This window comes from Cherax quadricarinatus, chromosome 28 (genome assembly GCF_038502225.1).
Source record: "Cherax quadricarinatus isolate ZL_2023a chromosome 28, ASM3850222v1, whole genome shotgun sequence".
Classification (NCBI taxonomy): Eukaryota; Metazoa; Arthropoda; class Malacostraca; order Decapoda; family Parastacidae; genus Cherax; species Cherax quadricarinatus.
Genome location: NC_091319.1, coordinates 16,209,290 through 16,353,468, shown reverse-complemented (window position 1 = coordinate 16,353,468; position 144,179 = coordinate 16,209,290). Strand labels below are relative to the sequence as shown.

The 144,179-nt window shown below is 42.2% G+C and overlaps 3 protein-coding genes across 5 annotated transcripts in view; 1 reads left to right on the top strand and 2 right to left on the bottom strand.

The window, feature by feature from the left end:
* Positions 1–25,869, bottom strand: part of baz (par-3 family cell polarity regulator) — a 713,284-nt gene extending 687,415 nt beyond the window's left edge. For both annotated transcript variants that reach the window (XM_053782976.2, XM_053782988.2), the window contains exon 1: positions 25,385–25,869. In XM_053782976.2, coding sequence (XP_053638951.1) covers positions 25,385–25,504 — 120 coding nt within the window. In that variant the 5' untranslated portion in view covers positions 25,505–25,869. The remainder of the gene's footprint in view (positions 1–25,384) is intronic.
* Positions 25,870–57,773: 31,904 nt separating this feature from the next.
* LOC128693334 (uncharacterized) lies at positions 57,774–130,182 on the bottom strand. Of its 2 annotated transcripts, XR_011392535.1 has the most exons (10): positions 130,050–130,182; positions 129,706–129,912; positions 126,067–126,246; positions 95,644–95,858; positions 94,858–94,975; positions 91,710–91,834; positions 90,211–90,355; positions 88,502–88,602; positions 73,786–73,818; positions 57,774–58,021 (listed from the first exon to the last, which is right to left on the bottom strand). XR_011392535.1 is itself a non-coding variant. In XM_070089421.1 (8 exons), the coding sequence occupies exons 1-8, from the start codon at positions 130,099–130,101 to the stop codon at positions 88,520–88,522; spliced, it is 1,125 nt and encodes a 374-aa protein (XP_069945522.1). In that variant the 5' UTR covers positions 130,102–130,182; the 3' UTR covers positions 88,272–88,519. The 2 variants fall into 2 exon arrangements, 1 of the variants encoding a protein (XP_069945522.1); XM_070089421.1 differs by lacking the exons at positions 57,774–58,021; positions 73,786–73,818 and having other exon boundaries at positions 88,272–88,602.
* LOC128693333 (fibrous sheath CABYR-binding protein) lies at positions 74,128–77,002 on the top strand. The gene is made up of 2 exons (XM_053782998.2): positions 74,128–74,155; positions 74,798–77,002. Exons 1-2 carry the CDS (start codon positions 74,150–74,152, stop codon positions 76,709–76,711), a joined length of 1,920 nt encoding a protein of 639 aa, XP_053638973.2. The 5' UTR covers positions 74,128–74,149; the 3' UTR covers positions 76,712–77,002.
* Positions 130,183–144,179: the final 13,997 nt, after the last annotated feature.

Below are 144,179 nucleotides of genomic sequence, written 5' to 3'. Positions count from 1 at the left end.
TTGAGCAGTTTTGGGCCCCGGACACTTATGGTGTTTTCTCTTAGTGTACCAATGGCGCCACTACTTTTAATTGGGGGCATTTTGCATCGCCTGCCCAGTCTTCTACTTTCGTAGGGAGTGATTTCTGTGTGCAGATTTGGGACCATTCCTTCCAAGATTTTCCAAGTGTAGATTATGATATATCTCTCCCTCCTGCGTTCCAACGAGTACAAGTCAAGTGCGTCAAAGCGTTCCCAGTAGTTAAGGTGCTTGACAGAACTTATACGTGCAGTAAAGGTTCTTTGTACAGTCTCTAGATCTGCAATTTCACCTACTTTGAACGGAGATGTTAATGTACAGCAGTATTTCAGCCTAGAGAGAACAAGTGATTTAAAAAAGGATCATCATTGGCTTGGCACCTTTCGTTTTGAACGTTTTCATTATCCATCCTATCATTTTCTTTGCACTTGTGATCGTGGCACTGTTGTGATCCTTGAAAGTGAGATCCTCAGACATTACTACTCCCAGGTTCCTTACGTTATTTTTCCGCTCTACTGTATGGCCAGAGTTTGTAGTATACTCTGTTCTAGTTATTATCTCATCCAGTTTTCCATAACGGAGTAGTTGGAATTTGTCCTCATTGAACATCATATTGTTTTCCGTTGCCAATGGAAAACTTTGTTTATATCTTCTTGGAGGTTCAACCGTGTCCTCAATAGATGACAGTCTCATGCAGATCCTAGTATCGTCTGCAAAGGATGATACGGTGCTGTGGATTACATCTCTGTTTATGTCTGATATGAGGATGAGGAACAGGATGGGGGCGAGTACTGTGCCTTGTGGAACAGAGCTCTTCATTATGGCAGCCTCCGATTTAACTCTGTTGACCACTACTCTTTGTGTTCGACTGGTTAGGAAGCTGAAGCTTCATCTCCCCACTTTGCCAGTTATCCCTTTAGCACGTATTTTGTGCGCTATTACGCCATAATCGCACTTGTCAAACGCTCTTGCAAAGTCTGTGTATATTGCATCTGCATTCTGTTTTTCTTCCAGTGCATCGAAGGCCATGGCAGAGCATTAGAATCAGTAAAGTTATCAAGGAGATGTGGGGCACGTACATCAAATGTATCAAAGCACAATACACCAGCTTAGAGTACTCGCCTGCAGAAACGTCCTGAAACTAGAAAAGAAATGAGATTCGTTACAGAAGAATAACCTATGAAAAATACAAAGAAACTAAACTTTACAACTCGAGGAGAAGAAAGGGTGGGGGGAAATGATCACGTCATGTAAGATATACCTTTGATCCCGGCCCTGGACCCCAGCGACTCGATAAGGCGTTAGAAAGTACTTTAGTATGAGAATGACTTGGATGCGAAACGAGATTGATGTAACCAATGTCGGGTTTATATTTCGGGTCATGCCGCCTAGGCCTTGTACTACCGTCTTGTGGGCCGAGTTCAAACCTAGAGCTGGTTGGGCAAAACCCTGTTGCGAGTGAAAGGAATGTAGCATCTCATGGACTCAAGGTCTAGGTTAGACCTAAGCCCATCAGAAGGCAGCACCAAGTCTAGCGGCTGGGGTTACAATGCTGAATTAGGAAAAGCAGATTAGGTATGATAGGACACAGATACATACAGCTGAAAACTCAGATGAATCGCAGGGATGTTAGTAAGTACGTCTTCAGACATAAAGTTGTCAGGATGCGGAACAATCTGGAGTGAGGTAGCGGAGGCAGGATCCATACATAGCTTAAAGAAGAGGTATGATAAAGCTCATGGAGCAGGGAAAGAGCGGACCTAGTAACGACCAGTGAAGAGGCGGCGCCAGGAGCTTTGATCGACCCTGCAACCACAATTAGGTGAGACAGACACGCACGCACACACACACACACACACACACACACACACACACACACACACACACACACACACACACACAAAATAACGATTAAGAGCAATACTACCTAAATTTACCCATAGACAGTTTCACTGGTCAGTAACCTCGCGGCCCGGTCTCTGGTTCCAGGTTTACCGGATTATTCTCATCGTATACTAATCATACCCAACCTTTCCCACATATATCTTTCTAAAGACACGATAACGTGACAAGCATAAAATATGAATGAAACTGTCATCGTAGAATATTTCTTTACAAATTAGTGGTTGAAAATTGCAATATAAAATATAGCGTATACTTTTAACCACTGGAAAAGCACACACACACACACACACACACACACATAGACACCAACGACAAGTGCATCTGACAACTTGTAACTAACATAGGATCCATACACAATTTTAAGAAGAGATGCGATAAAGCTCATGGAGCAGAGAGTGGACCTAGTAGCGACCAGCGAAGAAGCGGGGCCAGGAGCTGTGCCTCAACCCCTGCAACCACAAATAAGTGAGAAAACACGCACACACATAACCTAACGAATAAAATATATTTCACTGTTTGTTTATATATAACATTTCTTTTAATTAATATATATATATATATATATATATATATATATATATATATATATATATATATATATATATATGTATATGTATATATATATAAATATATATATATATGTATATATATGTATATGTATATATATATAGATATATATGTATATATATATACATATATATATATGTATATGTATATATATACATATATATATATATATATATATATATATATATATATATATATATACCTATGATGAGTTTCCAGTCTTACTACTCCCGTGTTTCTGATATCTTCTGGTAAGATGTTGAATAATTTATGGCTACGGATGCTGATACAGTGTTTGTAGAAATATACCTAGTTGGATGAATCTTATTGTGGCTAGCTGGTCTAGTGGCTAGCGCGACGGGCTGGAGTTTTGAGACTCTATGACCGCGGGTTCAATCCCGGCCGGTGGGTATGGTTTATTTGCAATCGTGTCATTACGATTTCTTAAGTCATGTTGACGGCAGTGAAGGGACTTGAGCTAGAGTTCGTCACGGCCACGCTAGCTGGAGATTCGTCTGTAAAAACTTGCATTTGTGGTCACAGAGGTGCCTGTGCTAACTTTCCTATGGTGTAGAAATATACCTAGTTGGATGAATCTTATTGTGGCTAGCTGGTCTAGTGGCTAGCGCGACGGGCTGGAGTTTTGAGACTCTATGACCGCGGGTTCAATCCCGGCCGGGGGTATGGTTTATTTGCAATCGTGTCATTACGATTTCTTAAGTCATGTTGACGGCAGTGAAGGGACTTGAGCTAGAGTTCGTCACGGCCACGCTAGCTGGAGATTCGTCTGTAAAAACTTGCATTTGTGGTCACAGAGGTGCCTGTGCTAACTTTCCTATGGTGTAGAAATATACCTAGTTGGATGAATCTTATTGTGGCTAGCTGGTCTAGTGGCTAGCGCGACGGGCTGGAGTTTTGAGACTCTATGACCGCGGGTTCAATCCCGGCCGGGGGTATGGTTTATATACACTGATATTTCTCCTGCCCTGAACCGGTCCGCCAACACTGAGCAATATTCCAAGTGAGGAAGCACTAACAATTTGAAAAGCGTCACCATTAGCAACATTACGCACCCCGTCATCCTCCTAGCTATCGTCACCATTGTCTTATTGTGTTCTTCGAAAAAAAAGGTCTTTCACGTGTTCCTTTCGTTCTATTTGATAATCCTCTTTAGTTTTTTATACAGTGCTCCTTTTGAGTTCATTCTTTCCATACCTAAGGAGCAGGAACATATCACCAATGACCGTTATGTTGTTCTCCACTGCCCATTGGATTAGTATCCAACATGTACACGGAAATCACTTCTACAAAAGCAAGAGACTCGGCAGGTGATGCAACATTTCCCCAATGAAAAACAGGGGCATTACGAGTGCACTAAGAGACAACACAATAAATGTCAGGGGCCCAAGATTGTTCAACTAACACCCAGCATACATAAGGGGGACTACCAATAGACCCCTGTCTGTCTTCAAAAAGGCGCTGGACAGACACCTAAAGTCAGTACCCGATCAGTCGGGCTGTGGTTCGTACTACTGCGTGCGGCCAGCAGTAACAGCCTGGTTGATCCACCACGAGGCCTAGTCTCAGACCGGAGCGCGGGCCTCCGAAACCTTCTCCAGGTAAACTTTTATGCAAAGTATGTAGGTTCGAATCATGCTGTGGACCGAGAGATAATGCTTGTAAATAATTTCGCCCGTTTGCAAATATATATATATATATATATATATATATATATATATATATATATATATATATATATATATATATATATATATATATATATATATATTACTGATGTACGTTCCCACCCAACATGCACAGTCATATGGGTGGCCGTTAACACACAGGAATTCAAGTGTCCGGAAACGCTAACGTGATTTCCCCTGGTTTCGAACAGCTGGTAACCTAACAGCTTTACAACTTCCCTGATCGTGTTACACTCCCTCTTCCGTCAAATCTGTATAATATTAATGTGGAAACAGCGGGGCAAAGATGAATTATGCAACTTTACATAACTGACGGTCGATGTCCACATTATCAATGGGTATGGTTTGCAAATAGATATCAAAATAATTTTAAGCCAAAAGTTTATAAGTAATTTTAAATTTTGATTTCAGTATAATTTAAATTCATCATTCAAACTTTATACCCGAGACAGACGATTAAAACGGAAGTTTTGGCGGGAGAAAGCGGCCCAACGAGATTTTTGGCGCCAAAACTTGTGAGTGGAAGCCCGGACCACAAACAGATGCCGGGCTTCCTTTCCCCCTCTACAACGTCCCAATGCGTCACACACCGTATGCTGTTTATATATATCTGTAACACTGTACTAACACAGGGAGAAAAAAAACTGAAACTAACAAATTAACACCTAGATAACTAAGCACTGACAAAAATAATGAACGTAGACTAATAAGTCCAGAATAATAACAGTCGAAGCCAGGGTCCCAGCCGAGGAAACAAATACATTTTCTCCATTCATTGGGATCGGTGCGTGACGAGACCATCGAGGAACTTTGTACCTTATTGACCGGATGCTGAGAGTCGGGACTTGTATACATCGAGGAGAAAGGTGCATCATCTCCTCCATACGATGCACGTGTCTGGTCTGTTGTCCCTGAGTGACCCACCCCCTGCCCCATAACTCTGCATCAACTGCCTTTACATCCACCCCACTCTGAATTATTCACTTAGAAATACGTTGTAACACCGAATACACTATCAATACAACGGTGACTCACTCCCTGTGCTGTGTGAGCTCTTCCTGGAACCATTTCTGAGCTTAGTATATTTTTTTTATTTGGCGTCCTTACAATGTTACTGACAACGAAAATTATTATCCTTTTAAAACAAATATTTCCTTTAAAAAAATATTTCGATAAATATCGGGCCTGACTTTCTATGTTTCTTAATTCTCTGAGCAGTGCAAAATGTGGTCGCGAATTATAAAACACTTGACTGCGTATTCCAGATTAATTAATTCATGTCAACGCCAAATGGCTTGTTTTATTGCCCCTGGGAGAGGAAACATTATTATTATTATTATAATCAAGGGGGAAGCACTAAACCCGTAGGATTATACAGCGCCTATGGGGGGATGGAAGGCATTCAGGCTTAATTCAGGGAACTGGAGCACAGATCCAACTGGAGCACAGATCCAATTCCCTAGATCAAGAGCCCCTCACCAGTGTCAAGGAGCCTTCCTTGAGGGGTGGGAGAGGAAACAATCAACAGTATCCAACACCCTTCCTCATGTCCTTCACTACCCATTCTCTATAACATTATACTTACCTTGACTTTGCAAAAGCATTTGACAAATGTGATCATGGCGTAATAGCCCATAAAATACGTGCTAAAGGAATAACTGGGAAAGTGGGGAGATGGATCTTCAACTTCTTAACAAATCGAACACAAAGAGTAGTGGTCAACAGAGTTAATTAAATCGGAGGCTGCCATAGTGAAGAGCTCTGTTCCACAAGGCACAGTACTCGCCCCCATCTTATTCCTCATCCTCATATCAGACATAGACAGAGATATACATCACAGCACCGTATCATCCTTTGCGGATGATACTAGGATCTGCATGAGGCTAGTGTGAGGGAAAAGTTCAACAGATAGGAGTAGCAAGCGAGTATATGGTGACGATAGTTTGATTGCCGGCTGCTTCAGTCTAGCTCCTGCTATCCCCCCCCCCCTTTCTCCCCAGCCCGAAAGGAGACGTGTGGGGCTCCGGCCAAACAGTAATCACTTGACTCACAGCTCCCAGCACAACTGTAAGTAAAAGCCTCCGCTCCTATTCTAGTGGACTTATTGGTTGAAAGCTTCACTTTTGACCAATAATAAACTTAGTCCTTTCAGCCTTGATCTCCATGTTAGATGTTTTGATAATCACCACGTCTTTTAGGTATTGTACTTATCATGGAGAGTGATTTCTTAAGCAGTGGGTAACCTGTCTCTCTTTCCAGTTTGGAATGACAGATCGGGTCACCTGCCAACCAACGAGAAATGTTGAAGGAGAAGGACTTTTGCAAAAGTCTGGAGACGTCACTTTTTGATCTACCTACCTGATTAACTGTAGGCGACAGCAGACAACAACCCCTCATCTTTGTAGTAGTAAAGAACCTGCGTTCCTGTCATCTGGACTGACTATTCAAGGCTATAGACTCTGTGAAGAACTAGCCGTTGGGTTGTCACCAACACCTGTGACCCCCCCCCCTCCACATCATCAGTAACGGCTACAATTTCTACAAGACGGTGTCAACCTCAACCAGACACCCCAGTATAACTACATATTAGCGTTGAATTCAAATGTCATTTTTTTTCATTTTTCTTTCAAATAGGATACACCTTCATGTTTCACTGTTTTATCTTTGCATTACTAAATAATAAAGTGTTTATCTTTGTGAATTATTAATTTTTTTATTCATTAATTTTCCTGAGGAGGAGCCAGCCTTGGTAATACTGACTGAAGTTGTTACAGGAAACGTTTCGCTATTAGTGGCTTCATCAGTCGTTAAATAAATGTTCTGAACTGTATATAAGTTTCCTTACCCATAGCTTGTGGGTATCACCATACAATGTACAACCTATCTGAGAGTTTGTTGAGTGTACGATGTGGTGTGTGTCGGATGGCACCAAAGAAGGAGCTTAAGAGGAGAACCCACCACCTGGTAACATCACATAGTAACCCCGCCTTCGTAATCCTCAGGCAGCGACGCCCACCAAGTGCTAGAGAAGCAGCAGGGGTCCGGAGCACACCTTAAGTATACTCCTCTTCTTTTTCTCATACACATTGAAACCAATCCAGTTGAAGTGTCGATGCCCAAGAAAGCTGCTTCATTTTTCCTAAGCGTATTTCATGTTTTGAGTTTAGCTTGGATCATATTTAAAGTAAATCAGACTCGCCTCTCACACTCCAAGAGTCCAACTACCTTTAGTGTTTGCCCTAAGACTGAATAACTAGAATAGTTTGATAGGTAACAATAGCGAGTCAAGGGCCCATGAGTGGGTTGGCTAGTCAGATTCTCTCTCCGGCCCCTGCACTATGACTGGGCAACTTTGCCCTTGCTGGGGGGCCTTGTCTAGTAAAAACAAGTGTGTGTTTATGTGCGATTACCTGTTTGTATCTATTCTCGGTGTCTTAACCTCATCATTTTATTTTGTTATATATATACTTAAAGTATATGTATGCACCGATTTATGATAGTTCCTGGTAGATCATCTAAACATACTATTTACTGGCTAGCTAGTATAGGACGTTATGGATTACTTACTGTCTTCATATTACATTACCCTCAGTTTCGATACATTTGTGTAATTACCTATTAATAATTATTCAGTCTCTATTTACAAACCTAGAGATCATGCTCTAGGTGTCTAGAGCTTCTTATCGTATCCATCATGTAAGCTTTTTTTTTTTTTTTTAATTTTATGACTTGGCAACATCTTCGCTGATTTTATTTGTCATGTACCACTATTTGTGAAGAAATACTTAACAGTATTCCTTTTTAAGTTACAATCTTACAGAGGGGGTTTCAATCACTCATATATTTATGGACTCCATGACTCACGAAATCGTAATGACACGATTGCAAACAAACCATACCACGGGTGGGGATAGAACCCGCGATCAGAGTCTCAAAACTCCAGTCCGTCGCGTTAGCCACGGTCTGGAGTTTTGAGACTCTCTGATCGCGGGTTCTATCCCCGCCCGTGGTATAGTTTATGGACTCCATGTTATCGTGTTTGTAAGGTGAACAACTGCGTAAGCCAATTTTGGTGCGCGCGCCTTGCCGCCTTGCGATTTTAATGTTTTCACCAGTCAAGTGTTTCCCGTGTGTCGCAGTAAATACCCACATGTGCAGGCTTTCGCGAGCTAAATTCCAAAACACCCTAGTTGGGGAGGTGGCCCGAGGGAGCGGGAGGGTGGGAACGGGGTTCAAGGCGAGCCCCCACAGCCAACACCTGCTGAATACCATCCAAACTATGAGCACGCTTTCACGTTAAGTTTCTTAAAGCACAATTACACAGTCTTGGATTATTACAGCTGTCTTACATAATAATATATGTGTACAGTGAATTACCTAGGATAACTTAAAAAAAAGTCAAAACGACTTATTTCCAATATGGGTCCTTGACTGTTACTGCATAATAATAATAATAATAATAATAATAATAATAATAATAATATTATTATTATTATTACTATTATTATTATATTCATGGGGATGTAATAATCCCTTAGGGGTCAGAGTCTAGCGAACGGGAAAATGTAAAGGTGTTGAAAATTTAATCTTACAAGGGAAGAGCTCACAGTAAGGTAAAGACTGGAATATCTCTCAGAAGCCATGACTCTTGCTTCCTTACTGAGATATATACTTAGGTGCACACTGATCCATATCAAACATACAATGTAGTTATGCAAGCATGCAGGGAAAAGTTCTACATGAACTAATTACGGGAAAATGAATAATCGCATAAGTTTGGCGATGCGCATGCGTTGTATGGCTTTGTCCTGCTTGTTCACACTACATTATTTACGGGTCACACCAACAACCTCAAACCACCCTCTGTGAACAACAGCTCGACGGTTACCCAACAACCAGCACACCATCAAACACCATTTTTCTCAAGTATAAGTGATCATTATAACAAACTTAAAATTTTAACATTTACAACGCGATGGGAACAAAAGTTCATTCCGGGATTTATGTAATGATGCATTATATATTTGCATTCTTATGAAACACACACATTCACTGCATTTAAGAGGGACTTCGACAAGTTCCTCGAGTCAATCTCTGGTCAGCCGGGCTATGGTGTGTACGTCGGACTGAGTGCTACAAGAACGAATAGTCTGATTGATCAGGAAGCTTGGTCTGAGAATCTACTCGCACAAACTATAAGTCGTTAAAACAAATACTATCAAATATTACAAAACTTTACAAGGTACAAGCCACAGTTTTATTTTGAATTTCACGATGTTTTCGTACGTTCTGAACCATAATCATATCTGATCAAAATCTCGTCCAGTTTTCATTTCCACTGCAGAAATTATGTGAATCAAGTCTCAAAGTGGGCTACTAACAATAATATAATGTTCAATGAGGACAAATTTCAGTTATTGTGCCATGGAAGAATAGATGAAACAAAACAATATCGAAGTACAAGACAGGTTCGAACCACTCAGTAGAAAGTAAGTTAAATGTGAAAGACCTGGAAGTGATAAAGTCAGGTCTTGCATTCAAGGAGTAAAACAATGTTATTTTCGCAACTGCAAGAAAATTAATAGGTTGGATGACTGGAACCTTCAAAATAAGATACCAAGCCAGTGATGACACTCGAGATCACTGGTTCTCTTAGGCTGGAATATTTCTGAGTACTAACGATCCCCTACAAGGCAGGCGAAATTACTGAGCTGAAAAGTGTACTAAAGCCTTCACAGCTCGTACAAACTCAGTTAAGTACCTAAATTATTTGGAATACTTGAAACTCTAGAACTGTACTCCTTAGAACGTAAGTGAGAAAGATACATCATTACCTATACCTATAAGATACTGGAGGGATTGGTACCAAGCCTGCACACCCAAATTACTACTTATAAATACAACAGGCTTGGCAGACGGTGCAAGATACTTCCAATGAAAAGAAGGGAAGCGATGAGAGAAAACTCAGTAAGTGTTAAGGGACCACGACTCTTCAAGACCCTTTCTTCATGCATAAGGGGGGGATTACCAATAACCCCTTAGCTGTCTTCAAGAGGAAACTCGACAGATTCCTCAAAACAGCTCTTGATCAGCTGAGTTTTGGTGCATACGTTGGATTGCGGGAAGCAGGAGCTAACAGCTTGATTGATTAGGCCAGCAACCTGGCCTGGTCTGTGACCCCCCTGCGGGGGTAGTGTCTTCCAAAAGCGACTCCAGGTAAACTCCAGGTGTTGCGATTTGTTCCAGCCACGGTATTGATATTTCAATTCAGAAAAGTTACACAACAGGCTTTATATTATATGCAAGAACACTGATACTCGAGTCCATGTATTACATTTAAGATGCTGACCCACAAACATGTTACCCAAAGTTATGGAGCTAGCAAGTAACATTTAGAGATTAAGATAATTGCAAACACAGTGGGATTACTTATAATGCAGATGATGCAAGGCTCCCTCTCCTCTCCGTCAAGGTCGTACAAACTGCAACAAGCACCTCTGGACTGCTGCCTGTAGTATTTAACTGTGAACACTGGAAATCCAGGCAACAGAAGTAAGAAGGCAGGGAATTTTGAAATCTGAAGTGCACTCTGACCTGGTGGATCATCCAGCGCTCTTGGCATTAAAAAATTAAGAACACAACACATATATAAGAACATCCAAGGTAAACCATGTAACGAAAATGCGAACGGCTAGCACGAACTGTACGCATAACACAAATATAAACTATTACTCCATGTTAAAATAACTCGCATTTTAAGTGTTACTTCTTGTTTGTACATTTTTATAACAAAAGCCCAGGACTTTCCCTACAAACAAATATGTATGTTGAAATCAAAATAATTCAACAAAGACTGTCAAGCGTAAGTATGATCGGGATCTGGAGGCTAGAAATCAGTAAAGGCAGCCGAAAACAGTTATTCGAGATAACAGCTGAGGCATCGCAGCCAAAGTGATCAGACACTGACTTGAAGACAGCAGAGGCTCTGAAGGGAGTGTTGAAGTCTTGGTCCCTTTACACTTACCGAGTTATCTCTTGGTGCAGTCATTGCATCCCTGATTTCAATGGTGGCATTCCGGACCGTCTGTCGAGCATCCTGTACATGTAGGTAGTAATTTCGGTGTATACTTGGAGGCAGTCCCTCGAAAATTTTCCAGATGTAAATAATGAAGCACTGTATCGTCTGTGTTCCAGAAAACAGAGTTCAAGGGACTTCGGGCATTCCCAATAATGTAAGAGCTAAAGTTCTGTGGTTTCACCTGCTTCTTAGTATGGAGCAATATTACAATCTAATGGGAACAAATGACTTAAAAGATTATCCTTATTGATATCAGCATACCATCAATGGCTTTTTCTAAATCCGCAGGGTTACGGTTGCCAGAAATTTTCGAGATGTTGGTGGAGTTTCAGGTTACATTCGTTTGCACTGTCAATCTTTAGTATAATTATTGGCTCACTGAACAGTGTCATTAGAAAGACACGATATGATAATCACTTAGTGCCTTCGATCACATCCTCATGAGTTTGTGATGGGAGTACTTAAATACTCCCATCACACTCATGGACGGCTACCAACGTAGGTTCGAATCTCGCTTAGCTGTGATATTTCTTTTTATGTACTATCATTTGTTTCTGCAAGGTGCATCTAGTACAGTATCGCTCGTGAGGCCAGAACATACAGGAGAATGAAATAGATGGAGACAATGACTGAGGGTCACTGGTATGTCCGCGTCAGGAACAAACATGGCTTGCAGTCAAGCAAGCTAACTAACGTTTTAAGGCATCTGTAGCTGAGTGGTTTAATTAAGGCGTCAGGTTGTGAGTTAAGCCACGCTCCTGGACGACTACCAGCCTGAGTTTGAATCCTGCTGGCTGCAATATTTCTTGACACACACACACACACACACACACACACACACACACACACACACATATATATATATATATATATATATATATATATATATATATATATATATATATATATATATATATATATTATTTACACACACACTGAGAAGAGTTCCTCTGAGAATGTCATACCACAGTATCCCACTGTATGATGAATCAAAGCCATTACCACGCACTCTAAATTTTATACAGGAAATAATGCTACTCGAACACGCGTTATCATCGCTAGCAAAGAAGCTTTGTGTGGCCGAGTGATCAATAAAACTGTTGGTAGCAAAGCTGTTGAAGCATGATACAATTATCCAGCTACCTGGAGTGCCTGTGTGTTGACGTCACCCCCGCACGACCTTCACAACCACACTGATCAAGCTCCACGCTAAACGTAGCATGTAATCACATTTTCTCACCCACTAACCTTTACAAACACAAACACGAATCGTAAAGTCGTATGAAGTTACCTTATTTGTGAATATGAGGACGTTGTACCACAGATCTGTAAAATATTACACACGTATGTAAGATCTGCTGGAATTCTATTATTATAATCAAAAAGAAGCGCTAAGCCACAAGGGCTATACAGCACTGGAATTCTATAATGACGGTGACGTGTACTTAGCTCAGTGGTGACGTGTACTTAGCTCAGTGGTGACGTGTACTTAGCTCTGTGAAGACCTGTTTGTGTGCTCTTGAGTGCTGACCTGTGAAGAAGTGTCTTGTTTGCTCCCGTGGACTGAACCAAGATGCCCTCCATCGAGCAACTTTACCTGCAACTTAAGGAAGAATTGAAGGCAGCGAAGATGGAGATACGGCGATTGACCGAGGAAAACAAGAGGATTCGTAGTAGTCCTCCTGTTTCGAGTCCTCAGGTCAAGAAGGGATCGTGGTCAGTGGCTGGACAGCAGGGGACGACGAAGTTGACGATCAAGAAGACGAATGGAAAGCCAGAAACGATGAAGAAGAAAGAGACTGCTGTGGAAACTCCCGTGGAAACCTCCAACGCATTCTCGGTGCTACCCGACGAATGTGAGTCTACTACTGGGATCGTCACGACGAACGACAACAAGGAAGGTAAGAATATTGTTGTTGTTGGGGATAGCCAGGTTAGATACATGGATAGGGCATTCTGCTTGAAGGACAGGAGTAGGAGACAAAGGGTATGTTTTCCTGGGGCTGGGATGGAGGACATTGTTAGCCGGCTTGACAACATCATGAACGGTAATGGGATCAATCCTATTATTTGCCTCAGTGCTGGAGGCAATGATGTTGGCAAGCGTAGAAGTGAGGATTTAGTTAGAAAGTTCAGGACAGCTATAGACATGATTAGGAAGAAGGGGGGGCGCCCTGTTATATGTGGCATTTTGCCAAGAAGAGGTGTTGGTAATGAATGGTTGTCCAGAGCAATTGGTATTAATTGTTGGCTGGATAAACACTGTAAGGATAATGCAGTACCATTCATTGACAACTGGGACAACTTCTATGGCCGAAATGACATGTATGCCAGGGATGGGGTTCACTTATCCAGGGCAGGTGTGGGTTTTCTTGCTAACTCAGTTGAGGGGGTTGTTAGGACTTTAAACTAGGATTAGTTAGAGGTATGGGTTTTTGCAGGAAAACTGTGAAGTCGCAGGGTAGTAATATGAGTACTAGGAGAACTAGTAATAGGCAAAATGAGGTGGATATTGGAAAGCCAGTGGCACTAATTGACAAGGACAGTAATAGGTTTAGTGGAATAATAGAAAAAAGCAGGAAGGGTAAAGAGAGAGGAGGGTCATTAAAAGTTTATTACACAAATAGTCGCAGTGCTAGGAATAAGATGGACGAGTTGAGACTAGTTGCTAGTGCAGGTAACATAGATGTATTTGCCATTACTGAGACGTGGTTTAATTCAAAAAGTCGGGACATGCCTGCAGAATGTCACATTCAGGGTTTTAAATTGTTCCAAGTAGATAGAAGTATCGGGAAGGGGGGTGGGGTGGCATTGTATGTCCGAGATCGCTTGAACTGTTGCATAAAAACGGGTATTAAGTCTGAAGTAACACATACAGAGTCTGTTTGGATAGAATTTTCAGAGGGGCATGAAAAATTAATTTTAGGTGTGATATACCGTCCCCCAAATTTAGATAGGGACCAAGGGAGACTACTATGGGAGGAAATTGTTAGGGCCACAAGGCACGATAATGTAGTAATTCTAGGAGACTTTAACTTTAGTCATATTGATTGGAATTTCTTGACTGGGAATTTAGAATCATACGATTTCTTAGAAGTAGTTCAGGATTGTTTTTTGAAGCAGTTTGTGACAGAACCTACAAGGGGAAATAACCTGCTTGACTTAGTTCTGGCAAACAATGAATCCCTTGTTAATAATTTAGAAGTTTCAGAGGAACTGGGTGCTAGCGACCACAAATCAATTACATTTAGAATTGAATGGAAGTATGATAGTAGGGATAACTCAGTAACAGTCCCAGATTTTCGCTTAGCAGATTACGATGGGCTTAGAGAACACTTATCATCTGTTGACTGGGGTAACGAAGAGAGCTATCAATATGACAGTTTTCTGAACACAATACATGCTGCTCAAAGAACGTTTATCCCTTATAAGGAAATTAGATCAAATAGAAATGACCCTAAATGGATGAATAATAGGCTGAAATATCTACTAGGGCATAAGAAAGGAATTTATAGGCGTATCAAAAGAGGCGAGGGTCATCTTATGAATCAGTATATTGACATTAAGAGGGACATTAAAAAGGGGATAAGAAAAGCTAAAAGGGACTATGAAATTAAAGTTGCTAGGGATTCTAAAACTAATCCAAAAAGTTTTTTCCAGGTATATAGAACAAAAGTCAGAGATAAGATAGGTCCCCTTAAAAATAACTATGGGCATCTTACTGACAAAGAGAATGAAATGTGCTCGATTTTAAATAATTATTTTCTCTCGGTTTTTACACAGGAAGACACTAATAATATTCCGGTAATTAATTTTTATAGTGGATCAGAAGAAGATAAATTATGTAACATCACAGTCACTAGTGAAATGGTTGTGAAGCAGATAGACCGACTGAAGCAAAATAAGTCACCGGGTCCTGATGAGGTTTTTTCAAGGGTTCTTAAGGAATGCAAAATGGAAGTCTGTGAACCATTAACTAATATTTTTAATTTATCTCTTCAAACAGGTGTAGTGTCTGATATGTGGAAGATGGCTAATGTAATTCCTATTTTTAAAACAGGGGACAAGTCGTTACCGTCAAATTACCGCCCAATAAGCCTGACCTCAATTGTAGGCAAGTTGCTAGAGTCAATTATAGCTGAGATTATAAGAAGCCATCTCGATAAGCATAGCTTGATTAATGATACTCAGCATGGATTCACAAGAGGCCGGTCTTGTCTAACTAATTTATTAACTTTCTTCAGTAAAGCTTTTGAGGCTGTTGACCACGATAAAGAATTTGATGTTGTTTACTTGGATTTTAGTAAGGCATTTGATAGAGTTCCGCACCAAAGACTGTTGAGGAAAGTAGCAGCTCATGGCATTGGGGGGAGGGTGCTCTCGTGGATCGAGTCATGGCTCACAGACAGGAAGCAGAGAGTGTCCATAAATGGGGTTAAATCCGAGTGGGGATCAGTAACAAGTGGCGTTCCACAGGGATCAGTCTTGGGCCCGTTGTTGTTTATAATATATATCAATGATCTTGATGAAGGAATTGCTAGTGATATGAGCAAATTCGCCGATGACACGAAGATAGGTAGGATAATTGATTCAAACGTAGATGTTAGGGAACTTCAGGAGGATTTAGACAAACTCTACTCTTGGTCAGAAAAGTGGCAGATGCAGTTCAATGTGGATAAATGCAAGGTTCTGAAGCTCGGGAGTGTCTATAACCCTAGCACTTATAAGTTAAATAATGTAGAACTTGGCCATACAGATTGCGAAAAGGACTTGGGGGTTATGGTAAGCAGCAACCTTAAACCAAGACAGCAATGCCTAAGCGTACGTAATAAGGCAAATAGATTACTGGGATTTATATCAAGAAGTGTAAGCAACAGAAGTCCAGAGGTCATACTGCAGCTTTATACATCATTAGTAAGGCCTCACCTAGATTATGCAGCTCAATTCTGGTCTCCATATTACAGAATGGACATAAATTCGTTAGAAAACATTCAGCGTAGGATGACTAAATTAATACATAGCATTAGAAATCTTCCTTATGAAGAAAGATTGAAGACTCTTAAGTTACATTCACTTGTTAGACGAAGAATGAGGGGAGACCTGATCGAAGTGTATAAGTGGAAGATAGGTATTAATAGGGGTGATATTAACAAGGTCTTGAGGATATCTCTCCAAGAGAGAACCCGCAGTAATGGATTTAAATTAGATAAGTTTAGATTTAGAAAGGACATAGGAAAGTATTGGTTTGGAAATAGGGTAGTTGATGAGTGGAACAGTCTACCTAGTTGGGTTATTGAGGCTAGGACTTTGGGTAGTTTCAAATTTAGGTTGGATAAGTACATGAGTGGGAGGGGTTGGATTTGAGTGGGACTTGCACATCGGAGCTTGTTACTTGGGTGGCATTGAAAATTGGGATGGGCAAATGTTTTGTTAGTGGGATGAATTGTAAAGGACCTGCCTAGTATGGGCCAACAGGCCTTCTGCAGTGTTCCTCCTTTCTTATGTTCTTATGTTCTTAAACCTTTGATGAATTTCGAGTCTTCCTAATCCCGCAGCCTGGCTATGGGCCAGGCTTGTCTGGTGCTTGCCTGGTCAACCAAGCTGTTGATGCTAGCGGCCCGTAAACGCTCTCCTTAGTTTAAACTTTGATACAGAGATATATACAGGAAACCTATCAGCAAGAGCCTATTACTTCCAGTAGTTGTGTTGTGTAAAAAAATTATAAGACATTTTTTGCAGGGTTTTGACCTGTGACTGACAGGTTGAATTTAAGAAAAATCTAAGATAGCCTTGTCTCTTTTTACTCACTTTATATTTCATATAATTATTATTATTCACGAGATAGCACTATACACGTTTGGATCATGCAGAGCCCGTATAACTGAGATCACCATACAATCTGAACCTTCAGGGATACATATAGTCTCATGTTTGTGTAGGAATGCTTACTATCTTGTAGTCCAGTGGTCATGTTACTCTCACTATGTGGGGTGCTCCCGCACCCCACATACCTCCAAGCACCTCCCTCATTCCCTCTCCCTCCAACACTTTCCCAACCTTTTCCAACACTCACCGTTATCTAGTACTATCAAATACAAGTAATACCACGATAGCAAATCTTCACTCTCTCACCATTCCCACACTGCACATAAAAAAGCCATAACCGGAGCACTGTGGATGTGATGTAACCAGAAATAAAATAATGGGGAAGCGCTAAACCCATAAGGGATTTTACAACACGTGAAGAATGAAAAACAATTAGGTTAACCTAATTGGAGGATACATCCAATTTTTTTTTTTTTTTTTGGGGGGGGGGGGGATTAAGAGCCCGTCACCGACATCAAGACACTCCCCTAGAGGCAAGCAACCAGAAGCTATTTGTGGAGGTGTACCAAGGTCGTTGAAGCACACACCATTGTCAACACTACCCACCACGGTCCAGAATGGTTCATGCCTCAATTTGCTGTCTACGATTGCTTCCAGGAAACTTTTTTTTTTCGGGGGATATGGTACATAATTTTCGATAAACTGCGCAAGTAAGTTCGGGCAGCGGATGGATGGGGGAAGGGAATGATCCACAGAGCAATCTACGCGGAAACTTACGTTTGTAAACGCCCGCACACACACGCGCACTGGTCTAGCCCCAGCAGGCTAGAGTGCGGTTGACAAAGGTATGCGGACATACACGTGCACGCAACCCTGAACACAATCATGATACATACACTCACCAACGTACGAAAGCATACACGTTCACACTAAGTTCGGGCCCTGGTGTGTGTGTGTGTGTGTGTGTGTGTGTGTGTGTGTGTGTGTGTGTGTGTGTGTGTGTGTGTGTGTGTGTGTGTGTGTGTGTGTGTGTGTGTGTGTGTAAACTGGACCACTGGATTGTATGGTCCAGTGGATTAAGGCGTCATGAGTTTTCGCCCATGAGGTAGGCCAAAGCAGCATGGGTTCGATTTCTTGGCTAGTCGCAGTGTTGTTACTGATCAAGACCACTCGTTCGTGGGCACAATAATATATATATATATATATATATATATATATATATATATATATATATATATATATAATTATATATATATATATATATATATATATATATATGTCGTGCCGAATATGTAAAACTGGTCAATTAGCAATAAGTCATTTAAAATTAAGTCCTTTCTGAAATTTCTCTTATACGTTTAAAAATATACTTTTTTCATTAATGTTAATGCAAAAATCTGTAATTTTGCACCAAAAGAAACTTAGAAAACTTACCTAACCTTATTATAACAAGAACAATTTATTTTAGCCTAACCCAACTAAACATATTTTAGATTTGTTTACAATAATTTAATACTAGACAAACACATTGAAATATATTTTTTTCGTTAGGTTAACAATGATTTTGGCGAAATTATTGCATACACAAATTTTCGCTTGTCCTATATGGCAAGATGAGCGTTGCTATTTAAGCCAAGATCGCAAGTTCTGCCTATTCGGCACGACATATATATATATATATATATATATATATATATATATATATATATATATATATATATATATATATACGAAGAAATATCGTAGCCTGCAGGATTCGAAACCACGTTGGCAGCTGTCCACAAGTGTCGTTGCTTAGCTGATTCCTTAAACCACTTAACTACAAATGCCCAATAACGTTACGTAGCCTGCATAATTGCAAGCCGTGTTCCTAACGCCGGGCACACCAGTGAGCCTCAAGAATGGTAACCAGCTATTTCATTCTCCTGCATGTTCTGACCTTACTAGCGATATTATACTGAATGCATCTCGCAGAAACAAGTGAAAGTATGTACAAAGAAATACAGCAGCCAGCAGGTTACCGAACGTTATGGGCATCTGTAGGTGAGTGGTTTAAGGCGTCGGGTTGGGAGCTAAGCCACACTCGTATACAGCTACCAACTTGGATTCTAGTCCTGCTGGTTCCTATATTTCTTTGTATGGGGTATATATGAAATATGAAGGGTATGTGGAATTCTAGAAGACAGAAAAACGTTAAAAAACGAGTAAAATAATTCATGTGATATTTACTGATAAGAACAAAGGTGGTGATTTAAAACACGATGAACAAGTTCTCCAGTTCTCTCATGACGTCTTCCCTGTGAACACGTGGTTAATGAATGCTTAGAGGATTAACAATGAAGTCTTCGGCGAACCTAAAACAACTTTTTCCTGGGTTAAAGGTGGAGCTGGAAGAGGCAAAGGAAAAAATAGTGCTGCCGAGCTAAGATTCGTAAATGCCTCCATGTGAACCCAGATGAAGCTCAGTTTAATAGGTAGTTAGCAAGGAATGAAGAACTTGGGATATACCTGGAGAACAAATGACATAAAGAGGATCATCACTGGCATGACATCACTTGCTTTGAAGGTTCTCATTATACATCTCATTTTCCTCGCAGATATGATGACACTGTTGTGATCCTCTGATATTATCACTACCAAGTCCTTCACACGGAAAATGTTAAAGTGTTTGTTGCATTTCATGACAAATTAAGATAAAAAAAAATGCTGTGGTGAAAAATAAGAACCAGTTTAAAGCAGGTAATTTAGTACTAAAAATCAGAACAAGGAGAATAATGAAAGTATGTATTTATACATACAACATACCAACTACCAGTTCCGAAAGGTGTACCCTAGTTTAGGAACAGAAGATTTTGTGAGAAGCACGAACATTATTCTGCCTGGAAAATCCCACTGTTTGCTTAAGCGTAGGAGAAAATAACGAAGGTAGTAGGTTGGCAGGCAGTAACAATTCAGGAAGGTATTAACCTTCCTCTCACACGGGTGTGAAAACCTGTTCAGTGTTTTGCAATCTGGCATAATTCTTGGCTTGTCTCTTGAATACACAAGATGGATGGTAAATCATACAAGCTTCTAGTTATATTCAGTACACAACTATCTTTATTTTTTTGTTTCCTCATAGCTCTTATTATTTTTTTTTTAATATTTCCTTCCCAATTTACGAGGGCTGGTTAGAGACTGAGTGGCGAGGTCAAGGATTCCCAGAATTATAAACAGGTGTAAACTCAAACATAAAGGTTAAAAGTGAAGCGTTGTTTACAAAATTTAAGCAGGCTATTGTAAAAATTAAACCAGGGTTTAATTATTATTATTATAATGGGGAGCGCTAAACCAGTAAGATTATACAGCGCATGCCAGGGTTTAATATGTTCTGTAGTATACGGAGGAATATGATTGATCTACCCGTGGAACATTAAACCATATGAATAATTATTATTATAAAGGGGGAGCGCTAAACCTGTACGATTATGCAGCGCCTGTGGGGGGATGTGGAAGGTATTCAGGCACCATATGAAGTGGTTATAAATAAGGTGCTGAAAATATCTAACAAAAACACGCACTTGAATAAAAGTTTGGAATCTAAGCTAAACGTTGTCTCAATAATTCTTTTCATTCTGCCAGTAGTTGTTTATCAGCTGACATCTCGCAGTTAACGTCTGGCAACTGACATGGCATCTAATATCTGACAACTGACAGCTTGCAACTGACGTCTGGCAACTGATGCCTGACAAATGACATCTGCCAACTGACGACTAGCGTCTGGCAACTGATGCCTGACAAATGACATGTGGCATCTGACGACTAACAACTAGCGTCAAGCAAGTGACGTCTAACAACTAGCGTCTGGCAACTGCCATAAACGCAACACTGACATTATTACAATTAACAAATGCCCACTTCAGCTGTCTGCGTCACCTGATCTTCCCTCAAGGGAGAGAGGCTCCCCATCAAAGAATGGATTTATCTTCCCCCTTCCTTCGATCGAACCTGAGCGATTCCTATTCCCCATTTGCTGTATGATTCCTACGGGTTTAGCGCTTCATCCCCAATAATATTATTATTATTAAAATAATTATTCACACAATTTCAAAAACTCAGTTTAATACAATGGAGATGTATACAGACACTTCAAACCGCTTGCCAGTGCATTATTATATTAATGGGGAAGCGCCAGACAGCGCCTGGAGAATGAAAGATAATCAGGTCTGATCAGATGAATGGGAGGGTAGTCCCAATCCCTCGGATCCAAAGCTCTTCGCCAGCTCTTAAGTTCCTTAACAGAAGTTCATGTTAGACCATAATAAGAACTAGCGGAGGCCATTGTCATCAATAGTGGAGACCACCACTACCACCCCAGCATGATCAATAACACTACCCTGCACCATACCCTTCAAGACGGTGCCTTGAAGCAGGTGAAGGGCTCTTGATCAAAGGAACTGGAGCTACCCTTCCCCTTGGCTCAAACCTGATTACCTCTAATCTCCCAGGCGTTGTAGGACCCCTACGTGTTTAGCGCTTCCTCGTGGTAATATTTATACCTTTTCCTCACAGTCCACGACCCCCCCCTTCCTCAATTTCCACCTTTCCCTGCCATCATACCGTACATAATAAGCGTGCTATTTCCAATATGTATGATATGATTAATGATGGTTAACCACATGTATATATATGTTGAAATAAAGCTAGATAAACTTATCTATAATAAGTACGGAAATATTTAATTTCGTAGGTGGCTTGATTAAGACAGTGACGTAATAAATTACAAATATATATATATATATTATATATATATATATATATATATATATATATATATATATATATATATATATATATATATATTATTCTTAACAGATGAGAGTGTACGATGAAGAAGCTTAACAATGACAACAAAAATGTAAACACATTTAACACGATTCCTCAATTATACCAACGATCAGGTTGCAGATAAAAGATCATTCATTACATTTTAATAAATACTGATTAAACGATGTGATATAAGTACTACTCATTTTTTTTTTCAATTTGTCTAATATGTGAACTACCTAGAAAAGTCCGGAAAAGAATATTTTGACTGAACAATGGTTTAGCGTTTTTTTATTATTATAATAATAATAATTGTCTGAATATTTAATCAGTTGTAAGACTTTCTTTGGTCAATTTTGTAACGCTTGAACTATCCGCCAAATGTTTACCTTGTTACTGTCACTGCCAAGCCTCTTCACTCGACACTCAAAACTGGTGAGGATAGCATCTACGTACGAGTTTCTTTCTTTTGTTTCATGTGTATATTTTGTTTGTATGCCCAAGGTAACGCTTAATTTTAATAATGCATTCACAAGTGCATTCGTGTAATCACATACCAGCCCATCACTTTCCTGTTGTGAATACACACATCCACTTGAGAAATTAGCCTTATGTTTCAGTGTAATCACTTTTTAATCAAAACGGGATACACCAGTAGTGTGCTGCTACCCTAATGTATTCCATTCCAGAAGATGGGTTTCGTACATCACCATACCTTTACTTTCGGATGGGTTTTGAACCAGAGACTCAGAGGAATCCTCTCTTCCTTTGTTGGATCGAATCAAACCACCTCTTACCCGTCATCCTGTCGCCATATAGCCACCCCCCTATGAGTTTAGCACTTCCCAATGAATAAATAAAAAATGTGAAGGGGTTGTAAAAGATATAAGCTTTTACTGATTTGCAGGATCATACATTATTTTTGTTCAATTTTGATGAATTGTTAGCTGCTGTAAGAAGTATTGCCCAAACAAATTTCAAAGTTTTTAAAAGTGCCTCATAAGCCAGATTTACGAAGGCTATTTAGGTCTAAGGGTTTTTCTAAGTAATTTACACTATGTATGATAATTGTATTTATATGTACCTGTACCTAAATATACTTACCAGCCACAGCCTAGTTGACTAAACCATACCACGGGCGGGATTTGAACCCGCGGTCAGTCTCAAAACGCGACGGTCTGGAGTTTTGAGACTCTCTAACCGCGGGTTCAAATCCCGCCCGTGGTATGGTTTGTTTGCAATCGTGTCATTACGATTTCGTGAGACATGTTAACGGCTTTGAGGGGACTCGAGCCAGAGTTCGTCACGGCCACGCTAGCTGGAGATTCGTCTGTAAAAACTTGCATTTGTGGTCACAGTGGTGCCTATGCTAACCTTCCTATGGTGTAGAAATATACCTAGTTGGATGAATCTTATTGTGGCTAGCTGGTCCAGTGGCTAACGCGACGGTCTGGAGTTTTGAGACTCTGACCGTGGGTTCAAATCCCGCCCGTGGTATGGTTTGTTTGCAACCGTGTCATTACGATTTCGTGAGCCTAGTTGACTATGCGGTAAAGGAAGCCTTGCCTCCGACTGAGCTGCGAGAGTATAAGAACCTTAGAAATGGTATGTTATGGTCACATGCTGATGCTTATTTAATATTTATATATACAGTACTACTGATTATCACCAAGGGACCCCTCAAGGGAGGTTCCTTGACGCTGGTGAGGGGCTCTTGATATTGGGAATTGGATATGCGCTCTAGTTCCCTGAATTAAGTCTGAATCCTTTCCACCTCCCACAGGCGCTGTATAATCCCTACGGGTTTAGCTCCCCCATTATTATAATAATAATCACCAAGGGAAGTTCCTTGATGCTGATGAGAGCCTCAAAACCCAAGGAATTGAATTCAGTCCTCCCCTTTCTCGGATCGAACTGGAATGCCTCTCATTCCCTCGGCGTGTACAATCTTTGTGGGTTCAGCGCGCGTGCGCGCGGGGCCAGGAGCTAGGACTCGACCCTTGCAACCACAAATAGGTGAGCAAGCACGCACGCACACACACACACACACACACACACACACACACACACACACACACACACACACACACACACACACACAAATATATATATATATATATATATATATATATATATATATATATATATATATATATATATATATATATATATATATATATATATATAATATATGTGTGTGTGTGTGTCGTACCGAATAGGTAAAACTGGTCACTTACCAAGAACTCATTTAAAATTAAGTCCTTTATAAGATTTTCTCTTATAGGTTGAAAGGCATTTTTTTCATTCATATTAATGTAAAAATTAATATTATACAAAAAGAACCTTAGAAAGCTTATCTAACCTTAATATAACAAGCGCAATTTAATTTAGCCTAATCCAATAAATATATTTTAGCTAAGTTTACAGTAAGTTAATTAACAAACATAATGAAATAATGTTTTTTCGTTAGGTTCAGAATGATTTTTGCGAAATTATTGCATGCACAAATTTTTGCTTGCTTTATTCGGCAAGAAGAGCGTTGCTATTTAAGCTAAAATCGCAATTTTTACCTATTTGGCACGATGTATATATTATATATATTATATATATAATACAGAACATTTACAAACTCAAGGACAGTTTTATGTATTAGTCTTATTCATTGTTCAAACCGCTCTCTCCCGGTTAAAACACTATTTACTCCTTGTACTATGCAGAAGCATGTTGCTGGTCTTGGGACATGTCATGAGTGACGGAGGAATCTAGGCACAATCGTAATTTTTTTTCGGAACGTGTTTGTAGTGAAGGGAATCGGGTGGGAGGTCAGCCTTCATTACTGTATCACTGACTACCCTGGCATCAACTTTTCGCACACTGCGTATTACAACATGGCTTTGTAAGTTTATATTCTAGCGTCGTAAAAATAGTACTGGCTTTTCATAGTGCGAGCCATAATAAGTTTTAAATAATTTTGTATTCCAAGTTCACTTTTTTGGCAGATAAATTGCATAAATATAAAAAAAAATATTAGTGAAAGTTCAACGGCCAATGACTTAATATTTTTTTTCTACATAAGCAAGTATTTTTATACGCGAAAACATTCTGTACTTCTTACTGTGACTTACCCCTAACCCTGAATCAGGAGAGCGCGTCATCGCAGCTTCCAGTCCTCATCTGCCGCATTCCTCTACGCCACCAGGGATCCCAGCATCCTCTGCCTTCCGTTGAAATCTCCAGCTTACGTAAGTTTGACTGTCAACGAAAGTAATGTATGGGACAGCTTCCCTCTTGGAGAGTGAGGGAAGCCTCCAGGTATCAACGTATATGATGCAACCTACAGTGGTAGGTTCCCGCGCTTTGCTACGGGTTGTGGTTTCAGTGTGAACACCACCATGATGTTCCACTAACAAAGACAGAGCGCCGAGGCGGATGGTAGGAGCTTTGCTTCTACCCCGAATACACACTACCTGAGCCTTACCTTTGCTGTAGCTTTCTTGTAGCGGGTCGTAGCTTTGTATATGAGGTCTCTTACAAGGAGATCTCCCTGGCCGCAAGGTACCACCACCCGTACCGACCCGAAGCAAACGGTCACTTTCATCTCGCCTGTCCTCCTCCTCACACTTAGGGCCTCCAGGGCCACTTTTAAGCTTGCAAGGCCTCCTTAGAGGCCAGCCTGGTTCTCCAGTGAAGGTCTGGTCACCCCTATAGGTAAACAATTACCTGGATCCGCCATGTTTACGCTTAGCAGTGGGACATGTTCACCTATCCAACCACCTGCCGATATTTGAGATTTTCAATCACTATTGTTCACTAACATTTAATTTATCTATTATATACTTAAATTTATATAATCACTGCACCGCAAGCTTCATGCCTGAATAGTATAAATCTGTAATCAACGTAATTTCCTTCATAGTTTAGCCAGAAAACGGCAACAGTACCACCCACTCCCGGATCTCTGTGACAACTGAAGGTATAGTGGAAGCAGCGCTAGCTGGTGGCCGGCCACACAACTGACTCACAAACACTGGCACGTGAGACACACACACACACACACACACACACACACACACACACACACACACACACACACACAAGGAACTCTACCCTTGTTTTGTGTTTATGGCATCAGTCTGCAAATCCTAAGTTTTCCACGTCTATATTCTCAAGGGCATTGTGTGGGATATCACATTAAATAAGATGTCTATCCAAGAAATTAATTTACTGTCACTTAAACCCCGTTGGGTCTGGGCAGCAACTGAATGGGTTAATACATAGATAGCCTTAGCTTGTGAAAAGTAGACAAGCCAGGGGCTACTCTCCCATACGGTCAATATGTGTTATTAAAGCTCCCTTCAAGGGAGATACCCAGGTTCTGATAAAGTCTCTTGATCCAGTTAACTAGATTTGCCGTCTTCACACCTGACTGCATCCCATTTCCTTAACTTCTGGGAACGTTTGAAATCCCTTGATCTGTACTCCCTGGAACGCAGGCGAGAAAGATACATAATTTACACTTGGAAAATCCCGGGACTGGTACCAAGTCTGCACACAGAAATCACTACCTACGAAATCAAGATTCGACAGTTGGTGCAACATACTCTTAGTGAGCAGCAAGGGTGCCATGAGTACATTAAGAGAAAACAGTGTTTGGGGGCCCAAGATTGTTCAACAGCCTCCCATCACACATTATGGGGATTCCCAATAGGCCCCTCACTGGCTTCAAGCGGGAACTGGACAGACGCCTAAATTCAGTGCCCGATCAGCTGGGCTCTGGATTGTCCGTTGAATTGTGTGCGGGCAGCAGTAACAGCCTGGATGATCAGACCCTGATCCACAGAGAGGCCTGGTTGAGGACCGGGCCGCTGGAGCATTGACCTCCGAAACCACCTACAGGTCGACTCCCTCCAAGCGTTGTATGACCCATACGGATACAGTGCTCTCCATGAATGCAGTCATGTCCTCTTCAATGGATCTCCCTGAATTAAGCCTGAATGCCTTCCACCCCCACCCTACAGGCGCTGTATAATCCATGAACACTGGACCTCATTTTCACCAACAATGATGATCTGATGCGAAATATAACAGTATCAGAGACAATACACTCAGATCACAACATAACAGAGGTACAGACGTGGCTCCTGACCAGCAAAAGGTGACCAGTTATGAAGGTGCCTTCGTCAAATTCAACATTAACAAAAACATACAGTGGGATCAAGTCAACCATATCCTAAATGAAACAAGTTGGGAGGATATCCTAAACAATACAGATCCAAAACTTTGCCTAGAAAGAATTAACTCTGTGGCCCTTAAGGGTATGCTCAAGGCACATTCCTTTAAGAAAAAGAAAGAGATGCATATAAATGGTGTAAAATGCCGACACAATGGAAATATAAACACACATGCAGTATGTGATCCTTTACTGATCAGTACGCAGGCAGATCTGCCGATCCAAGGAATGCCTGTGTTCAACACCGAAATTCACACAACCATTTAATCAACTACAGAAACGCAAGACTTATCGCCAGAGAAGACAACACTCAATACCGAAGAATCCCGGAATCATCACTTATCTGTGCATCCAACAACTTCAACCAGAACAACGGTTTCTATAACATAGGTGAACCTCTTGCCAAGAAACTTCTTCATCGCTATCTCACATAACATAAGAATCGAGGAACACTGCAGAAGGTCTACTCATATACTTATCCAATCTCTTTTAGAAGCTACCCAAGTTTTTAGACTCTGTCACTCGACTCGGAAGATTATCACATGCAGCTTTCTCTACCTGACTCACGTATGTTTCACCCAGGTAGATCTGTTTGTGACTTGATAAAGCCCACTGCGTGGGCGAAACGTTGTCAATAAAGGATCACATTATACTGCATACGAGTTTATATTTCCAAAGAGATGTAAATTAGAAAGAGAGAGACACTCCCTGTACAGGCGAAGGCAAAGAATCACAGAGTTGCTGAAAAGGGGCCAGCATATCTGAAATATGAAGGGAGGCACTAGTCAGAGAAATAGCAAATATCAAACTTAAGCTTAAGGAATCATACAGGAGACAAGAAACTCAGGAAGAACTTAAAGCCATCCATGAAATAGAAAAAAATGCTCTTTTCCTATGCCAAACCTAAGGTAAAAACATCAAGTATTGGACCCCTGCTTAGACGTGATGGGACTTACACAGATACCAGCAAAGAAATGAGTGAGATACTAAAGTCCCAATATGACTCAGTGTTAAGAGAGCCATTACCTGGACTAAGAGTCGATAATCTAAATTATTTTTTATGACCGAGACTCAAAATTTGGTCAGTCCAAAAACCTCCAATATTATCCTAACACAAAACTTCAAAAAAGCAATAAATGACATGCCCATGCACCCGGCCCCAGGCCCAGACTCGAGGAACTCCGTGTTCATCAAGAACTGCAAGAAGCCCCTTTCACCTGCCTTCAGCATTCTATGGATAAGGAACATGGACACAGGGGTCATCCCACAGGGAGTGATAATGTCAGAGGATCTCACTTTCAAAGATCACAATGTTTCTATCACATTTGCTAAAAAAATGATAGGATGGATAATGAGAACCTTCAAAACTAAGGATGCCAAGCCCATGATGATTCTCTCCAAATCGCTTGTTCTCTCTAGGCTGGAGTACTGCTGTACCCTAACGGCCGCTTTCAAGGCATGAAAAATTTCAGACCTGGAGAATGTACAGAGAACTTTCACGGCACGCATAAATACGATAAAGCACCTAAACTACTGGGAATGGTTGAAGTCCCTTGATTTGTATTCCCTGGAATGCAAGCGAGAAAGATGCATGATAATATACACTTGGAAAACCTGGGGACTCTAGTCCCAAATTTTCACACGGAAATCACTCCCTACGAGAGCAAAAGACTGGACAGGAGATGCATCATCCCCCCAATGAAAAGCAGGGGCGCCATTAATACGCTAAGAGACAACACAATAAGTGTCGGGGGCCCAAGACTGTGCTACTGCCTCCCAGCATATATAAGGGGGATTACCAACAGGCTCCTGGCTGTCTTCAAGAAAGTGCTGGACAGGCACCTAAAGTCAGTACCTGATCAGCCGGGCTGTGGTTCGTATGTCGGTCTGCGTGCGGCCAGCAGTAACAGCCTGGTTGATCAGACGCTGATCCACCAGGAGGCCTGGTCACAGACCGGGCCGCGGGGGTGTTGGTTCCCGAAACCCTCTCCAGGTATACGGGTTTAGCGCCCCCCGTGATAATCCATGGATCGAAGCTGATTACCTCCCATATCCCTGGACACTGTGACCCGTACGAGTTTGGCGTTTCCCTCATGAATGTAACAATAGTGCTTGTATACTGAATATTACCGGATGAAACAAGTGATGAGCTCAAGCTCCTGGCCCCGCCTCTTTACCTCCAATCGACATGCACTGTTGGTTATTAGCACATGATCCCAAGCATGTATACTTCTTAAGGGACACGTAAGTTCCCCCCGTCATCTAATAACATAATTACTATCGCATTTGCTTTGTTTTGTAAGGTGAAGTCTAGGATCTTTCTTTACTTCATGGTATAACTTAGCAAATCTTTGAGGACAACTGTGTTGTAGAGGTCTGAGCTTCGCTTAGACATCTGCAACACAACTGTATGGGTATGTGTCGTCCACCTGTTCCTTGTCTTGGTCACTAGCAAGTCAACATCTTGTCCTTCACTCTGTCAATACTTCATGAGTATCTTGTACATCGTTGTCTCATATATCTTTCCCCTTTGCTTACCACAATTTGTAATAATTTAGGGTTAAGAATTAATCTAAGTTTGCCCGAAATGCCTAGCCTTGCTAGGTGTTCTAGTGGCCCCCTCTGTAATTAGTATTTTATTACATGTAAACCACACAACAACCAAAATCTGTAAACCCCGCATTGTAATCCTTATAGAGAATAAACTTTGATTTGATTTGATACCAAATCGTCAGGTCGGAGGGGAGGGAGGGGTAGCCTTGATACTGGTGAAGAGATCTTAATCCAAATTATTGTAGTTATCCTCTCATTCCTTAGATCGAATCTGATTGCATCCTGTTCTAGAAGGTGGGTTTAGCGCTCCACCAATGAAACAAATTCGCTTTCCAAGTGATGAATGGTTGAACTTCTTTAATCTTTCATGTTCATATAAGTTATCAAACTATTTTCGTTGCAACCCTCCAGAATTTTTTACGAATTTGCTAGTGGTTAGGTGGGAATTCCACATTGATATGAGCGCTTCATGATCCTGGTTTAGGTTTGGTTATAATAATAATCCACACAGGTGCTGCATATTCTGGCCTGAAGTACAGTACGTGGTGTGTAGCGACGTGAATGACTCCTTGAATGGGTTCCTGAAAGCACTGCTCATTTGCCAGCATAATCTGTGATGTCTTGCCGAATAGGTAAAACTGGTCAATTAGCAAGAACTCGTTTAAAATTAAGTCCTTTCTAAGGTTTTCTCTTATACGTTTAAAGATGTATTTTTTCATTTATGTTAATGTAAAAATTAATTTCGTACCAAAAGCACTTTAGAAAACTTACCTTACCTTATTATAACAAGCGCAATTTGATTTAGCCTAATCTTCCTAAATATATTTTAGATAAGTTTACAATAATTTAATAAACACAATGAAATATATTTTTTCGTTAGGCTCAGAATTATTTTTGCGAATTTATTGCATATACAAATTTTCGCTTGCCCTATTCGGCAAGAAGAGCTATTTAAGCCAAAATCGGCACGACATGTATATCACCTACCTATTCCGATTACAGTTTAATTTTCAACTAAGTGTATGTGTATTTATGCTTCACTAGCGTTAACACTATTATCATTGGTATTACCGTATACCCCTGGCAGATCCTTAGAGCAGGTAAGGACCTTTCCTGGAGTGATGTTTATCACCGCACCACTATCATGAGTCTTGCTGATAACGACGGTGATAATGGTGGTGGGGCGCCAGGGTGGGTCACCATACTCTGCATCTCCAACTGCTGACCAAATGCTAAAGGACCTCCAAAACTACTGTACAGTATTTAAGTTTGAAACACACACAATCACAACGCTCAAAATACCTAATAAAATAGAATATTTCTTTAGCTAAGAAGTGGTCAGGAATTGTAACAATCAAGACAGTAAAGGGGTAGAGACAGAATCCATACATACTATAAGAATGAATATAATAAGGCTCACGCAGCCAGAAGTGCGAACTAATTAGCATCTAGCGGAGAGGAGGGGCCAGAAGCAGACACAGCACAAATAGGTGAGTACACACCCTAGAACTAGCAAGTATTGAAACTGATGAGGAAGTGAAGGAACTATTAATGGAACTTGATATAGCATAGGTATCAGGCCCGGATGGAAAAATCACCAATTATATTAAAAGGAACCGAAATATTTAAGTCGCAATGATCTTAAAGAAATCATTAGCAAAGGGTTAAGTACCAGACGACCGCAGCTTAGCAAACGTGATATCAGTATTCGAGAAAAGTGACAGGCCGGAAACCCTGAACTGGAGACCAGTATCGCTAACGAGCGCAATATGTAAACTGCTGGAAAAGAGCGAAGAGATACGAAATACAGACTTTGAGAACAGAGGCTATAGATAGCAGGCCCCTCAAGGAAGGTTCCTTGATGTTGGTGAGGGGCTCTTGATTTAGGGAATTGGATCTGTGCTCCAGTTCCCCGAATTAAGCCTGAATGCCTTGCACATCCCCCTCAGGCGCTATATAATCCTCCGGGTTTAGCGCTTCCCCTTGATTATAATAATAAAATATAGATACGAAAAAAAAGAACATAGGGGTAAGCATAATATTAAGTATATCAATTGAATAACTGTGGCAGCGTGTCTGGCAAACTTAATAATGGCACTAGGATATCTAAGAGTCCTCCAGGTCCTTATAAAAGACTAATATCAGGCTTATCATAAGAGTATGTAGCGCTATCATAGAGCCCTCAGTTCCAGAAAGAGCAAGCTCAGAGATATGCTACGTGACTAGTTCTGGAGCTAGAAGGAATGACTTAGGAAGACCGCAACACTTAAAGAGGGAAGAACCAGGAGTAGACATGATTCCAGTAGAGCAAATCATCTGTTCGAAAGTAGGGGAATGGTGACAGATATAGAGATGGAAGTTAGAGATGTAAATGTGTCACAGGTATGTCAGAAAATACTTCAGGCCTAGAGAGGGTCGGATGTGGCATAATAAAGATTCGAATCTATAAGACGAGAAATTGTTGGAAGCAGATTCCTAAAACAGTCTGGTTAGCTTTTTTTTTTTGCTATTTCACCAATTCTTAAAAATATTTTAAACCTATTAATTTCTTGGAAATTTTGTATTCTGACACCGCCTACAAGTGCTTCGCCTCACCTGTCTGCAGTATATAAGCCCCTTCTCCGCGCATATGCTGTATGCCGGGTCAGCACATGAAGAAGACCTGGTCTAGGACCCGTCCAGCGAACCTACCTGTAACTTGCATATGCTGTAGTTTTTTTCAAGATTGATGGACCGAACACATTATCTCCAGGATGATGAATAAGATACTGGTGTAACACCTGGGTATCTATATAAAGATATTCAAGTGTTGCCCAAGGCAGGGTAAGCATAATTGAAAAATGGTATGATACCGACAGGATGTGGAAAAATACTTATGTACAGTTTAGGACTTTCATTAGAGAAAACGTTTCGCCACGAGCGGCTTCTACGGTCCTAATATAGAGATAACTAAGAACGAGTACATATAGTGTCAGCAGTCAGGTGATAAGATGCGAAAGGTTAGTAGCAGCAGCAACAGTAGTAATAGTAGTAGAGGTAGTAGTACAACTGTGGTGAAATGGATGAGTTTGAGGAGGATCTGTCACCATCATGTTACAGCGGTCTCCAGAATGGGTAATATCCTGTTGATCAACAATTTGGATAAGTATAATTTCCGGATTCTTGATGGAAAGTGTTACAGTAATTAGGGCAGCCTCTATGAGGTTTCACTGTCGTAAATCTTCCTTAACGACTGATCGAGTCTCTGTTGGATACATGCGTTTTTAGGGTCATCGCAGTTGGTGGCATTCTTGTGGTTTCTGATTCTAATATCCAGAGATCTCGCTGTTTCCCCCACATGTATTTTGTCACATGCCCCACATGGTATTGTGTATACATTTATTCTTGAGTCTCTGCACTAAGTTTTTAACAGTACTGTAGCTGAAGAGCCGGTCGATATTTTAAGTTTTGTGTCAAGTATTTTAGAAACGTTAATCCCAACGTCACTGACCGGTAGAGCGATGTAACTGGGAGACTTTCCTTCAACTTAACTGGTGTTAGTCTTGTTAAGTGTATCGCACGTTTCCTGCAATCACGTATAAAGTGTAGGGGAAAGTGTAGCGAACTGAATGAATGTGTGATGTATGTGCATTTTTCCTCGAGGAACTGTGGACTGGAAATTTTGTAAGCTCTCAGAAAGAAGCTTATAACTACTCTTTTAGTTCTGATGTCATAGTGAGAAATGTAGATCGTTCTAGTAGGTTGGTTTACGGCAAACTTTAAAAAAGAGCCTAGTTTCACCTGTGAGTAGGAGTACGTCGAGAAATGGTAACTGATTGTCCTCCTCTAATGTAAATATAATTATAGGTTCCAGAGTGTTGAATGTGTTGATGTCACTCACTTCTAGATTTCTTAGTACAATAATAAAAATATCCAGGTACCGCATCCATGTAATTGTAACTGATCTAGGGATGGTATTAGGATCCGTCTGGCTTCTAGGTCCTACACACACATATATATATATATACATATATATATATATATATATATATATATATATATATATATATATATATATATATATATATATATTTGGGAGACCCAGAAGATCCGCAAATATGAAGACCTTCCCCCTTGCTATAACTTCATCCCAATAGGGTCGGAGACCCTTGGAGCATGGGGCAAGTGTGCTCTGAAGTCCCTCAAAGAGCTGGGTGAAAAGCTCATCATAGAAACCAAGGACCACAGGGCGACCAGCTTCCTCTTTCAGAGACTCAGTGTTGCAATCCAGAGAGGAAATGCCTGCAGCATTCTGGGCACGCGGCCCACCGTCGGGGAGCTGGACGAAGTATTCGAGATGTAGCTCTGAGTTACCTATGTTGTTTTACTTTCTATTGTATCTTTGTGAATGTTTTGTCAATGTATTTTGTCTTTAAATAAAATATAAACTAATTAAATATAGGGGGTGGTAGGAGAAAATTCTCAAACAGCTTCAGGGAGAACCTTAAGTTTTCCCTGAAGCAAGTTTATTCTTTTCACTGAGGATGAGGGTCCTTGGAATAGTTCTAGAGGTGGTACCTCCCTATATATATATATATATATATATATATATATATATATATATATATATATATATATATATATATATATATATATATATATATATATATATATATATATATAATTTAAAGACAAAATACATTGACAAAACATTCACAAAAATATGATATATATATATATATATACTGACCAGGACTCAACTAAGGGGTGAGCCCATGGCTAGCCCTGCAATCGTGATGACCGTAAAAACGCGTGTGTCCAACACAGAGACAATATTGGACTCCTCATAAAAGTCAATGAGGCTATATTAGTCGTTAAGGAAGAAGATTTACGACGGCGAAAGTGTATAGAGGCTGCCTTAGTTGCTGTCAAAAATCCGGAAGTTACACTATATCCAAACTGCTAATCGACAGGAAACTGCCCATTCTAGAGACCGCTATAACATGATGTTGACAGGTCCTTCTCAAACCCAACCATCTCACCACAATTGTAATACTGCTACTACTACCCTCTCGCAGTTTACTACTTAAATCCTGGCAGTATATAAACGTATTCGTTCTTAGTTTTCTATTAGGACTGAAGAAGCCTCTCGTGGCGAAACGTTTCCTCTAATAAGTGTCTTGAACCGTACATACAAGTCTTTTTCTACAGTCTAAGTATACGATCACGTATTGTAGATAAATGGTTCATAGGATTATGTGGTCACTGGATCCACTGGATTTTAATATTCAATTTCCACGCTAAGGAATTGGCGAAGGTTTACCCAAAGCGAGCACTCAGGTTTATGGTCCATCGATTACACGAGGGTCATAACTTTACAATCTATCTGTATACTATCGAAGATACGCTAATCCTTGAGATAAATAAACTATGTGTATATACACTAAATGGTGTCCACCTCTTGGTGATTCTATATACCATGTCAGGAGGACGTAATCACATGAATGGGCGAGTAAAGTCTGACAGCAGTGGATACACCTGGGATGTGCATATATTTGTGCAGTGTTAGGAATAGTTACAAGGAAAGGCAAGACGACACAGACCAAGTTGTAATATATTGCATGGAAATACCAAGTTGTAGGTGATTGACACTAAGGCAGCTGTTGGAAACTTTAGCAACGTTTTCAGTTGCTGCTTTTGTGTCTGTATAAACTCTTAAGTGGCTAAAGTGTAAGTCTGCTCCATTATGCCTTACAGGACCCTCACTCACCCACCAGTCACCAGTCTGCTCTCGCAACACCAGTCACAAACACTGTTTTGAATTATGCCTTGTGTTTCAGTCACCTTGCCAAGAGTATCGCGGCCGTTAGTTATATTTCTGGTATGATCAAGATCACACCAAACCTGGTCATCAAGACCACACCACACCAGACCTGGTCAAGACCACACCAAACCTGGTCACTAAGACCACACCACACCAGACCTGGTCACCAAGACCACACCACACCAGACCTGGTCACCAAGACCACACCACACCAGACCTGGTCACCAAGACCACACCAGACCTGGTCATCAAGACCACACAACACCAGACCTAGTCGTCAAGACCACACCACATCAGACCTGGTCATCAAGATTACACCACACCAGACCTGGTCATCAAGACCACACCACACCACACCAGACCTGGTCATCAAGACCACACCACACCAGACCTGGTCGTCAAGACCACACCACACCAGACCTGGATGTCAAGACCACACCACACCACACCAGACCTGGTCGTCAGGACCACACCACACCAGACCTAGTCATAAAGACAACAGCCCTGGTCAAGACCACACCAGACCTGGTTGTCAAGACCACACCAGACCTAGTCGTCAAGGCCACACCAGACCTTGTCAAGACCATAACCAAACCTGGTCAGAACTACACAGGTGCAAAGGTGTTCATCTTTCTGTGTATAACTCCGCTTGTTTCCGCGAGGTGCACTGATATAGTATCGATCGTGCGTGAGACCAGAACATAGAGAAGGAGAATGAAATAGCTGGAGACCATACCTGAGGCTCACTGGTGTGCCTGGCGCTAGGAAGAAACATGGCCTGCAACCAAGCAAGCTACCTAACGCTTAAAGGTATCTGTAGCTGAGTGGTCTAAGGCGTCACGCAGGGAGCTAAGCCACACATTGATAGCGTCTAAACGTGAGTTATAATCTATGTGTAAATGCATCTATCTATATATATATATATATATATATATATATATATATATATATATATATATATATATATATATATATATAGCCATAATACTGATGTTTACTCAAAACAACTGTACAAATTTATACTATTCTTAAACTTGATGATTGGACCGTTGGTTTTATATAACTCTTTCTTCTACTTTCTCTACATACATTATTTAGATGAGGTTTAGTTCTTTAGATTATGGCTAATTCATGATGAAATTTTGGGAAGTAAGAATGACCATTTGAATAACAACCAACGAACTGAAACCCACAATTATAATGCTGAGTACATATGCCACTTATAACTGGAAAAACAGGTATGTTGCAGTTGAGATTAATTTAAGATTCAACGGGTCATCTATACGATTAAGACCAGTTTCAGGAAATACTTGTCTTGTTTCCTGGTTTGGCACTTAGTTATGATTATAATTATAATAATTGTCCTGTCTCTTAACGAATAAAACAATATTACTATTTATAACAAGTATGTAACTAACTTAGAATGTGATGACGGGTTGACATTAACGTGTGTTCGTGTTGGGTTTCCACTGCTACTGTGGAAAATTTCCTAGGGTGCTTAACTGTATGTTTACCGTAGTCACCCCGGGTAGACATGTGAGAAAACTTAATCACCCCTGGTCGCGGCAAGTGATTCCTTCGGCCTCACAATCTTATCCATATCTATCCGAGACCAGTATGGATTGGATAGCACCCACAAGTACGGGGCTACTAATTAATTGTGGACTGTATAGATTATATTAGTTTAACTGAATGAAGGGGGGGGGGGGGGGTAGGACACACATGGATACATCCGTCAAGGAAAACATTTGTACATAATCCCAATACTTACCAGATGTTCTCTGGTGGTCACTTGATGTAGCTGGATCACTCGTAACCTATCTAATCATAACATACCACTACTGGCCAGTCTAAGGTTGCTATAACTAGAAGGGTTACTTAACTGTGGGTGATGGATATTCCTCATTTCTTGATTCACCATCTCATTTTCGATGTCCTGCTACACCGACACGATTCTCATTCCCGCAGGACGAGGTATCCGCTGGTTTGTCCTGCTTTAGACATCGTGACTCAAGGAGTTTCCCTTTCCTCGTCTCGTTAACAACGAGGTCTAGCGTGTTCACTCGGAGCAAACGACTTATTTCACTTCACATATTCGCTTAACTTAGCGTTATTATCATTAATTACATTACAATTCACAAGACGATTTAACGTCTCATAACTATTATACAAACTAGAGGTCACTCCATTAAGATCTGAGACCGATGAGTGATGATTAATCCAAGGGTAATTTTCCCCAGGACACAGTCTATTGTGACGCGTCAGTCACCCGCTCCTTCTCTTATCACACTTTACCACTCTATTACTGTGGTCCCGTAAATCCCGTTCCCTCACTCTCCACCAGGAACAATTACGACACTTCTTATTATGAAATGAGGCCTATATTAATCCTTAGGCCACCGTGAACGTCAATTTCGTGGTTCCATGTTTTCTCAGCTTCCTCACCACCATTCAAACCATACGCGCCCCCCTCTCCCCCGCACATCCGCGCATGCGCCAAGGGAACTCTTGGTTCTACTCCATTTTCAAATACATTTTGACTCCTATCGGCACATAAAACACCTATTAGGCGCTATAGTTTCGGAAAATTAAAAATTTTCCACACTGCGGCCGGGCGGAAGTCGTTGTTAGACGACTTAAATTGCGTCTTCCTCCAGGAGACGGTTCCAGCCCTCTCTAGATTGCACTGCTGTTTTCCTAGTGGGTCTTACTACGGTTTCTTCTTGCATTACCCGGTCAGTGTCTTCAATATCACTCGTGTCACTGTCCCTTAGGTTTCCATCTGCACTGGATTGAACACCATTTAATTCCAAGGGAATTAATTTATTAATGGTACGTAAACTTTCTTGACCACGACACAACACTTTGACGTTTCTGACAACACCTTGTGCATCTGGGTATAATGTAACTACCTTGCCCAGAGGCCACAGTGTTCGATGTTGTTCAGTATCAATTAACACAATGTCACCTGGTTGAATGTTCTGTCGGTTTACTGCCTCTGGCGCACCATAAAAGTGTTCACGTAGTGTAAGAAGATATTCTTTACGCCACACATCAGACCAATGAATAATTACCTTATTTAACATTTTGAACTTGTCACTCAACACAGTCACGTTATTATAATCCTCATCACTTCCCTCGGGATTATCTCTATAGATAGGCGCAGCTTCTAACCTTTGTCCACATATTAGGTGAGAGGGAGTCAGTATCTCCGCGTCAGGAGTGTCGCTCATGTATGACAGAGGGCGATTGTTCACTCGATTTTCTGCCTCCACCAACACTGCCCGGAACTCCTCCAAATCAATTCTCTTCCTGTGTAGCACCTTACGAAGACATCTTTTCACTGTACCTATCATTCTTTCGTACAGTCCTCCCTGCCAGGGGGCTCTGGGAGTAATAAATTTCCAGACACACCCTCGCTGGGTCAACAAAGACTGTACATCATCACTCTTATTTAATTTCATCAAGTGTTGAGCACCCGCTACAAAATTGGTGGCATTATCTGAGATCATCAATCTTGGACAGGATCGTCTAGCTGCAAATTTCCGGAACAGCTGTATGAACTGTTCTGCAGACAAGTCCTGAGCCACTTCTAGATGAACAGCCCTAGTAGCTGTACAAGTAAATAGACATACATACACCTTCAAGGGGACACCATCTGAAGTACCTGTCAAAATGATTGGCCCACTATAGTCCACTCCGGTCACATCAAATGGTTTTACCAACTGCACGCGTTCCTTGGGCAATGGTGGAGGACCTGGGTACATGTAGGTTCTGGCATCCACCCGGCGACATATTACACACGACTTAATAACCCCCTTTACACTTTGCCGTCCTTGTGGAATCCAGAAGGTTTCCCGAATACAGTTTAAGGTATCCTGTACCCCACCGTGCATCACGTTATTATGGGCATTAAAGACAATCAAGGTTGTCAGGTGATGAGTTTTGGGCAGCAAGATAGGGTGCTTAGCATATTCCCCCAATTCAGCATTCTGTAACCTGCCTCTGCACCTAATTACATCATCCTCTAAATACAGCCCCAGCTTTTCTATTATTGAGCCTTTCACAATTTTTCCGTCCATCATGAATTTAATCTCATCCCTGTAGGTTTCTTCTTGTACCCTCTGTAGCCAGTATTTCAGGGGATGGGGAAAATTATGTGAGATATTCATCTTACTTATAAATTTAAACACTAACCTGGTCACACTAATCAGCTTAGGTAAGGAAGAATACCTGTTCATATCAATGGCTAAGGAGGGACTACTGACCGGAGCGGTGCTCACCGTAATTTCGACAGGAGCAATATGTGCCTTTTGCACCGGCCAGTTAATTTTGTCCACCAGCCAACTTGGCCCTTTAAACCACGATAAAGCACTCACAAATTTTCCATAAGTCAAGCCTCGAGACAAGAAATCAGCTGGGTTCTCGTCACCAGGAATGTGATTAAAGGTTAACATATGCTGACCCAAACTGTTATGTTTCTCCTGCATTTGATGGATTTCAGCGACTCTGTTTTGTACATACACAATCTTACTGTTACCATTACGAATCCATTGTAAGGATACCTCGTTATCAGACCAAATTACGGTGTCACTGATATTTATCTCTCGCAATTTATTTCTTATATAATTGGCTAATTTGACACCTACATAAATGGCCGTTAATTCCAACTGAGGTAAGGTGCGTGATTTGATTGGAGCCACCTTAGCCTTAGACATAACAAGAGAAATGGCACTATTACATTGAAGGTAAGCGACTGCTCCATATGCTAATTTCGAAGCATCGCAAAAAATGTGGAGTACATTTTCTCCCTCTTGACTGGCCACATTACGGGGGAACTTCAACATTGGTAATTTTACATATTCCCCTATTAGTTCTTCCCACCTTTCAACAAATTCCTCAGGTAGGGTTTCATCCCAAGCACACTTAAGCTTCCATGCTTCTTGTATCAACAATTTTCCTCTTATGGTAAGTGGGGACACTAAGCCTAGTGGATCGAAGCATTTTGAAACTTCTGCAAGCAAGACTCTCTTGGTTAATTTATTGGGCATGCTGTAGTCATTAGACTTTAACGATAACAAGTCTCCCTCTGTGTCCCAAGTCAGTCCCAGCACATTACTATATTTGGACACTTCAACTCCAGGGTTGTCTTTATTTATTTGAGCTCTTAAGCTGGACGAATTACTGTTCCATTCCCTCAGGGGCATATTTGCACCTTGCATTATTTCATTAGCCCCCGCGTATATGCTCATTAGTTCCTCTTCAGTAGACGTCACCCCCAGGAAATTGTCCACATAAAATTGTTTACCCATTACTCCACTCAGTGGACCACCCGTACGCTTAAGGTGTGCATTTATCGTTGCCTGGAGTAGGAACGGACTGGAGGTAGCACCAAACAATACACTCCTGAAGCGAAAAGTCTTCAGGGGACTAAGTGGGTCACTAGGATTCTCGGGCCATAAGAACCTAGTGCAATCCCGGTCAGCCTCCTGCAGACCCACTCTCAGGAAAGCTTTACTTATGTCTGCCGTAAAGGCATAATTCTTAACCCTGAAGTTTAATAGTATGTCTCCCAGTTTTTCCGTCAACGACGGACCTGTCATCAAACAGTCATTCAAACTAGGTACACTTTTATTACTCCTGGCACTACAATTAAACACAATCCTCAGAGGAGTGGTCTTAGAATCTTTCTTCACTCCGTGGTGTGGCAAATAGTGACCATAAATCTGGGTTTGCTCGGGAGGTACCTCCTCTATGAATTTATTATTTAACTGCTCATTAATTATATCATCGTAAGCAGTCAACAGTTCTGGTGTCTTGCTCAGTTCGTGGAGCTGAGCCTTTAATTGTCCATACGCCATCCGGTAATTAGTTGGTAGGTCTGGATGGTTCAGCTTCCACGGAAGTCTCACCCAGTATTGTCCAGATTCAAATTTAACATCCTTCTGGTATTGTTCTTGAGTAAAGGAATCATCTGGACTTTCTTCATTTACATTGATCCCTATGCTGTCCAATTCCCATAATTTATACACAGGTTCAACTTCATCCTCTATTGAAGTATATTTATACTGGGGTGATACTTCATGAGTAAGACACACCGTAACTGTATTTATGGATTCCTCCAGTCATTCTTTTTCGGTACGAGGAAGCCTGCCATACATCACGTGACCTCCGGCGGTCCTTAGAAGGGTGACTCCGCATTTCTTTGTCATACCCTTTACAAAGGTGGCATAATGGTCACTACCTATCAAAATATCTATTGGCCCCACCGAATCATTATTTATACCGGAAGGTGCCAAATCTACCTTGCTCGAAAGCCTTTCAGTAGCGTTACCAAGCCCTATTGTAGAGATTTTCTCTGGGAGTCTATCCACAATTACGGCATTAATACGTTTTCTCTCATTGCCCAGCCGGACAGTTACATAAACAGTGTCGTATGACTGGGCCTTCTTATTCGAGAGAAAGCCAGATAGCTTGAGTATAGCAGGATCTCCCATTTGTACCTTCATCCCATTAAGGCAGTTACGTTTGATGAAGGTACGTTGTGATCCCTGATCCAGTAATGCTGTTACAGTTTTGGATTTACGCCGTTTATCATTAATCACCACATCCAACACAGGCAAAGCTACCTCAGCTAGGCCATCATTACCGACGTTAGCTGCAATCTTTACGTGGGCTACTGTTGTGTCTGGGTTATTATCACTATCAGTACTATTGTTACCATCATTACGATTAGATCTGCCCTTACACATAGCTATGTGGTGTCTTCCCTTGTTACACTGATAACAATAGTGCAAGTTAGCACGGCAATCCCTTACATTATGACTTCCTAGACACCTGATGCATCTAGCAAGCTCTTCCAATCTTTCCATTTTAACATCCCATGAATTATAAGCATTACAGTTCTTAGAGAAATGAGCACCGTTGCAGAAGATACAATCTCTCCTTTCCTTGCCTGACCTCTTATCAACTGGGCTACCCTTATTGTGGTACTTCCTCCTCTTGCCTGGAGGTGGAGAACCACTATAACTGGCACCTGTCACTTGATACGTGCCTACGTAACCCCGTGTAGTAGGTGGCTTAGGATTATTGATATTAGGATAAGGTTTCCCTTTGTGGAACTTGGCAGGAGCACTGGGGTCTGTAGACGTGGTATTCCTAGAGGTAATGGGTTGGCTGGTCTGCAGTTGGACAATTAGCTCTTGTAGTCCCACTCTTATTTCTTCCAACCTGAAGTAACCCTTGTGATTTCTGTTAGATAACCACTCTATGGTCTTGTGGTTCAATTTATTCTGAATCAAGGCACTCAACAACCACTCTGCTCCCTCCAGATCATATTTATTACTCAAGGTCTTAAGAGTGCTTTCTAGTTTGATCCTAAATTGCTGTAAACTGGTGCGGTTGTGATCTGGAGTCTTCAAATTAGCCAAATTAGCTACTAGGTCCAGCCTACTTTGCTCCAAGTTACCGTAAGTGACCTCCAACAAGTCAACTGCCTCACTATAGGAGTCATCTACATTTGGGAATGCTTGTATGAGAACATGCGCATCTCCCCTTACCTGTCCCTTTAAATAGCATAATTTGGTAACACTTGCAAGATCACTCCTATCATGTACGACTGCTTTGAAGATAGACCAAAACTCCTCCCAGTGTTCTCCCGGATTAAACACAGGCATACATAATTCTGGGAGTTTTGGTAGATGCCTCTGACTTTCCTTACTAGGTTGACCAACAACATTGTTTACACCCTTTACCTTCTCCAACGCCTTAGTTTTGCAGGACACAATGTTGTCCTCCACTTCATAATGTTGATCTAGCAGTCGCTCCCTTTCAGCATCATCTGCACAGTTCTCTAGCAGCTCCTTTTCATAGTCTTTAAACCACAATCTATATGACTCATGTCTATTTCCTAAGGCATCTAGGTGCAGCTTTAATTCATCAGGGTTTACCGTTTCTTGTTTCATTAACTCCATACACTTCTTGTATGATTTAGTAACATGACCCTTCCGAGCTTGTAGTGACGCTTTCTTTGCTTTGGCATCCATGGACTTGCCAGTCGCACTAACTTCCTCAGACCCAGCCATGGTTAGGGAATTAATAATCACCCATTATACTACTTAAGTAGACGCCTTATAAGAGTAATTCTTGCACTTTACTCTTGTATAAATCCTAGCCACCCATGTGCTAGCAATTTATTGGGCTAATTATCATCCACCACATGATCGATTAAACTTGTGTACCCTATACCCACCTCCTTCAATCAGTCACTTAATTATTAAGTAATTAATTCAATTAATTTTTTCACTGATTGCATCCGGTTCACGAGGACCAGCGGGCAGATGTGGAAAATTTCCTAGGGTGCTTAACTGTATGTTTACCGTAGTCACCCCGGGTAGACATGTGAGAAAACTTAATCACCCCTGGTCGCGGCAAGTGATTCCTTCGGCCTCACAATCTTATCCATATCTATCCGAGACCAGTATGGATTGGATAGCACCCACAAGTACGGGGCTACTAATTAATTGTGGACTGTATAGATTATATTAGTTTAACTGAATGAAGGGGGGGGGCGCGTAGGACACACATGGATACATCCGTCAAGGAAAACATTTGTACATAATCCCAATACTTACCAGATGTTCTCTGGTGGTCACTTGATGTAGCTGGATCACTCGTAACCTATCTAATCATAACATACCACTACTGGCCAGTCTAAGGTTGCTATAACTAGAAGGGTTACTTAACTGTGGGTGATGGATATTCCTCATTTCTTGATTCACCATCTCATTTTCGATGTCCTGCTACACCGACACGATTCTCATTCCCGCAGGACGAGGTATCCGCTGGTTTGTCCTGCTTTAGACATCGTGACTCAAGGAGTTTCCCTTTCCTCGTCTCGTTAACAACGAGGTCTAGCGTGTTCACTCGGAGCAAACGACTTATTTCACTTCACATATTCGCTTAACTTAGCGTTATTATCATTAATTACATTACAATTCACAAGACGATTTAACGTCTCATAACTATTATACAAACTAGAGGTCACTCCATTAAGATCTGAGACCGATGAGTGATGATTAATCCAAGGGTAATTTTCCCCAGGACACAGTCTATTGTGACGCGTCAGTCACCCGCTCCTTCTCTTATCACACTTTACCACTCTATTACTGTGGTCCCGTAAATCCCGTTCCCTCACTCTCCACCAGGAACAATTACGACACTTCTTATTATGAAATGAGGCCTATATTAATCCTTAGGCCACCGTGAACGTCAATTTCGTGGTTCCATGTTTTCTCAGCTTCCTCACCACCATTCAAACCATACGCGCCCCCCTCTCCCCCGCACATCCGCGCATGCGCCAAGGGAACTCTTGGTTCTACTCCATTTTCAAATACATTTTGACTCCTATCGGCACATAAAACACCTATTAGGCGCTATAGTTTCGGAAAATTAAAAATTTTCCACTGCTACCATTATTAAGGGCGGAGATGCTGGTTTATTCGTCATGCGCTATCTCTAAGTCGTTTGAGTATTTTTTTCCCGTTCACGCCATATATATTTCTTGGTACAGTTTGGTTAAAGACATGCATGCAAAATTACAAAATATATGAGTTTTCTGCATCCACAACTTAATGTCAAATATTGTATCATGCTGAAATAAAGATTATTATTATTATTATTATTATTATTATTATTATACCTGGAGTATACTTGGAGAGGGTTTCGGGGGTCAACGCCCCCGCGGCTCGGTCTGAGACCAGGCCTCGTGGTGGATCAGGGTCTGATCAACCAGGCTGTTACTGCTGGCCGCACGCAAACTGACGTACGAACCACAGCCCGGCTGGTCAGGTACTGACTTTAGGTGCTTGTCCAGTGCCTTCTTGAAGACAGGCAGGGGTCTATTGGTAATCCCCCTTATGTATGCTGGGAGGCAGTTGAACAGTCTTGGGCCCCTGACACTTATTGTGTAGTCTCTCACTATACTCGTGACGCCCCTGTTTTTCACTGGTGAAATGTTGCATCTCCTGCCAAGTCTTTTGCATTCAGAGGGAGTGATTTTCGTGTGCAAGTTCGGTACTAATCCTTCTTGGATTTTCTATGTATCTCTCTTGCCTGAGTTCCAGGGAATACAAATCAAGGGACTTCTACCGTTCCCAGTAATTTAAGTGCCTTATCGTACTTATGTGTGCCATGAAAGTTCTTTGTTCACTCTCCAGGTCAGCAATTTCGCCAGCCTTGAAGAGGGCAGTTAGTGTACAGAAGTATTCTAGTCTAGAGAGAACAAGCGATTTTAAGAGAATCATTATTGGCTTGGCGTCCCTAGTTTTGAAGGTTCTCATTATCCATCCTATCATTTTCCTATCAGATGTGGTAGATACATTGTTGTGGTCTTTGAAGGTGAGATCCTCTGACATCACCCCCAGGTCCTTCACATTACTTTTCTGCTCTATTGTATGGTTAGAATTTGTTGTATACCCTGATACAGTTTTAATTTCCTCAAGTTTTCCATATCTGAGTAGTTGAAATTTCTCTTCATTGAACCTCGTATTGTTTTGAGTGGCCCATTTGAAGATCTGGTTGATGTCCGTTTGGAGTCTTGTGGTGTCTTCGATGGAGGACACTCATGGAAATTCGGATGTCATCCGCAAAGGAAGACACGGTACCTCGATCTCCTCAGACCCTGGTCGGGAACACAAGATGCAGCAGGCATTACTCCTATGGATCCCCACATTGAGGTGAAGGTAGTGTGGTGACGGCAGTTCTCAATTCTATGTATGAAAATTGTACTTATATGTACCTGTGCCCAAGTAAACTTACTAAAACCCATGGCATGTTTTACCCAGGAACCAAGGGTGTCTGATCTTATTGAAAAGAAGCAGTACTGGTTACTGATCTAGAGTCCTGTCTCTGTGTATATACACCGCAAGTTTATACGTATTAATCCATATTTTAGGGATTACGAATATGTGACATGCAGCCTTAATTAATTTCATGTTGTCGACAGGCTTCAAACCCAATTAATCAACCCACCAACCATCAAGGACTCGATGGAAATAGGTCATATTATTTGACATAATTTACTATATATGTATGCCCATATCACTTGTGTGCTCTCAGAAATACTGAAACAAAAATTGTGTAAAACCTAAAAACCATCGTAGGACTGAAGTAGTCATCCAACGATTTAAAAACAGCATGGGCTCCATTTTCACCTTTACAAATAAAAGAAAACTAAGTTGCAGGACTGTCTCATTTATTTATTCTTTCACCGTTACGGGACTGGAAGTTTTTATCAAGGCCTCGCGTCATACATAATTTTATATATAAAGTTACACTAAAGTGAAGCAGTGAAACTTGGTTTCATTGAGGTCCGGGTGTTATAGTTACAAAGTTAACGAGGTAAATTTATTCAGGTATAATTACAGAAATTTAGATTTTTAGAAATGTCTTCCATAGCACAATGTGTGTAAATCATCTAGGATTACATAATAAAGTCAAACAAAGTAACTTATTATTAACCCCCATTGCAGTAACAATAATAATAATAATCTTTATTTCTACAATTACATGTACAAGGTATACAGGTCTAGCTGACATCAATGACATACAACTAATATATATATATATATATATATATATATATATATATATATATATATATATATATATATATATTATATATATATATATATATATATATACATATATATATATATATATATAAAGCTCCTTGTTATGCAGAGCATTTCGGGCAAATTAGGTCAATTTTTTTCTCCATGATAAGACCCACACCAGTCGACTAACACCCAAGTACCTATTTGACTGATAGGTGAACTTGAACAGCAGGTGTCTAATGTTTCCACCCGTACCGGGGATCGACTCCCGGACCTCAGTGTGTAAGCTGTCATCAGATTGTCTCGCTTATTCCACTGATATATATATAGATACTGTCTTTACCTCCAACTTTAGTAATATTAATAAAATTAACTCGCCTCTTACACTGAGTGTCCGTGGTTCAGTTTCCAGCTTGAATGGAAATGTTGTGCACGTTTCCTTATACTTGCTGTCTCTGTTCGCCTAACAGTAAGCAGGTACCTGAGTGTTAGTCGACTGATGTGGGTCGCATCCTGGGGAACAGAACTGAAGGACACCACTGGCAATAAGAGTCCTCGATGACGCACTGACTTTCTTAAGTTATCCTGGTAACATTTCGTCAGAGGCTGACAAGAACGGAATAATTTCTGCAGCCAATTCTCGCTTGGCAAATCTGAGTGATCTTCAGGAATCTAAACAGTGTTTCCAAGCACTTTATACAATATATGTTAGGTCATTCTTGTTGTTAGGTAAGACACATATGCAACAGTTAGGTATCTTTATTATGAAACGTTTCGCCTACACAGTAGGCTTCTTCAGTCAAGTACAGAAAAGTTGATAGAAGCAGAAGATACTTGAAGACGATGTAATCAGTCCATCACCCTTAAAGTTTTGAGGTGGTCAGTCCCTCAGTCTGGAGAAGAGCATTGTTCCATAGTATGAAACAATATGGAGAAGAAGTGACAGGATGGAGCTTTTTATAGCGCCAAGAGGTGAGACGTAGGCCACTAGGAGAGGTAAGAACTCAGATGTTGAGAGGTCAGGTCCCTCTCAAATCCAGCCCCTCTCACTAGTGGAAGTTGTCGAAGTTGATTGCAGGTCTGTACCAAGATACCCTTGTGTTGCAGTGTCTGACAGATTGAACATTAAAATGGTATAAAATACCGACAGGTTGTTAGGTAAGACACATATGCAACAGTTAGGCATCTTTATTATGATACGTTTCGCCTACACAGAAGGCTTCTTCAGTCAAGTACAGAAAAGTTGATAGAAGCAGAAGATACCTGAAGACGATGTAATCAGTCCATCACCCTTAAAGTTTTGAGGTGGTCAGTCCCTCAGTCTGGAGAAGAGCATTGTTCCATAGTATGAAACAATATGGAGAAGAAGTGACAGGATGGAGCTTTTTATAGCGCCAAGAGGTGAGACGTAGGCCACTAGGAGAGGTAAGAACTCAGATGTTGAGAGGTCAGGTCCCTCTCAAATCCAGCCCCTCTCACTAGTGGAAGTTGTCGAAGTTGATTGCAGGTCTGTACCAAGATACCCTTGTGTTGCAGTGTCTGACAGATTGAACATTAAAATGGTATAAAATACCGACAGGTTGTTAGGTAAGACACATACGCAACAGTTAGGTATCTTTATTATGAAACGTTTCGCCTACACAGTAGGCTTCTTCAGTCAAGTACAGAAAAGTTGATAGAAGCAGAAGATACTTGAAGACGATGTAATCAGTCCATCACCCTTAAAGTTTTGAGGTGGTCAGTCCCTCAGTCTGGAGAAGAGCATTGTTCCATAGTATGAAACAATATGGAGAAGAAGTGACAGGATGGAGCTTTTTATAGCGCCAAGAGGTGAGACGTAGGCCACTAGGAGAGGTAAGAACTCAGATGTTGAGAGGTCAGGTCCCTCTCAAATCCAGCCCCTCTCACTAGTGGAAGTTGTCGAAGTTGATTGCAGGTCTGTACCAAGATACCCTTGTGTTGCAGTGTCTGACAGATTGAACATTAAAATGGTATAAAATACCGACAGGTTGTTAGGTAAGACACATATGCAACAGTTAGGTATCTTTATTATGAAACGTTTCGCCTACACAGTAGGCTTCTTCAGTCAAGTACAGAAAAGTTGATAGAAGCAGAAGATACTTGAAGACGATGTAATCAGTCCATCACCCTTAAAGTTTTGAGGTGGTCAGTCCCTCAGTCTGGAGACGAGCATTGTTCCATAGTATGAAACAATATGGAGAAGAAGTGACAGGATGGAGCTTTATATAGCGCCAAGAGGTGAGACGTAGGCCACTAGGAGAGGTAAGAACTCAGATGTTGAGAGGTCAGGTCCCTCTCAAATCCAGCCCCTCTCACTAGTGGAAGTTGTCGAAGTTGATTGCAGGTCTGTACCAAGATACCCTTGTGTTGCAGTGTCTGACAGATTGAATATTAAAATGGTATAAAATACCGACAGGTTGTTAGGTAAGACACATATGCAACAGTTAGGTATCTTTATTATGAAACGTTTCGCCTACACAGTAGGCTTCTTCAGTCAAGTACAGAAAAGTTGATAGAAGCAGAAGATACCTGAAGACGATGTAATCAGTCCATCACCCTTAAAGTTTTGAGGTGGTCAGTCCCTCAGTCTGGAGAAGAGCATTGTTCCATAGTATGAAACAATATGGAGAAGAAGTGACAGGATGGAGCTTTTTATAGCGCCAAGAGGTGAGACGTAGGCCACTAGGAGAGGTAAGAACTCAGATGTTGAGAGGTCAGGTCCCTCTCAAATCCAGCCCCTCTCACTAGTGGAAGTTGTCGAAGTTGATTGCAGGTCTGTACCAAGATACCCTTGTGTTGCAGTGTCTGACAGATTGAACATTAAAATGGTATAAAATACCGACAGGTTGTTAGGTAAGACACATATGCAACAGTTAGGTATCTTTATTATGAAACGTTTCGCCTACACAGTAGGCTTCTTCAGTCAAGTACAGAAAAGTTGATAGAAGCAGAAGATACTTGAAGACGATGTAATCAGTCCATCACCCTTAAAGTTTTGAGGTGGTCAGTCCCTCAGTCTGGAGAAGAGCATTGTTCCATAGTATGAAACAATATGGAGAAGAAGTGACAGGATGGAGCTTTTTATAGCGCCAAGAGGTGAGACGTAGGCCACTAGGAGAGGTAAGAACTCAGATGTTGAGAGGTCAGGTCCCTCTCAAATCCAGCCCCTCTCACTAGTGGAAGTTGTCGAAGTTGATTGCAGGTCTGTACCAAGATACCCTTGTGTTGCAGTGTCTGACAGATTGAACATTAAAATGGTATAAAATACCGACAGGTTGTTAGGTAAGACACATATGCAACAGTTAGGTATCTTTATTATGAAACGTTTCGCCTACACAGTAGGCTTCTTCAGTCAAGTACAGAAAAGTTGATAGAAGCAGAAGATACTTGAAGACGATGTAATCAGTCCATCACCCTTAAAGTTTTGAGGTGGTCAGTCCCTCAGTCTGGAGAAGAGCATTGTTCCATAGTATGAAACAATATGGAGAAGAAGTGACAGGATGGAGCTTTTTATAGCGCCAAGAGGTGAGACGTAGGCCACTAGGAGAGGTAAGAACTCAGATGTTGAGAGGTCAGGTCCCTCTCAAATCCAGCCCCTCTCACTAGTGGAAGTTGTCGAAGTTGATTGCAGGTGTCTTACCTAACAACCTGTCGGTATTTTATACCATTTTAATGTTCAATCTGTCAGACACTGCAACACAAGGGTATCTTGGTACAGACCTGCAATCAACTTCGACAACTTCCACTAGTGAGAGGGGCTGGATTTGAGAGGGACCTGACCTTTCAACATCTGAGTTCTTACCTCTCCTAGTGGCCTACGTCTCACCTCTTGGCGCTATATAAAAGCTCCATCCTGTCACTTCTTCCCCATATTGTTTCACACTATGGAACAATGCTCTTCTCCAGACTGAGGGACTGACCACCTCAAAACTTTAAGGGTGATGGACTGATTACATCGTCTTCAAGTATCTTCTGCTTCTATCAACTTTTCTGTACTTGACTGAAGAAGCCTACTGTGTAGGCGAAACGTTTCATAATAAAGATACCTAACTGTTGCATATGTGTCTTACCTAACAACCTGTCGGTATTTTATACCATTTTAATGTTCAATCTGTCAGACACTGCAACACAAGGGTATCTTGGTACAGACCTGCAATCAACTTCGACAACTTCCACTAGTGAGAGGGGCTGGATTTGAGAGGGACCTGACCTTTCAACATCTGAGTTCTTACCTCTCCTAGTGGCCTACGTCTCACCTCTTGGCGCTATATAAAAGCTCCATCCTGTCACTTCTTCCCCATATTGTTTCACACTATGGAACAATGCTCTTCTCCAGACTGAGGGACTGACCACCTCAAAACTTTAAGGGTGATGGACTGATTACATCGTCTTCAAGTATCTTCTGCTTCTATCAACTTTTCTGTACTTGACTGAAGAAGCCTACTGTGTAGGCGAAACGTTTCATAATAAAGATACCTAACTGTTGCATATGTGTCTTACCTAACAACCTGTCGGTATTTTATACCATTTTAATGTTCAATCTGTCAGACACTGCAACACAAGGGTATCTTGGTACAGACCTGCAATCAACTTCGACAACTTCCACTAGTGAGAGGGGCTGGATTTGAGAGGGACCTGACCTTTCAACATCTGAGTTCTTACCTCTCCTAGTGGCCTACGTCTCACCTCTTGGCGCTATATAAAAGCTCCATCCTGTCACTTCTTCCCCATATTGTTTCACACTATGGAACAATGCTCTTCTCCAGACTGAGGGACTGACCACCTCAAAACTTTAAGGGTGATGGACTGATTACATCGTCTTCAAGTATCTTCTGCTTCTATCAACTTTTCTGTACTTGACTGAAGAAGCCTACTGTGTAGGCGAAACGTTTCATAATAAAGATACCTAACTGTTGCATATGTGTCTTACCTAACAACCTGTCGGTATTTTATACCATTTTAATGTTGAGCATGTTGCCTGACACCTGTTGCCTCTTTTCACCAAGCGGTAAGTAGGTAACTAGGAGTTAGCTGACTGTCGTGAGCTGCGCCTTGAGGGAGATCTTCAAAGGACAGCTTTGGAAATAAGCCGCACTTATTGGCTTTCTTAGGGCTATGCGGGGTTACTAACCCAGGTTAACTCAAACAGCCTAGTACCTGCAATTTAAAACCTTCAAAAGGCCCAGTACTTAAGGCGCAGCTGCAGATGAAGACTTAACAAGCACAGGAGCTGGAGCTCAACAGTTATATAATGAAAACATAATGTAACTAAACAGACGAAATTGGGTTGCTGATGTCCGTCGAATTTTGTAGAATTACAGTCATCTGTATTTCTCTTCCACCCCATCCCTGTCTCTTTCCTCTGTCTTCAGTTACATATATAAGATACACAAATTCCACTCCCCCCTATTTTTCCTCTCTCTTCCTAAAAATTCCACGTCTCCTTTGCATGTGATAAGCTATCCTTAGAAATGGTAATTCCCAAGTAATAGTAACTGAAGGCCTATAGCTGCTTAACCCTTAAGCCTTAAGGTATACTTGACGATCGATTTCCTCTTTGTTCTACTGAAGTCTCCCAGCTCATGCTGGCAGCTTTTAACACTTTGTATAAGACCCATTCTGCGTAATAGAATATGAAAAGGAATAATAGTTTTTGTTCCCCCTGTGTGTCATATAGAATAGGGTTGCAGAACATTAGATATATCAATAACGTGCTTCTAGATAAGTGCAAAATAAACCCAGTGAAAAGCAGGGGTGCAGTGGGCACAAAAAGGAACCCTGTATCAATGTCCGGGGCCCCAGATTATTCAACATCTTGCCAGAAGATATCAGAAACACTGCTGGAACAAACGAAGAGGTCTTCAAGAGGAAATTGGATAAATATCTTCACCAGATGCCAGATCAACCAAGCTGTGATGGATATGTGGGGCAGCAGGCCACCAGCAGCAACAGCCTGGTTGACCAGGCAAGCACCAGACCAGCCTAGCCCATGGTCGGCTCCGGGAGTAGAAAAACTTTCGGAACTCATCAGAGGTATATCACAGTTCAAGACATTTATCGAGGAAATATTTCGCCATAAGTGGTAAAAAGTTTCCTCAATAAATGTCTCGAACTCTCCGTATGATACTTTATCTAGCAGCACATTGCTAATATATCCACTTTTGTTTAAGAAAATCATAGAGAGAATGGGTGTTAGTCTTGGTCCATCATGGAAGCCAGTAGGCTAATCTTGAGCAAACTCATGATAATTGTTTACCTATGCTTGAACAGGCTTAATTTTCTTATTCATTATTTTAATAAAATTGACAAATTGGGACTTAAACAGCCGAATAATAATAATAATAATAATAATAATAATAATAATAATAATAATAATAATAATAATAATAATAATAATAATAATAATAATGCAAAACTTTCTGAAATAAAAAATACCAGCTCAGAAAATTTGAAGTCGATAAGAAGAGGTATTTTCTAGTTATAATAGACACTGATAATCTCCATTTTTTATTTTCTTTATAAAACTGACAAATTTACACTTACTGTATACAACCTAAACCTTTACTGAACTTTTTTTTGGGATAGTGACACAAACACTAAAAGTTTGAAGTCGGTCAGAAGGACAAATTACAGCAGACTTTTGCACTTATTTCTATAATAAAATTGATAAATTGGAAGTTGCATAGTTTAACTGCACTCGGAAGATTTCTCGAATTAGGATACACCAATGTGAAATGTTTGAAGCTGAGCAGCACAGACGACGATCTCACCGCACAGAATTCCCCTTCAGGAGATTCCTAATCAACCAATCATACGAAATTAAGTTCGTTATGTCTGTACTGATATCTAGTATATTACGCTAAACAGGAAGACAACAGTGGCTTTCATAGGGGAGTTTTTAGCTCACTGTAATATCACAGAAACCAATAGACTGATCTTTCTAAAACTCACGTCAGCTGTTCAATGTATCATGTGCTAACTAGAGCCTAGCATTTCAAAATGTGCGATTAAAATCCTGAATAGGTTTAATTTTCTGAAATTGGTTTCTAGTTTAAGATCAAAATAAATATCTCCAAAGTGTCTAACGGGAATTGCGTACATAAAGTAACGGTGTCGAATTAAGACATTATTATTTTTCTTTTTTTGGCTTCGCACCATCAATCCTTATTACTGAAGAAGGGTCAGTGTGATATCCATAGTTTTTCAATAAAATTGATAAATTGGTACGTGACCAATAAAATATAAAAATCTTACCTCAAATTAGACACACCGGAGTTTTAAGTTTAAAACCGATATAAAAAGATATTCTCAAGTTATCACACGAAACATAAATAACCCGCACATAAAAGATGAAATTAAGACACATGTGCGGCGTCTGGTTGTCTTTGTTGTGGACGTTTCGCCATCCAGTGACTGGCTGGATGGCGAAACGTCTACGATAGGGATGCCCGGGTGTTGCGCATGTGTCTTAATTTCATCTTGTCGGTATTATATACCATTCTTGTACTACTACTACTACTTCTACTACCATCACCTCTTCCTGCCTATATATAGCCGTCCTACTCCACCTCTGGTTAAAGGAGGCCTGAGCTTGCTACCATCTGCAGCTCATAAGACTGCCATCCCCACGAGCCCCTTTGAGGCGGGGTAGATGGCAGACCAGAGGCCTAGCTTCTCCCTACGAGCCCCGTGAGGGCGGGGAATGTGGCTAGGCCTGGGGACACTTGGTCCCAAAGATGAGGGGGTACTTGTACCTCCTCCCATGGGAGACTTACGTCTCGAGACACTCCCCAGATAGGGAGCCAAGGCCGGGTCACCACTACTTGGAAAAGACCCGGGCCGGGAGAATACCGGCGAATAAAAAAAAAAAAAAAAAAAAACCTCTGGTTAGTGTGACTTTGTCAATGGTCCAAGTCGGACCGAAAAGTCGTCGTATGCTTCTCTCTTTTATGTGCGGGTTATTTGTGTATCGTTCCAGACACGGTATTGTGCCTTTTGTTATTTATCACACGAAATTATATATATATATATATATATATATATATATATATATATATATATATATATATATAATATATATATATATTATATATATATATATATATATATATATATATATATATATATATATATATATTATATATATATATATATATATATATATATATATATTATATATATATATATATATATATATATATATATATATATATATATATATATATATATATATATATATTATATATATTATATATATATATATATATATATATATATATATATATATATATATATATATATATATATATATATATATATATATATACATCAATACATTAGTGTTAAGAGGTTGAAGCCTATCAGAAGTGGCTTTATCAGAGTAATCGCACGGAAAAGAATATCCCAATTTTTTAAATGTAATTTTGAAATAGGACATATACACCGCCCAGTACCAATACAAACCTTCTTTTGAGCAAAATACACCACCACTTAAACTTTGAAGACGATTAGAAGAAGCATTTCCCAGTTATATCACAAAAACCAGCGAAGGACAGTTTGGTGAGAGACGGCGCCATGTGGAAGCGGATAAAAGGGTGGTAAAATGAGGAATTAAAGACAAAAGGTTAAATTAAATGGGAAAATATTAGTATGTGTTAATAAAAATAATAACCAATTTAAGTGAAAGAGAAGAAAATGAAAGGAAAATCCGAGAATGTAAAGCATGTCAATACACACAAAGCAATAAAGGAAGAGAGAATGAGAAACTGTATACGAGTATGTCGGGGATAATAAGGAAGTCGTAACAACTTGGCAAGTACATGAAAATCAGAAACAGTAGTCAGTAAATGACAGGGAAATTTTTTTTTTTTCGTAACTAACTTACAGACTGGAGATAGATCTTTAGACGTTTCGGTTCGTCCTGGACCATTGTCAAGTCACTGCTGAGAGAGAAATGTGGAAAATGCAGAAACTCAGACCAGGTAAAGATGCTAGCAGACAACTAGTGTCAAGTCAGGAGAGGTGAAGAGACAGACGAGGTCAGGTCAAGCCACGAGTGTTCTGATAGTGTACTAGGAAAGACGTACATTAACAGAAACAAAACCAAGACTAAGATTCATGTTAATAATGCACGTTGTATTTAAAAGCTAATTCTACAAAACATAATTTTACTAGAGGACCAGCTTATTAAACAGGTATGATCTCTAACGTAAGTGAAAAGAAAGTTGTCAGTGTCAGCAAGACGAACACTTTTGTACTCACTCTGACTACGAAAAAGGGAGTGGCCAGTTTAGGAACAAAGGCAGGATGCACGTAAAGCAAGAAGTTGAAATCGTGTTGGAGAGGAAATGTAGTGGTAATGAATAAGTTTGGGAATTTTCCCTGGCGAGAGATTCATAATAGAGGCGGAGTTTTCCCCTCTGGCTCTTCAAGACAATCCTGAAGTGCAGAGCCACACCCACCCTCCGTCAAGGCCCACACATTCTGTTTAAATACGTTCTTACTAATTTTGTTCCCTATTCTTAATGTGAAAATAGTTTTTATACGAAAAACATTTCTGCTAAAGACACTATGATTTGGAAATTATATAATATAATAACAGCTTACTGGGATGAAAAGATGTATTGGGTCAGGTAAGGTTTATCAGGAAACATGACAAGTGTTTCCTGACGCGGGTCTTAGATAATGACCCGCCGTTGAAGCTTTTGGTCATATAACCGAGGCCTTTCGCTGGCTTACCGGTCCACCCCTTTAAAACTGGTTATAGTTATAACCATTTAGTATTAAAAGATGTATCATTTGTACACATAAGCAGTATCTGAGCATCCTGGGTGGGGATTCTATCCTGCAATACAATCTGAAGTAGCTGTATTTCAGTCACTGCGCTATCCGAGAAAGGTATCCCTGTATTTCATAACCCAGTCCCCTGTACCTCAATGCACGCGATTGTAACAGTGCAGTTGATAATGCAGTTGAATACTAGCTTTGAAGATTTGAAGAAAATCAGAAGAGGCATTCACAAGTCATCATATGGAAACTAATATCCAAATTTCTTCAATAAAAATAGTAAATGAGGCCATAAACAGACCAATCTAATTGAAGCCTTTCAAGGAGATCACGGAGGCCAATATTCTAAAACACACAAGCACATTAAGCCTGAAGCCACTTAGAAGTTGCATTATCAGATATTAGATATTAGCTAATAAGATGCGACGCTCAAAAATTATAGCATGAAAAACAGTATCCCAATTTTTCTAATTTCTTCCAAAAAAGCAAACTGGGACCTACACAGGCCAAAATCAATCCAAACTTTTCTCTAGGTAAAACTAACCAGCTTTTAAGAAAGTAAGCACAGTACGTGTTATGTAAGTTTATTGCAACTAACACAAATTTTTAACAATGGTATTAAGGGCACACGTAAAAGGACATTATGTTAATTTAACCAAATAATGTCAAACACAGACTGCTTTCTGTTCAGAAGAGACATTCACGAAAAACAATTTGATTAATAAAAGTTGGTCAGTACAACTGGAATAAGTAGTGGCAACTACTCCAATGGTGAAAATTTGAAGCCTATCAGATAAGTCACTCTTCAGTTATGACAATGATTCTAACGATTCCAAGTTTTTTTATTTTAATATTTTACTACAACAAATTTGCCTGCACACAAACGAAACTTAATCGGTACTATTCTGGCCCTAAGATTAACCAGCCATTAAATAATGAAGTTGTTGAGAAGAGGTAAACTGAAAATTATTTAACAAGGTTTAACGGAAATAAAATTTCACACATTTTTACCCATAAAATGATCAAATCTGCACCAACTCATCCGAATTTCACTCTCCGTCGTCGTCGATTTTCTGGCACCTCTTTTGAACGCCTGAAGTGATGCCCCTGAGGGTATAGGAAGTTATATGAGCCATTCCAGGATGTTGGGAATGGGTTCAGCAACTTTGATTATAGGGCACGTGAACATCCCATTTGTTATTCGTTACCAGACACAAGTGTTGAAAATTTGAAGCGTTTTCAAGTTATGAGCGAAATATAATTGAAAAGTTGGAGGAAGAAAAATAAGAAACAAATCAGGTAACCTCTGAACGGTCCCCCCCCTTTATGTATACATAATTACACACTAAGTATATTGCTGCTGAGTACAGGTATTAAGTAAAATCTATATTCTTTATATAGGTCCCTGGTTGTTCAGTAGTCGAGCACTTGGCTCACAACCATAAGGACCGGGGTTCAATCTAGAGTGAGGCGAGAAATTTGAGCAAGTTTCCAAATACCTAAAGCCTCATCCCAAGTTTCCTGACACCTGAAGCCTAACAACCTAGTAATCTTACACCTGAAGCCTCACACCTAGTTTTCTCACACCTGAAACTTCATCCTAAGTTTCCTTGCACATGAATCTTCATACCAAATTTCCATGAATGTTTTTAAAAATCTCGATGCAGTAAAAAAAATTATTAAGAATTACCCTGAAAATGCTGATAGCCGTCTAAGAGTCCCTGTAAAAAAATGCAATAAAGTTTATTACGGTCAAACTGGAAAAATCCTTGAATTAAGATTACAGCATAAATATCGCATCAGAGCTGGACAAGAGTCTAGTGCCCTGTTTATTCATATGTGAGATTTTAACCACCCAACTGATTTTCAAAAGGCCTAGAAATTTGTATCAAGCAGGTCCATGATTGAGAGACATATAATCGAATAAAGTTTCATGAAAAAGTATTGATTTTAATATGAATATTAGTTCAGGGTTATATAAATTAGAATAATTTATAACTAACAAAATTTGTGATGAATTTACGCTATGTCTCATAACACTCATAAATATCACTTTGCCTGTGACTTGACAAAATCTTCACTACACTAACACGCTCAGCGTGCTGAGCCAGGAGTCAGGTCATATGTAAGGCGATAGCTTAGCCTTTTAAGCCAACTGAGTCCTATTATTTTTAAAGGTCCTTGATAATGTGAGAAATCCCGAAAGTGTTTGGAAATTCACTATTTTTTCATTGGTTATTTTGCACACACACACACACACACACACACACACACGGGAGCTCGGACTCGACCCCCGCAACCTCAACTAGGTGAGTACACACAGTTCTAGGACCAGTGCTATTTTTGATATATGCGAACGACATGATGGAAGGAATAGACTCTGAAGTGTCCCTATTCGCAGATATTATGAAGTTGATGAGAAGAATTAAATCGGATGAGGATGAGGCAGGACTGCAAAGAGACCTGGACAGGCTGGACATGTGGTCCAGAAACTGGCTTCTCGAATTCAACCCTGTCAAATGCAAAGTCATGAAGATTGGGGAGGAGCAAAGAAGACCACAGGCAGAGTATAGGCTAGGTGGACAAAGACTACAGACCTCACTCAGGGAGAAAGACCTTGGGGTGACCATAACACCGAGCACGTCACCGGAGGCACACATCAACCAGATAACTGCTGCAGCATACGGGCGCCTGGTAAACCTGAGAATAGCGTTCCGATACCTTAATAAGGATCGTTCAAGATACTGTACACTGTGTATGTTAGGCCCATACTGGAGTATGCAGCACCAGTCTGGAACCCACACCTGGTCAAGCACGTCAAGAAGTTAGAGAAAGTACAAAGGTTTGCAACAAGGCTAGTCCCAGAGCTCAAGGGAATGTCGTACGAGGAAAAGTTGAAGGAAATCGGACTGACGACACTGGAGGACAGAAGAGTCAGGGGAAACATGATAACGACATACAAGATACTGCAGGGAATAGACAAGGCGGACATAGATAGGATGTTCCAGAGAGGGGACACAGAAACAAGGGGTCATTCTTGGAAGGTGAAGACTCAGATGAGTCAAAAGGAAGTATTTCTTCAGTCATAGAGTCGTCAGGAAGTGGAATAGCCTAGCAAGTGAAGTAGTGGAGGCAGGAACCATACATAGTTTTAAGAAGAGGTATGACAAAGCTCAGGAAGCAGAGAGAGAGAGGACCTAGTAGCGATCAGTGAAGAGGCGGGGCAAGGAGCTGAGTCTCGACCCCTGCAACCACAATTAGGTGAGTACACACACACACACAACACACACACACACACACACACACACACACACACACACACACACACACACACACACACACACACACACACACACACACACACACACACACACACACACGCACGCACACACTCTTCTTGCCGAATAAGGCAAGCGAAAAATTGTGTACTCAGTAATTTCGCAAAAATCATTCTGAACCTAACGAAAAAATATATTTCATGGTGTTTGTTTATTATTAAATTATTGTAAACTTATCTAAAATATATTTAGTTGGATTTGGCTAAATTAAATTGAGCTTGTTACAATAAGATTAGGTAAGCTTTCCAAGGTTCTTTTGGTACAAAATTATTAAATTTTACATTATCATAAATGAAAAAAAATATCTTTCAACGTATAAGAGAAAATTTTAGAAATGGCTTAATTTTAAATGGATTCTTTCTAATTGACCAGTTTTACCTATTATATATATATATATATATATATATATATATATATATATATATATATATATATATATATATATATTATATATATATTATTTATTGCACTTGTTCAGGTGGCAGGGTAGAAAAGAGTTAGCTTTAGATGTCCAACATCGTCCAAGGAATATTAGTCATAATTAGCCCAGAGTTTCAGGGAGGCTCTTACCTGCTCAAAGATGTCACAGAAATTTATATTTATCCCAGGAAGTGTCAGGGAAACTGATAACTAGCACAGGGAGTGTTAGGGAGACTCATGACTAGTCCAGCATGGCTCGCGACTTACATCAATAGCAAAACCAGTTCTTAATAATTATGTTGGCCTGGCAGCCGCGAGCTGGTTCTCCTCTATCCACCCTTGAACACCTGACCGCAGCTTTTATGTCCCAGCTGCACCTGAAGATATATAATTCGCTCTTTTCTCTCAAAAATGTACAGAAGGGGGACGAGGGTTCTAAATCTTGTGATGTAAAGTGGGCATTAGGCAATATCAAGAAACTTCCTGATGTTGAAAAGGATCAAATTTATATGAGGCTAGCACTAACACTCCCGTAATGAACGTGTTTTGAGGCACGCTGACATACTAGTGTCTTTCCTGCCGCCCACACAAGCAAACAAATGATGTAATAATATTGGTAGAATTATCGACACTCTGTAAGGTATAAGGACACAGGACCAACTACTGTGACATTTTATTATGGCAACGTTTCGCACTCCAGCTTTGTTAAAGCTTCTGGAGAACTCATGTGCCCTTTTACCCAACAAATAAATGTCAAAATATATTTTTGTGAAATAAATTTTTTTTCCTAAAGTATTATTTATTCACTGTACTAAATTTTAATTTCACAGGTTCTTTTATCACGCAGCAATTTATTTTCACATGGCGTTTTATTCACTGTACGAGAGAATAATTTCAGTTTCTTTCACTGTATTAAAGTTTCATTTCACAGCCTCCTTTATTTATCGTATTAGAGACGAATTTCACTGCATCTATTATTCATTACATTCACAGTATCATTTATTCTTCTTACAATATATTCATTTTACAGCCTCTTTTATATGAATTCCTGGATTAACCGAAGAGTATTTCCAGTTGTATGTGTTTTTCTTGTGTTGAATGTATACGGAGTGTTGTGTGCGGGGAGCGAGGGTGAGGGCGGTCAGACCTTTACACGAGGGTGTGTGTGAGGGCGGTCATAGCCCTCGTGTGGTTAATTAAGGCGTGACGCCCTTGAAGCTGCTACACGGACAATGAACCACCACAGGAGTCTCATTAATAGTAGCTCAACAGTTCACAACAGACCTACAATCTGAAGAACAAACTAGATGTTTCGGTCAGTTCTGTTTGCTGGACCTGACAATGGTACAGGAAGAGACGGAACGCTGTCTAGCTTAATCTCCAGTCTGTGAGCGAGTTGTGAGTAGAAATATTTAGGATTTTTTTGTTGCGATTTCCTGGATGACGTTTTTGTTCCTTTTGCGGTTTTCTTTTTGTCTGGTACGACTGTTTATTAAAGTCTCTGCTCTGTGTAGGTATTCTCTCGATGTAGCTTATCTTTCCTTCGTTACCTGGAGTTTACCTGGAGAGAGTTCCGGGGGTCAACGCCCCCGCGGGCCGGTCTGTGACCAGGCCTCCTGGTGGATCAGAGCCTGATCAACCAGGCTGTCGCTGCTGGCTGCACGCAAACCAACGTACGAGCCACAGCCCGGCTGATCTGGAACTGACTTTAGGTGCTTGTCCAGTGCCAGCTTGAAGACTGACAGGGGTCTGTTGGTAATCCCCCTTATGTGTGCTGGGAGGCAGTTGAACAGTCTCGGGCCCCTGACACTTATTGCATGGTCTCTTAACGTGCTAGTGACACCCCTGCTTTTCATTGGGGGGATGGTGCATCGTCTGCCAAGTCTTTTGCTTTCGTAGTGAGTGATTTTCGTGTGCAAGTTCGGTACTAGTCCCTCTAGGATTTTCCAGGTGTATATAATCATGTATCTCTCCCTCCTGCGTTCCAGGGAATACAGGTTTAGGAACCTCAAGCGCTCCCAATAATTGAGGTGTTTTATCTCCGTTATGCGCGCCGTGAAAGTTCTCTGTACATTTTCTAGGTCGGCAATTTCACCTGCCTTGAAAGGTGCTGTTAGTGTGCAGCAATATTCCAGCCTAGATAGAACAAGTGACCTGAAGAGTGTCATCATGGGCTTGGCCTCCCTAGTTTTGAAGGTTCTCATTATCCATCCTGTCATTTTTCTAGCAGATGCGATTGATACAATGTTATGGTCCTTGAAGGTGAGATCCTCCGACATGATCACTCCCAGGTCTTTGACGTTGGTGTTTCGCTCTATTTTGTGGCCAGAATTTGTTTTGTACTCTGATGAAGATTTAATTTCCTCATGTTTACCATATCTGAGTAATTGAAATTTCTCATCGTTGAACTTCATATTGTTTTCCGCAGCCCACTGAAAGATTTGGTTGATGTCCGCCTGGAGCCTTGCAGTGTCTGCAATGGAAGACACTGTCATGCAGATTCGGGTGTCATCTGCAAAGGAAGACACGGTGCTGTGGCTGACATCCTTGTCTATGTCGGATATGAGGATGAGGAACAAGATGGGAGCGAGTACTGTGCCTTGTGGAACAGAGCTTTTCACCGTAGCTGCCTCGGACTTTACTCTGTTGACGACTACTCTCTGTGTTCTGTTAGTGAGGAAATTATAGATCCATCGACCGACTTTTTCTGTTATTCCTTTAGCACGCATTTTGTGCGCTATTACGCCATGGTCACACTTGTCGAAGGCTTTTGCAAAGTCTGTATATATTACATCTGCATTCTTTTTGTCTTCTAGTGCATTTAGGACCTTGTCGTAGTGATCCAATAGTTGAGACAGACAGGAGCGACCTGTTCTAAACCCATGTTGCCCTGGGTTGTGTAACTGATGGGTTTCTAGATGGGTGGTGATCTTGCTTCTTAGGACCCTTTCAAAGATTTTTATGATATGGGATGTTAGTGCTATTGGTCTGTAGTTCTTTGCTGTTGCTTTACTGCCCCCTTTGTGGAGTGGGGCTATGTCTGTTGGTTTTAGTAACTGTGGGACGACCCCCGTGTCCATGCTCCCTCTCCATAGGATGGAAAAGGCTCGTGATAGGGGCTTCTTGCAGTTCTTAATGAACACAGAGTTCCATGAGTCTGGCCCTGGGGCAGAGTGCATGGGCATGTCATTTATCGCCTGTTCGAAGTCATTTGGCGTCAGGATAACATCGGATAGGCTTGTGTTAATCAAATTTTGTGGCTCTCTCATAAAAAATTCATTTTGATCTTCGACTCTCAGTCTGGTTAGCAGCTTGCTAAAAACTGAGTCATATTGGGACTTGAGTAGCTCACTCATTTCCTTGCTGTCATCTGTGTAGGACCCATTTTTGTTTTAAGCAATGCACTAGCGATGAGTATAGCGCAAATATGTGTATTACAGGACTATATGTGATGCGATTATATATTACAGGGGTGGCCAAGTTCTTCGATAAGAAGAGCCACATATAATACTTCTCATACATGGTTGAATGTTCAAGAGCCACGGAAAATATAATTTTAAAGTTGTATTTATAAATAATAAAAACTATAACTATATTGTAGTCCTACTTACCAAAGCAGAATATATGTCTAATCTGTTCATTGAAGACTTTCATCGAGTCTTTATTTTTACAGTTAATAGTTTAAAATCTGGCTGGTAGACTGTCAAAGCTGTTCCAAGAAGCTCATTGAAGATAGCACGATGCTTTGACTTGATAAATTAAATTACAGAGAAGAGATATTCACAGCAGTAAGTTGTACCAAAAACAGAGAGTAGTCGAAAGCCAGTTTTCAGAAGATTGGGATACTTTGCTTCTGGGATTTGATTCTAAAAGTCAGTTAGAGATGAGCTTGTAGGTACTAGCCTCAAACCCACATCTTCCTGCAGCTCCATAAGCTCTGTTTCTATCGAAAAGATAATGTGAATTACCCGTTTATACATACATATATATACATATATATATATATATATATATATATACATATATATATATACATATACATACATACATACATACATATATATATATATATACAGTGGTCCCCCACTTTTCGTAGTTCCCGGCAATCGTAAAATTCGCCAGTCATGGAGGTATTTTCGTATAAACATGGACTCGCTTTTCATAGGTTGACTCGCAAGTTGTAGTTCGTCTGGGACGCGTACCCACGGCGTGAGCCAGGGGCGGCAGCCAGTCTGGCATTGTTTACCAGTGAGCGAAGGTCCCTTCACGTGCTCCAGCGAAATATTTCATAATATTCCATTTATTTTAGTGCTTGCAAGTACTAAATAAGCTACCATGGCTCCAAAGAAAGCTCCTAGTGCCAAGCCTGTGGTAAAGAAGGTGAGAAATACGACTGAATTTAAGAAAACCATCATTGAACAATATGAAAGTGGTACAAGTGTGGCCGAACTGTCCAGGATGTATAAGAAACCCTACACAACCTTATGTTCCATAGTGGCCAAGAAAAATGAAATGAAGGATGCAAAGGGAGTAACTATGCTGACAAAAATGAGATCACCAGTACTGGAAGAGGTTGAGAAGTTATTATTGGTGTGGATAAATGAGAAACAATTAGCAGGAGATACTCTTATGACTTCGTTTATTTGTGAAAAGGCTAGGCAGTTGCATGAAGATTTGGTAAAGAAATTGCCTGCAAATAGTGGTGAAGTGAGTGAATTTAAGGCCAACAAAGGCTGGTTTGAGAGATTTAAGAACCGTACTGGCATACACAGTGGGGTAAGGCATGGTGAAGCTGCCAGTTCGGACCACAAGGCGGCTGAAAAATATGTGCATGAATTCCAGGAGTACATAGAGGCTGAAGAACTGAAACCTGAACAAGTGTTCAATTGTGACGAAACAGGCCCCTTTTGGAAGGAAATGCCAAAGAGGACCTTCATTACACAAGAGGAAAAGGCAATTCCAGGACACAAGCCTATGAAAGACAGGCTGATGCTAATGTTCTGTGCTAATGCTAGTGGGGATTTCAAAGTGAAGCCATTACTAGTGTACCATTCTGAAAATCCCAGAGTGTTCAGGAAAAACAATGTTATGAAGAGTAAATTGTGTGTGTTTTGGAAATCTAATAGTAAGGCATGGGTCACGAGGGAAATTTTCGTCGAGTGGTTCAATGATGTGTTTGGCCCTAGGGTGGAGGAGTATCTCCTGGAAAAGAAATTGGATCTCAAGTGCCTGCTAGTAATGGACAATGCACCTGCTCATCCTCCAAACTTGGTTTACCTAATTTTCGAGGAGTTCGGGTTCATCACAGTAAAGTTCTTGCCCCCGAATACCACTCCTCTCCTCCAACCCATGGACCAGCAGGTTATTGCAAACTTTAAAAACTCTACACAAAAGCAATGTTTCACAGGTGCTTGACTGTGACCACAGACACTCACTTGACCCTAAGGGAATTTTGGAGAGAACACTTCAGCATCCTCCACTGCATAACCCTTATAGGTATGGCTTGGGAGGGAGTGACTACCAGGACTTTGAACTCTGCCTGGAGAAAATTGTGGCCAGATTGTGTCGACAAGAGGGATTTTGAAGAATTTGGGACTGACCCTAATGAGCCTATGTCTGTTGTAAAATCAGTTGTGGCACTGGGGAGTTCCATGGGGTTGGATGTGAGTTTGGAGGATGTGGAAGAATTGGTGGAAGACCACAATGAAGAGCTCACCACTGAGGAGCTGCAAGAGCTTCAACAGGAATAGCAACACATCGCAGCTCAGAATCTTGCTGCAGAGGAGGAGAAAGAGAGATGGAAGAAGGTGCCTTCAGAAATTAAAGAGATTTTTACTATGTGGGGTAAGATGGAAAGCTTTATGGAGAAACATCACCCTAACAAGGTTGTTGCAAGCCAGGTTGGCAACATGTACAGGGACAAAGTCTTGGGGCATTTTAGGGAAGTGTTAAAGAGTCGCCAGAAACAGAGCTCTCTCCACAGTTATTTTGTGAGACAGGACTCCAGTGACTCTCAAGGTGGTCCTAGCGGCATTAAGAAACAGAGAAGAGAAGCAACCTCAGAAAAGCAAATGGTACCTGAGGTGTTGATGGAAGGGGATTCCCCTTCCAAACTATAAACAATCCACTCTCTCTCTCTCCTCCAGTCTGCCATACACTAAGAAGAATCTCCAATAAAGGTAAGTGTTATGCTGTTAATGTTTCATTCATCATTTCCCATTGTATTGTTTATGTACTACATGCATATTTCATGTTAAAATTTTTTTTGTTTTAATACTTCTGGGTGTCAGGAACGGATTAATTGTATTTACATTATTTCTTATGGGGAAAATTGATTCGTAAATCGTAAATTTCGTTTGTAGTAACGGCTCCAGGAACGGATTAATTACGAACAACGAGGGACCACTGTATATATATATATATATGTATATATATATATATATATATATATATATATATACATATATAATATAAATCTAACTAAACCATTCCAGACATCCAAAAATATTAACAAACAATATATTTTATAGATAATAAAAATAGGTTTGCATACAGAAAAGGCACTACTAAATTCGAGAGTATATATATATATATATATATATATATATATATATATATATATATATATATATATATATATATATATATATATATATATATATATATATATATATATACTGCTATAGATTATTAACAAAAAAATTTTTTTAGGAAAAATTGCAATGAGACCCAATATTGTTTCGGAAGCCGCACATAGTAACTCCGGGAGCCGCAGTTTGCCCACGTCTGATATATTATATATACAAATAACATTTTATGTACTGAATCGGTGCTCCTCACTGCGTCTTCCCTCTTATAAGTCATGAGGAATTAGAAACGTGCAAAACTTGGGTATCCATGTTTGAAGAAGCTTCGTCAAATAGTGTTTTTTTTCTAATTCAGTACAGAGATGATAAAGCCATTGGTTGGAGAAACGTCTTCAAATAAAGATACCCAACTATCGCAGATGTGTCTAATTCCTCATCATGTCGGCATTATATACCATTACTGTAAGGATTAGCACTGACAATCTAGGAGCCGTCTAACGCCAGCTGCTAGTTTAACGGTGTAAAGATAGCAAGTTTTTACCATTCTGACTTTTTTCTGCAGCATGTTAACCATTTTCAGACTTAATGTATGCACGTTGCAGGAGCTGGCATGTTATTGCATCACTGGGAAATTACCATTCTGGCCGTGGAGACAAGAAGGAGGAAACGCAGGATAGTGGCAAGATCACAAAAGTCCTTCGGTGTAAGATCACATGAGTCCTTCAGTTCAAGGTCACATGAGTTCTTCAGTTCAAGGTAACATGAGTCCTTCAGTTCAAGGTCACATGAGTTCTTCAGTTCAAGGTCACATGAGTCCTTCAGTTCAAGGTAACATGAGTTCTTCAGTTCAAGGTCACATGAGTTCTTCAGTTCAAGGTCACATGAGTTCTTCAGCTCAAGGTCACATGAGTCCTTCAGTTCAAGGTCACATGAGTTCTTCAGTTCAAGGTCACATGAGGATGCTGACCCTCGGAACACCCTCCAAGTAGCCTCCTCCACGTAGGATTCCTTAAATGTAAGGTCAAACGAATCTCTCAGTGCAAGATCATGTCAGTCTTTTAGTGAAAGATCATATAAGTAATTCAACCAAAGATCACAAGAGTCCTTGAAGATCATGACTGCGCTAAAGATGTAAGGAAACCTCTGAGGAGAGGCACTACAGAGACAGTACAAGAATAAACATCTAAGGGTGAGTATCACGCAGAACATATCACGATGACACAGATCAAACCTTCAATTAAGGAAGAAATCACAATAAAACGCGTGACTGCAAATATGTAAAAATATCACAGTGAAAATAGGAAATGAAACCTGAGTGTTTTCATGTGCTTACATATCTTCCTATACTTACATATCTTCATATGCTTACATATCTGAAGAAATGTGTGGAAACACATGAAAGAGCTCAGGTTTTATTTCTTATTTTCACTGTGGTATTTTTACATATAACACTAAATTAAATATTACTTTCAGCAACCTAATTTTTTAGGAGATTAAAGGTAAGTAGACCCATTTTGGAGAATCCAGTTCCACTCTTATGAAACACGTAAAGAAGGTGGAAATGATTGAAAGGTTAGCAACGAGACTGGTACCAAACCTGATAAAAATGGACTACGAGAACAGATTCAAGGACTATACATTAGAAGAGAGGATGGCCAGAGGGGATATGATCATACTCAGATGACTAAGATAAAATAAATACACGGCTGTTTGAGATATGAGCGAGAGCCAGAGGGCAACTGACAGCTAGAGAAACAACTGTGCGACAAAGACGCTAGGAAACATACACAACCTCAAAGTATGATCAAGTTCTGGAGACCAGGAATCAGTGAAGCTGATCTGTATTTACTAGGCAGTACCGGAAGCTATAACTCACCTCTGCAAACCCACCTCCATGAATACACATGTGTAAACACACACACACACACACACACAACTAAATCTGACGACCTTGGCAGAGAATACAAGGGAAGACACTATTGCGACATACAAAATCTTGAAGCGGAACTGACAGGGCAGATAAGGACAGATTGTTTAAATTAAGAGGACCGGATCAAGGGGACACAGGAAGAGCTAAATGCATAGATAAGCCGTGTGGATTTATGGAAGTATGTGTTTAGTCTAAGGGTGGTTGAAAAGTGGAATTACTTGATGAAGTAGCGGCGGAGGTAAACTGAATACACAGCTTCAAAAGTAGATATGATAAGTAAAAAGAGGCCAGAAAGAGTGATGCCGATCAAAACTGTCCAGGGGCGGGGTCAGGAGCTGAGTCTTAACGTTCGCAACTATAAATCGGTGAGTACACACACACACACACACACACACACACACACACACACACACACACACACACACACACACACACACACACACACACACACACACACACACACACACACACACACAAATCGGACGAGGCTCAGGCAGGACTACAAAGAGACCTGGAGAGGCTACAAGCCTGGTCCAGCAACTGGCTCCTTAAGTTTAACCCTTGCCATGCCAAATGCAAAGTCATGAAGATTGGGGAAGGGCAAAGAAGACTGCAGACGCAATATAGTCTAGATGGCCAAAGACTGCAAACCTTACTCAAGGAAAAAGATCTGGGGGTGAGTGTAACACCGAGCCTATCTTCTGAGGCGTTCATCAATCAGATAACTGCTGCAGCATACGGGCGTCTGGCAAACCTACGGATAGCGTTCCAATACCTCAGTAAGGAATCGTTCAAGACTCTGTATACCATTTACGTCAGGCCCATACTGAAGTATGCAGCACCAGTTTGGAACCCACACCTGGTCAAGCACGTCAAGAAATTATAGAAAGTACAAAGGTTTGCAACAAGACTAGTCCCAGAGCTAAGGGATTGATTGTCCTACGAAGAAAGGTTGAGGGAAATCGGCCTGACGACACTGGAGGACAGGAGGGTCAGGGAAGACATGATAACGACATATAAAATACTGCGCAGAATAGACAAGGTGGACAAAGACAGGATGTTCCAGAGATGGGACACAGAAACAAGAGGTCACAATTGGAAGTTGAAGACTCAGATGAATCAAAGGGATGTTAGGAAGTATTTCTTCAGCCACAGAGTAGTCAGTAAGTGGAATAGTTTGGGAAGCGATGTAGTGGAGGCAGGATCCATACATAGCTTTAAGCAGAGGTATGATAAAGCTCACGGTTCAGGGAGAGTGACCTAGTAGCGATCAGTGAAGAGGCGGGGCCAGGAGCTCGGACTCGACCGACACACACACAGACACACAGATCCTGCAACACACACACAGACACACACACACACACACACACAGACACACACACACAGACACACACACACACACACACACAGACACACACACAGACAAACAGACACACACACACACATACACACACACACACACACACACACACACACACACACACACACACACACACACATACATACACACACACACACTCACACACAAACACACACACAGAGGCGGGGCCAGGAGCTATGACTCGACCTCTGCAACCACAAATAGGTGAGTACACACACACACACACACACACACACACACACATACACACACACACACACACACACACACACACACACACACACACACACACACACACACACACACACACGCAAGGCTGGATCTCATATTCACCTTGAATAGTTCAGACATAAGGGATATCACCCACGAAAGACCCCTTGGCACTAGTGATCATGATGTCCTGAGTTTTGAATACCTTGTTGAGTTAACAGTGGAGAATACAGCAGCACGAGAACAAAGAGAGAAACCAAACTTCAAAAAAGGGGACTACATAGGAATGAGAAGTTTCTTGCATGATGTGCAGTGGGAAAGAGAACTAGATGGAAAGACAGTAAATGAAATGATGGAAACAGTAACCACTAAGTGCAGGGAGGCAGAGGAAAGGTTCATACCAAAGGGCAACAGAAAAAATGGTAAGACCAAAGTGAGCCCATGGTTTAATTGGAGGTGTAAAGAGGCCAAAGCCAAGTGTGCGAGAGCATGGAAAAGGTATAGAAGGCAAAGGACTCAAGAAAACAAGGAGCTGAGCAGAAGAACCAGAAACGAATATGCAAGGATAAGGAGAGAGGCCCAGAGGCAATACGAGAACGACATAGCATCAAAAGCCAAATCTGAACCAAAGTTGTTATACAGTCACATTAGGAGAAAAACAACAGTCAAGGACCAGGTAATCAGGCTGAGGAAAGAAGGAGGGGAGCTCACGAAGAGTAACCAAGAAGTATGTGATGAACTAAACTAAAGATTTAGAGAAGTATTCACAATAGAGTCATGAATGCTTCCAGCAAACTGTGGAGGTAGGGTGCACCAGCAGGCGCTGGACACAATACACATAACCAAGGTAGAGGTGAAGAAACTGCTAGAAGAACTCGATACCTCAGAGGCGGTGGGCCCAGATACAGAAGTAAGACAGGAGAGAGAGGGATGGGTAGATTGCATCTTTTTAGATTGCAAGAATGCTTTTGACACAGTACCACACAAGAGACTTTTGCAAAAATTAGAGCAAGCAGGAATGAAGGGAAAAGTACTGCAATGGATCAGTGAATACCTGACAGGAAGGAAACAACGTGTGTTGGTACGTGCTGAAGTGTCGGAGTGGGCGAATGTGTCGAGTGGGTTTCCACAAGGTTCAGTACTAGGCCCGGTGCTGTTTCTTGTATGCGTGAATGACATGGTGGAAGGAATAGATTCAGAAGTGTCACTGTTCGCTGATGATGTGAAACTGATGAGGAGAATACAAGTGGGAGAGGATCAGTTAAGATTACAAGGGGATCTGGACAAACTACAAGTATGGTCCGACAAATGGCTCCTGGAGTATAACCTCAGTAAGTGTAAGGTCATGAAGATTGGGGAAACCAACAGCTGCAAACGTCAGTTAAAGAAAAGGATCTTGGGGTAAGCATTATAACGAACATGCCCCCTGAGGCACACATCAATCAAATAACTGCTGCAGCATATGGGAGATTGGCAAACCTGGGATTGGCGTTTAGACATCTGAGTAAGGAGTCATTCACTACATTTTACACAGTGTACGTAAGGCGTATACTGGAATATGCAGCGCCAGTATGGAACCCTCACTTAGTCAAACACGTCAAGAAATTGGAGAAAGTGCAAAAATTTGCAACACGATTAATCTCGGAACTGAGGGGTATGTCTTATTAGGAGAGGTTAAGGGAACTCAACCTGATGACATTAGAGGATAGGAGGGATAGAGGGGACATGATAACAACGTATAAAATACTAAGAGGCATTGACAACGTGGACAAGGATCGAATGTTTCAGAGATGGGATACAGAAACACGGGGACACAATTGGAAACTGAAAACCCAGATGAGTCATAGGGATGTTAGGAAGTATTTCTTTAGACTTAGAGTTGTCAGGAACTGGAATAATCTGGAGAGTGAGGTAGTGGAAGCAAGTTCCATAAATAGCTTTAAGAAGAGGTATGACAAGTATCATGGAGCAGGGAGAGAGTGAATTAGTATCGACCAGTGAAGAGGCGGGGCTAGGAGCTATGACTCGACCCCTGCAACCACATATAGGTGAGTACACACACACACACACACACACACACACAGACACACAGACACAGACACACACACACACACACACACACACACACACACACACACACACACACACACACACACACACACACACACACACACACACACACACACACTATCGATAAATGCCTTTGACAACTAGTAACTAAGACACTAAAACCTTGAGGTAGCTTTTTTCTGTTATGCTCAGGAACTGATTTTATATATATGTTGAATAGTAACTAGTGTGTGTTCAGGTTGGTAAATGTCGTCCATACCTTCCCAAGTCTAGCAAACACCTCTCGTCTTATAAGAATCTCTTGTGTAGTGTTAGAATCCCTTGAGTATAGATGGTGGGTATAGATGTAGAATATAGATGATGGTTATAGATGTAGACTACAGGTGGTGGTTATAAATGTAGAATATAGATGGTGGTTATAGATGAAGAATATAGATGGTGGTTTAGTCCTGGTATAATTTCCTTCCCCCTTCATTTCTCTCTCTCAGCACTTCTACTAGCATCTTGATGCTATTAAAGTATAGCCACATTTACAATTTTTTTTTGTTAAGTATTTCTCAGTGGTTAGTGTTTCGCTCACAATTGGAAGGTTTTAGGTTTGATCCCGGGCAGGGAAAAGTCTCCCTACATCTGCTGCCCCTGTTTATGTAGAAGGGTTCAGATACCCGGGTTTGAGTCTTGTTACACCTGGTGTGAGCAAAGAGGATGGTAACAGCACGAAAAATAAAAAAAGGGGGTTAACAGCAGGAGGGAGAGAGAGAGAGAAAGAGAGAGAGAGAGAGAGAGAGAGAGAGAGAGAGAGAGAGAGAGAGCAAAGAGAATGATGGTGCGTGGAGAGTTATATTTTAAAATCTAAACCTTATCCATAATTTATTATATAATATGCAAGAGCTGGTGTGGAGGTCATTGTGAGCACGATTTTTAAGCACTCTTACCTGTAGCGTCTGAGAAGATCCATGATCACATAACTGAAACAAAGCATTATCATATTAGAATAAATTTCGTAAACATCCAATTAAATATCAATTATCTTACAAATTATTACCCTACAAGCAATATATATGATTAAAAGATTAAGACAATAAATCAAACGTAGCATGTAGCACGGAGCACAAGTTCCATAGATTTAACCAGAGCAAATTCTGAAAACGTCTACCCACACAGAAGTACGGGTGGGAGGAAGTGACATCAACATCATCCATGGCGTCACATTTCTCAGGTGTGACGTCATGATGTAAACAGCGTATATAAGAGGCAAGCGGGCAGGTACAAAGGTTTGTCTTGTTCAGAGCGTTCAGGATGAAGGTGCGTGTAGTGTGTGTCCAGAAACTGAGTCTTAGCGACCCGCCTTACGTTTACTCTGTGTGGTGTAGCAGATGCCTGTGTTGGCGGACACATATCTATACAGGCCAGTGCATGCTGTATAGCCCTTGTGGTTTAGCGCTTCTTTTTTATTATAATAATAATAATGTACAGGCCAGTAACAATAATTTGCAGCTTGACATCGTTATTTCTTACGGTATTTTTAACAACATTAATGAGAAACCACTAGATTTATTTATATAAATCTAATGGCTAAGTGAGGCAGGTGAGAAGCACTTGATGGTTAGGAGAAAAGTGTGCTGCACAAAATATATTAAGCGAGCCTAGACATACTTTATATTTTTTTATTTAAAATGTGTTACACACGTTTACTCTTATACGCAGTATTTTAGCTTTGCCTGATAAGGTGACAGCTCTTCCTCTGTGTAATGTTAGGCGGTGATTTCTGTGTATAATATGAATGTGAAACTATACGACATTACGGTTTGATCTGATTCATTGTCAAATCTAAGATAAACCGAAACATCCTCTAGTTTCATTTTCAGTTTGCGGGTTATGAATTGTTTCAAACACAATATTGTTATGTCTCTCCTTTATTTATATGGACTTTTCATTTTGTTTCAGGTGTTCCGGGTCATTTGGCTGTTAGCTTTCGCAGTTTCCTCTAGGTGGGCTGCCAAGTTGCCCTTTCCTAGCCTCAGTACTGGAAAGCCTCTGAAATTTCCTCAGCCCGGACAACTGTCAGGGCTCTATGAAACACCAGCTGAATCATACAAAAATACAGGCGAGGCCGGGAGTATCGGTGGAATAGCTCCAGTGCCTGTCGAGCCTTCAGGCCTGGGTGAGCCTCCAGCCGAATTTGCTACAGGTCCTGATACTCCTCATGAATCTGAAACGTTTGACATAGTTCAAGGTTCTGTTGAAACTCCGAAGCAGGCAGATTCAGTACTTTCTAAACCAGAGAGCGAGATTAAAATTCCAAGTGAAATCGTACCAATCCCATCTGCAGAATTCGGCCCTTCAGATGGTGCAGTTTCAGGTCCAGTTGAACCCTCAGTTCTGAGTGAAACTTCCAGTGAGTTAGTTCAGCCTTCTATAGAAAATCAAAGTCAGGCAGCTAAACAGCCTCTTGTACCCTCAACTCTATATGAAACCCCCAGTGAACAAGCTGAACCTTCTCCGCAGCAAGAGATTCCAGTTAAAGTAATTCCCAGCTCTATTTTGCCCACAGGTAATCTTGAGACACCACTTCACCCTTCTGTAGAAAATGGAAAACCAGTTGTGGTAGACTCGGGCTCTGACCAACCCTTAAGTCCACACGAAAATTTAGATGATCTTGTGCCATCTCCTGATCAACTTTCTACAGCACATGAGACCCTTTCAGGTGTGATATCAGGCGCCGCCGATGATCAACTTTTTACTGCACACGAGACACCTTCAGGTGTGGTATCAGGCGCTGCTGGTGATCAAATTTCTACAGCATATGAGACCCCATCAGATGTGGTAGCAGGCGTTGCTGGTGATCAACTTTCTATTGCACACGAGATTCCTTCAGGTGTGGTATCAGGCGCAGCTGGTGATCAACTTTCTACAGTACATGAGACCCCATCAAGTGTGGTATCAGGCGCTGTTGGTGATCAGCTTTCTATAGAACATGAGACTCACTCAGATGTGGTATCAGGTGCTGCTGGTGATCAATTTTCTACAGCACATGAGGCCCCGTCAGGTGTGGTATCAGGCGCTTCTGGTGATCAACTTTCTACAGCACATGAGACCCATTCAGATGTGGCATCAGGCACTGATGGTGATCAACTTTCTACAGCACATGAGATCCATTCAGATGTGGTATCAGGCGCTGAGGGTGATCAACTTTCTACAGCACATGAAGCCCATTCAGCTGTATCAGGTGCTGATGGTGATCAACTTTCTACAGCACATGAGACCCATTCAGATGTGGTTTCAGGTGCTGATGGTGATCAACTTTCTACAGCACATGAGACCCAATCAGGTTTGGTATCAGGCGCATCTGGTGAAGAAATTTCTACGGCACATGAGACCCCTTTAGATGTAGTATCAGGTGCAGCTGGTGAACAAATTTCTTCAGGACATGTGAGCCCCGTAGATGTGGTATCAGGCGTTGTTGACTCTTCTGGTGGTCTTGAGACACCAATTGAACAATCTCCAGACATTGTACAGTCTCCTGCAAGAGGCTCTCCAGACACCATAATTTCTGGATCTGATCTATCAACGCTGCACGAGACTTCAGCAGCTGGAGCTGCAGCCTCAGACGTGCATTCAGGTCTATATGAAACTCCATCTCCACCTCCTCAGCCGTCTCCCTCACAAGAGAAATCTAGTCATCCGATTATCTTTCCAGAGACTCCACTTCAGCCAATTCCAGCTCCCGCTGAGCCTTCCGCTTTATATGAAGAACCTAAACCATCTGCTTCAGCTCCTTCAGGTCTTTACGAAGCGCCCAGGAAAAAAGGAAAAGCTTTGTTTTTATCTAGTGAAACTCGATCGGGGCTCTTTTCCTAATAAATCAGTGGTTTACCAAGTGCCTGCTGGTGCCGACACACCTCTGGTTCACGCGAGTTAATCTGCAGTTCACTTGAGCAAAGCTGGTGGCTACCTCGCTTTACACAATTTCTAATTAAGACTTGATGCAAAAAAAATTAAAGCTAATTAACAACCAGCAAAACTTATTATAAGCTCGGTGCATCAGATGATTTTGGTTTGAGTTATTTCCGAAGTATCTTGGTGATTTTTAAATGTATTGTGCTGCATATATTTAGGTAATACAAGATAAGAAAGCTTTAAGACATATTTTTCTTCGTGTTTCATCTCACCTCGTTAACTAACAAATGAATTTCCCAATCAGCCTATGAAAAACATGGAGTACGGTCTCTTTTGGGACCTGGACAATGGGTCTGGTGCCATCCCTTCACTCGCAGAGACTAAGGCTGAGGACAGCCATTACACCAGTGATCAGTACAGAGTAACACTTCCTAAAGGACGCTCTCAGGTTAGTCATTTCTCTTCGTTTCCTTCAACAGGATGCCCAGATACCGCTGAAGGGCTCTAGATTTAGGGAATTGGAGCTATCCTCCTTTGAATCAATCTAAATTGTCTCCTATTCCTCAGGCACTATAAAATCCTTGCGGAATTAGTGCTTTCCCGTGACTAATAACAATCTCTCTTCATGTTTGATTATTACTCTGAAAATAATGTAAAGAAAAGCAACAAAAAATGAACGTTGAATTTAAATGGAGTAGTGATATTTTTTTTATAACTAAAATGGATCTTTATATAGTCAATGAACGAATAATCTTTACTTTTGGGTCTTTTCAAAGAAGGGCGGGGGGAGGGGGGGGTGTCCTTGATGCTTCCAAAGGCTCGTGATATAAGGAATTCGTGTTACCCTTCCCTTACCCTGGTTCGAACTTGTTTACCTTCCATTCCCAAGCGTTGTGTGACCCTTATGAATATAATAATAATAATAAAAATAATAATAATAATAATAATAATAATAATAATAATAATAATAATAATAATAATAATAATAATAATAATTCACTAGCTGAAGTCGGGGTTGGAAAAAGGCATCCACTACCCACGTTCTTACTGTCGTTCTGTCTACAAAGTTGTCTGACGACTGGTAGAAGCAAGTAGTCAAGTTTAGTGTTTGAGGTGATTTGAGATTACATCATACAATCCTGTTTTTTTACTATGATTAAAATTCATAGAGGCACATGACTACTTTGCACGCTGCCATGTCCTCTACAAATACCACATAAACAGTGAAAACCTTCATGTATGCTGCATTAATATTAAACAGAAGTCAAACTAAAGTAACGTTGTGAACTACGAGTACCCGACCAAAGAAGGCGGGAGGTTTTTCCATGACTTGCTGTATATAGGAGGTTATTTTGCCAGATATCCCCTCAAGGGAGGCTCCTTGACGCTGGTGAGGGGCTCTTCATCTAGGGAACTGGATCTGTGTTCCAGTTCCCTGAATTAAGCCTGAATACATTCCACATCCCCCCACAGGCGCTGTATAATCCTACAGGTTTAGCGCTTCCCCTTGATTATAATATAATAATGATTTGCCAGATATAATTTTTCAAAATATGTGACTAAAATTGTTATTACAATATCGAAAGGATAATACATATAATTTGCATATACAATGTTTTTTAATGAAATGTAATTACTGCAATTCACTGAATTACTTAAAAATAGGTTAGATTTATGAAGTGGCAGCCATCTAAAGTATGCAAGAGATGTGTATCTCTCACTGCATATGCAAAGAGTTTACTTTAATCCTTAATTTAGATATTAAAGTATCCTTGACTGATATTGTACCGGTAACATAACAGAGTTAATTATCCAAGTGCAAATGATAGACTTCAGTTCTAGTTACATGTATTATTATATTCACAAGAAAGTGCTAGACTCGTTTAAAACTTATAAAGCAACCAAAATGACAACCATAACTTTTTTAAGTGAAGTGCAGCATACTCAGCTAAAAGTGCTCTAGCTGAATATGCATTGTTTAATTAACGTTCAATTATAACTGAAACCTTCGGGTACTTGAAGCTTAGTAGTATAATTTACGGTAGTGCCACTAGGTTAATATAACAAAAATGCTCACTCTAGCATAAAAATAATTCCAGATATATAACACTCACTAACACCTTGCATCCTTGAGGACTGACGGTCATCGTGGAGCCTTAGGCTATTCTACATCCTTTCTTGTCTGCTTGTGTGGTAAATGTCACACCACCTACTCCACATTCATTGTCATTACTTACATATTTATGATGTGTTAAACCCTTAAAGGTCATACAGTGCCTGGGGGAATGGAAGGTAATTAGGTTTGGTCTGAGGAAAAGAGGTGTGGATTAAATTTTTTGGATCAAGAGCCCTTCAACAGCATGAAGGTGTTCTTAACACGAAGCATGTTGCCAGCCGGAAGTGCGGTGAATTTAGTTCATGGCTACGATTAGTGTTCTCATCATGACTCATACTTAACGCATTCACACTATACATTATCATTCATGTGGAGAACACAAAACCCTTAGGGATTATACAATGCCTGAAAGTATGGGAGGCAATCAGGTTCAGTCCAATCCTTGGATCAAGAACCTCGAGAGGATACACATTAATCACTAAAACTGGAAACTTTATTATCTACGCTAGTTTATTATCATTACTCTTATTACTTTTTACCCAACACACTATAATTTATTTATAATTTTTTATTTACTTTATTTACTGAAGTAGCTTCTCTTAGCGTTATGCACCATCATTATTTAAAATTAGTGATCACAAATTAGTTTTAATATCTCATGATATTACCTAAATAATAGTAAAAATTTTTGGACTGCAGATTACATGGGGTTAAGAGATTACTTGAGAAGTGTGGACTGGGGTACCTTAACTAGGGATAAATAAATAACAAAAAGGCACAATACCGTGACTGGAATGATACACAAATAACCCGCACATAAAAGAGAGAAGCTTACGACGACGTTTCGGTCCGACTTGGACCATTGACAAAGTGCGGGTTATTTGTGTAACTAGGGACTGTCATACTACACATAGTCCTAATAGAGAATTTAGATAAAATATGAACAACTCTAAATGGATAAAAAGACTCAAACATCTCTTGAATGAATCAGAAGAGGCGAGGGTCACCTTAATCAACAAAATATTCAGTTTAATTAAGAGAGAGAAATAAACAAAAAGAATAAGGAAAACTAAAAGAGAATATGAAATTAAGGTTGCAAGGAAATTAAAGACCACTCATATATAGGTATATAGGAATAAGATTAGAAAAAAGAAAGGCATACTTAATTAAATGTAACCCAGGTCAACATACTGTTAGTGACAAAGAAATGTGTACTATTTTCAACATTTATTTCCTCTCTGTGTTTATGAAAGAGGATACAAGCGAAATTACAGAAATCAGTGATCATATTATCCAGGACGAAAGTATATTATGAAATATCAAAGTCCTCAAACAACTAGAGAGACTGAAGCCAAACACGTCACCGTGCCCTGATAAGCTGTTTTTAAGCGGGAACTTAGCAAACCATACAACTACGAGTAGGTATCGTACCAGATAAATGGAAACTGGCATGTGTGATAACCATTTACAAAGTGGGAGATAAGTTCGTAATTTCAAATTATAGAACATTCAGCCTCAATTCAATTGTGGGAATGCTGATGTAATCAATAACTACTGATGCAATTCTTATAAGCCACCTTGAAAGGTATAATTTGATCAACAAGTCGAAAAACAGCTTTATAAAAAGGTGTTCTTTCCTTGCGAATTTACTAACCTTTTTTATTAAGGTGTTCGAGGCGGTAGATCAAGATAAAGAATACGAGATTGTGTATATGAATTTCAGTAAGGCCATTAATAAAGTTTCACAGAGGATACTGATTAAGACAGTAGCAGCACATGGAAATTATCTCCTGAGTCGATTCAGGAATGACAGATAGGCAAGAGAGTTTTCATTAATATAGCGAAATCAGAATGGGGACCTGTTACTAGTGTTGTGCCACAGGGGCCAGTGTTCATAGCTGACATAAACAACATTGATGAGGGAATAAAAAGCGACACGAGTAAAATTGCCGATGACAGTGAAATAGGCCGTCAAATAATTTCTGACGTGGACACTAGAAGAATGACCTGAATAGGATGATATTATGGTCGGAGAAGCTGCAGATACAGGTCAGTGCAGAAATTAAGTCAACAGTATACAAGTGTTTGCAATAAAGCATACGTCGTAATAATGCTAATAGGCCTGCTGCAGTGGTTCCTCCGTTTTTATTTTCTTATTATTGTCAAGAGGAAGGGCTGAACCAGTAGGGGTTATGCACCGCATAGGGAATGGGAGGCAATCAAGTTCGATTCAAGAAAGAGGATTGGTCCAATTCCTTGGATCAAGAGCCCCTCAAGGAACATCTCATGAGGAAACCATTATTTTACTTAATTTAATAAACTGAAGGTATTATGATGGAGGAGGACTTCTGATACAAGTAGCTGGACGAAGCCTCCAATTCCATGGATTAAGCCTTATTACCCCGGTTCACCATTATTATTATTATTATTATTATATTTAAGTGAAGGGCTAAACCTTCAGGCGTCGCAGAGCGCTTGGGAGAGGGGAGGAAATCAGGTTCAAGGAAGGACAAAACACGTCCAATTCCTTGGATCAAGAGCCCTTCCTTCAGCTCCCTTGAGGTCACTCCTCCCACTCCCCAAGAGCTATATAACCCCTACGGGTTTAGCGTTCTCATGTGATAATAAGAACTCTTCAGCAATACAGGTATCACACGTGAGGAAACTTTTCCCCAGCGCCTTATGACCCCTATGGTTTTAGCGCTTCTCCCTGAGTTTTACTTACTCGTTATATCAGGCAGGAAGATGGAGTGTTACCATCATGTCAGGCAGACCACACTTGTTCAAGCAACACCAAGCAAAATCACTTGCTAGCAATACACACACACACACACACACACACACACACACACACACACACACACACACACACACACACACACACTCACACACACACTTATCACAATCTTCAACACATCCCTGGAAACTGGGCAACTACCTGAGGTATGATAGTTTAATATGTTTATTATGCATCCCATACCCATCCTGTGGGCGGTAGTCAAAAGATTACAGAGGTACATAATGGGTCCAGGGACTGGGCCTCAAAGTTTTGATAGCTGAGCAAGTTACAGAGGTAATGAATTCACAATTTACAAAGGTAATGAACTCACAATTTACAAAGGTAATGAACTCCAGGTAGGTCTAGTCACAATCATGACAAGTTACAAAGGTATTTACAGATTACAGAGGTACACAATGGGTCCAGGGACCGGGCTCCAAAGTTTTGATGGCTGAACTAGGTACAAGGTAATGAACTCACAAGTTACAAAGGTAATGAACTCACAAGTTACAAAGGTAATGAACTCACAAGTTACAAAGGTAATGAATACTGTAAGAATGGTTACTTACGTTTATACATGGCTGCAATCATGAAAAAATTTTAGAGTAATGAGCAATTCACACTTCCACACCGTCACAACTGTAGTGAGTTATTGGTGCAAATGTTGATTGCTGAGTCTCTCTCTCTCACACACACACACATACAAATTCATACACACACACACATAAACACACACACACACACACACACACACATACACAAACTCATACACACACACGCACACACACTCATACACACACACACACACTCATACACACACACACTCATACACACACACACACACACACACACACACACACACACACACACACACACACACACACACTCACACACTCATACACATACACACAAACACACACACACACACACACACAGAATACCTGAGAATACCTGACAGGGAGGCAACAACGAGTCATGGTACGTAATGATGTATCACAGTGGGCACCTGTGACGAGCGGGGTCCCACAGGGGTCGGTCCTAGGACCAGTGCTATTTTTGGTATATGTGAACGACATGACGGAAGGGTTAGACTCAGAAGTGTCCCTGTTTGCAGATGATGTGAAGTTAATGAGGAGAATTAAATCTGATGAGGACCAGGCAGGACTTCAAAGAGACCTGGACAGACTGGACACCTGGTCCAGCAAATGGCTTCTCGAATTTAATCCTGCCAAATGCAAAGTCATGAAGATAGGGGAAGGGCACAGAAGACCACAGACAGAGTATAGGCTAGGTGGCCAAAGACTGCAAACCTCACTCAAGGAGAAAGATCTTGGGGTGAGTATAACACCGAGCATGTCTCCAGAAGCACACATCAATCAGATAACTGCTGCAGCATATGGGCGCCTGGCAAACCTGAGAACAGCATTCCGATACCTTAGTAAGGAATCATTCAAGACACTGTACACCGTGTATGTCAGGCCCATACTGGAGTATGCAGCACCTGTTTGGAACCCGCACTTGATAAAGCACGTCAAGAAACTAGAGAAAGTACAAAGGTTTGCAACAAGGTTAGTTCCAGAGCTAAGGGGAATGTCCTATGAAGAAAGATTAAGGGAAATCGGCCTGACGACACTGGAGGACAGGAGGGTCAGGGGAGACATGATAACGACATATAAAATATTGCGTGGAATAGACAAGGTGGACAAAGACAGGATGTTCCAGGGAGGGGACACAGAAACAAGAGGCCACAATTGGAAGTTGAAGACACAAATGAGTCAGAGAGATAGTAGGAAGTATTTCTTCAGTCATAGAGTTGTAAGGCAGTGGAATAGCCTAGAAAATGACGTAGTGGAGGCAGGAACCATACACAGTTTTAAGACGAGGTTTGATAAAGCTCATGGAGCGGGGAGAGAGAGGGCCCAGTAGCAACCGGTGAAGAGGCGGGGCCAGGAGCTAAGACTCGACCCCTGCAACCACAAATAGGTGAGTACAAATAGGTGAGTACACACACACACTGAAAGGCAGCAGGAAGAAAGAAAGGAGATTGAGAAAATCATCAAGGAAATAGGTGAAGAGATGGACGAGATTGTAAATTTTCAGAGAATAGGGGGGTACTCGAAGGGGAGAAACCGACTGATCAAGCTGATTCTCAGGACGGAAACAGTGCGGAACAGGATCCTCCAAGAGAAACCACGGTTGAAATACTCGGAAGAGTACAAGAGAGTGTTCCTAGACAGAGACAGAACACAAACAGAACGACAACAGCTGAGGAAGAGGACAAAAAAGCGAAAGGAGCTAGGAAAGGAGACAAGGATGGAACCAGCAGAGGTCAGTCAGAGCAGAACAGAACAGCAAGGGCAAGCACACACACAACTATTCTCAGAACCCCACAACCTATCACACCATCCCAACACACACTACAGTCCATACCCACAGCCTCCACCCAACACCGAGCTATAGAATCCCACAGTATGCTACCAGGTCTCCCACCCTCACAGGCCCCCCAAACCACAGTGTTTTAAAGGAAACTGAAGGTATGGTACACAAACGCTGATGGAATAACAAATAAGTGGGAGGAGTGGCACGAAAGAGTCAAAGAGGCATCACCGGACATCATAGCTCTCACAGAAACCAAGCTTACAGGTATGATAACTGATGCCATCTTTCCAACGGGATACCAAATCCTGAGGAAAGACAGAGGGAACAGGGGGGGTGGAGGAGTGGCATTGCTGATCAAAAATCGCTGGAATTTTGATGAGCTGGAGAGAGGAGACAGCGGAGAAGAAAGTGATTACATAGTGGGAACGCTTCACTCTGGAGGTCCCAAGCTGGTAATAGCAGTGATGTATAACCCACCACAGAACAGCAGGAGGCCAAGGCAAGAGAACGACGAGAGCAATAGAGCGATGGTTGACACACTGGCTGCAGTGGCCAGAAGAGCTCATGCATGCAGGGCAAAGCTCCTGATCATGGGTGACTTTAACCACAAGGAGATCGATTGGGAGAACTTGGACCAGCATGGGGGCCAAGATACATGGAGGGCTAAGATGATGGAGGTGGTACTGGAAAACTTTATGTACCAACACGTAAGGGACACTACAAGAGAGAGAGGAGAGGATGAACCAGCAAGGCTGGACTTAGTATTCACCTTGAGTAGTTCAGATATCTAGACATCACATATGAAAGACCCCTTGGGGCCAGCGACCATGTGGTTTTAAGCTTCGAATACACAGTAGAGCTACAAGTGGAGGGAGAAGCAGGAAGGCCAGGACGAATGAAGCCAAACTACAAGGGGACTACACAGGAATGAGAAACTTCCTGAATGGGGTTCAGTGGGACAGAGAACTGGCAGGGAAGCCAGTTAATGAGATGATGGAATATGTAGCAACAAAATGCAAGGAGGCTGAGGAGAGGTTTGTACCCAAGGGTAACAGGAATAATGAAAAAGCCAGGATGAGCCCATGGTTCACTCAAAGGTACAGGGAGGCAAAAACCAAGTGTGCTAGGGAATGGAAGAAATATAGAAGGCAAAGGACCCAGGAGAATAAGGAGAGCAGCCGTAGAGCCAGAAACGAATATGCACAGATAAGAAGGGAGGCCCAAAGACAATATGAAAACGACATAGCAGCGAAAGCCAAATCTGACCCGAAACTGTTATACAGCCACATCAGGAGGAAAACAACAGTCAAGGACCAGGTAATCAGGCTAAGGAAGGAAGGAGGAGAGACAACAAGAAATGACCGTGAAGTATGTGAGGAACTCAACAAGAGATTCAAAGAAGTGTTCACAGAGGAGACAGAAGGGGCTCCAGAAAGACGGGGAGGTGGGGCACACCACCATGTGCTGGACACAGTGCACACAACCGAGGAAGAAGTGAAGAGGCTTCTGAGTGAGCTAGATACCTCAAAGGCAATGGGGCCAGATAACATCTCCCCATGGGTATTGAGAGAGGGAGCAGAGGCCCTATGTGTACCCCTAACAACAATATTCAATACATCTATCGAAACAGGGAGATTGCCTGAGGCATGGAAGACAGCAAATGTAGTCCCAATCTTTAAAAAAGGAGACAGACATGAATCACTAAACTACAGACCAGTGTCACTGACATGTATAGTATGTAAAATCATGGAGAAGATTATCAGGAGAAGAGTGGTGGAACACCTAGAAAGGAATGATCTCATCAACAGCAGCCAACATGGTTTCAGGGACGGGAAATCCTGTGTCACAAACCTACTGGAGTTCTATGACATGGTGACAGCAGTAAGACAAGAGAGAGAGGGGTGGGTGGATTGCATATTCGACTGCAAGAAGGCGTTTGACACAGTTCCACACAAGAGATTAGCGCAAAAACTGGAGGACCAAGCAGGGATAACACTGAAGGCACTACAATGGATCAGGGAATACTTGTCAGGAAGACAGCAGCGAGTCATGGTACGTGGCGAGGTGTCAGAGTGGGCACCTGTGACCAGTGGGGTCCCACAGGGGTCAGTCCTAGGACCAGTGCTGTTTCTGGTATTTGTGAACATGACGGAAGGAATAGACTCCGAGGTGTCCCTGTTTGCAGATGACGTGAAGTTGATGAGAAGAATTCACTTGATCGAAGACCAGGCAGAACTACAAAGGGATCTGGACAGGCTGCAGACCTGGTTCAGCAACTGGCTCCTGGAGTTCAATCTCACCAAGTGCAAAGTCATGAAGATTGGGGAAGGGCAAAGAAGACCGCAGACGGAATACAGTCTAGGGGGCCAGAGACTACAAACCTCACTCAAGGAAAAATATCTTGGGGTGAGTATAACACCAGGCACATCTCCTGAGGCGCACATCAACCAAATAACGGCTGCAGCATATGGGCGCCTAGCAAACCTCAGAACAGCATTCCGACATCTTAATAAGGAATCGTTCAGGACCCTGTACACCGTGTACGTTAGACCCATACTGGAGTATGCGGCACCAGTTTGGAACTCACACCTAGCCAAGCACATAAAGAAACTAGAGAAAGTGCAAAGGTTTGCAACAAGACTAGTCCCAGAGCTGAGAGGTATGTCCTACGAGGAGAGGTTAAGGGAAATCAACCTGACGACACTGGAGGACAGGAGAGATAGGGGGGACATGATAACGACATACAAAATACTGAGAGGAATTGACAAGGTGGACAAAGACAGGATGTTCCAGAGATTGGACACAGTAACAAGGGGACACAGTTGGAAGTTGAAGACACAGATGAATCACAGGGATGTTAGGAAGTATTTCTTCAGCCACAGAGTAGTAAGGAAGTGGAATAGTTTGGGAAGCGATGTAGTGGAGGCAGGATCCATACATAGCTTTAAGCAGAGGTATGATAAAGCTCACGGCTCAGGGAGAGTGACCTAGTAGCGATCAGTGAAGAGGCGGGGCCAGGAGCTCGGACTCGACCCTCGCAACCTCAACTAGGTGAGTACACACACTCATACACACACACACACATACACACACACACACACACACACACACACACACACACACACACACACACACACACACACACACACACACACACACACACTATGCAGCACCTGTTTGGAACCCGCACTTGATAAAGCACGTCAAGAAACTAGAGAAAGTACAAAGGTTTGCAACAAGGTTAGTTCCTGAGCTAAGGGGAATGTCCTATGAAGAAAGATTAAGGGAAATCGGCCTGACGACACTGGAGGACAGGAGGGTCAGGGGAGACATGATAACGACATATAAAATACTGCGTGGAATAGACAAGGTGGACAAGGACAGGATGTTCCAGGGAGGGGACACAGAAACAAGAGGCCACAATTGGAAGTTGAAGACACAAATGAGTCAGAGAGATAGTAGGAAGTATTTCTTCAGTCATAGAGTTGTAAGGCAGTGGAATAGCCTAGAAAATGACGTAGTGGAGGCAGGAACCATACACAGTTTTAAGACGAGGTTTGATAAAGCTCATGGAGCGGGGAGAGAGAGGGTCTAGTAGCAACCGGTGAAGAGGCGGGGCCAGGAGCTAGGACTCGACCCCTGCAACGACAAATAGGTGAGTACAAATAGGTGAGTACACATACACACACGTACTCATATACAACAGGCCTAGTGTCTAATCGACATGTGCCTAGGACAAAATGGTAACTAACACACACACACACACACACACACACGTGTGGTAATGCTTTATTATAGATCCAGAATGATCTATAATATACCACTGTGGATAAAATACTTTGACATATCTTGAACATTTCTGATTGAGTTGTCTCTGAATGCATTAATTTTATCGCACTCCAACACATAACGACGCAGTGTTATGACTGAAGAGAAAAAACAGACACGTAGCACCTGGGAGCTCTGGCAGAGTGAGTCCTCATTACTTCGATAATGTTAGTGACATTAATTCCACACCAGCAGTGTCAGTACTCGAAGAACTGTCAGTGTTTGAAGATCCATCTCAAGGGAGAAGGCGTCCAGATAAGCAATTGTATCGTATTCACATAAGATAAAAATTAACTTTATCTCAACCAACGCATTTTAGGTCAACTTAAATTAGGAATATTTAACAAAAGTGAAGTATTAATTTCGTGATAGCCTGATTTTCACAGAATTTTTTCAACAATGAATTTACACTCGGGGAAAAAAGATCGTTGTTTTATTAGGCAAGATAACAAGCTTGTCCTAAAAAAAAAATACATCTACCAGTGTGAAGTGTGTAGATGAGGTTTGCATCTACCAGTGTGGAGTAAGTAGACGAGGTTACCATCTACCTGTGTGGAGTAAGTAGACGAGATTTCCATCTGCCGGTGTGGAGTATGTAGAAGAATTTATCATGTGCCAATGTGGAATTTGTAGATGAGGCTTCACCTACCAGAGGGCAGACGAGCAATTAAGTGAGCTGCCAGGAGAGGATGGCAACCACGACCAGGAGCTGGACACTGCAGGGCAACACTACAGCTGATCCACTGTATACTGTCCAGGAAGAGAGAAAAACAAGTAAAGGAACATACAATATTAATTTTATGTTAGCCTCGTACCGTTTTTATCGAGTCTGCGGTATTATTGAAATAATTTTATTTTCGGTAATGGATATGTACACCGAGAGGTGCATTTCCCTCAGCGTTTATATAAAAATATTAGTTTTCTCGACTATTGATGACAAGGTTACGTGCAGCCTTAATGACCCTAGTGTAATCGATAGGCTGTAAGCCTCATTAACCCACCAGTTTTAATAATTTTATTTAACTTTTACTATTTTAGCAACAGACGCAGTTTAAGGTGTCGAGGTGATCCACTGTTGCTCGCATCTCCACCCATTTCAAGTGGTATTCCTTAATATCAGGTAAGGGCTCTGGATGCAAGAACTGAGCTACCTTCTTATTTTTTGTCAGACCTGATTATCATCCATTCTTCAGATGCTGGATGAGCCCGATGGGTTTAAGGGTTCTCCATGCTCATAACAGTGATTACATCCACCAGTTGGATCACGGTATAAGTGCTCGACATATGCGCGAAATAAGGCGCTATACTCATGTCCCTTCAAGGTCGTAGTGAATGATTCGCGAAATTGTAGTAAATCGTAGTAAACAACTCACTGAACTGAAGTTTCGAACCTATGGTAAACCACAGCTAGTTGGATGAGTCTTTTTATCTCTCTCCTCATCCTTTCGTCTCCACACTTCCTTCGTCGACTTCTTTCTTCCCCGACCTTTTTCCTTTCCCTACTTACCAGACCTCTGGTCACAGTTTGGTTCGGTGTTAAGTCGGCATGGTACAGTGGATAACGCATTGGCCTGCCATGTGTTCGAATCCTTTTTTGGTGAGATGGAATTAAACTTGTGTTTATCGCCAGGTAAATCTTATTGTCTGAGCAGAACGGTTGAACTAAATGCCTAAAATCTCTGGGCATATTTGCTTTACTAAAGGTCCCATACACTCTCTGCCCTGGAAAGGTGAACTCGAGTGTAATGAGCAAACTATAAAACACGTGACGATTGTGTTACATTACAGATGCACTGCATGAGAGATGCACTGCATGAGAGATGCACTGCATGACAGATGCATTGCATGACAGATGCACTGCATGACAGATACGCTGCATGATAAGTGTACTTCATGATGGGGCTGATGTCAAAAGTAAACTTGTGTGGGTCATTCACTGCTGCACTGTCAATATGTATTTAATTAGGTCCCGAACACAGTTTGCAACTTTTACAATGATAAAAGTAGGAGACGAGGTAATAGCCCCTCAGCCTCGCAGAACTATACACAGAAGACAGTGGAAGATAAGTTGATCAGTCTCTGTCTGGAAACCTGTGTCCAGTAACTTAGTACTGAACACCTACTTCCAGCTGTGGGACTGATTATCTCATCTTCCCCTGTTTTCTGTGTATAGTTCTTCAAGACAGGAAATGACTTTCATCTCCTACTGTCTTCGTATATCATCTCTGTATTGAATTAAAAAAGAAAACACTGGTAGACAAAATGCCTTCCAATAAAGATACCCAGGTGTTGCACATGTCTAATTCCTTAGATGGTTGACATACAGAGAGGCATGTCGTGCCTTCCTCAATTACTCACTGCAGTATGGTAAGTCCAGGGGTTTGGTACCGTCTTCAGAGACCCAGATGCGTCGCGAGTCGTAGCAGGTGACCCGCAGACTCCACCGACGTACCACAATGTTCTTAGTCTCCCAATACGACCAATATCCAGGGTCACACCGGTACTGTGACGGGAAAGACAAGAATACTATTAAAAATGAATGCGAAACAAGGTACTGTCGTGTGTACTCACTGATATATGTTGGCAGGGGTTGAGTCTTTGATCTTGATCCCGCTCTTCTAACTTCTTAAAGACCGGAATTACTGATTCCTAATCTCTTGCACTCTTTCTTACCTATTCTAGACTGTGACTGGAGTTTACCTCCACAGCTTCATCTATTTAACTTAGATTGAAGAAATATTCTCTGATGTTCTTGTGGTTCATCTGTGTTTATAGCTTAAATTACCAATCTGTCCGTATCTATCCTAAGAATTGCTCTGAGTATCTTGCATGTTATGACTATAATTCCATTAGTATTTCTGTCCTGTAAAATAGATTAATTTTGTTGAGATATCGTACTGTAGTCATTTTAGCCCCGGGGTTAATGTTTGTGTAATCCTCTGGACCTCGAGTTTCTGAACGTGACTGGCCAGGTGTACACTACATACTGGCGCTGCATACTCTAAGGTCATCCATATGAATACCTTATTAAGGTCTTTGAGTTTTGAGATTCGCATTTGCCACAGAAATAATGCCACTGGTGTTCATCTTTCATGATATATTCGGCGTGATATTCACTTCCAAGTATTTCTTCTTTGGTTATTTTGTATTTAATAAACAGTGAATCCTTTTTTTCAGATTTGTGATTTTTGCCGCCATCCTTGACTCTAAGTTCTTTTATTTCACATTTAATTTATTTTTACAATCTTGAAATGGAAATTTGGTTCAATCTTTCTCTTGTTTATTAATTCTTTTTCAAAATTTCTTCCTTTCTTTCTCTTTATACCGATATTTTCAATTTTGTCTTGTTGCATATTTAAAGCTCTTATAAGTCTTTGAGTTGGACTTCTCTTTGTAATGGCTTCATTAAGAAGAAGAGTCCCAACCCACCGATTTGTGGGGTCTTTAGTTGACCCCTCAGAGCTATGGATGACCTGACACACACATATAACTGGTTGAACATATCTGTGATTGATCCCATATATATATAATTAACCCAACACATTTGCAATAGACCCCACATGGCAGTGAGTAACTCCAGACATCTATGGTCGACCTTACACACCCATGGACGATCCTACACATATAAATAGTTGACGTAACATATCCACGTTGAACCCACACATTCACGTTAATTCCATATATCCACGTTGACCCCATACTTCCACGTTAACCCTACATATCCAGGTTGACCTCACACTTCCACGTTGACCCACACTTCTACGTCGACCCCACTTCCACGTTGACCCCAACACATCCACGGTAACTCCACATATTCACGTTAACTAAATACATCCACGTTGACCGTCACATCTGACCTCGGCAATGACAGGCTTGGAGCTGTATTGGTGACACTCTCCTCGACAGTTGTAACGGCAGCCGACCAGTATTACATCCATGTGGTTCCTCAGGGTGGGCAGGGCTGGACACCCTTCATCGTTTACTGTCAATGTCAAACACATAGTCAGAGCTAAAGAAATAGTCACCATCAGAGAAAATACACACACACACACACACACACACACACACACACATATATATATATATATATATATATATATATATATATATATATATATATATATATATATATATATATATATATATATATATATATACATGTCATGTCGAATAGGCAGAACTTGCGATCTTGGCTTAAATAGCAACGCTCATCTTGCCATACAGGACAAGTGAAAATTTGTGTATGTAATAATTTCGCCAAAATCATTCTGAACCTAACGAAAAAAATACATTTCACTGTGTTTGTTTAGTATTAAATTATTGTAAACAAATCTAAAATATATTTAATTGGGTTAGCCTAAAATAAATTGTTGTTGTTATAATAAGGTTAGATAAGTTTTCTAAGATTCTTTTGGAGCAAAATTAAAATTTTTTACATTAACATTAATGGAAAAAATATATCTTTAAACGTATAAGAGAAATTTTTAGAAAGGACTTAATTTTAAATGAGTTCTTGCTAATTGACCAGTTTTACATATTCGGCACGACATATATATATATATATATATATATATATATATATATATATATATATATATATATATATATATATATATATATATATATATATAATTATAATTATATACATATGAGTTTCCTGTATATACATACACGTCTATTTGTTAAAACTTAACATTTCTCTATATTTAAATTCTTTTAATCTATAAATATCCGTCTACCAATACAATAATTTATAGAAGAAACATTTAGGAAACATCTCATACTTGCTAATGTTCAAAACAAATTTTAGATATATGTATAAGCTATATGTGTGTGTGTAACCTGCATTTCACCAGAATTGAAAACGCAGCTGTACTGGAGCGGCTTCAACTGCAAAAAAAAAAAATATTCTGAAAAAGTGGAAAAAGTTTATAGATTTGTGTCTAGGAGCAGCTGTGCTAGACCCACCTGTGTCTAGGAGCAGCTGTGCTAGACCCACCTGTGTCTAGGAGCAGCTGTGCTAGACCCACCTGTGTCTAGGAGCAGCTGTGCTAGACACACCTGTGTCTAGGAGCAGCTGTGCTAGACCCACCTGTGTCTAGGAGCAGCTGTGCTAGACCCACCTGTGTCTAGGAGCAGCTGTGCTAGACCCACCTGTGTCTAGGAGCAGCTGTGCTAGACCCACCTGTGTCTAGGAGCAGCTGTGCTAGACCCACCTGTGTCTAGGAGCAGCTGTGCTAGACCCACCTGTGTCTAGGAGCAGCTGTGCTAGACCCACCTGTGTCTAGGAGCAGCTGTGCTAGACCCACCTGTGTCTAGGAACAGCTGTGCTGGACCCACCTGTGTCTAGGAGCAGCTGTGCTAGACCCACCTGTGTCTAGGAGACCCAGCTGTGCTAGACCCACCTGTGTCTAGGAGCAGCTGTGCTAGACCCACCTGTGTCTAGGAGCAGCTGTGCTAGACCCACCTGTGTCTAGGAGCAGCTGTGCTAGACCCACCTGTGTCTAGGAGCAGCTGTGCTAGACCCACCTGTGTCTAGGAGCAGCTGTGCTAGACCCACCTGTGTCTAGGAGCAGCTGTGCTAGACCCACCTGTGTCTAGGAGCAGCTGTGCTAGACCCACCTGTGTCTAGGAGCAGCTGTGCTAGACCCACCTGTGTCTAGGAGCAGCTGTGCTAGACCCACCTGTGTCTAGGAGCAGCTGTGCTAGACCCACCTGTGTCTAGGAGCAGCTGTGCTAGACCCACCTGTGTCTAGGAGCAGCTGTGCTAGACCCACCTGTGTCTAGGAGCAGCTGTGCTAGACCCACCTGTGTCTAGGAGCAGCTGTGTTAGACACACCTGTGTCTATTAGCAGCTGTGTTAGACCCACCTGTGTCTAGGAGCAGCTGTGCTAGACCCACCTGTGTCTAGGAGCAGCTGTGTTAGACCCACCTGTGTCTAGGAGCAGCTGTGCTAGACCCACCTGTGTCTAGGAGCAGCTGTGCTAGACCCACCTGTGTCTAGGAGCAGCTGTGCTAGACCCACCTGTGTCTCGGAGCATCTGTGCTAGACCCACCTGTGTCTAGGAGCAGCTGTGCTAGACCCACCTGTGTCTAGGAGCAGCTGTGCTAGACCCACCTGTGTCTAGGAGCAGCTGTGCTAGACCCACTTGTGTCTAGGAGCAACTGTGCTAGACACACCTGTGTCTAGGAGCAGCTGTGCTAGACCCACCTGTTTCTAGGAGCAGCTGTGCTAGACACACCTGTGTCTAGGAGCAGCTGTGCTAGACACACCTGTGTCTAGGAGCAGCTGTGCTAGACCCACCTGTGTCTAGGAGCAGCTGTGCTAGACCCACCTGTGTCTAGGAGCAGCTGTGCTAGACACACCTGTGTCTATTAGCAGCTGTGCTAGACCCACCTGTGTCTAGGAGCAGCTGTGCTAGACCCACCTGTGTCTAGGAGCAGCTGTGCTAGACCCACCTGTGTCTAGGAGCAGCTGTGCTAGACCCACCTGTGTCTAGGAGCAGCTGTGCTAGACACACCTGTGTCTAGGAGCAGCTGTGCTAGACCCACCTGTGTCTAGGAGCAGCTGTGCTAGACACACCTGTGTCTATTAGCAGCTGTGCTAGACCCACCTGTGTCTAGGAGCAGCTGTGCTAGACCCACCTGTGTCTAGGAGCAGCTGTGCTAGACCCACCTGTGTCTAGGAGCAGCTGTGCTAGACCCACCTGTGTCTAGGAGCAGCTGTGCTAGACACACCTGTGTCTAGGAGCAGCTGTGCTAGACCCACCTGTGTCTAGGAGCAGCTGTGCTAGACACACCTGTGTCTAGGAGCAGTTGTGCTAGACCCACCTGTGTCTAGGAGCAGCTGTGCTAGACACACCTGTGTCGAGGAGCAGCTGTGCTAGACCCACCTGAGACGGGTCATCGCAATATTAAGACCCGTGCCAGGACTCCGGTCTTGGCGAACATTATACATACATACATAGACCCACCTGTGACGACAAGCAGCTGTGTTAGACCCACCTCTGTCATGAAGCAGCTGGGCGATGCTCTCTTCGTCCAAGTGTGTGTGTTTGGTGTAGTTGGCGATGCTCACCTGTGTGCTGCAGTGGAAGCTGGTACCACGGGGGATGTCTGCTACCTGAGAGAGAGAGAGAGAGAGAGAGAGAGAGAGAGAGAGAGAGAGAGAGAGAGAGAGAGAGAGAGAGAGAGAGAGAGAGAGAGAGAGAGAGAGAGAGAGAGAGAGAGAGAGAGAGAGAGAGAGAGAGAATATAAATATAAATGATGCAGAAGCATCCGCTTAAGATTTCTTTTATAGTGGACCCCCGGTTAACGATATTTTTTCTCTCCAGAGGTATGTTCAGGTGCCAGTACTGACCGAATTTGTTCCCATAAGAAATATTGTGAAGTAGATTAGTCCATTTCAGACCCCCAAACATACACGTACAAACGCACTTACATAAATACAATTACATAATTGGTCGCATTCGGAGGTGATCGTTATGCGGGGGTCCACTGTACTAAGATTCTTCATAATAAAAAATAATAGTCTCATCAGAACAAGAAAAATGATGCTATTAAATTAGAGTCAGATACATGTTCATATCATTAACATACCCTGTATTTATCCTTTTTCTGCTGGAACGAACTCTGGGTTATAGACAAAACAATTACAATTTTTGCACCATGTTGCTATATGTTGATGACTTAATCTTTTCTGTGTTGAAGGTGATTCAGCTAGCAAGGTTATTAGCACTGCCAATCTGCTAGTTATGATACTTGCTGAATAAGTCTGCAAGTTGGGCTCACCTGTACAGGTGTGTTTCGGGCGTAGACGTACCACACATAATTAACATCTTGGTGGAAGACAAGGCCGCCTCGCAGTTCTTTGACAAGGTGACCAGTGCGGTTCCAGAAGCCGCAGTGCACCTCCGGCCTCGGGTACATGCGGGGAGTACTGAAACTCCAGTACATTGTGCACTTCTCTACACTCGCTGATATGTTGTACTCGCCCTGGAAGAATGCTGCAAAGAATAATTAGTTTCATATGAGAAATTGTTTCAGTGTCGCGGTGACTTGTGTTCCTCGAGGAAATGAGGATAGAAAGAATAGATACCGAACAGAAAGGCACAATACCGTGACACAAATATCCCGAACATAGGAGACAGAAACTTACTCTCCCTAATTTCTACTACCACACTTACTTCTTCTACTACTTCCACTGCTAGCCTTACCACTGCCACTACTTCTTTTTCTTCCTCTCTTTGTCCCGTCCCTGTCCTCCTCTCCTATATATACTGACCTCGCCTATATAACACTCTTTTGTGTTAGTGTGCTTTGTAAATGGTAAAAGTCGGACCGAAACGTCGGCGTAAGTTTCTCTCTCTCATGTGTGAGTTATTTGTGTAAGAATAGATAACGTTCGTTTATATAGAAAATGGCTTCGATGTTCAGAGTTTGAATTCATCTTAAGAAAAAGACTGAAAACAATACGTAATTTTCATCTAACACTTATGTTTGTTTCATTGGCTTGTATTCTTCCTGGAATATACCTGGAGGTTACCTGGAGGTTACCTGGAGGTTATTCCGGGGATCAACGCCCCCGTGGTCCGGTCCATGACCAGGCCTCCCGATGGATCAGGGCCTGATCAACGAGGTTGTTACTGCTGGCCGCACGCAGTCCAACGTACGAGCCACAGCCCGGCTGATCCGGCACTGACTTTAGGTATACCTGGAGTTTACCTGGAGAGAGTTTCGGGGGTCAACGCCCCCGCGGCCCGGTCTGTGACCAGGCCTCCTGGTGGATCAGCGCCTGATCAACCAGGCTGTTGCTGCTGGCTGCACGCAAACCAACGTACGAGCCACAGCCCGGCTGATCAGGAACTGACTTTAGGTGCTTGTCCAGTGCCAGCTTGAAGACTGCCAGGGGTCTGTTGGTAATCCCCCTTATGTGTGCTGGGAGGCAGTTGAACAGTCTCGGTCCCCTGACACTTATTGTATGGTCTCTTAACGTGCTAGTGACACCCCTGCTTTTCATTGGGGGGATGGTGCATCGTCTGCCAAGTCTTTTGCTTTCGTAGTGAGTGATTTTCGTGTGCAAGTTCGGTACTAGTCCCTCTAGGATTTTCCAGGTGTATATAATCATGTATCTCTCCCTCCTGCGTTCCAGGGAATACAGGTTTAGAAACCTCAAGCGCTCCCAGTAATTGAGGTGTTTTATCTCCGTTATGCGCGCCGTGAAAGTTCTCTGTACATTTTCTAGGTCGGCAATTTCACCTGCCTTGAAAGGTGCTGTTAGAGTGCAGCAATATTCCAGCCTAGATAGAACAAGTGACCTGAAGAGTGTCATCATGGGCTTGGCCTCCCTAGTTTTGAAGGTTCTCATTATCCATCCTGTCATTTTTCTAGCAGATGCAGCTCTCTCTTGAAGGCAGCCAGGGGCTTATTGGCAATTCCCCTAATGCTTGATGGGAGGCTGTTGAACAGTCTTGGGCCCCAGACACTTATGGTGTTTTCCCTTAGTGTACCAATGGCGCCCCTACTTTTAATTAGGGGCATTTTGCATCGCCTGTGGCAGCGTGCCTCGTTGTGCTCCGTGTTTTCTCGTGTTTTCACGGTCGCTCTTATGTGCTAGAACTTTAATTTGTGCCATCAATCCTATACGATACATCCCTCTAGCGCTTGGAACCAATCTTGGGCAGAAAATAGTATATACTGAGTCAAAAAAGGAGGATTAGTGTGCAATACCTAGCAGAGATTACTGCCAGAGGGGAAACATAGGCCTAGTGTGCCGTGTGCAAAATAATAATAATAGAACTTTTCTTAGAGGAAAGAACGTCTTCCTGATAATATTGTGTATACATAGTGTATAGTGTATACTACAGTGGCACCATAGTACATAGATAATAAATGCTAAAGTGTCATGTAAAACAGGTGTAATTCAAACTGAAGTGATAAGCCTAAAGAGACAGGTGCCAGAAGTCGCCAGAAACTTACCCCACACAGGTCAGCTGTTTTAAATAATCTTCCTGGCTACCTCGCATATAATCTAGTGATACCAGTGAGTAGGAGAATAGTGTTATAGTAGCAACTAACCAGTAATATAATGAAACTTAGTGGAGTGGAGTGACTTTTATTAGTTTTTTTTCTTTCTTGAAATACCAGACGTATACAGTGAAATTCATATAATCTGTAGTTGCCAGCGGTCGCAATATACACAACGAGAAGCAAATATTACTGCAAAAAAAAGCGTCTTTTCTCCAATAATTCCACCAGTCAACTATAGTGATAATAGAGCATTTGTTGTGGTGGAGACAGAAAAAACCTAGAAAAGCTAGATACAGTGATCTATAAACAAGGGTTGAGACCTCGACCGTTCATCATTGTAGGAGCTGTCAGCAATCACCAGTTCTTCAACACGCAATTATACTTTCGTATCAATCAAATCACATATTACTCGGTTAAATAATTTCCTGTAGTTCTTTCATGTGGCCAAATCACAGACCAGTATGTTTTAAATAAGTGACCCACTGATCAGATCCGACTGGTCCAAACCCTTGACTGGTCCAAACCCTTGACTGGTCCAAACCCTTGACTGGTCCAAACCCTTGACTGGTCCAAACCCTTGACTGGTCCAAACCCTTGACTGGTCCAAACCCTTGACTGGTCCAAACCCTTGACCGGTTTCAAACGGATTCGTTGGACAATAAAGCAGACTGTAAACAGACGGGGTTTTAGGCGCCCTTATCAAACACAAACAATATAAAACATGAACGTACACCGGTAAGCTGTCCTAATATACAAGTACAGTTAGAAATAGAAATACAAATAGATAGAGCTTCACTTTAAGGAGGTTATTAATAGAGTATTCAAGAGGTTACAAGTAGAATTACAGTAAATCAACCATTCAAATCATTATGAAGCTCTGTGTAGTCTGCAATCAATCAAACAAACGGGTTTCCGCATGGATAAATTGCCATTTTTGTGAAAATTGGTGTCACGCCTCTTGTGCAGATATCCAAGAACTAGCTACAAACAGTATTAAATCAGAGAAGTGTTTTTGGGTATGCCCAAATGAGAGCAATCTGTGGACTAAAATCACATTGGTATTAAAAGAGGATAACATCAAAGCAGCCTTCATAGAAAACCTGGAAGCATTCTTTAACAGATGGGAGAATAAAAAGTCTGGGCTGGATGGTATTGCCCTTGGTGCTGGCCATGTAGTCAGAAACTAAGGCTGGAGGTGCTGCAAGTGTAGTCAAAGACAAGATAAAACCAATATTACAAACTAGTAATACCACAGGAGATAGCAAACAAGGGGACTCCACTAGCATTAGAGAGGATACATTACCAAAAACAACTGGTGAGAGCCCCATTGTTAGTGCTAGTGAGGATAGGAAAGACACAGGCAAACATGCACCAACAGGGAATACAGTCACAGAAACCCAAGGCAAACGGAAACCAAGCCTGTGCACATACTATGCACTTGGTATCTGCAGGCACGGAAAATCTGGAAAAACAGATGGGACATGCAACTTTGACCACCCTAGAAAATGCCGTGCCCATATGACAACAGAAAAATGCAAACTCCCTTCCTGCAAGCATTTTCACCCTGAAATGTGTCCCTCTTCAGTACAGGAAAGACTGTGCTATAACTTAAATTGCCAGGCATACCATCTATAGGGGACAAAAAGATACAAAACATCCAGACCATGGGAAAACCTGGGTAGCCACAGCCACTCAAGAGGGAGAGATTTTTAGTGCCAGGAAGAAAAAAACTGGCAGGAAATGGCAGAAATCGTACACCAAATCCAGTCATTCCTGGAGTGGAACCACAGTCGATGGCCTCCACTCCAAACCAACAGATACAGATACTAATGCCGGAAAAAAAGTCCCCCCAAGTACCACCAATACCACCAGTCCGATGACATTCTTTTTTTGCAAATATACAGGGCCTAAAACCAGCAACGAACAACAAAATATCTTTCATCCATGGACTGCTTGTAAAGGCAAATGCAATGTTCGCGGTTTTCACAGAGACCCACATGAAGGATCACTTGGACAACGAAATATGGATCCCAGGTTACAACCTATACAGATGCGACAGAGTGAACAGGCAAAAGGGGGGGGGATTAGCCTGTATATCGCAGAGTCACTTGTTTGCACAGAACTGCTTAATGCCTCAAATGATGTAGTGGAAGTTTTAGCAGTAAAGATCGAGAACCAAAACCTAGTCATTGTGGTAGTCTACAAGCCTCCGGATGCAATGTCCCAGCAATTCCAGGAACAGCTGTTAAAAATTGACCACTGTCTGGAAAATCTGCCAGCTCCTGCCCCCAACATCTTGCTCCTTGGGGATTTCAACTTAAGGCACCTAAAATGGAGGAATATAGCAAATAATGTTGTTGCAGTGATAACTCCAGGAGGCAGCTCTTACGAGAATTCACACACACACGAGCTTTTAAATCTCTGCACAAAATTCAACTTAAACCAGCAAATAATAGAGCCTACTAGACTGGAGAATACACTAGACCTCATCTTCACTAACAATGATGATCTGATAAGAAATGTCACCATATCAAAAACAATATACTCAGATCACAACATAATCGAGGTTCAGACATGTATGCGCGGAGCTCCAGACCGACATAATGAGATTAGTCATGAGGGAGCCTTCACCAAATTCAACTTCAATAATAAGAACATAAAGTGGGACCAAGTAAACCAAGTCCTAACCGATATAAGCTGGGAAGATAGACTAAGCAACACAGACCCCAACTTATGCCTAGAACAGATTAACTCGGTGGCACTCGATGTATGCTCAAGGCTTATTCCTTTAAGAAAAAGGAGGAGTAGATGTAAAATAGAAAGAGACAGGCGCTCCCTTTACAGGCGACGAAAAAGAATAACAGAGCGGCTAAAAGAGGCCAATATATCTGAAATGCGTAGGGAGTCACTGGTCAGAGAAATAGCAAACATCGAACTTAAGCTAAAGGAATCTTATAGGAGTCAGGAATCGCAGGAAGAACTAAAAGCCATAAATGAAATCGAAAGAAACCCAAAGTATTTCTTTTCCTATGCCAAATCAAAGTCGAGAACAACGTCCAGTATTGGGCCCCTACTTAAACAAGATGGGTCCTACACAGATGACAGCAAGGAAATGAGTGAGCTACTCAAGTCCCAATACGACTCAGTTTTTAGCAAGCCGCTAACCAGACAGAGTCGAAGATCAAAATGAATTTTTTTATGAGAGAGCCACAGAATCTGGTTAACACAAGCCTATCCGACGTTATCCTGACGCCAAATGAATTCGAATAGGCGATAAATGACATGCCCATGCACTCTGCCCCAGGGCCAGACTCGTGGAACTCCGTGTTCATCAAGAACTGCAAGAAGCCCCTATCACGAGCTTTTACCATCCTATGGAGAGGGAGCATGGACACGGGGGTCGTCCCACAGCTACTAAAAACAACAGACATAGCCCCACTCCACAAAGGGGGCAGTAAAGCAATAGCAAAGAACTACAGACCGATAGCACTAACATCCCATATCATAAAAATCTTTGAAAGGGTCCTAAGAAGCAAGATTGCCACCCATCTAGAAACCCATCAATTACACAACCCAGGGCAACATGGGTTTAGAGCAGGTCGCTCCTGTCTGTCTCAACTATTGGATCACTACGACAAGTTCCAAGATGCACTAGATGACAAAAAAATGCAAATGTAATATAGACAGACTTTGCAAAAGCCTTCGACAAGTGTGACCATGGCGTAATAGCGCACAAAGTGCGTGCTAAAGGAATAACAGGAAAAGTTGGTAGATGGATCTATAATTTCCTCACAAACAGAACACAAAGAGTAGTAGTCAACAGAGTAAAGTCCGAGGCGGCTACGGTGAAAAGCTCTGTTCCACAAGGCACAGTACTCGCTCCCATCTTGTTTCTCATCCTCATATCTGACATAGACAAGGATGTCAGCCACAGCACCGTGTCTTCCTTTGCAGATGACACCCGAATCTGCATGACAGTGTCTTCCATTGCAGACACTGCAAGGCTCCAGGCGGACATCAACCAAATCTTTCAATGGGCTGCAGAAAACAATGTGAAGTTCAACGATGAGAAATTTCAATTACTCCGATATGGTAGACACGAGGAAATTAAAACTTCATCAGAGTACAAAACAAATTCCGGCCACAAAATAGCGCGAGAAACAAACATCAAAGACCTGGGAGTGATCATGTCGGAGGATCTCACCTTCAAGGACCATAACATTATATCAATTGCAGCTGCTAGAAAAATGACAGAATGGATAATGAGAACCTTCAAAACTAGGAATGCCAAGCCCATGATGACACTCTTCAGGTCACTTGTTCTATCTAGGCCGGAATATTGCTGCACACTAACAGCACCTTTCAAGGCAGGTGAAATTGCTCACCTAGAAAATGTACAGAGAACCTTCACTGCCCACATAACGGAGATAAAGCACCTCAATTACTGGGAGCGCTTAAAGTTCCTGAACCTGTAATCCCTGGAACGCAGGCGGGAGAGATACATGATTATATACACCTGAAAAATCCTAGAGGGAGTAGTACCGAACTTGCACACGAAAATCACTCACAACAAAAGCAAAAGACTTGGCAGACGATGCAACATCCCCCCAATGAAAAGCAGGGCTGTCACTAGCACGTTAAGAGACAATACAATAAGTGTCAGGGGCCCGAGACTGTTCAAATGCCTCCCAGCATACATAAGGGGGATTACCAATAGACCCCTGGCGGTCTTCAAGCTGGCACTGGACAAGCACCTAAAGTCGGTACCTGACCAGCCGGGCTGTGGCTCGTACGTTGGATTGCGTGCAGCCAGCAGCAACAGCCTGGTTGATCAGGCTCTGATCCACGATGAGGCCTGGTCACAGACCGGGCCGCGGGGGCGTTGACCCCCGGAACTCTCTACAGGTAAACTCCAGGCAAACATCCACCATCATACACTCATAACACATACACAGCCACCATCATACACTCATGTCACACACACAGCCACCATCATACACTCATAACACATACACAGCCACCATCATACACTCATGACACATACACAGCCAACATCATACACTCATAACACACACACAGCCACCATCATACACTCATGACACATACACAGCCACCATCATACACTCATGACACATACACAGCCAACATCATACACTCATAACACACACACAGCCACCATCATACACTCATGACACATACACAGCCACCATCATACACTCATGACACATACACAGCCAACATCATACACTCATAACACACACACAGCCACCATCATACACTCATGACACATACACAGCCACCATCATACACTCATAACACATACACAGCCACCATCATACACTCATGACACATACACAGCCACCATCATACACTCATGACACATACACAGCCACCATCATACACTCATAACACATACACAGCCACCATCATACACTCATGACACATACACAGCCACCATCATGCACTCATCATGCACTCATGACACATACACAGCCACCATCATACACTCATAACACATACACAGCCACCATCATGCACTCATGACACATACACAGCCACCATCATGCACTCATGACACATACACAGCCACCATCATGCACTCATGTCATACACAGCCACCATCATGCACTCATGACACATACACAGCCACCATCATGCACTCATGTCATACACAGCCACCATCATTCACTCATGACACATACACAGCCACCATCATTCACTCATGTCATACACAGCCACCATCATGCACTCATGTCATACACAGCCACCATCATTCACTCATGACACATACACAGCCACCATCATTCACTCATGTCATACACAGCCACCATCATTCACTCATGTCATACACAGCCACCATCATGCACTCATAATGCATACACAGCCACCATCATACACTCATGTCATACACAGCCTAATCATACACTCATAACACATACACAGCCACCATCATCCACTCATAACACATACACAGTCACCATCATACACTCATAACACATACACAGCCACCATCATCCACTCATAACACATACACAGTCACCATCATACACTCATAACACATACACAGTCACCATCATACACTCATAACACACAGCCACCATCATACACTCATGTCATACACAGCCACCACCATACACTCATAATACATACACAGCCCCATCATACACCCATAACACATACACAGCCACCATCATACACTCATAACACATACACAGCCACCATCATACACTCATAACACATACACAGCCACCATCATACACTCATGTCATACACAGCCACCATCATACACTCATGTCATACACAGCCACCATCATACATTCATAACACATACACAGCCACCATCATACATTCATAACACATATACAGCCACCATCATACACTCATGTCATACACAGCCACCATCATACACTCATAACACATACACAGCCACCATCATACACTCATAACACATACACAGCCACCATCATACACTCATAACACATACACAGCCACCATCATACACTCATAACATACACAGCCACCATCATACACTCATAACACATACACAGCCACCATCATACACTCATAACACATACACAGTCACCATCATACGCTCATAACACATACAGTCACCATCATACACTCATAACACATACACAGTCACCATCATACACTCATAACACATTCACAATCACTATCATACACTCATAACACATGCACAGTCACCATCATACACTCTTGTCATACACAGCGACCATCATACACTCATAACACATACACAGCCACCATCATACACTCATGACACATACACAGCCACCATCATACACTCATGTCACACTCGATGTATGCACAAGGCTTATTCCTCTAAGAAAAAGGAGGAGTAGATGTAAAATAGAAAGAGACAGGCGCTCCCTTTACAGGCGACGGAAAAGAATAACAGAGCGGCTAAAAGAGGTCAATATATCTGAAATGCGCAGGGAGACACTGGTCAGAGAAATAGCAAGCATCGAACTTAAGCTAAAAGAATCCTTTAGGAGTCAGGAATCGCGGGAAGAACTAAAAGCCATAAATGAAATCGAAAGAAACCCAAAGTATTTCTTCTCCTATGCCAAATCAAAATCGAGAACAACGTCCAGTATTGGGCCCCTACTTAAACAAGATGGGTCCTACACAGATGACAGCAAGGAAATGAGTGAGCTACTCAAGTCCCAATATGACTCAGTTTTTAGCAAGCCGCTAACCAGACTGAGAGTCGAAGACCAAAATGAATTTTTTATGAGAGAGCCACAAAATTTGACTAACACAAGCCTATCCGATGTTATCCTGACGCCAAATGACTTCGAACAGGCGATAAATGACATGCCCATGCACTCTGCCCCAGGGCCAGACTCATGGAACTCTGTGTTCATCAAGAACTGCAAGAAGCCCCTATCACGAGCCTTTTCCATCCTATGGAGAGGGAGCATGGACACGGGGGTCGTCCCTCAGTTACTAAAAACAACAGACATAGCCCCACTCCACAAAGGGGGCAGTAAAGCAACAGCAAAGAACTACAGACCAATAGCACTAACATCCCATATCATAAAAATCTTTGAAAGGGTCCTAAGAAGCAAGATCACCACCCATCTAGAAACCCATCAGTTACACAACCCAGGGCAACATGGGTTTAGAACAGGTCGCTCCTGTCTGTCTCAACTACTGGATCACTACGACAAGGTCCTAAATGCACTAGAAGACAAAAAGAATGCAGATGTAATATATACAGACTTTGCAAAAGCCTTCGACAAGTGTGACCATGGCGTAATAGCGCACAAAATGCGCGCTAAAGGAATAACAGGAAAAGTCGGTCGATGGATCTATAATTTCCTCACTAACAGAACACAGAGAGTAGTCGTCAACAGAGTAAAGTCCGAGGCAGCTACGGTGAAAAGCTCTGTCCCACAAGGCACAGTACTAGCTCCCATCTTGTTCCTCATCCTCATATCCGACATAGACAAGGATGTCAGCCACAGCACCGTGTCTTCCTTTGCAGATGACACCCGAATCTGCATGACAGTGTCTTCCATTGCAGACACTGCAAGGCTCCAGGCGGACATCAACCAAATCTTTCAGTGGGCTGCAGAAAACAATATGAAGTTCAACGATGAGAAATTTCAATTACTCAGATATGGTAAACATGAGGAAATTAAATCTTCATCAGAGTACAAAACAAATTCTGGCCACAAAATAGAGCGAAACACCAACGTCAAAGACCTAGGAGTGATTATGTCGGAGGATCTCACCTTCAAGGACCATAACTTTGTATCAATCGCATCTGCTAGAAAAATGACAGGATGGATAATGAGAACCTTCAAAACTAGGGAGGCCAAGCCCATGATGACACTCTTCAGGTCACTTGTTCTATCTAGGCTGGAATATTGCTGCACTCTAACAGCACCTTTCAAGGCAGGTGAAATTGCCGACCTAGAAAATGTACAGAGAACTTTCACGGCGCGCATAACGGAGATAAAACACCTCAATTACTGGGAGCGCTTGAGGTTTCTAAACCTGTATTCCCTGGAACGCAGGAGGGAGAGATACATGATTATATACACCTGGAAAATCCTAGAGGGACTAGTACCAAACTTGCACACGAAAATCACTCACTACGAAAGCAAAAGACTTGGCAGACGATGCACCATCCCCCCAATGAAAAGCAGGGGTGTCACTAGCACGTTAAGAGACCATACAATAAGTGTCAGGGGCCCGAGACTGTTCAACTGCCTCCCAGCACACATAAGGGGGATTACCAACAGACCCCTGGCAGTCTTCAAGCTGGCACTGGACAAGCACCTAAAGACAGTTCCTGATCAGCCGGGCTGTGGCTCGTACGTTGGTTTGCGTGCAGCCAGCAGCAACAGCCTGGTTGATCAGGCGCTGATCCACCAGGAGGCCTGGTCACAGACCGGGCCGCGGGGGCGTTGACCCCCGAAACTCTCTCCAGGTAAACTCCAGGTAAACAGCCACCATCATACACTCATAACACATACACAGCCACCAGCATACACTCATGTCATACACAGCCACCATCATACACTCATAACACATACACAGCCACCATCATACACTCATGACACATACACAGCCACCATCATACACTCGTGTCATACACATCCCCATCATACACTCATAACACATACACAGTCACCATCATACACTCATAACACACACACAGCCACCATCATACACTCATAACACATACACAGTCACCATCATACACTCATAACACATACACAGCCACCATCATACACTCATAACACACACACAGCCACCATCATACACTCATGACACATACACAGCCACCATCATGCACTCATGACACATACACAGCCACCATCATACACTCATAACACATACACAGCCACCATCATACACTCATGACACATACACAGCCAACATCATACACTCATAACACATACACAGCCACCATCATACACTCATAACACATACACAGCCACCATCATACACTCATGACACATACACAGCCACCATCATACACTCATAACACATACACAGCCACCATCATACACTCATGACACATACACAGCCAACATCATACACTCATAACACACACAGCCACCATCATACACTCATGACACATACACAGCCACCATCATACACTCATGACACATACACAGCCAACATCATACACTCATAACACACACACAGCCACCATCATACACTCATGACACATACACAGCCACCATCATACACTCATGACACATACACAGCCAACATCATACACTCATAACACACACACAGCCACCATCATACACTCATGACACATACACAGCCACCATCATGCACTCATGACACATACACAGCCACCATCATACACTCATAACACATACACAGCCACCATCATACACTCATGACACATACACAGCCACCATCATGCACTCATGACACATACACAGCCACCATCATGCACTCATGACACATACACAGCCACCATCATGCACTCATGACACATACACAGCCACCATCATGCACTCATGTCATACACAGCCACCATCATGCACTCATGTCATACACAGCCACCATCATTCACTCATGACACATACACAGCCACCATCATTCACTCATGTCATACACAGCCACCATCATGCACTCATGTCATACACAGCCACCATCATTCACTCATGACACATACACAGCCACCATCATTCACTCATGTCATACACAGCCACCATCATTCACTCATGACACATACACAGCCACCATCATTCACTCATGTCATACACAGCCACCATCATTCACTCATGTCATACACAGCCACCATCATGCACTCATAATGCATACACAGCCACCATCATACAATCATGTCATACACAGCCTAATCATACACTCATAACACATACACAGCCACCATCATCCACTCATAACACATACACAGTCACCATCATACACTCATAACACATACACAGCCACCATCATCCACTCAAAACACATACACAGTCACCATCATACACTCATAACACATACACAGTCACCATCATACACTCATAACACACAGCCACCATCATACACTCATGTCATACACAGCCACCATCATACACTCATAATACATACACAGCCCCATCATACACTCATAACACATACACAGCCACCATCATACACTCATAACACATACACAGCCACCATCATACACTCATAACACATACACAGCCACCATCATACACTCATGTCATACACAGCCACCATCATACACTCATGTCATACACAGCCACCATCATACATTCATAACACATACACAGCCACCATCATACATTCATAACACATACACAGCCACCATCATACACTCATAACACACACACAGCCACCATCATACACTCATAACACATACACAGTCACCATCATACACTCATAACACATACACCTGGAGTTTACCTGGAGAGAGTTCCGGGGGTCAACGCCCCCGCGGACCGGTCTGTGACCATGCCTCCTGGTGGATCGGAGCCTGATCAACCAGGCTGTTACTGCTGCTGCACGCAAACCAACGTACGAGCCACAGCCCGGCTGATCAGGAACCGACTTTAGGTGCTTGTCCAGTGCCAGCTTGAAGACTGCCAGGGGTCTGTTGGTAATCCCCCTTATGTATGCTGGGAGGCAGTTGAACAGTCTCGGGCCCCTGACACTTATTGTATGGTCTCTTAACGTGCTAGTGACACCCCTGCTTTTCATTGGGGGGATGTTGCATCGTCTGCCAAGTCTTTTGCTTTCGTAGTGAGTGATTTTCGTGTGCAAGTTCGGTACTAGTCCCTCTAGGATTTTCCAGGTGTATATAATCATGTATCTCTCCCGCCTGTGTTCCAGGGAATACAGGTTCAGGAACCTCAAGCGCTCCCAGTAATTGAGGTGTTTTATCTCCGTTATGCGCGCCGTGAAGGTTCTCTGTACATTTTCTAGGTCAGCAATTTCACCTGCCTTGAAAGGTGCTGTTAGTGTGCAGCAATATTCCAGCCTAGATAGAACAAGTGACCTGAAGAGTGTCATCATGGGCTTGGCATCCCTAGTTTTGAAGGTTCTCATTATCCATCCTGTCATTTTTCTAGCAGATGCGATTGATACAATGTTATGGTCCTTGAAGGTGAGATCCTCCGACATGATCACTCCCAGGTCTTTGACGTTGGTGTTACGCTCTATTTTGTGGCCAGAATTTGTTTTGTACTCTGATGAAGATTTAATTTCCTCGTGTTTACCATATCTGAGTAATTGAAATTTCTCATCGTTGAACTTCATATTGTTTTCTGCAGCCCACTGAAAGATTTGGTTGATGTCCGCCTGGAGCCTTGCAGTGTCTGCAATGGAAGACACTGTCATGCAGATTCGGGTGTCATCTGCAAAGGAAGACACGGTGCTGTGGCTGACATCCTTGTCTATGTCGGATATGAGGATGAGGAACAAGATGGGAGCGAGTACTGTGCCTTGTGGAACAGAGCTTTTCACCGTAGCTGCCTCGGACTTTACTCTGTTGACTACTACTCTCTGTGTTCTGTTAGTGAGGAAATTATAGATCCATCGACCGACTTTTCCTGTTATTCCTTTAGCACGCATTTTGTGCGCTATTACGCCATGGTCACACTTGTCGAAGGCTTTTGCAAAGTCTGTATATATTACATCTGCATTCTTTTTGTCTTCTAGTGCATCAAGGACCTTGTCGTAGTGATCCAATAGTTGAGACAGACAGGAGCGACCTGTTCTAAACCCATGTTGCCCTGGGTTGTGTAACTGATGTGTTTCTAGATGGGTGGTGATCTTGCTTCTTAGGACCCTTTCAAAGATTTTTATGATATGGGATGTTAGTGCTATCGGTCTGTAGTTCTTTGCTGTTGCTTTACTGCCCCCTTTGTGGAGTGGGGCTATGTCTGTTGTTTTTAGTAACTGTGGGACGACCCCCGTGTCCATGCTCCCTCTCCATAGGATGGTAAAGGCTCGTGATAGGGGCTTCTTGCAGTTCTTGATGAACACGGAGTTCCATGAGTCTGGCCCTGGGGCAGAGTGCATGGGCATGTCATTTATCGCCTGTTCGAAGTCATTTGGCGTCAGGATAACATCAGATAGGCTTGTGTTAACCAAATTCTGTGGCTCTCTCATAAAAAATTCATTTTGATCTTCGACTCTCAGTCTGGTTAGTGGCTTGCTAAAAACTGAGTCATATTGGGACTTGAGTAGCTCACTCATTTCCTTGCTGTCATCTGTGTAGGACCCATCTTGTTTAAGTAAGGGCCCAATACTGGACGTTGTTCTCGACTTTGATTTGGCATAGGAGAAGAAATACTTTGGGTTTCTTTCGATTTCATTTATGGCTTTTAGTTCTTCCCGCGATTCCTGACTCCTATAAGATTCCTTTAGCTTAAGTTCGATGTTTGCTATTTCTCTGACCAGTGTCTCCCTACGCATTTCAGATATATTGACCTCTTTTAGCCGCTCTGTTATTCTTTTCCGTCGCCTGTAAAGGGAGCGCCTGTCTCTTTCTATTTTACATCTACTCCTCCTTTTTCTTAGAGGAATAAGCCTTGTGCATACATCGAGTGCCACCGAGTTAATCTGTTCTAGGCATAAGTTGGGGTCTGTGTTGCTTAGTATATCTTCCCAGCTTATATCGGTTAGGACTTGGTTTACTTGGTCCCACTTTATGTTTTTGTTATTGAAGTTGAATTTGGTGAATGCTCCCTCGTGACTAATTTCATTATGTCGGTCTGGGGCTCCGCGCATACATGTCTGAACCTCAATTATGTTGTGATCTGAGTATATTGTTTTTGATATGGTGACATTTCTTATCAGATCATCATTGTTAGTGAAGATGAGGTCTAGTGTATTCTCCAGTCTAGTAGGCTCTATTATTTGCTGGTTTAAATTGAATTTTGTGCAGAGATTTAAAAGCTCGTGTGAGTGTGAGTTTTCATCAGAGCTGCCTCCTGGTGTTATTTCTGCAACAATATTATTTGCTATATTCCTCCATTTTAGGTGCCTTAAGTTGAAATCCCCCAGGAGCAAGATGTTGGGTGCAGGAGCTGGAAGATTTTCCAGACAGTGGTCAATTTTTAACAGCTGTTCCTGGAATTGCTGGGATGTTGCATCCGGAGGCTTGTAGACTACCACAATGACTAGGTTTTGGTTCTCGATCTTTACTGCTAAAACTTCCACTACATCATTTGAGGCATTAAGCAGTTCTGTGCAAACAAGTGACTCTGCAATGTACAGGCCAACCCCCCCCCCCCCTTTTGCCTGTTCACTCTGTCACATCTGTATAGGTTGTAACCTGGGATCCATATTTCGTTATCCAAGTGATCCTTTATGTGGGTCTCAGTGAAAGCCGCGAACATTGCCTTTGCCTCTGCAAGCAGTCCACGGATGAAAGGTATTTTGTTGTTTGTTGCTGGCTTTAGACCCTGTATATTTGCAAAGAAGAATGTCATCGGACTGGTGGTATTGTTGGTACTGGGGGGGGGATTTTTTTTTCCGGCATTAGTATCTGTATCTGTTGGTTTGGAGTGGAGGCCATCGACTGTGGTTCCACTCCAGGAATGACTGGATTTGGTGTACAATTTCTGCCATTTCCTGCCAGTTTTTTTTCCTTCCTGGCACTAAAAAACCTCTCCCTCTTGAGTGGCTGTGGCTACCCAGGTTTTCCCATGGCCTGGATGTTTTGTATCTTTTTGTCCCCTTTAGATGGTGTGCCTGGCAATTTAAGTTATAGCACAGTCTTTCCTGTACTGAAGAGGTACACATTTCAGGGTGAAAAAGCTTACAGGAAGGGAGTTTGCATTTTCCTGTTGTCATATGGGCATGGCATTTTCTAGGGTGGTCATAGTTGCACGTCCCATCTGTTTTTCCAGATTTCCCATGCCTGCAGATACCAAGTGCATAGTATGTGCACAGGCTTGGTTTCCATTTGCCTTGGGTTTCTGTGACTGTATTCCCTGTTGGTGCATGTTTACCTGTCTTATTCCTATCCTCCCTAGCACCAACAATGGAGCTCCCACCAGTTGCTTTTGGTAATATATCCTCACTATTGCTAGTGGAGTCCTCTTGTTTGCTATTTCTTGTGGTATTTCTAGTTTGCAATATTGGTTTTATCTTATCTTTGACTACACTTGTTTCCCCACTACGGCTCCTGTCCCCTATGAGGTCATTTATATGCATTCCATCCTGCGTATAATTCCCGACTACCTGGACAAAATCTCCAGCTTCACCATTACTGTCTCCCAGGACAGCACCTCCAGCTTCACCATTACTGTCTCCCAGGACAGCACCTCCAGCTTCACCATTACTGTCTCCCAGGACAGCACTATCAGCCCCACATTTACTGACTACCAGGACATCACCTCCAGCCTTACAGTTTCTGACTACATGGCCAGTATCAAGGGCAGTACCATTCAGCCCAGACTTTTTATGTTCCCATCTGTTGTAGAAAGCTTCCAGGTTGTCTATGAAAGCAGCTTTGGTGTTATCCTCTTTTAATACCCTTGTGATTTTAGTCCACAGATTTATCTCATTTGGGCATACCCAAAAACACTTCCCTGTTTTAATACTGCTTGTAGCTAGTTCTTGGATATCTGCACAAGGGGCGTGACACCAATTTCCACAAAAATGACAATTTATCCATGTGGAAGCCCGTTTGTTTGATTGATTGCAGACTACACAGAGCTTCATAATGATTTGAATGGTTGATTTACTGTAATTCTACTAGCAACCTCTTGAATACTCTATTAATAACTTCCTTAAATGAAGCTCTAGCTATTTGTATTTCTATTTCTAACTGTACTTGTATATTGGACAGCTTACCGTGTACGTTCCTGATTTATATTTATTGTTTGTGTTTGATAAGGGCGCCTACAACCCCATCCGTTTACAGTCTGCTTTATTGTCCAACGAATCCGTTTGAAACCGGTCAAGGGTTCGGACCAGTCGAGGGTTCGGACCAGTTGAGGGTTCGGACCAGTCGAGGGTTCGGAGCCAGTCTGATCTGATCAGTGGGTCACTTATTTAAAACATACTGGTCGGTGATTTGGGCTAACACATGAAGGATCTACTGGAAATTATCTACCCGAGTAATATGTGATTTGATTGATACAAAAGTATAACTTGCGTGTTGAAGAACCGGTGACTGCTGGCAGCTCCTACAGTGACGAACGGTCGAGCCTCAACCCTTGTTTATCAATCGCTGTATCTAGCTTTTCTAGTTTTTTTTTTTCGTCTCCACCACAATAAATGCTATATTATCACTATAGTTGACTGGTGGAAATTTTGGAGGAAGGACGCTTTTTCTGTAGTAATAATTGCTTCTCGTTGTGTATATTGCGACCGCTGGTAACTACAGGTTATATGAAATTCACAGTATACGTCTGGTATTTCAAGAAAAGAGAAACTAATGAAAGTCACTCCACTCCACTAAGTACCATTATAATACTGGTTAGTTGCTACTACAACACTGTATTCTGCTATTCACTGGTATCACTAGATTATATGCGAGTACACTAGCAGGCCAGGAAGATTATTAAAAACAGCTGACCTCTGTGGTAAGTTTCTGGCGACTTCTGGCACCTGCCTCTATAGGCTTATCACTTCATTTACAAATTCACCTGTTTTCAAATGACACTTTAGCCTTTATCATCTATATACTAGGGAGCCACTGTAGTATACACTATACACTGTGTATACACAATGTTATCAGGGAGACTTTCTTTCCTCTGACAAAGAAAAGTTCTAATATTATTATTTTTTCACGGCACCCAGGGATGTCCTTGAAAAACTGAAGACTTCTGGTGTTACCCCAGTTGTACCTGAGAGCTATCAAGCTCAGAGGACTGTGTTTGTTGCAAGAATCAACAGTTTACCTGGAGTTTACCTGGAGAGAGTTCCGGGGGTCAACGCCCCCGCGGCCCGGTCTGTGACCAGGCCTCCTGGTGGATCAGAGCCTGATCAACCAGGCTGTTGCTGCTGGCTGCACGCAAACCAACGTACGAGCCACAGCCCGGCTGGTCAGGAACCGACTTTAGGTGCTTGTCCAGTGCCAGCTTGAAGACTGCCAGGGGTCTGTTGGTAATCCCCCTTATGTATGCTGGGAGGCAGTTGAACAGTCTCGGGCCCCTGACACTTATCGTATGGTCTCTTAACGTGCTAGTGACACCCCTGCTTTCATTGGGGGATGTTGCATCGTCTGCCAAGTCTTTTGCTTTCGTAGTGAGTGATTTTCGTGTGCAAGTTCGGTACTAGTCCCTCTAGGATTTTCCAGGTGTATATAATCATGTATCTCTCCCGCCTGCGTTCCAGGGAATACAGGTTCAGGAACCTCAAGCGCTCCCAGTAATTGAGGTGTTTTATCTCCGTTATGCACGCCGTGAAGGTTCTCTGTACATTTTCTAGGTCAGCAATTTCACCTGCCTTGAAAGGTGCTGTTAGTGTGCAGCAATATTCCAGCCTAGATAGAACAAGTGACCTGAAGAGTGTCATCATGGGCTTGGCCTACCTAGTTTTGAAGGTTCTCATTATCCATCCTATCATTTTTCTAGCAGATGCGATTGATACAATGTTATGGTCCTTGAAGGTGAGATCCTCCGACATGATCACTCCCAGGTCTTTGACGTTGGTGTTTCGCTCTATTTTGTGGCCAGAATTTGTTTTGTACTCTGATGAAGATTTAATTTCCTCGTGTTTACCATATCTGAGTAATTGAAATTTCTCATCGTTGAACTTCATATTGTTTTCTGCAGCCCACTGAAAGATTCGGTTGATGTCCGCCTGGAGCCTTGCAGTGTCTGCAATGGAAGACACTGTCATGCAGATTCGGGTGTCATCTGCAAAGGAAGACACGGTGCTGTGGCTGACATCCTTGTCTATGTCGGATATGAGGATGAGGAACAAGATGGGAGCGAGTACTGTGTCTTGTGGAACAGAGCTTTTCACCGTATCTGCCTCGGACTTTACTCTGTTGACGACTACTCTGTGTTCTGTTAGTGAGGAAATTATAGTTCCATCGACCGACTTTTCCTGTTATTCCTTTAGCACGCATTTTGTGCGCTATTACGCCATGGTCACACTTGTCGAAGGCTTTTGCAAAGTCTGTATATATTACATCTGCATTCTTTTTATCTTCTAGTGCATTTAGGACCTTGTCGTAGTGATCCAATAGTTGAGACAGACAGGAGCGACCTGTTCTAAACCCATGTTGCCCTGGGTTGTGTAACTGATGTGTTTCTAGATGGATGGTGATCTTGCTTCTTAGGACCCTTTCAAAGATTTTATGATATGGGATGTTAGTGCTATCGGTCTGTAGTTCTTTGCTGTTGCTTTACTGCCCCCTTTGTGGAGTGGGGCTATGTCTGTTGTTTTTAGTAACTGTGGGACGACCCCCGTGTCCATGCTCCCTCTCCATAGGATGGAAAAGGCTCGTTCTTGCAGTTCTTGATGAACACGGAGTTCCATGAGTCTGGCCCAGGGGCAGAGTGCATGGGCATGTCATTTATCGCTTGTTCGAAGTCATTTGGCGTCAGGATAACATCGGATAGGCTTGTGTTAACCAAATTTTGTGGCTCTCTCATAAAAAATTCATTTTGATCTTCGACTCTCAGTCTGGTTAACGGCTTGTTAAAAACTGAGTCATATTGGGACTTGAGTAGCTCACTCATTTCCTTGCTGTCATCTGTGTAGGACCCCTCTTGTTTAAGTAAGGGCCCAATACTGGATGTTGTTCTCGACTTTGATTTGGCATAGGAGAAGAAATACTTTGGGTTTCTTTCGATTTCATTTATGGCTTTTAGTTCTTCCCGCGATTCCTGACTCCTATAAGTTTCATGAAACATAGCACAGCGAATGAAATTGTTGAGGACTTTTATACAGAGAATTCTGAATTTAGGGCTGTAGAAGCACATAAATTCTCTAATCCTAACAACAACAAGGTAACCTTAAAGTTTATACTTGAGACACCTGAGGAGGCCAAACTTTTGTGTCAAAATGGCTTCAAATGTTTTGGCACCAGATGTACACCTGACCAAATCTCTCTTGAACGATTTGTCAGTGTGACACAATGTTTTAAGTGTTATGCCTTTGGTCATAACACCAACAAATGCAGTACTCAAGGGCAGATTTGTAGCATTTGCTCTGGCCAACATTCTTATCGAGATTGTAATAATAAAAATACACCCAAATGTGTCCTCTGTAACGGAAAACATCATGCTGTTTCTGCTATTTGTCCTGAAAGAAAAAAGGTTTTTAGTTAGTTTAATATGTTTATTATGCATCCCATACCCATCCTGTGGGCGGTAGTCAAAAGATTACAGAGGTACATAATGGGTCCAGGGACTGGGCCTCAAAGTTTTGATAGCTGAGCAAGTTACAGAGGTAATGAATTCACAATTTACAAAGGTAATGAACTCACAATTTACAAAGGTAATGAACTCCAGGTAGGTCTAGTCACAATCATGACAAGTTACAAAGGTATTTACAGATTACAGAGGTACACAATGGGTCCAGGGACCGGGCTCCAAAGTTTTGATGGCTGAACTAGGTACAAGGTAATGAACTCACAAGTTACAAAGGTAATGAACTCACAAGTTACAAAGGTAATGAATACTGTAAGAATGGTTACTTACGTTTATACATAGCTGCAATCATGAACAAATTTTAGAGTAATGAGCAATTCACATTTCCACACCCGGTCACAACTGTAGTGAGTTATTGGTGCAAATGTTGATTGCTGAGTCTCTCTGTCTCACACACACACACACACACACACACATACAAATTCATACACACACACACATAAACACACACACTCACACACACACACACAAACTCATACACACACACGCACACACACTCATACACACACATACACTCATACACACACACACACTCATACACACACACACACTCATACACACACACACTCACACACACACACACTCACACACTCATACACATACACACACACACACACACACACACACACACACACACACACACACACACACACACACACACACACACATGCACATATGTGGTAATGCTTTATTTACAGCTAGCAAAGTCAGGGTATTTCTCCAGAATGGTCTGTAATATACCACTGTGGATAAAATACTTAGCCATTTCTTGAACACTTCTGAGTGAGTTGTTTCTAAATTCATTAATTTTATCGCACTCCAGTACATAATGACGCAGGGTGTGACAATAATCCATCTGGCAAAGTTTACATTTCGTTTGGTCTACATCTGGTGGTGGTGATTTAACCTGCCAAAGATACTTGTAACCCAGCCGGAGCCGGGCGGTAGTGACATCCAAGAGTCTGCTTATTTTGTTGGATGCACCATAGACATGTGGCTCCTCCTGCATGATAGAATGATGATAGATGGACTCACTGGTGTCAATCTCCCTGAGCCTTAAGTCCATAAAATTCAGCTGAAGTTCTTTTCGTATTATTGTTCTCAAACTACTACCTGACAAGCCAAGATTGTAATCTACTCCCTCTTTGAAAGCATACAGCTTAGCCAATTTATCAGTTCTATCATGCATCTGAAGACCAATGTGAGATGGAATCCACAGCATGTGCACTCTGACTCCACTGTCCACAATCCTACCATACCTGTGTCTGGCTTCTGACACAAGCATGCCACAATTTATGCTTAATGAGTTGAGAGCATTTATGGATGACAGAGAATCTGTTACAATTAAACTGTCAATCTTTGATACATAGATGCATTTCAGTGCAAGGAGTATGGCAAACAGTTCTGTCTGAAGGGTAGAGGCCCAATTATTGATGCGTGCTCCAATTTCTTTAAGAGAGCCATCACTCTGTACGACAACAGCAGCACTACCAGCTGCACCAGTGGATTGGTGAACAGAACCATCAACGTAAATAATTTGCGAGAGTGTGTGCTGTGTGACTAAGTTATCAATACAGCTTAAGGCCTCATGTTTGGCTTCAAGGCGAAGTTTTGGTTGTGATTTAAGAAGTAGTTTGGGGGGAAATGGAGGAATGGTAGTTTGGAATGGGGTAATATTCCATGGAGCGGAGAAGTGCCGCTGTTGCCTTACTTGACATAGATCATGTATCTGATTCATGCGGAGGTCGGTTCCAGTCTTTTCGATCCATCTGGAGGAGTGTTCACCAGTGCTGAGGAAAGTTTGGAGGGCTTCTGTGCAGGGGTTTGAATGAGCTTGCCTGAGCATATTAACCCCAATTAGGATATTTCTTTCAGTAACACGATCTCTGATGCTTGGAATATCAAGTTCTTTTTGCATATTTAAAATTTTGGCAGTACGAGGGCATCCTAGGATGATCCTCATTGCTTCGTTCTGCAGTTTTTCCAGCCCTCCAAGCTTCCAGTCAGACACAAGAGCAAGTAGTGGCGCAGCATAATCAACCAATGATCTAATATAAGCAAGATACGTCATTTTCACAATTTTAACATTAGCACCATACCTGGGGTGAAGCCCTGCCACAACTCTAAGTGCTCTTAGTCGTTCTTTGTATTGGCGACAAAGTCTTGGTACAACAGGTCCAAGTAGTGGAACCTCAAAGCCTAGATACCTGTATCTGCTTACATATTCTAGAAGAGACCCATCATGCAATTGGATCTGACGAACTGTGCCTCTCTGTCGAGGAGGACGCCTATTGATTATCTTTGTTTTATCAGTAGAGATTATCAACCCCAGGTCCTGACACGAGGCTAGTACATGATTAAGAATGTTTTGGGTGTTGGAGAATCCGGTGGTGTGAATCATTATATCATCAGCAAAACTAATCACATAATTATGGGGCTGACTAGGCATAGCATTAAGTAATGCATTAATTAGAATATTGAACAGTGTGGGACTGAGCACACCTCCCTGTGGGGTTCCTAATTCAAAGTCTTTAGTTACACTTCTATGTCCCTGGAACAACACAGACGATTTTCTGTTGGACAGGTAGCCTTTAATCCAGCGGAGAAGCCATCCTCCAACATCCATTCTGGCAAGTTCACTAATTATTACATGTCGGTTGGCTACATCGAAAGCGGATTTAAGAAAAAAGGAAATGCAGAAAAGTATTGAAGCCAAGAAACTGTCCACTTCTAAGAAGACCACTCCCCAGGCACCGCCAACGATGTCCCAAACTTCCTTCCCCGCTCTGCCTGGATCAAGTGGGACTCCTCAGGTCTCTACCAATGGTTCCAATGTTTGGAATTCTGCCCCTCTTGGAGCGCCCCAATCTAACCCTCACCTACAACACACACAAACGTAACAACAAGGTTCAGTCTCATCTCCTATGTCTCAGGTATCCACAGCCGGGGATATGACGAGAGCACAACTAATGTATATGATGGCCAAAGACATAGCAGGTGGTGACATTCAACTCTGCTCTCAGGTTTTAAATGATTTGTTAATGGCTAATGGGATCACTCCCATCACTATCCCAGAAAATGTGAAGGCTATTATGACCCAGCCTTCTCATAACAAGAAGTATGTACCCTACTCTACATCTAAAAATAAGCCTAAGTCATCCCTGGCCCAGGGATCGCCCACCTCGCATACCCAGGTTGTCAACTCCCCTCAACCCGATAAGTCAACACCTGAACATAACAATGCCCCAGAAATTGGTGCCTACTCTCCCGCTATTGAAGCTGATCCTGTTGAACAGGAACTTTCCCAGGGTAGCTCACCTTGCCTACCTAATTTTCCCTTGGAGCCTCCACAGTCTCCCATTAACTCTCACGAGCCTCTGCTTCCTGTAACTGGGAATATCATACCTCAGTTTTCTGATGATGACTCTAACGATTCTAATGAGTCTGTTAATATTACCACCTCTAGTGAAGATGATGGCATTTTTAATACACAAGCAACTACGCAGAAGTTCCCTCCTCCCCTTGACGAGTCCAGCAGGGATAGTGTGGATACCAAACATGACACTACTTGCAGGCGTTCCGACCGCAGTACACGAGCGAAGTGCAAGAAATAATGGGGATTACAATTTTCCAACTTAATGTTCAACATTTCTTTAATAACCGTTACCTCCTTGAGGTTGAACTACATAATTACAATCCCGATGTTATACTCTTGAACGAGACAGCTGCAAGAGTTGATCAACATATTAAATTACGTGGTTACTCTACTGTGGAGAAATCGAGAGGACCCTTTAGTGGTGTAGCCATCTTAGTTAAATTAGGCTATACATTTAAAAATATTCATGTTGATGAAGATAACATTCTTGCAATAGAAATGACGTCTCATGGACAACTAGTGATAGGAACTGGATATTTTCCCCCGAGACAACAATATATAGAGTCAATTCCTCTACATAGGATATTAAGCAGAAATATTCCAACAATTCTAGCAGGAGATTTTAATGCTCATCACCCTGCCCTCTTCAACTGTGGAGCTGGTATTCCACTGGGTGACTTAAAAGGAAAACAACTATTTAATATCATGACAGCTAGAAACTTGTCATTTCAAGGCCCATTCTTTAATTCGTACATTGGACCTCATCCAGGAACACCAGATATTGTACTGACAAACAGAGACTGTGACATCTTTCACTGTCGTATATCTCCTGGTGGAAACGTAGAATCTGACCATATCCCTGTTATAATACAACTACAAACTTCTCCATTTAGAATCCCTGTACCTCCTAAACCCAATCTTAACACCCTAGGATTTGACCCCTTCAGGGCATTTCTGGGTGACGATGGAATTGTGTCATTGGAAAATCTACCATCAACTGCAATTGATGATGCAATCAGGTCCCTGCATAATCGAATAATTGAAGCTACTAATGCAACTTGTCAATTAGCTTCCACAAAGATATACCAATAATATAAACCTACTAGGGAAATTAGAGACAATTTGAGAAATTATCAAGCAGAATGTCGAAGGCATCTTCAAACGCGACAACCACCAGTAGCTACACTGCACCGATTAAGGCACGAATTAATTAACATAATTAGTCATCACAAACGGGACTTATGGAAATTGCTAGTTCTTCAAGCTAATCAGTATAAACGTGAACCAGCAAAATTTTGGAGTAAGATCCGACAACTTTTAGGGGCAAAGCACAAGGCTCCTAACTACCTAGTTCATACCTTCACTGATGAGGATGATGAAGATGTTGAAATTAAACTTGACGATCCACAGGACCAGGCTAATTTGATGGGTGATGTATGGGAGAAAATTCTTTCCCACAATAACAGTCGTCAATTTAACAATAATCATTATCAGTTGGTAAATGAATGGAGAGATGAGAACTTGGATGATCTACAACCACTACCTTCCATCGATACTTCAACTCTTGAAGATACCCACCCGCTTACTAGACCTATTACATTACTAGAGATGAGTCAGGTTATTGGAAGAATGCGAAATAGAGCCCCTGGCCTCTCTGGAATAACAATGAAACAAATAAAGTTCCTACCCAGAAATTGTAAACAGTCTTTGGTAAATATCTTTAATGCCATCTTGGCCTCAGGACATTTTCCAGTGGTTTTTAAGACTGCTAGGATGATCTTTCTTGGTAAGCCCAATAAAGACATCCACCAACCTGGGAACTATAGACCTATATCTTTACTTGAAGTCACTGGAAAAGTTCTTGAGGTCATTTCCAACAGATTGAACTACTATATGGAGTTTAATCACTTTTTTACTGAAAAACAATTTGGCTTTAGAACCCATAGAGGTACCATTATTATTATTATAATCAAGGGGGAAGCGCTAAACCCGGAGGATTATACAGCGCCTGGGGGGGATGTGGAAGGCATTCAGGCTTAACATAGAGGTACCAATCATGCAATAAATGTTATTTTCGATACAGTAGCAAGTCTAAAACATCAGGGCAATCTTGCCTTAATTGCCACCAGAGATGTTCATAAAGCTTTTGATAGCTTATGGCATGATGGCCTTATATACAAACTCATTGACCTACCAGACCATAACTGGACTTTTCTCAGAGTAATATATAATTTCTTAACTCAAAGAAAAATCATTCCCACCTTTCATGGCAGGTCGACAGAGCCTTTTATACCGACAGCTGGTGTCCCACAAGGTTCTTGTCTCAGTCCACTTCTGTTCAACATTTATGTGAATGACCTTCCTCAACCAGAGTTTAATGATACAATTGTGACACAGTTTGCAGATGATGTTATTCATGTCGTCTCATCAACTCCGGTAACAGGAAAATACAAGTATGAGAGAGTCATAGAAAAAATGAATATTGAACTTCGCCGAACATCTAATTGGGAAAAGAAATGGAGAATTACGACTAATCCTGACAAGGTCCTTGTTAGCACGATAGGATGTTTTGCATCAACAATTGAAGATAAAGGGGGTATCTCCATCAGAGGTACACCTGTAGCCATTAGAAACCCTAACAAGATTTTGGGATATGAAATAGACAGGCTGCTCCACTCAACATCTCATGTAACTAAAAAGATCAACATAGCCAAAGCCGGTCTTAGCAGTCTCTTTCGATTCAATCAAGCCCCTCAACATGTCAAAAAACATCTGTATAAAATGTTAATAAGACCTATACTCGAATACCCTTGTGTCCCAATGTCATTAACAACAAAGACCAATATGCTACGGTTACAAAGGGTCCAGAATAGAGCTCTTCGCTTCATTACCGATACCAGGAGGAGAGACAGAGTTAAAATGGCAGATTTACACATACAACAAGATATTACTGCCATAAATGTACGTCTTGACACCCTAAAAAAGAAACAACTCCATACAATGCAAGAACTATACGTTCCAGATAGAGAACATTCTATACAAATGGTAAATACCACGGATTATACCATCAATACTCCTCCTCACAGGACTCAAAGAATGACTCTCCCACAGAGGGTCCGTCGTTTTATACATAAAGCTGATTACCATCGACCCATGATATTGAGCAACCTCCCTGATGAAGAAGATTGGGTAACACCAGAACCCTTCTATGTATACTGAGTACATCATCGCCCCCAATTAGGGAGACATCTTACATAACAATCTAATGTAAAAATTATGCTATTTACTATGGCTGGACACCACCTGTAAGAAGCCATTGTCACGTAATTCTATAAACTGGCCAGAAAATTATTGCCTTCATTGTCGCATACATATCCGTTGTGCAATCGCAAAAAAAAAAAAAAAAAAAAAAAAAAAAAAAAAAAAAAAAAAAAAAAAGCAATTGCAACTTGTATAATTACTACCAATTCAGAGTCATGTACTTATATATCTGTTATATCTATGTGACTCTGATGGGTTAGTCTTATACACCTTAAAGAATATCTTATCATTTCACGTACACTTTTTAAATTACACCGAAGTGGTTGGGCCACTTACCTTTTATATCTTACCTCTCTCCCCCTCCCACCCTTTTCCAAAATTTCTATCCTTACCCATCCTTCTTCCTTACCCATTTCACCAAAGCTCTGGTCTGGACAAGAACAAGAACAAGAGATAGATTTTGCCACCGAAGTGGCTAGTTTATTGTGCACCCCATATCCATCCTGTGGACGGTAGCGCGAGAGCATATGGATACACAAAACGACCGTGAAAACACGAGAAAACACGGAGCACAACGAGGCTCGCTGACACACCCCTGCGGTGCACTGAGACACAGTCACCATCATACACTCATGTCACACACAGCCACCATCATACACTCATAACACATACACAGCCCCATCATACACTCATAACACATACACAGCCCCATCATACACTCATAACACATACACAGCCCCATCATACACTCATAACACATACACAGCCCCATCATACACTCATAACACATACACAGCCCCATCATACACTCATAACACATACACAGCCACCATCATACACTCATAACACATACACAGCCCCATCATACACTCATAACACATACACAGCCCCATCATACACTCATAACACATACACAGCCCCATCATACACTCATAACACATACACAGCCACCATCATACACTCATAACACATACACAGCCACCATCATACACTAATAACACATACACAGCCACCATCATACACTCATAACACATACACAGCCACCATCATACACTAATAACACATACACAGCCACCATCATACACTCATAACACATACACAGCCACCATCATACACTAATAACACATACACAGTCACCATCATACACTCATAACACATACACAGTCACCATCATACACTCATGTCACACACAGCCACCATCATACACTCATAACACATACACAGCCCCATCATACACTCATAACACATACACAGTCACCATCATACACTCATAACACATACACAGTCACCATCATTCACTCATAACACATACACAGCCACCATCATACACTCATAACACACACACAGCCACCATCATACACTCATAACACATACACAGCCCCATCATACACTCATAACACATACACAGTCACCATCATACACTCATAACACATACACAGTCACCATCATTCACTCATAACACATACACAGCCACCATCATACACTCATAACACATACACAACCACCATCATACACTAATAACACATACACAGCCCCCATCATACACTCATAATACATACAGTCACCATCATACACTTATAACACATACACAGTCACCATCATACACTCATAACACATACAGTCACCATCATACACTCATAACACATACACAGTCACCATCATACACTCATAACATATACACAATCACCATCATACACTCATAACACATACACAGTCACCATCATACACTCATAACACATACACAGTCACCATCATACACTCATAACACATACACAGCTACCATCATACACTCATAACACATACACAGCCCCATCATACACTCATAAGTCATACACAGCCACCATCATACGCTCATAACACATACACAGCCACCATCATACACTCATAACACATACACAGTCACCATCATACACTCATAACACATACACAGCCCCATCATACACTCATAAGTCATACACAGCCACCATCATACGCTCATAACACATACACAGCCACCATCATACACTCATAACACACAGTCACCATCATACACTCATAACACATACACAGCCCCATCATACACTCATATGTCATACACAACCACCATCATACACTCATAACACATACACAGCCCCATAACACACTCATAAGTCATACACAGCCACCATCATACACTCATAACACATACGCAGCCCCATCATACACTCATAACACATACACAGCCCCATCATACACCCATAAGTCATACACAGCCACCATCATACACTCATAACACATACACAGCCACCATCATACACTCATAACACATACACAGCCACCATCATACACTCATAAGTCATACACAGCCACCATCATACACTCATAACACATACACAGCCACCATCATACACTCATAACACATACACAGCCACCATTATACACTCCTAAGTCATACACAGCCACCATCATACACTCATAAGTCATACACAGCCACCATCATACACTCATAACACATACACAGCCACCATCATACACTCATAAGTCATATACACATACCATCATACACTCATAAGTCATACACAGCCATCATACACTCATAACACATACACAACCACTACTAAATATAACAAACACAGTAACCAACCACTCATAATGCACACACCCACCTCCACACACACACAAGTCATCACCACTCTCAGCTCAGAACACGTACACAGTCCCTGCCTTTCCCACATACTTACTCACCGTACATCTGTAGGTCGTACTCATCCCAGACTGGGTTGACCATCACGTCAGTGGAGGTGTGATAGACACTGCACTTATACAGGCCCCTCATGGAGACGTCCGGGGAGATGAAGTGGATGTCTGGCCCCACCTCCACTCCTTCCCAGGGCACCTTCACGTGCTCCTTTAGTGGTAAGTTTACTGTAAGGAGGTAATGGAGAAGCATGGGTAATCGCTTCTATATTCCCTCACTCAGTGTACATCCTCTGATATAGCAACAGCCTGATTGATCAAAGGTCGGGCAACGGTAAGCGGAAGGCAGAATCCAGTCATTCTTTGCTTCTTGCGCTGAATAACCCATATATGCTTAGCGCTATAAATAATAATAGTAAAATAATAATAATAATAATAATAATAATAAAGATAATAATAATAATAATAATAATAATAATAATAATAATTATTATTATTATTATTATTATTAGTAGTAGTAGTAGTAGTAGTAGTAGTAGTGGTATTAGTATTACTAATCTTTGTTTTGCCTGTATAATCCTAAACTCACCTGTACAACCCTTACCTCGCCTGTACAACCCTTACCTCACCTGTACAACCCTTACCTCACCTGTACAACCCTTACCTCACCTGTACAACCCTTACCTCACCTGTACAACCCTTACCTCACCTGTACAACCCTTACCTCGCCTGTACAACCCTTACCTCACCTGTACAACCCTTACCTCACCTGTACAACCCTTACCTCGCCTGTACAACCCTTACCTCACCTGTACAACCCTTACCTCACCTGTACAACCCTTACCTCACCTGTACAACCCTTACCTCACCTGTACAACCCTTACCTCACCTGTACAACCCTTACCTCGCCTGTACAACCCTTACCTCACCTGTACAACCCTTACCTCACCTGTACAACCCTTGCCTCACCTGTACAACCCTTGCCTCACCTGTACAACCCTTACCTCGCCTGTACAACCCTTACCTCGCCTGTACAACCCTTACCTCGCCTGTACAACCCTTACAACACCTGTACAACCCTTACCTCGCCTGTACAACCCTTACCTTACCTGTACAACCTTTAACTCACCTGTACAACCCTTACCTCACCTGTACAACACTTACCTCACCTGTACAACCCTTACCTCACCTGTACAACCCTTACCTCACCTGTACAACCCTTACCTCGCCTGTACAACCCTTACCTCACCTGTACAACCCTTACCTCGCCTGTACAACCCTTACCTTACCTGTACAACCTTTACCTCACCTGTACAACCCTTACCTCGCCTGTACAACCCTTACCTCGCCTGTACAACCCTTACCTCACCTGTACAACCCTTACCTCACCTGTACAACCCTTACCTCACCTGTACAACCCTTACCTCACCTGTACAACCCTTACCTCGCCTGTACAACCCTTACCTCACCTGTACAACCCTTACCTCACCTGTACAACCCTTACCTCGCCTGTACAACCCTTACCTCACCTGTACAACCCTTACCTCGCCTGTACAACCCTTGCCTCACCTGTACAACCCTTACCTCACCAGTACAACCCTTACCTCACCTGTACAACCCTTACCTCGCCTGTACAACCCTTACCTCACCTGTACAACCCTTACCTCACCTGTACAACCCTTGCCTCACCTGTACAACCCTTGCCTCACCTGTACAACCCTTACCTCGCCTGTACAACCCTTACCTCGCCTGTACAACCCTTACCTCGCCTGTACAACCCTTACAACACCTGTACAACCCTTACCTCGCCTGTACAACCCTTACCTTACCTGTACAACCTTTACCTCACCTGTACAACCCTTACCTCACCTGTACAACACTTACCTCACCTGTACAACCCTTACCTCACCTGTACAACCCTTACCTCACCTGTACAACCCTTACCTCGCCTGTACAACCCTTACCTCACCTGTACAACCCTTACCTCGCCTGTACAACCCTTACCTTACCTGTACAACCTTTACCTCACCTGTACAACCCTTACCTCGCCTGTACAACCCTTACCTCGCCTGTACAACCCTTACCTCACCTGTACAACCCTTACCTCACCTGTACAACCCTTACCTCACCTGTACAACCCTTACCTCGCCTGTACAACCCTTACCTCGCCTGTACAACCCTTACCTCACCTGTACAACCCTTACCTCACCTGTACAACCCTTACCTCGCCTGTACAACCCTTACCTCACCTGTACAACCCTTACCTCGCCTGTACAACCCTTACCTCGCCTGTACAACCCTTACCTCACCTGTACAACCCTTACCTCACCTGTACAACCCTTACCTCACCTGTACAACCCTTGCCTCACCTGTACAACCCTTGCCTCACCTGCACAACCCTTACCTCGCCTGTACAACCCTTACCTCGCCTGTACAACCCTTACCTCGCCTGTACAACCCTTACAACACCTGTACAACCCTTACCTCGCCTGTACAACCCTTACCTTACCTGTACAACCTTTACCTCACCTGTACAACCCTTACCTCACCTGTACAACCCTTACCTCACCTGTACAACCCTTACCTCACCTGTACAACCCTTACCTCACCTGTACAACCCTTACCTCGCCTGTACAACCCTTACCTCACCTGTACAACCCTTACCTCACCTGTACAACCCTTGCCTCACCTGTACAACCCTTGCCTCACCTGTACAACCCTTACCTCGCCTGTACAACCCTTACCTCGCCTGTACAACCCTTACCTCGCCTGTACAACCCTTACAACACCTGTACAACCCTTACCTCGCCTGTACAACCCTTACCTCACCTGTACAACCTTTACCTCACCTGTACAACCTTTACCTCACCTGTACAACCCTTACCTCACCTGTACAACCCTTACCTCACCTGTACAACCCTTACCTCACCTGTACAACCCTTACCTCACGTGTACAACCCTTACCTTACCTGTACAACCTTTACCTCACCTGTACAACCCTTACCTCACCTGTACAACCCTTACCTCACCTGCACAACCCTAGCCTCACCTTTATCTCACCTGTACAAAATTTACCTCTCTTTTATATCATTTACCTCACCTGTACAACCCTTTCCTCACCTGTACAACCCTTACCTCACGTGTACAACCCTTACCTTACCTGTACAACCTTTACCTCACCTGTACAACCCTTACCTCACGTGTACAACCCTTACCTCACCTGTACAACCCTAGCCTCACCTTTATCTCACCTGTACAAAATTTACCTCTCTTTTATATCATTTACCTCACCTGTACAACCCTTTCCTCATCTGTACAATCTTTATCTTACGTGTACAATCTTTACCTTGTTTGAACATCGTTTACCTCACCTACCACCCAGAAATGTTGATCTCTTCTCTCACACACATGTAACATGAAGCTCTCCTGCTGTTGCTGTTGCTGTTGCACAGGTGTCAACTCCTCTCAACGGGCCCTTGAACACCTCACCTGTAACACAGTAGGTGTCTGACTCTCCTCACCTGTAACACAGCAGGTGTCTGACTCTCCTCACCTGTAACACAGCAGGTGTCTGACTCTCCTCACCTGTAACACAGCAGGTGTCTGACTCTCCTCACCTGCAACAGAGCCAGATGCCTGGCTTTCCTCACCTATAACAGACAGAGTGGATGCCTGGGCTCTCCTGACCTGTTACAGAGCGGGTAGCGGCCACCCAGGTGTAGACGACCCCCCAGTTGTCCAGCGTCCAGGTGACGTTGACGATGTGAGAGGTGCTGCCTTCGATACGACACTCCAGCTGATAATTGAGGTCGTCAGCGCCCAGGTTCATGTAGTGCTGCTGCTGTCCTCCCTTCGTCAGGAAGATGCCTCGCACCCGCACTCTTCCTGACGTGCCTATCACACCAACCGACGGGGAAGAAGGTGTCAGACCAGCAGGACATTCCTATAACTTGTTATAAACTTAAATACATAGGCCTATTATATGGTGTCCTCTCTCTGCACTTAGCACATAGATCTATGCTATAACTTACATGATGTAAACACAGTCAGCACCATCAAAAACACTGCAGTAAACCCCGTCATCACAACACTGGATAATGTCCCAGAATTCTCTGCTCATATCTCATCATCCTATCAGCCAGTTGTCTGATAAGATAAATAAAGACAAAGGAGGTAATGTGTGTCATATTTCAGGCTAGGGCAAGTTATTTTTCTACCCATATCTCTTAAGGAAACCTCCTTGATGCCGTTGAAGGGCGCTTGATGCAAGAAATTTTCCTTCCTTGGACTGAACCCAAAGTTAAAACTTTTAATTTTTTAACTTTCTAGAAAAGTTAGCAGAATTCATAAGAAAAAATAACAATATGTGTAGTAATTGGGGAGCAGAAAATAACCAGAAAACATTTACATCTATACGAGCGCCACTTGTGGTGCTAGAATGGGCTGGATCATGACTCAGTGACCACTCGAGAATAGGCTGGATCAAGCCCCACTGTATTCCTGCCTTTTCATACCGCCTTTCACAAGATGAACATTGTGTGCACAATTAACTAGTCACTCAGGCGGTACAAAGAAAATGTGTACAATAAAATTTCTACTCAAACTCTGAAGCACGAAGGGAAGCTGTGGTTAAAGAGAACATCAAGCACATTATATTATTATTATTATAATCAAGGGGGAAGCGCTAAACCCGCAGGATTATACAGCGCCTGAGGGGGGATGTGGAAGGTATTCAGGCTTAATTCAGGAAATTGGAGCACAGATCCAATTCCCTGAATCAAGAGCCCCTCACCAGCATCAAGGAGCCTTCCTTGAGGGGAACATCAAGCACAAACTCATTGCATCGCATAAAGACCAGGGGAGACAGGGAGCGCAGAACCATCAATGAAATTAGAAGAAATCTCAAATACTTTTCCACGCCACCAGGAATCGAACCCGGGCCCTCCGCGTGTGTAGCGAGAGTTTTAGCCACCAGGTCACCGGGGCCACCATGACCGATATGATTCTGCTTTCGGCGAACTGTGCGTAAGTCTGCAGACCAAAGACCACTTACGAGTTTTTCGTGAATGAGATTCAAGATACTGCCAGCGCCTTCACAATTTCTGATGTAGCTCTCTTCCCAGTTGACTCTGAAGAAGCCCATACATTCTCCTTAAGGTTCAGACGCGTGGAATTCCATATATATATATATATATATATATATATATATATATATATATATATATATATATATATATATATATATATATATATATATATATATATATATATATATATATATATATATATATATATATATATATATATATATATATATATATATATACATACATATACATCACGCAAATATCGCAAACCAACCGATACAAGATGCAAAATTACCACGGGGGAAGTAGAATGATAGTTCTAAGCCTTTCGTGTTGCAATCAACACATTATCAGGCGCTTGCAAAGTTGCAGAAAATAGGAGGATGTCCAAGCAAATACGATCCCAGGGAACGTCTTTACTGGAGTGCCATATATATATATATATATATATATATATATATATATATATATATATATATATATATATATATATATATATATATATATATATATATATATATATATATATATATATATATATATATATATATATATATATATATATATATATATATATTCAACATATATGAGGAAATTAGGAAAATATTTGACATTACTACAAAGCTATGTTACCCTAAGGAGTTTGTAGAGACTGCTTTGTTGGCAGCTAAAACACCTTATTATTATAGGACTGAACCTAGAATAACTTCTCATAACAGGAATGTGCTTGTTCTACCATACATTGAGAATTTATTTGTTCTGCCAAATGCCCTAAAAAGACTCAATATACAAGTTTTTCTTTTTTTTTTTAATTAGGAATTCACAGACTGCTAAGAGTATGCTGATCAAGAATTCTCCATAACATGGCATGGGTGGTGTGTATAGGGTTGGGTGTCAAGGATGTACCCTTGTAATGGGGAGGGTTAGCCACCTAATCTTCATATACTGAAGCCACCGGCGCCCAAACACGCAAGTTATACTCTCTCTATCAAACTGAACACATTACTCTGTTTAATTTCTTTCCAGTAGTCCTTTTCATGAGGTAGTCCAAAATCACCCAGTGAGCCAAATCCGGATCTGCCCGGATTCATCCAACGACCGGATTCAAACGGATTCGTTGATAACAAAGTATCCTCTAACTGGTTTCACTAACTGATGGGGCTCTACGCGCCCTTATCAAAGACTTAAATAGTAACTACAACAAATAGTTACAATACAGATAGACAGATCTACTGTTACGGTGATCATTAGAAAAAAGATATACAGTGATCCACTAACTGGATTCGTCTGGATTTGCTGCATTCGGGCGGATTCAAACAGTTTCGTTGGAAATAAAGACAAATTGGAAGAACTGTTACAAAAAAATTAAGTACTTCGGGGAATTATAGACTAGCTAGTTAGGAGAGTTGACAAATATTGTAAGACGACCACCACCATAAAGATCTGTGTAGTCTGCAGAAAGGGTAAGGGACGAAAACAGGCCTGGATTACTTGCCATCTCTGTGGTCAGTGGTCCCATGGTATATGCAGGGACTTTAAACCAGTGACCACACTTGACAAACTCAGAGAGATGATTTTGTATGAGGAAATGACATCTATATTAAAAGACAGGAACACCAGTAAAACATCCTCCTTGAAAGATATGTCAACATGATATAACAGATGGGAAAATAAGATGGGTGGTAGGGACGGGACCGTCTTGGACAGTGCTCCTGAGGGTGCTAGCGCTGTCCTGGAGGACAGTGCTGAGGGTGCTAGTGTTGCCCTGGAGGAAAGCCCTCCAGAGGGTCCTAGAAGACAGTGCTCGTAAGGGTATTAGTGTTGTCTTGGAGGACACTGAAGACAACGTTATTCAGTCCACAGAGGTTGAAAATAGAGATACTGCTGGAGACGGATCAAAATGGGATGATGCCTCAGGAAATAGTGTCGACACACTACCAGCAGAACTTGGTGGTAGCACTAATGTCCATACAGGGGTGAGAGATATGGAGGAAACATGAAAAATAAATGCACCAGCAGCGAACACAGCTACAATAAATCCTAGCAAACAGACTTACAATCTGTGTAAATACTATGCCTTGAGTATCTGCAGGCACGGTATATCTGGTAAAACAGGTGGGACATGCACCTTTGACCATCCCAAAAAGTTCCACACCCACATAATAACAGGAAAGTGCAACTTCACTTATTGTAACTTATTTCACCCAGAAATGTGTCATTCATCAATCCATGAAAGAAAATGCTAAAATGCATACTTCCAGGCACATCATCTAAAGGGGACTAAAAGACACAGACCAGCCAGACTATGGGAGACAAAAGAGAGGAACCACACCCTCACCAGGGACAGAGGTTTTTTAGAGCCAGGAGAGAAAAAAGACTGGCAAGAAATGACAGTAATCCTACACCACCTGAAAGCACTTCTGGAGCAGAGGCAAGGACATTGGCCTCTACTCCAGAACAACAGATATTAGAGCCAGCAAATAAAGTCCCCCTAAATTCTACCAATACAACGACATTTGTCTTTGCAAACATACAGGGTCTAAAGCCATCAAAAAAAAAAAACAATAAAATTCCTTACATCAAGGGACTGCTCATGGAGTCAAATGCAATTTTTGCAGCATTCACAGAGACCCACATAAAGAATCATTATGACAACGAAATATGGATCTCAGGTTATAACCTATTCCGATAGGACAGACTAAACAGGCAACAGGGGGGGGGGGTTGGCCTGTATGTCACAGAGTCACTCATTTGCACAGAACTACTAAACACTTCAAATGATGTAATTGAAGTTTTGACAGTAAAGAGTGAAAACCAAAACCTTGTCATTGTGGTAGTATACAAGCCTCCAGATGCAACTTCCCAGCAATTCCAGGAGCATTATTATTATTATTATAATCAAAAAGAAGCGCTAAGCCACAAGGACTATACAGCGCTGCAGGGCAGGAAGGAAGCGAGGGCATCAGGTGGCAAAAGGGAGATGGATGAGCAACAGGTTACGGATAACAGTGGGGCAGTGGATGGTGAAAGGGTAAAGGGCAGCAAGAGACTGAACCAGAAAGGGCTGAGGGGAGTGCAAAAAGTATCATCAGAGTTTGTGGAGTAAATCAGTCGTTGTCAAGAAGTCAATGAGAGAGTCAGGATTAAAGGAGGGTCCATCAGCAAGAAGGGAAGGTAAAGAGAGAGTAGGAGAACGAAGACGACGTTGGAGGTAAATTCTGCGTGCTCGCTGATAGAGAGGGCAGTCTAACAGAATGTGGCTAATCGATACTGGAACTTGACACTGCTCACAGAGAGGAACAGGGTGCCTCTCCATGAGATACCCATGAGTAAGACGAGTGTGGCCAATGCGAAGGCGGGAGAGAGTGGTCTCCCAACCTCGGCACTGATGACAAGAAGACGGCCAGTAACCTATGCTCGGTTTAATAGAATGAAGTTTGTTACCGAGCAGAGTTGACCAACGTTGTTGCCAACGGGTGCGAAGGTGGGTAGCTATTGCAGCAAAATAGTCCAGAAATGGAACACCTCGATAGGAAATTGGTAGGTCATATACTGCTGACCGCGCAGCAGTGTCTGCCTGTTCATTGCCCTGTACGTCGACATGACCAGGGACCCAACAAAAAACAATATCTTTATGTTTGGTAGAGATACGGCGTAGCCAAAGTTGGATACGGAGAACTAGGGGATGAGATGTATCAAATTTTCGTATAGCCTGTAGAGCACTAAGGGAGTCTGAGACTACTACAAATGATGACACAGGCATAGATGCGATACGAATAAGTGCTGCAAGAATGGCATACAGTTCAGCAGTAAAAATGCTAGCTGAAGATAGTAAATGCCCTCGTACGACGCTGTCCGGAAACACTGCTGCGAATCCGACGCCGTCTGAAGACTTAGAGCCATCTGTGTACACAGCGGTGGCATGAGAATGAGAGTGGAAGTGATCAAGAAAAAGAGAGCGGGAAGCCACCGTAGGCAGTTGAGCTTTCGAGCAAGGGAGTGAGAAAGAACAGACCCGAACAGCTGGAACTTCCCAGGGGGGTAGGGAAAAGTGAGATGCTACATGAACATATAAAGGTGGTAACTGAAGGGAAGACAAGAGTGAAAGTAGGCGAAGAGAAAAGGGACGGAGCAAACAGGGGCGGCGAACGAATAAAGAATGTCTACTAATATCGGTGACCATTCTATAAATGGAAGGATTGTGTAGATCGTGAGAGCGTACATAGTAACGAAGGCAATGGGCATCACGGCGATCAGACAAGGATGGAACATTTGCTTCTGTATAGAGGCTCTCAACAGGGGAAGAGCGAAAAGCACCAAGGCACAAACGTAAGCCTTGGTGATGGATAGAGTTAAGGCTAGAGAGAGTAGCAGGAGAGGCCGCGGAATAAATCTGGTCACCATAATCGAGTTTCGATAAAACGAGGGCTGAATGTAGGCGAAGCAGAGTTCGACGATCAGCTCCCCAGGAAAGATGAGCAAGGGTTTTAAGAAGGTTTAGCCGGCTGTGACAAGTTGCCTTCAGAGAGGTAATGTGAGGTTTCCAGGTTAACCGACGGTCAAAGAGAAGGCCTAGAAACCTGACTGTATCACGTTCGGGGATACGGGAGCCATAGAGATACAAAGGATGATCGGAGATAACAGAGCGTCTAGTGAAAGTAATTTGGTGAGTTTTGGTACTTGAAAATTTAAACCCATGTGTGGTGGCCCAAGTGGAAACACGGTCGACCGCATGCTGGAGAGAAACTGCAATAAGGTGACAGTCAGCGCCTGCACAAGCAATAGCGAAGTCATCAACATAGAGTGATGACCAAATATTGGGTGGAAGAACAGAGGCCAAATCATTTATAGCAAGGAGAAAAAGTGTTGTGCTTAGAACACATCCCTGAGGGACACCTTCAGCTTGGACGAAGTCCGGGGAAAGAACATTATTGACTCGAACACGGAAATGTCTGTCAGTTAAAAAGTTCTTAAGGAAGGATGGTAGATTGCCTCGGAGGCCTAAGGAATGGGCCTGGGCCAAAATATTATACCTCCAAGTTGTGTCATATGCCTTCTCAAGGTCAAAAAATATGGCAATAACTGAGTGATTATTCGCAAAGGCATTACGAACATACGTATCCAAGCGTAGTAAGGGGTCTATGGTAGAACGACCCTTACGAAAGCCATATTGACTAGCGGAGAGACTGTTGTGAGTCTCTAAATACCACATTAAACGTCGATTTACGAGGCGTTCCATCACTTTGCAAACTGCACTTGTAAGAGCGATGGGGCGATAGTGGGAGGCATCATGTCCTGTAGTACCCGGTTTGCGGAAAGGGAGAACAATGGCAGATTTCCACAGCTGGGGAAGAACTCCTTGTGCCCAAATAAGATTGAAGAGGTGTAAGAGGACTACAAGGGCTGACCGATGTAAATGTTGTAACATACGAATATGAATGTCATCAGGCCCAGCTGCCGATGATCGGCAAGCTGAGAGCGTTGCCTCCAGTTCTTGAAGTGTAAAAGGCACATTATACTGTTCTTCTCCGAGAGAAGAAAAGTCCAAGGGTACTAACTCTCTGGCAGACTTTGAGGAAAGAAACGAGGGGCATAGATGGAGCCCTCGGGAAATACGGACCAGATGTGTGCCAAGTTCAATGGCAACGTCGAGAGGGTTTGCTATATCAACACCAGTGACCCGTAGAACAGGAGCCGGGTCAGGAGAGTATTTACCACTCAATTTCCTCACTTTTTTCCAGACTGCACTCATAGAAGAAGCAGAGGTGATGGTGGAAACATAGTCTCGCCAACAAGTGCGTTTAGCTTCACGGATGACACGGCGAGCGATCGCACGCTTCTGCTTAAAATCAACAAGTCTCTCAGCGGTTCTATTGTACCGGTACCTGCCCCATGCAGCACGTTTCAAACGGACTGCACGAGCACAAGCAGGAGACCACCAAGGCACGCACTTCTGAGAATGCCTGCCTGAGGTTTGGGGTATAGAATGAGAAGCTGCGGTATAAACTGATGTCGAGAAGATGTGTAGGAGCTCATCAATGGAGGATGAAGAAGGAACCTCACTAAAAGCAGTGAGGTGTGAGTAAAGATCCCAATTTGCCCGATCAAATTGCCAGCGAGGGCTACGGGAAGGTGGTGAATAGGAAGGAGAAGTAAGAATGATCGGAAAATGATCGCTGTCATGTAAGTCTGGTAGAACAGACCAGGTGAAGTCTAGTGCAGTGGAGGAAGAGCAGACTGATAGATCGATGCAAGAGAGAGTATGAGTACGAGGATCAAAATGGGTGGGAGTACCCGTATTTAAAACATGGAGGGGGTGAGAGGCAAGAAAAGCCTCCAACTGAATGCCACGTGAGTCACAATGAGACCCCCCCCAGAGGAAATGGTGGGCATTAAAATCACCAAGTAACAGAAGTGGTGGTGGTAAGGATGAAACAAGAAAGGCAAAGTCTGGGATAGAAAATGCTCGAGAAGGAGAGAGATATAAAGAACATATTGTAAACCACTTATTCAAGTGGATACGGGCTGCAGTGTAATGCAGCGAGGTATGGACAAATAGTTGACAGTACGGAATATCATTGCGTAGAAGAAGGGCACTTTCATTAAAGGTCCCATCTGAGAAAGGATCCGAAGAATACAATAAATTATAGCCTGAGATAGGTTGGAAAACAGCCGAGTGTAATTTTGGTTCTTGTAAGCAAGCACCAACAGGGGAAAACCTGGAAAGCAACATCTGAAGCTCACCCCGATTACCCCTGAGGCCGCGGATATTCCACTGTAAATAGGCCATGATTGGCGATGAAGAAAATATCAGGAATCTGTAGGTAAAGGCACCTACGGACTAGAGGGGTTAGAAAAGTCACCGTGTGGTGGCATTGGAAGATGTTCAAGTAGCGAAGGAACGGAGCGTTGCGAAGAATGGGGTTGTGAAGATGGAGGAGAGGGAAGAGAAGGAACAGGAAGTGAATCAGTGTCCATTGAAGGTTTAGTCTCTGCAATATATTCTGAAATGGCTTCAAGTGTTTCTGAATTCAAAGATGTATGGGAAACCATATTGGAGATAGGAGGAGGAGGGTGAGTAAAGATTGGGACAGTAATGGACTGTACCAAAGTAGAGGGGGAGGGAAAAGTGTAAGGGACTGGAGATGAAGTGTGGGGGGGGGACAGAAGAGGTAGAAACCTGGGAGGTGACAGAAGAGGGAGAAACTTGGGAGGGGACGGGGGTGGAAGGCATAGTACGAGGAGGAGGGTGAATCTCCACACTTGTAATAGAGCCAGAGAGAGGGGAAGAACTAGGTACAGAGACTGGAAAGGTAAAGTGTGGAGGCGGAAGAAGGGAAGGAAGGGGCAAAGAAGATTTGAGCAATGTGGATTTTTTGGACTTCTGAGTAGAGGGGCGATTGGTATTAGGTGTCGTACGAGGTCTTGTCGATACTGGGGCTTGTGAGGAAGGACGCGAAGATGTGAGAACAGACTGAGTTGTAGTCGGGACGTCAGAGCCAAGGACAGCAAAAGGATTAGATGCCGTAATGGCTATGGGAGGGGTAACAACAGAGGAGGCTGCAGAAGATGGGACCCCAGAAGTGGGGGGATGTTTGGAAACACGAGAATAAGAAACACGGGGTAGTCTCCCTTGGAGGCGGAGATGAGTAACTGCCATAGCATAAGGGAGACCTTCTGCCTCTTTGAGGCAACGGATTTCACGTTCATTTAAGTAGACCTGGCAACGGCGGGAGTACGAAGGGTGAGCTTCATTACAATTAAGGCAAGATGGAGGTTGACTGCAAGATGTATTAGAATGGTTGTCGGCACCACAGACTGGGCATTCGGCCATAGATCTGCAATATTTCGCTGGGTGACCAAAACGCCAGCAATTTCTACATTGTTGCGGTGTAGGTATCACCTTTCGAACTTGTAACCGATGTCCCGCGACATATACAGAGGACGGGAGTTCTCGGCTGTCAAAAGTTAAACGAGCCACATTGCAAGGGTAACGTCTCCGCCCCCGGGCAGGAAGGACATAAGTGTCTACTTTGAGGATTGGGAGATCCTGGAGTTCCAGCTGTTCAAAAATGTCATTGCCACATGACTGGAAATTCTGTTGGACTATGGTATGGGGCAGAATGACAGTACCACTACAAGAATTGAGAGAAAGATGTTTTTCAATAGTGATAGGAGTAGTATCGATATTCGAAAGGAGAGAAAGATCATGAGCTTGGGTAGCATTCTGGACAGTGACGATGCGCGTACCGCTCTTGAGAGCGTGAAATGAAATATCTCTGCCAACATGACGCAGGAGCGCTTTGGCAATACTATGGTCAGAAAGGTAGGCAGAAGAAGAAGTTGGTCTTAAAGTAAAGAATTTAGTCCATTGTGTGGTCCGAAACTGAGCGTGGAGAGGGAGTGCTTGACGTGTCGGTCGTTTCCGAGTAGAATGGGAAGGTAACGACGGAGCATCATCAGGAGATTGACGTTGGCGTTTAGGAGTAGGACCGGAGTTGGTCCGGCATGAAATGGGTGGGCGATTTGAAAATTGCCGTACCGTAGAGGGAGAAGCCGGAAGCATAGTCAAAGGAGAGCGGAGTTCAGACAAATCGAAGGAGTCAGTCGAAGCCCCGGTACCTGAAGCGGGTGAGGAAACAGCACCAGCAAGAGGTACAGGGGCATCAGGAGTGTCCGAAGAGTGGTCTAAACACAAGGCAGGGTCAGAATGGGGTGCGGTATCAAGAAGGGGCCCGGGGGTAGTGGTTTCATGGACTAGGGCTGCCATGGTTAGGTTACTCCTTTGCTTTTTGTTTTTAAGAAAAAAAAAGAAAGAAGAAAAGAAAATAAAAACAAAAAAAAGAATAAAAAAAGGGGGGAGCGGGGAGGAATAGTTCCCAGGAGGAATGAAAGGGCCGGAAATCTCCCTCCGCGTCCAAGAGGACTCGACACCGCTAGTAGCGCAGATGCAGCATGGAACCCGTGCCATACCCTACCCTTCATGCCAGTAAACCAGCAATCCGGGATAGCAACCTCACATCTGCCGAGCTACCTCGGTGGACAAAAGAGAGGGCGGCCGGATATCCGCCACAAAGCATACCTCCTTCAGCCACCACCCCCGGAATCCGAAAGGTGGCTTCCAGAGATACACCCGTTGCCCAAAAGACACCCAAAGCTACTCCGGGATACCGGAGAGGGATCGGGACATCCCTAGGCAATCCAGATTCCACGGCAAACTACGCCACCGCCAAGAAACCTCAACGGAATGGGATCGACCCCGGTGTCCTTTCCCCTACCTAGGAACTAGCGCGCCTGTGGGAGAAATCACGAAGGCTAAAAAGAGGAAGGGCAAAAGGGAGGGGTGAGGAGGAGGAGGAGGAATGGAAAAAGGGGAGGATGGGGAGGATGGGATAGGGGAGGGGAGAATGGGGGGTAATTAGGTTCGGTCTGAGGAAGAAGACCGACAGGGCTAATTCCTCAGACCAAGAGCCTCTTCACCACGCCAAGGAGCCCCCCTTGAAGAGGAATTCCAGGAGCAGCTTGAGAAAATTGACCACTGTTTGGAAAATCTCCCAACTCCTGCCCCAAACATCTTACTAATAGGAGATTTCAACTTGAGACACCTAAAATGGAAGAATATAGCAAACAGTGTTTTAGAAGAGATCACCTCGGGAGGCAGTTCAGCTGAAAATTCACACACGCACAAACTATTAAATCTCTGCACCAAATTCACCTTAAGTCAGCAAATAGTAGAGCCTACAAGACTAGAAAATATGCTGGACCTCATCTTCACTAACAATGACGATCTGATACGTAATATAACTGTATCAAAGACAATACACTCAGATCACAACATAATAAAGGTACAGACATGTATGCACAGGGCTCCGAACCAGCAAAATGTGAGCAGTCATGAAGGTCTCTTCATGAAATTCAATTTCAATAACAAAAACATACAATGGGATCAAGTAAACCATGTCCTAAATTAAACAAGATGGGAAGATATCCTAAACAACACGGATCCGAACATTTGCCTTGAAAAAATGAATTCTGTGGTTCTTGAGATCTGCTCAAGACACATTCCATTAAGAAAAAGAAAGATGTATTACAACCCAGGAGTCCAAATGGCCTGTTATCCTGGGTGTAAAGGGAACAAAATAAACACAGCAGAAAACTTTTGACTTATATTATCCTTCACCAATTTAGAACAGAAGTATGTACACTATATACACTATGTACAGCAATAGGTATTAGTGCACTCCACGGTAAGCAAGGCAGAATAGAAGCCACTAGAGAGCAGACCGTGCTTCAACCAGCTCTAGAATGGGAATGACAAGGGCAGACAGGAGAGTGGTACCCACATAACCTCTGTGATTGCCAAAACCATCTTCTTATTGGCTGGAACCTGGGTACTGGTTGAACGACGGGGCCCCATCGTCAACCCTCAGTTCCCTGGTTCGCTGGTTGGGGGAGATAGCCTGTAAATCAGGGTGTGTACATGCGCCGAATAAAGGTTATGTACTCTTTAAGGAATATCCGCTAGGAATTTTTATTGACCTAAGAAAAGCGTTTGACACAGTAGACCACGGCATCCTACTCCACAAACTTGACCACTATGGTATAAGAGGCCATGCGCTTGCATATTTTAAATCCTACCTTTCTAATAGGTATCAGTATGTCACCATTAAAGACACAGCCTCATCAATATGGCCACTTGATACTGGAGTTCTGCAGGGAAGTGTCCTTGGACCCCTGCTCTTCCTCATTTACATCAATGATCTTCCAAACATATCCCAACACCTGAAACCCATTCTCTTTGCTGACGACATGACTTATGTCATCTTCCACCCTAATCTTGCCACCCTCAACACCATTATTAACGAGGAGCTGCTCAAAATATCGACTTGGATGACAGCCAATAAACTTACACTTAACACTGACAAAACTTACTATATTATGTTTGGTAGCAGAGCAGGTGTTGCACAACTTAACATTAAGATCGACAACGCTCTAATTGCCAGACATAATGAGGGCAAATTCCTTAGCCTATACCTCGACAACAACCTAAATTTCAGCACCCATATCCAACACATAACAAAAAATGTATCCAAAACGGTGGGAATCCTCTCCAAGATACGATACTACGTGCCGCAAACTGCCCTTCTCACACTATACCATTCACTTATATATCCATACCTCACCTATGCTATCTGTGCTTGGGGTTCAACTGCAGCAACACACCTAAAGCCAATAATAACCCAACAAAAAGCCACAGTAAGAATAATTACTATATCCCATCCCTGGCAACCCCCCCCCACTCTTCATAGATCTAAACTTACTCCCTGTTCAGAACATCCACACTTACTACTGTGCAATCTATATCTACAGGACCTTAAATTCCAATATTAACCTTGACCTAAAACACTTTTGTTGTGATAGAAACACAGGCCTTATCTCTAGGCTTTATTGAACATAGAATCTTCATAGTACTTCTGTAACAACAAAATATAATGACTAGTACATCTAATAACTGCTTCTACAGGGATGGTGATGTCTTGCATATGTCAAGAGAAAAGTTATAACTACAGGCCACATATTTAAACTCACCATGTAATCTGCATCACTAATATATGGATATAAGAGAAGAGAATCACACACCATGTGTTGGTGCCCATGACACACACCAAGCTGTTGTTGTTGTTGTTAAGGGCCCCGAGAGGTGGTGCAGTATTATCCTGCTGCTGCTCCCCACAGGAGCAGTATCACTACAATCTCCCCCTTCTAAAATATCAGAGACAGTAATCTCCCAAACTGTTAGGTGGGCGACGTACACGTCCCGACCTTCGTAGCCCTTGAACCTCTTCACCAGGTTCAATATTTTCCAGTGGGGTTTGACTAACTGCTGGAGTAGAATCCTCTATTTCCATAGAGGTAGTCTCAAGGGGCTTTCCAGGAGAAAACGAAGCATCTTTCACATCTATTGGTGTATCTTGAGATTCCACACTAATGGGGATTTCAACTGGGGCTAAATGTCTTATAGATACTGTAGTCTCTTCACCATTTTGGTAGCGAATGTGGGCGTAATGTGGATTAGCTTGCAGGAGCTCTACCTCTTCCACTAAAGGATCCGTCTTGTTCATCCTACGGTGACTCTTCAGGAGAACGGGTCCAGGATGACATACCCAAGTGGGCACGGAGGCTCCCGTAGAGGAACGACGTGAATAGTTGAGGAGTCTTTCATGAGGGGTTGCATTAGTAGCTGTGCACAACAATGATCTAATAGAGTGAAGAGCATCAGGTAGGACAGTTTGCCAGTGTTCAACAGGTAGATTGCATGACTTCAATGTCATTGTAACTGCCTTCCATATAGTACCATTGAAGTTCGTTACTCATGAACGAGGATCCCCTGTCTGAATGGATATAAGCTGGCATGCCAAAAATAGAGAACAACTGTGAAAGACAACTAATAACAGTTGAAGCTGTCATATTTGCACAGGGGAACACAAAGGGAAACCTTGAATATACATCTACTATGTTAAGGAAATATCTATTCTGATTTATGCTTGGTAGACGTCCTTTGAAATCTATATTCAGTCTCTCGAAAAGCTGGGTGGATTTTATGAGATGAGTCTTCTCTGGCTGATGAAAGTTTGGCTTGCACTCTGCACATACTCTGCATGCTCTGATCACTTGTCGCACATCTTCCACTGAGTAGGGCATGTTCTTTGATTTGACAAAATGGTACAGGCGTGTAACTCCTGGGTGACACAAAGAATTGTGGAGCGCTGAGAGTCATTGCAAATCATGACATGCTGCTCCACAGTGGGACCTAGAGAATGCATCAGGTGAGATGTTCTCTTGACCCGGTCGGTACAGAATATCAAAGTCATAACACGATAGTTCCATCCTCCAGCGTAATATCTTGTCATTCTTTATCCTACTTTTATGCTTCTTGTCGAACATATGCGTCACGGACCGTTGGTCAGTCCTTATGGTGAAATGTCTACCAGTTAAATAATGCCTCCAGTGGCGAACTGCTTCTATGATGGCCTGGGCTTCCTTTTCTACAGCAGCGTAACATTTCTCTGATCC

Coding starts and splice junctions, on each gene's coding strand:
- LOC128693334 (XM_070089421.1), bottom strand. CDS start 130,101: ATGACGGGGTTTACTGCAGTGTTTTTGATGGTGCTGACTGTGTTTACA. Junction 126,247..129,705: donor CGCTACCCGCTCTGTAACAG/GTCAGGAGAGCC, acceptor ACCTCCTTACAG/TAAACTTACCACTAAAGGAG. Junction 91,835..94,857: donor CCAGCTGCTTCATGACAGAG/GTGGGTCTAACA, acceptor TGACATTGACAG/TAAACGATGAAGGGTGTCCA.